The sequence below is a fragment of the Magnolia sinica genome, chromosome 2 (genome assembly GCF_029962835.1).
Source record: "Magnolia sinica isolate HGM2019 chromosome 2, MsV1, whole genome shotgun sequence".
Lineage (NCBI taxonomy): Eukaryota > Viridiplantae > Streptophyta > Magnoliopsida > Magnoliales > Magnoliaceae > Magnolia > Magnolia sinica.
The window spans coordinates 48,738,496-48,882,674 of NC_080574.1; the positions used below are offsets into that span (position 1 = coordinate 48,738,496).

Below are 144,179 nucleotides of genomic sequence, written 5' to 3' on the forward strand. Positions count from 1 at the left end.
CACTTTCATTAACCGATCCCAGACAAGTGATGTGAGTTCCCATGAACTGTGCTATCTGAAATAAGGCAACTGACACTGTCGTCAAATAATTTAAGGACTTCTGCTCGAACGACTTCTTCTATGTTAGGATCACACTTCCTTTGCATGTTATGCGATATTACCACAGCATGGTCCATCCATACAGTGGGGCATACTCCCTGGATTTTTTCTATCTTCCGTTCAATTGCTGCCTTATATGCTCTAAGAACATTAAGCAGCCTGCTCGCCTTTGTCTTCTTAGAGTTACAAACTGTGCTGTCAGGAAGAGTCTTAGAGGGATGAAGAGGTTCCACTTTCGCTCTCCATTTTTTAATCTCCAATATAGGAGTAGAGTCGAGCAATGCATTGACTTCATGGATGGGACTATCAATGTCAAAATCCATGCCCGATTGTGCTAAGCAGGTCTCAAGAGGATCTTCAAAAGATGTACGGAAGGAGTCCTGCACAAGGCTCTCGATCATGTCCACTTCAAATATGTCATCCAAATCTGAAGATTGTTGTCCTGCATTAAAAACATTGAGTTTAATATTCATGTTACCAAAGGACAATTTCATAACTTCATTCCTGCAATTGATAATAGCATTAGATGTGGCCAAAAATGGACGACCCAAAATGACTGGGATCTGACTATGAAGATTCTGGACAGGCTGAGTATCTATAACTATGAAATCCACTGGAAAATAAAATTTATCAACCTGGATTAACACATCTTCAATAATACCCCAGGGCACCTTGACAGATCTATCGGCTAGTTGTAATGTTACCTTAGTCGGTTTCAACTCACCAAGTCCTAGCTGCTCATAAACCGAATATGGTAACAAATTGACACTCGCCCCTAAATCAAGTAATGCCTTCCCGATCTTATGATCTCCTATGCCGCAAGAAATGGTGGGAGCTCCTGGATCCCTAAATTTAGGAGGGGTGTTATGTTGAATCATGGAGCTGAGCTGCTCTGCAAGGAAGACTTTCTTATGAACATTCTGCTTACGCTTTTGAGTGCATAAATCTTTAAGAAACTTAGCGTAAGCAGGGACTTGCTTGATAGCGTCAAGTAACGGGATATTGACTTGCACTTTTTGAAACACATCCAAGATTTCATCAAAGTTATTTCTTTTCTTTATTGGTGCCAAACGTTGAGGAAAGGGTGCTTTGGGCACATAAGGTGGCACATTAGTGGCTCTTGGAGAGTCAGAGAGCTTTTGGACTTTGGATGCATTGGTATGGCTCTCTGCTTCATCTTGATCTTCTGTTTTAGAATTTGATTCATCCCCAGGCATCTCTATTCTGTTATCAATCTGCTTGCCTGACCTAAGGGTAGTGATCGATTTGGCTTGTTCATGATATTGCCCTTGGTTGGAATTAGAGCCAATCTCATACTGTCCCTTTGGATTAGCCTCAGGTTGGCTAGGGAACTTGCCCTTCTCTCTCTCACTCAATGTGGCAGCTAGTTGACCCATTTGTACTTCCAGCTTGGCAATGGATTGTGCATTTGCATGTAAGCTTTGCTGGTTGGCCAGTAAGGTTTGTTGGGTGTCTTTTTGGAATTGGAGAGAACTCTGCATGAAAAGATGGAGTGTATCCTCAAGAGATGGTTTCCTTGATTGTGTAGGCAATTGTTGATATTGTGGAAACTGTTGAGGTTGTTGACTGCCAACTTGGAGGTGCGGTTGCATAGGAGGATTTCCAGATGGTCCTCCTTGTTGTGGTCCTTTTGCCCAAGAGAAATTTGGATGTCTAGCCCACCCTGGGTTGCATGTGTTCGAGTAAGGATCATTCCCAGATTTTTGAAAAGTGTTCATAGCATGAACTTGTTCAGAGAGAAGTTCTGGGAATGCTGCACCAGATGGACAAGACTGCATAAGATGGGCAGGACTAGAACATGTGGCATATGCCTCGACTTGAGCTGTTTGTGGTGGTCCATTATTTAATACCAGAGCATCAACTTTCTTTGTCAGGTTATCAAGCTTGGCGCTCAGCTCTGGCATGACTCCTATCTCATATATACCACCTTTCTTTTGTGGTTGGGGACTTCTGTCACCTCTATTTGAATAATCCCATTGCTGGGAATTTTCGCACAAGGTTTCAAAGAAGTTCCACGCTTCGACATCACTTTTGGTCATGAATGACCCTCCACTGGTGGCATCAACCATGCGACGGTTCTATGGTGTCAGACCGTCATAGAAGTATTGAACTTGTTGCCACTTCTCAAAACCATGGTGAGGACATTTAAGAAGCAAGTCCTTCCATCTTTCCCAACATTCATGAAAGTGCTCGCCCTCTTTTTGTGTGAAGTTAGTAATTTCTCTACGGAGGGCATTGGTTTTGTGAACGGGGAAGAACTTGTTTAAGAACTTCTTAGACAGTTGGTCCCATGTAGTGATAGATCCAACTTCTAGAGAATTCAACCATGCTTTCGCCTTATCCTTCAAAGAAAAAGGAAACAGGCGTAGGCGGATCGAATCGTCTGAGAAGTTTTGGAACTTAAAGGTGGAGCAAATGTTTAAGAATTCTTTCACATGATGATATGGGTCCTCCTTGTCCAATCCATAAAAGGATGGCAACAATTGTATGACTCCAGGTTTAAGTTCAAAGTGTGCTGCCGTAGTGGTTGGCAACACTATGCATGAAGGCGCATTAAATTGGACAGGAGCTGAATAATCTTTGAGAGCTTTAACTTCAGTCTCATTCGCCATTCCAATAGGATTATTTCTCAATCTTTCACGAATTGTTCTTTCAATCTCAGGATCAAACGGTGCTAGTTCTATGTTCAGAGATCTACGTCCCAGCATAAACTATGTTATCAATATAAGAAAGAAAACTAAACTAAGATGCAACCTAAGATGAATAAAACTAAAGGAAAAAGTTATGAATTCCTAAAAACAAGAGAAAGCTATGTAAACGAGAATTGGAAAGAAGAACCCGAGAAAAGGAGATGATGAATGTCTGAAGATTTGAGAGCTCCTCCTTTTGAAGACAATGCTATTTAGCAGCTTCCTTCCTTAATTCAAAAAGAAAACAAAAATAAATTAAATTTACTAAAATAATGCTAAAAAAAAAAAATCCTAAGCAACGGTTAATTTCTAAAAAAGAAAGTTTGTAATCTTAGAAATAAAAACTAAGTTAGTTTCTAAAAAGGGAAAAAATTTCTAAAACTAGAAAATAGAAAGTTACTTGAAAGAAGAATCAGAATCTAGAATTAGAAAATAGGAAATTTCTAAAAATAAAATAAATTAGCCTAGAAATAGAAACTTTCTAAAAAAAACCTTAGTTCTAAAAATAGAAATTAGAAAAAAAATAGAAAATTTGGAAAGAGATTACCAAATTAGTAGTTTATGTCAGGTCCCTACAAAACAGGAAATAGGTTAGTTTCTAAAAAAATTTAACCTAAAGGTAGTAAAAAACCTAAGACTATGAATTATGATAAGAGAGAATCTTAAATCCAATTGGACCGAAACAGTCCCCGGCAACGGCGCCAAAAACTTGATGTTTTATTTAAACCAACATGATTTAAATGATTTTTAAACTCGCAAGTATACGAATCAGATGTAGATACGGTACGTATTACGAGATCGTTCCCACGAGGACTAGTCGTCACAATTCAAATCTATGATTCTCCTTAACTAATCCAACAAATAATGGAATGAATTTCTAAGCACAATTTTATGAAAAACAATTAATTAAGAACAGGGAAGAAAATTCAATCAGAGAGAGAGCACTAGGACTTTCGAATCCACCCCTAATTATCCTAACCTTGTTTTATCTGTTGATTCACCTTGATCTAGATTGATACCACTTATACAGAGAAAGCACAATCTGTGTCCTTAATCGGGCATACAAACTGTCTAATTCCTTTAAGCAATGCCATGAATGACATATCCCATATCCTTGGTCGGGTACATGGAATGTACATTCATTAAAGCACCCTGTTTCTTCCTCTATAGGAAACTTGTTCTTGATTAGACACAAGCACCTATAATAAGCATCCAAACAACATCCATATATATACTTTAATCAAGTTCATAGATGGAGAAGTATAGAATTTAAACCCATAAAGCCCACTTAAAGAAAGAAACAAATTAATTAAAATTCAAAGTAAATCAACCAATACAAGAGCTAATCAAATTAGGGGCTTCATCTCAGCCCTAGATTAGTGACCCATAAAATCCATAAAAAAATATTAAATAAAATTCATAAAAGAAACGTCAAACCAAACAATCTCTTTCTCTCTTCTTTCTTCTCTTTCTTCTCTTTCTTCTCTCCCTTGCTCCAGATCTGGAATCCCCTGGTTCTGAATGCATTTCCCACGTCCAAAACTCCCCTTTTATAGCTGTTGGATGGCTGGGGTCGGTGGCAGAGTCGTAGAAGGACTCGGAGTACAAATTTTCGCAGCCGTGATCGGTGGGCCCCACAGAGGTATTTTCTGGAAAATCCACCCCTTCCATTGGATTCAGAACGAAATTTCAGTCAAGAATGGGTGGTTTGGAAGGCCCACAGAAGAAATCTCAAAAAACTCAGTTTTGAATGTCCCGGGGCAGTCTACTTTTGGCCTCTGTACCGCACACGTGTGTACGCATGGGCGAGGAATATCAACATGGTTTTGAAGCTCTCGAAGCCCTCTACACGATGGACGGATCAGATCTTCCCGAAGGTTGACGAGTGGGGCCCACTAATTTCCGTAAAAACTGGCAGCGTCCGTGCGTTTCGCGGACGCCAAACCGACGCTGCGATGACGGTTGGGTCCATTATTGGACTTTTCACAGGAATCCACGCCGTCCATTAGTTTCAGCTCGAAAAATCAGTAGGAATTGAGTGGTTTTGGGGTGGATTCGGTGCAGCCCACGGGGCTTTCTGTCTTGCCGTCCAACCTGCGTTTGAACGGCTGGGCTCTGATCTATGTGTTCATTTGAATTTTTGCCACCTAGGCAATGGTAATGGCTGCCCCAGGAAGTGGATGGACGGTTTGGATTGTCCATTTGGACACTAGGTGGGCCCCACAACCGACGACCGCGGTTCGGTTCCGCGGACGCTGCAGCGGCGAGAGAGAGAGACAGGTCAGCGCTCTCGCTGACCGTCCCAGCGGTGCGGTGCGCAGCCGGTGCAAGTGTGCACGATGCACACTCTGCATACACAGGGCCCACTGTAATGTTTTTGAGAAATCTGCACCGTCCATCCTTTTTCTCATATTATTTCCACCGTCAGGACCAAAATTGATGTATATCCAGATATCCAGCGGGCCCCACTTAATGAATTAAGGGGCTGATCTGGCCGTTAGACCACTTCCCGAGATCGTCAATGGCTGAAATTTAATATGTACGGTTAATTTATGGTCCCTATCACGTGTACGAAGTTTCGAGTTGATCGGATGGCGGGAAACATGTGATCTTGCATTCTGAATCCTTTTCGAGCCTCTTTATCGTGCTTTCCTCATATCCCAGGCGTATAAAATCTTCACTATTAGTTTTCTGGAGTCCATCCCATGCTCTGGAGACTTTGGATCATAAAATCCATGTCTTTAACATCAATTTTCAATACACACTCCTGATTTCATCCTGTAATAAAAACACAAGTAAAACACTCCATTAAGCCTCATCATGTACGTCAATTTAGGCAATTACTGGGGTCTGATATGCAATATTTGACCCTAATCAGGTTCCATTCTCTACCCCCATGCCTCTCCTCTCTGGAAACACATTTGTCAACTCTTCCCCGCTGTCGACTCGGGAGCTCATTGGATTATTGGCCGAGAACTATAAAGGACAAGAAGAACCAGGTCGGCCTCTGCTCCAGTCCAACTAATCTCTCTCCTCCAGCATGCTCCACGGCTCCAGCCTCCCCTGTACTCTCTCAATCTCCTAGCCGAGCTCACCTCCTTCCTCTTTCACTCTCCCTGACGTGCATCAGCAACCCACCTTTCTTCTTCTTTCTTTTTTTTTTTTCTTTCTTCCTCTCCTCCCCACGCTGATCCCGTTCCAGCCTTCACGAATCCTCCTCCTCTCCTTCTTTCCTTGCTATATAATTTGCTAGCAGTTGGAGAGACCTGGCTGGAATCGGTGTGCAAGCTCGCTTCTTTTACGCAGCAACCGTAAGAGTGTTGCCAATTGCTTGCGCTGATGCTTTGTGTGGCCTAGGATCGATCATCAGGCAATGAATCCATTCCGACCATTGGATTGGTCTCGCAAAAACGGTCGGATTTGATGCTATTTGGGTCGTTGCTGATGCACGTCAGGGAGAGTGAAAGAGGAAGGAGGTGAGCTCGGTTAGGAGATTGAGAGAGTACAGGGGAGGCTGGAGCCGTGGAGCATGCTGGAGGAGAGAGATTAGTTGGACTGGAGCAGAGGCCGACCTGGTTCTTCTTGTCCTTTATAGTTCTATTATTTTTTTTTTAGAATTTAGCCCAATCATGTGTGGCTAAACCTCTTAGCTAGGGCTAAGAGGTGAAGCCTGTAGCGAGATGGGAGAGTCTATTCTATGCTTTTCATTTAAATTCATGAACTGAAGTTGATTTTTAAGTTGATTATTAAAGGAATATTTTCTCAGTCTTTAATGATCTGTTGTGACTGAAATTACAATGGGTTTGCAATGGCTTTGAATACTTCTTTGTCTCTTTTAATGTTTATGACGTCAGGAGGCCCTGTTGTTCATCATCGTCTCCTGGGCATGGTTGGATGACAGTACCCTTCCTAATCTTCATACATTGTTGATTGGTTGGTAATTAGTTTAATCTTGTTGTTTGCTTTGTCTCCTGGGCATGGTTAGATGATGGAATCCATTCTAATTCATATACCCCTCATCTCTTGAAAACCAGATCAAGTAAGTTCAGTTTGAATTCCATAATCCTTGAAGCAGGCATAAGATCTCCCTGATCTCTACAAGTGGATCCTCTGAATCCCTAGTTTCCCTTCCTCTGAATTCCTTAAAGTTTTAATTAATTATTCCACAATTATTTCTTAAATTTTATTTGGTTTAAATTGCATCTTAGTCTAGTTCTATTTCTACCTAGTTTCAGGACACGTACAAGTTTCAGTCCCTGTGGATTCGACCTCGATCTTACCGAGTTTATTACTACATCACAACCCTATACTTGGGGAGTGAACAAGTTTTTGGCGCCGTTGCCGGGGACTGACGGTTACGTTTTCTGGGATTAATTAGTGTTAGGATTAGTTTAAGATTAGGATTTTACTAACCTTAGTTTTATTTATTTATTTATTTATTTCTATTTGAGTTCAAAACTAACTTGTTTCCTATTTTATAGGATCTGGACATAAGTTTCTCAATTGGTAATTCCTTCCTAATCTCTCTACTTTTTCATATTTTTAGAATTAGGGTTTAAATTTTAGAAATTTTCTAATTCTAGCACTTTTAGAATCTAATTTATTTTCCTAATTTATTTTTAGAATATTTTTTAGGAACTAACCTTCTTATTTTGTAGGCCTTTAAGATAGAAATTTCTAATTTGGTAAGCTCTTTCCCTACTTCCTATCTTTCAGTTCTCTTTTAATAATCTACTCTCTAGTTTAGATCTTTCCTAATTTACTTTAGGAATTTTCACTTTCTTTTAAGAATTCCTTCTTTTAGAAATTAATTTACTGTTATTTTTTCTTCTCTTTTTAGGAATCTAACTTATTTTTGTTTTATTTTGCAGGTTTTTAACTTAGGACTCCAATTTGGTAATTTCTTTCCAACTCTCTCTTTCTTTCTAGATTTTCTTTTCCTTTCCTAGGATTAGGTTTTTAATCGAGGGCTGCGAGTGTTTTCATGCCCAAGTGGGCCCGTGACGACACTCGACGTCTCTTGACTGAAGGAGGACTGGTTGAGGGGTTGACTATCCATCGCAGGACTAGACACCACTCGGAATCCCCTGAGTTAACTGAGGTTATGGCTGAAGACCAACCTCCTCCACTTCCACCCAGGGTGGAGGATACCCAAGATGAGAATGAGGTGCAACAGGCACCCCCGCCTCGTACTTTACGAGATTATCTGCAACCGGCGGGAGTGAGTATGCCCTCATGCATGATTTTTCCTGAAAACACAGGACAAATGGACATCAAGCCAGGAGTTATCCAACTCCTCCCCAAATTCCATGGACTTGAATCAGAGAGTCCATATTTACATTTGAAAGAGTTCGATGAGATAATAGCTACATTATGTTTTCCTAATGTATCCGAGGATACAGAGTGAAACTCTTTCCTTTTTCCTTAAAAGAGAAAGCTAAGACGTGGTTACATTCATCTGCGTCCTAGATCCATTGGCACATGGAACGATATGCGAGGGAATTCATAAAAAAATTCTTCCCACATCATAAAACAATTACCCTCAGAAAAGCAATCATGAACTTTGCCCAAAAGGAAGATGAAACATTCTTTCAATGTTGGGAAAGGTTCAAAGATTTGGTCAGTTCATGCCCACAACACGGGTTTGAAACGTGGCGCATTACAAATTTTTTCTATGATGGACTGACATCTTCCATGCGCCAAATGGTCGAGACAATGTGTAATGGAGAGTTCATTAATAAAGATGTCGACGAGGTATGGGACTACCTCGATAGTTTGGCTGAAAAACACAATCTTGGGACTATTACCCAAAGTCGAACACCACGTCTAGGCCGACTCAATTAAAGGAAAAAGGTGGATTATATCTCTTGAAAGAAGAGGATGATCTCAAGTGTAAAGTGACTACGCTCATAAGGAAAGTTGAGGCCATGGAAGGAAAGAAAGATAAGGTCAATGAAATTGTTTGCGGCATCTGTGATTGCAACATTCACACAACTGAAAACTGTCCTACAATACCTGCCTTTCGAGGAGTGTTGAATGAACAAGCCAATGCCGTAAATAACTATCAAAGACCTTTTACTGGACCTAACTCCAACACATACAATCCTGGCTGGAAAAATCATCCAAACTTTAGTTGGAGGAATGGACAAACGGCGACTCCTCCAGGTTTCTTCAATCAAAATCCAATTCAAGTGAAACCTCAAGAGGAACCGGTTCAAAATCCCATACAAGAGCTGGCTCAGGCAATGCGGGGAATCACAGATTTTATGCAAAAGATAGATTCTCGTATGACGGTTATAGAAAAGGGGATGCTTCCTGCACAACCTCTCCCCAATCCTAAACCGCAGTACGAGAATAATGATCCCAGCTCTTCAAATCAGATGGGGCATGCTAAATCCATCACCACTCTTAGGAGTGGGAAGATCATTGATAAAACTCTTCCGGTTAGGCCCGAAAAGCCTCAAGAACCAGAAGAGGACAACAATGATGGATCCAGTGATGCCCCACAAAAAGTAGAACCGGAACTTCTAGAGAAGCCAGTTGCTCCATTCCCCCAAAGGTTGGTTTCACCAAAACCTCTCTCTAACTCTCAGGATATCCTAGAGGTGTTGAAACAGGTGAAAGTCAACATTCCTCTGCTTGATGTCGTCAAACAGATACCTTCATATGCCAAATTCCTAAAAGACTTATGCACGACCAAGCGACGGAAAATTATTCAAAAGAAAATCTTCTTGACTGAGAAAGTGAGTGCCATCCTGAAGCAAGACGTGCCGCAGAAATTCAAGGATCCCGGTAGCCCAACCATATCATGTGTAATCGGGAACCATCGAATTGATCACGCACTTCTTGACTTAGGAGCGAGCGTCAATCTGATTCCCTACTCGGTATACAAACAGTTATGTTTGGGTGAATTAAAACCCACCCTAACCACACTACAACTTGCTGATCGCTCTGTTCGTGTACCAAGAGGGATAATTGAAGATGTGTTGGTCCAAGTTGATAGATTCTACTACCCTGTAGACTTTATCATCCTGGACACCGAACCCATCAATAACATGAGCACTCAGATTCCCGTCATTCTTGGTCGCCCATTCCTTGCCACGTCAAATGCAATTATCAATTGCAGGAATGGTATCATGACTATGTCTTTTGGAAATTTGACATTGGAGTCAAACATTTTTTTCAATAACGGCAGCAACTCAGAGGATGATGACGATTTCCATGATATTAACATGATTGACTCTTTCGTGGAAGATACGACACCTCTGACCTTATCCTCCGACCATCTAGAGACGTGCCTGGCCCACTCCCATGATTTTGATGATGACATGATTAGGGAGACGTGCGCCTTGCTTGATACTGCACCGGTACTTGAAGTTAACCGATGGAGGCCACAATTTGAAGAACTACCACAAACTGATGTAGTGCCTCTACCGTCTAACCTCAAGCCGCCAAAGCTTGACCTAAAACCTTTGCCTTCTGATTTGAAATATGCATATTTGGGTCAAGATGAGACATACCCGGTGGTGATCTCTGCCCACCTGGAGAAAGAACAGGAGAGTATGCTTATATCTACTCTCATTGAGCATAAAGGAGCCCTGGGATGGACGATAGCGGACCTCAAAGGAATCGATCCCTCGATTTGTACTCATCACATATACCTTAAGGATAATGCAAAAACCGCTCGGCAACCACAACGTAGACTAAATCCAAACATGAAGGAAGTGGTTAAGGCCGAGGTTCTTAAGCTATTAGACGTGGGTATTCTATACCCTATATCTGATAGTCAATGGGTGAGTCCAACTCAAGTGGTCCCTAAGAAGTCCGGAATCACCATCGTAGCCAATGCTAATAATGAACTCGTGCCAACTAGAGTCACTACTGGTTGGAGAATGTGCATTGACTACAGGAAGTTGAATACCGTCACGAGGAAAGACCACTTTCCTTTACCATTCATTGATCAGATCCTGGAAAGGTTAGCTGGTCATTCCTATTATAGTTTCCTTGACGGGTATTCGGGCTATAACCAGATAGAGATAGCCCCTGAAGACCAGGAAAAGACCACATTTACATGTCCCTACGGCACCTTTGCTTACCGAAGGATGCCATTCGGACTATGTAATGCCCCTGCCACCTTTCAGCGATGTATGCTTAGTATCTTTTCTGATATGGTAGGGCAATATCTAGAGGTCTTCATGGATGATTTCTCTGTTTACGGTCCATCTTTCAGCAAGTGCTTGGAAAGTCTTAAATGTGTGCTGAAAAGATGTGAAGAAAAGAACCTGGTACTTAATTGGGAGAAGTGCCATTTCATGGTTCAGAAGGGAATTGTCCTTGGGCATATCATCTCGTCCAAAGGAATCGAGGTAGATAAGGCAAAAATCGATCTTATCTCTAACCTACCTCCACCCAAGAACATCAGAGACGTGCGATCCTTCTTAGGACACGCAGGATTTTACAGGCGATTCATAAAGGACTTTAGTCTCCTCTCTCGTCCATTATGTAATCTTCTTCAAAAGGATGTTCCGTACGAGTGGCAATGCCAGGAAGCTTTCACCAAGCTTAAAGGCACATTAACCACTGCACCTATCATGCAGCCACCCGACTGGAACCTTCCTTTTGAGCTTATGTGCGACGCTTCTGATTATGCTCTTGGGGCGGTCCTAGGCCAGAGAAAAGACAAGAAGCCCTACGTCATTCACTACGCAAGTAGGACTCTAAATCCTGCCCAAGTAAACTACTCGACTACGGAAAAGGAACTCTTAGCCGTGGTGTTCGCCTTGGACAAATTTAGGTCCTACTTGATCGGATCCAAGATTATTATCTACACAGATCATGCGGCACTTAAGTATCTTCTTTCTAAGAATGATTCTAAGCCCCGCTTGATACGATGGATCCTTCTACTCCAAGAATTCGATTTGGAAATTAAAGATAAAAAGGGAGTAGAGAACGTAGTGGCCGATCACCTTTCTCGCCTTAATACCTCTGATTCCCTTGAGGCGACCCATATCAATGACATGTTCCCTGATGAACAATTGTTTAGAGTCTCCCATTCACCTTGGTTCGCTAATATTGCTAATTTTCTTATCACAGGTTCTATACTAACACATTGGACTGCGCAAGATAAGAAGAAATTCTTTACCAAGGTGTGCAACTTTTTTTGGGACGATCCATATTTATTTAAATATTGCCCAGATTAAATCTTAAGGAGATGTATGCCAGACGATGAGCATTAGAGCGTCATCTCCTTCTGTCACTCGAGGCCTGTGGTGGTCACTTTTCGCTAAAAAGACCACGGCCAAGATTCTGCAGTGTGGCTTTTATCGCCCACTATGTTTAGGGACACTCATGAGTTTTGCAAAGCTTGTGAGCGTTGTCGAAATTGGGAGCATTGTCCGTCGAAATATGATGTCTTTGAATCCCATTCTTATCATTGAAGCATTTGATTGGGGCATCGATTTCATGGGACCATTCCCCAATCGTTTGGGAATCTGTATATTTTGCTCGCCGTGGATTATGTCACTAAATGGGTCGAAGCGATTCCGTGCCGAAAGAATGACCATCGCACGGTCATTAAATTCCTAAAAGAAAACATCCTTTCTCGATTCGGAACGCCTCGAGCCATCATTAGTGATGGGGGCTCACACTTTTGTAATAAACCATTTGAGAGCTTAATGAAGAAATACGGTATCTCTCATAAGGTGAGCACCCCATACCATCCTCAGACAAGTGGACAAGCTGAGATTTCCAATAGGGAGATCAAACACATTCTGGAGAAAACGGTTAACCCAGATCGTAAGGATTGGTCAATCCGATTGACCGATGCCTTATGGGCATACCGTACTGCATTTAAAACTCCTATTGGAATGTCTCCCTTTAGACTTGTCTATGGGAAGGCTTGTCACTTACCTGTGGAGCTGGAACATAAAGCGTACTGGGCGATCAAAAATCTTAATTTCAATCTGGACAACGCTGGCTCGCTATGTAAACTTCAATTGAATGAACTTGAAGAAATCCGGAATGATGCGTACGATAATTCGAGAATTTACAAGGACAAGATGAAAGCATTTCATGACCAACACATTTTGCGAAAATCATTCACGCCTGGTCAGAAGGTCCTTTTGTACAATTCTCGATTACATCTCTTTCCGGGTAAGCTTCGATCTCGTTGGACCGGCCCTTACATTGTTGTTACTGTTTTTCCGCATGGGGCCGTTGAGATAAGAGATCCCGACAATGGCAAGGAGTTTAAAGTCAATGGACATCGATTGAAACCATTTGTCGAGAAATTTGATTCAGAGGACATGTCCATGCCTCTGACTGATCCTGTTTACCAGGATTAATCTCCTAGTCTGATGGAGGTATAGGTAAGTTTCCTGTTTTCTTAGGACTAGGGTAGTTGCTTTATTTGTCTGGCTGAAGACGGTAAACTTAGCGCTCCTGGGAGGCAACCCAGCTCTTCATTTCATTTCATTTTTATCATTAGTTAGTTCAATGTTTGTGGGTAACATTGCTGCAAACCCTCACGAGACTACAACTCGTCCACTAGGGGTAACCTAGGGGTTTAAAGGCTTGTTGCATACGCTAAATGCAATCGAGAGCACCTGCGAAAGTGGTATAGGTAGGATTGTATTTTTGTTATTTTATTTGTTGGTTTCTCTCTTGTGCTGACCGCTCTTACGTAGAAATCTTTGAAAAGCCTCTTGATTCTTTCATTCAGGTACTATCTTTCCATCACTCTTATTTTTCCGTTGTCTCATGTGCATTGCATGTCTATTTCTTTTTACATTGAGGACAATGTAGATTTTAGGTTGGGGGTGGGAGATTAGGTCACCTAATCAGCATTTTCTTGGTCTTGAACAAAAGTTGTGAAAATTTTAAAAATTTTTCTGACATTTTGTTGAAGTCGAAGTGATTTTGACGGCCATCTAGGGCACTTAGAATTTCAAGATGCATGATGTTGGTACTTTATGACTCTTGGATTCAGTTATCTATTAAATTTCACAGCTAAGTTTGAATTATTAATCCATTATTAGAATTTGTAAACATTGGTTGAGTCATGAATTCGCAGGACACATCTCGCTTGTATATTAAGGTTTCAGTTCGATATTAAAGGACCAACTTGAGAAATCGAAAGGATTGGGCAAATGGTCTTTACCTTAGGTTTGCTCCCTATAGGTGTAGATTTAATTCCCCATGAATGATATGTGAAAAAGTTGGGTGTACAGACTTTACCTTAGGTTTGCTCCCTATAGGTGAGGATCTGATCCCTCTTCTTGGCGTTACTTCTAATGAAAAAAAATCAAAAAAATCAAAAAAAAATTAAAAGAATAAAAAGATAATGTGTAAGCCAAGAAGAGTTATCGTGAATTCTCTCAGTTGTTACCAATGATATCCTTAAATATCAAGGTAAATCTTAATGTTGACAAGTCGAGATTAGATTATACATTCATGGATCTCAATGGTTAGAATTTTTCTAATTAATGGGATAATACTTTGAACTTGATTATGAAGTTTACCATGTACTGGAGTCTAGGAGAAAGTAATATCCAACAGTCATGAATCTAAAAGTTCTCGTATCTGGATTACTCTGCAAAAATCACTCGAGTTTATAAATTGTTCTGTAATTCTCAACTCATTTTTCGCATACTTTGCTCGGGACTAGCAAAATGCTGGTTGGGGGTTGTGTTGAGGGTCAAATATTGCATATCAGACCCATTTATTGCATAGATTTACACGCATGATACTGCTTAATGGCCTGATTAATCGTGTTTATAATGCAGAGTGTATGTACGAGCCTGGACCGAAATGGGTGCTTAAAGCATGGACTTAACGCTCTAATGACACCAAAGCATGGGACGAACCCTAGGAGACCAAGAGCGACGGAATCATACACCAGGGGTCCGTGAAAATCGAGAAACTGAAGCTCAAGGGGCCTGAAAAGTGTCCAGAATGCAAGATCACGGGGTTCCTGTCATCTGATTGATTCAAAACTTCATACATGTGATAAGGGCCATAAATTATCTGTACATATTAAATTTCATCTATTGGATACCTCTGAAAGCAGCCCAACGGACTGATCAGCCCATCAATTCCTTAAGTGGGGCCCACATGGTCTTTGGATATGCCTCAAAGTTGGTGTCAACCCATTACATGAGGAGATACAACAGATGATTGGATCAGATTTTTCAGGAACATTGCAGTGGACCCCACCTAGTGTGGAGTGTGTATGGTGCAAATGAGCACCCGCCGCGCGCCAACCAAACCAAAACGGTCAGGGAGTGCTGACCCGACTCCCTGCCTCACACGGAGTCCTTCTTCCTTCTAGCGCAACAGGGAGTTGCGGGCGATCCCAGTGGGCCTCATTAGACGCCTGGAGTGATGATCAGAGCCGTCCATTCGTTCCACGGGTTAGCCAAAACCCCCGCCTAAGTTTCCTTTCTCCTTCATGCAAGCATACGGGTGAAGATCTTAACCGCACGCAAGATGAACGGTAGCACAGAAGATCGTTTGGGCCACACCGATTCCAGTTCAAAAATAGCCCTCTTCGAATGGTTTTTCGAAGGCATTCCAATGAATGGATTGGATTGTCCTGAATACCTTGATCATGGGCCTACCGATCGTCAAAACAGAGTTCCCGAAGCTCTGTTTCGCAACGGAGTTTGCAAAAAATCATGTTGGGCAACCCTCTGAATTGATCAAGATGATCCAAGCCATCCATTCGTTCCAGAAGGTCGAACCGACCGTTGAAAAAGAGTTCCTCCAAGCCCATGCACGCACACTCAGAAAAGTCATGGTCAAACGCAATTCGGACGGTAGAACAATATTCTTGATGGGCCACACTAAATACGACCCAAACAGCATCAAATCCGACCGTTTTTGCGTTTGACCATGACTTTTCTGAGTGTGCGTGCATGGGCTTGGAGGAACTCTTTTTTAACGGTCGGTTCGACCTTCTGGAACGAATGGACGGCTTGGATCATCTTGATCAATTCAGAGGGTTGCCCAACATGATTTTTTGCAAACTCCGCTGCGAAACAGAGCTTCGGGAACTCTGTTTTGACGATCGGTGGGCCCATAATCAAGGCATTCAGGACAATCCAATCCATTCATTGGAATGCCTTCGAAAAACCATTCGAAGAGGGCTATTTTTGAACTGGAATCTGTATGGCCCAAACGATCTTCTGTGCTACCGTTCATCTTGCGTGCGGTTAAGATCTTCACCCGTATGCTTGCATGAAGGAGAAAGGAAACCTAGGCGGGGGTTTCGGCTAACCCGTGGAACAAATGGACGGGTCCGATCATCACTCCAGGCGTCTGATGAGGCCCACTGGGATCGCCCGCAACTCTCTGTTGCGCTTAGAAGGAAGACGGAATCCGTGTGAGGCAGGGAGTCGGGTCAGCACTCCCTGACCGTTTTGGTTTGGTTGGCGCGCGGCGGGTGCTTATTTGCACCATACACACTCCACACGAGGTGGGGTCCACTGCAATGTTTCTGCAAAATCTGATCCGATCATCTGTTGTATCTCCTCATGTAATGGGTTGACACCAACTTTGAGGCATATCCAAAGACCATGTGGGCCCCACTTAAGGAATTAATGTGCTGATCAGTCCGTTGGGCTGCTTCCAAAGGTATCCAATAGATGAAATTTAATATGTACGGATAATTTATGGCCCTTATCACATGCATGAAGTTTTGAATCAATCAGATGACAGGAACCCCGTGATCTTGCATTCTGGACACTTTTCAGGCCCCTTGAACTTCAGTTTCTCGATTTTCACGGACCCCTGGTGTATGATTCCGTCGCTCTTGGTCTCCTAGGGTTCGTCCCATGCTTTGGTGTCATTAGAGCGTTAAGTCCATGCTTTAAGCACCCATTTCGGTCCAGGCTCGTACATACACTCTGCATTATAAACACGATTAATCAGGCCATTAAGCAGTATCATGCGTGTAAATCTATGCAATAAATGGGTTTGATATGCAATATTTGACCCTCAACACCGAGGAGAACTAAACTTTTAGCATCAGGACTGGTTTGGGATTGATGCTCTTGTTGACTGAAGCCTCCTGGCGATTCCCACTTCAACTCAGCAGGTTAGAGATTTCATTGGTCCCATAGGCTAGTTAGATCTGGACACTATTCGCTCTCTCCTTCCCGAAATTGTTATCGACCACATTGAAGATGATGGTACCTGCACCTCGTCTAAGCATGATAAATGCGTCTAGGGCCTCATGGCATCTGGAAAATTCTTGGTCCGTTCAGCATGGCAAATGCTCAAACCGGTTGAAGTCAGGAAAACCTAGGCTCAATGGGTGTGGCACTGTAAACTTCCTCCCAAACTTTCATTCCTTATGTGGAAGATCATCCATAAGGCGATTCTGGTTGACGATAGAATTCAATCCAGAGGTGTTTCTTTATCATCTTCTTGCGTTTGTTGCTCATCTTGGACGCAGCCCCATATTGAAACCATTGACCATGTTTTCTTCTCGGGTGGTTTAATTTCAAGAGTTTGGGATCATTTCCAATCCCTTTTCCTTATTTAACCAGGTATGGATAGCTCCACCATGAGGAGAGCTACCAGATGGTGGAATCTGACTGCATCCTCCTCTCACCTCAAAGCCCTTAGTAGTATAACTCTTATCTTCATATTCCATTGTGGGGAGAGCTACCAACGTCGCCAAGGTCATTTCTTCTATCCTCTTCTAGATAACTCGCATCAGCTCTTCCCTTCCACCCCCTAAGGTGCTCAATCGTTCCTTAGCCGCTATTTTGTCAGAATTAGGCGTGGACAGGGCCTCTTGGAAGCCTAAGAAGTTTCATATTGTCAGGTGGTTGAGGCCAAAGGATGGCTGGATTAAATTGAATGTGGACGAGTCATCGCTTGAGAACCCGGGCCCCTCGAGTGGGGCCAGTGTGGGTAGAGATAGCAATGGTAAATTCCTATTTGGCTTCTACTCTAGCTACGGCTTCGGGTCCAACTCTAGTGCAGAGATAAGGGCCATCTAAAAGTTGTGCCAAGTTGGGTTTCCCTAGAGCGGAAGTAGCCAGCCACTCCAAATCTGTTATTGCGCTTCTTATAGAGGATGCGGTCTCCTCGTGGTCTATGAGCTATTGGTTGTCCCGGATCCAAGTGCTCAAGGGAACTTTAGAAGTCTCTTTCATTGAGGCTAATGGGGTTACTGATAGCCTAGCTAAACTTGGTAGTGGCTCCCAATCATCTTCGCTTTTCTCCTCTCTGGCGGAAGTCCCCCTCATTCCCAAAGGTCTTCTTTTCCTGGACAGGGTGGGGCTGGGTAATCTAAGAGAGAGTTGACCTTTTTTGTTTCATTCCTTCTTATGATAGGCGGGCCCTTATTCCTTTTTGTCATTGGGCCCGCCCAAAATCTCTATTGTAATTATCTGAGTTTTAATATATAATATCTTTTTTTGAAAAGAAAAAAATGATGGAAAAAAAAAAACCCTAAAAATGTGACTTACTATTTATAAATGGTCACTATTCCTACTAAACTTAATGGTTTTCGGCCAAAAATAGTGAGTGTCCAATTTAGCCTAACCATGTTGTTCTCCTAACTTTTCTAAGCCTTTTTCGTGTTGGGCACGATTCATACAACTCAAAGGATTAAAAGTTATATGCCAACTAAAACTTAAATTTATAGTAAAAATGAAAATAAAATGGACTTTTGACAATCGATCTGATGGAATCTCACAAATCCGGTGTGGGAAACATGGCATAGTGGGTTAATTAACTAAAGTAGCTTCTCCTACCCCAAAATCATATATGATATGTCGAAAAACTCATTCCGATTTGTGAGATACGACTGTTTTAAGGTTCTGACGGTCCTAATCACTTCCACCTCCAATCAGACCTTCTCTGGTCCATCTTTGCCATGAAAGTATTTGCGACTTGCTCTACATCATAATCAAATATGCCGAATTATAGATTCATGTTATACCTAAATCGAGACTCATAATTTAAACAGTTAAAGCATTTTCTAATCAACTTTTGACTGCCTACATATCCTCCACCCACTCTGACAGAGTTTCATAGATTTCCTCGTAAAAATTCTCCTTTATCTCAGAATATTGTAAACTACAATATGGTCCTATCTGAATAGGGGTAGCAAGGGGCCAAGTTTGTGTCGGGCCAGGCTAGTCCAAGCTTGGTTGACATGATTGAATTTGACCTAACCACAAAATTGAAAAAATCCCTATTTTCCCCTTCTATTTAGAACATGCAATCAAACTGTTTTTTTTTAAAAAATAATAAATAATAAATAATAAAAAGCACTAGAAAAAATATCATTAATTTTTAATCTGATATGTAATTTTTACTGATTATTTTCTCCTGTAGAGTAGAAAATGGTGAAAATGAGGAAAAAAAAAAAAAAAAAAGGTATTCAAAATGAGTTTTAAGCTAATGAATTTTTTCTAATAAAATGTATTTTGGCCAATAATATTGTAGTAATAAAATAAAATTCCTTTTTTTTTACAAAATTTATTAAATTCTACAATCCTATGAGAGAAATGGACAATCTACAATAGTTTATGGCCTTAAATTTTATACGAAAATTTCATTGGCCATTATTCATTTCTCACTGTTTACAAATTTACACGCATACCTTTAGTATTGTTCGACTGTTGTTTTCTCACACAATGTATGCGGGCATGCCAGAATTGGATTTGCAACTGTAATTCGAACCGAATAACAATGACCTTGAGCAAACACATAGTATGATCAAGATCTGAAGAGATCGGTCACCTATTCAACCATTTGCTCAATGTGTAAATTGAATCAGGTGATATTCAGAGGGTTGGGTTTGTCCTCTAAAGATGGGTTACTACTTTGTCTTTCATACGAAAAGACTTTTCGATATAGATCGAATGAAAGGGGAAAGAGTTCCTTGGGCTACTGCGAATAGCTGAATGACTCCTCTCCGATGATTAGACGAAGTTTAGCGTGAGAGCGTAAACTCCAATTACAACTAATGATTATCATCTACTTGCTTACACTATGAAATGGAAATAGGGAGCTTCGAAAAGTAAATGATTACACTAAGGAATGTAATTCAATTGACAGAGTAAATAAAGGATTACACTACGGTATGTAAATTGACAGAGTAATCGAAAGATAATTGAAAGATAATGTTGGATTTGTTTGGTTTGGTATGAGATGAATTATTTTGCTGCAATCTTCTTCTATTTATAGCTCTAATCCGCCCATTTCGGATCTTGCCCACGTTCCGATAGTTATGGTAACCGTTCTCCACTACTTGGCTTTTGGATGCTTCCCATGTCCTGCTTCCTTTGGGTTATCCTTATGTCATCTACCAAGCGACCATGCGAACTCGACCGCTTATCATCTAGCATATGATCATTTAAACTCGGCCACTTCCCTTCTTAACCACTTTAACGACACGCGATAGCAATTGATACATTATGGCTCCACTTCCCGAGGCATAACTATACATAACTACAAGAAATCCTCTGAGCACCTCATGTGTATCCATACAGATCACACGTAATTAGCTCTAATTGGTCGAAACAGGACTACGATTGAAACAGGTACAAACAAGTATTATATGAGTATTGTCTGGAAGATTGACCACTTCCCGAGGCATAACTATACATATCTACAAGAAATCCTCTGAGCACCTCATGTGTATCCATACAGATCACACGTAATTAGCTCTAATTGGTCAAAACAGGACTACGATTGAAACAGGTACAAACAAGTATTATATGAGTATTGTCTGGAAGATTGACTATGATGTCCATGACAATAGGAAGAACTGCAAAATAATAATAATAATAATAATAATAATAATAATAATAATATAAAAAAATTTAAAATTTAAAATTTTAAAAAAAAAAAAAAAAAAAAAAAAAGAAGAAGAAGAAGAAGAAGAAGATAGAGAAATTACTCTCAACCATAGAAATATTGCATTTTAAAGATGATATTACCCTTCTCTTCTTTATTCTTCTTCTCTGCACCTTTCGCCTTCGCACGGCTATTTTTTAGGCGTCATTTCACCTTGCAAATCGATTGCTTAGATGAAATTCAAATCTACTAGGTTGTTTATCTATTTCTCTTTCATCTACACATCCAAAAAAGTCATTTAAATAATATAATAGACAACTTCAAGAACATGGTTTTGATTAAAACAAGCTAGAAATTACTAAAATAGAGCATTTCTCTTTTGATTTTTCACGCTTGGGGACGCTAAAATAAGGAATTTGAAGGAACCAAAAGACATTACATCAAAAGGCATAAACATCACACCCAAAATACCCAATCAGTAATTTAAAAAATAAAAATAAAAATAAAGCAATAAAAAATGGTTTTATACTTTCTCCTGAACATAGTTTGTATTTATATAGTTTCCAAATCAGAGGGATATCAACAGTCAAACATATGAAGAACAAACCAAAATATAGGAGTTGACACTCTTAAAACTTTACCCTCGATCAGTTTCATCCATGCAAATAGACATCTAAATAATTTGCAAATCGTATCATCTTGTTTCTTATACAGTGCATGGATAGAATTGCTCTAATCTTAATAAAGTACATAAGCTTTACACAATATTGTAATATCTATGTCCACATGCCAATATGTTTAGATCCAATTACTAATTAGGCCAGGTTGGATTTACCTCATGGGTCAATCTTGAAGGGTTACGCCAAGCTGGGCCTGGGCCATACTATCATAATATCATTAGGGTACCCATGATGAAGTGAAGGTTGAACAGAAAAAGTGTAAATAAGCAAGAACAAAAAGCAAACAACATCTGCATTACCAAAGCTACTATAACTAATCATTTCCAGAAACAATGATCTTCTTCAACTCCACTAAATAATAGGAATATATGAAAAGCAAATAGCAAAAGACTTTATTTTTATCATTACTGCCACGAATTTTCTGAAAGAAGGAAAATTACATACACTTTTTTTGCCAATGGCGTGGAGATCGATCCTTGGAATTAGCTTTATAGTTGACCTTTTCCTTGAATCATCAATAGCTACAACCCATAGAAGGATGTATAGAGAAAAGAGAACTTTCAAAACCAGCAAAAAGACCATGAAAAGTCACAATTAGAGAGACCAGCCATGATTTCCACACAAAACAAAGTAAATTAGGTGAATGAAAGTAATATAATGATTTGCATTTAAAAATGAATTCGAAAGGATCATGATGTTTGGAATCCCCGAGTGATCTTTATAAAAAGATGCCACTAGTCAAGAAAAAATATTGTTTCTCTTCATGGTTATACATACTGAAAATCTTTTCAATTTTTCGTTCGATCTTGCTAAATGTTAAGTAAACAACAACCAGTTGTAGGTCATCAGTTGTCTTTTCAACATCCAACCAAATAAAAGCAATTACTCATCGTGGGCAAGAAAGAAAGAAAACCTAAATGGAATGATTGCATTGGATTATACAATGGAAATAAAAGTCCAAAAATCCAAAACAAACCCAAATCAAACAAAAAACCAATTTCAAATTCAAACCGAACGAGGACTTGTCTCGAAGCAACGGCAACATCACATCTTTGTTGACCGCATGAATACCCATACTGGCAATATAAGGCATCTCTTTTGCTTTACAATCATCAAGGCCTAAAATGGTAGTGTCAATCTGAAATGGAAGAAAGAAAAAAAAAATGAAGTGGGGAAAGAAAATAAGAATATTCATTTGTTAAGCATTTTAAGAGAGATCCATATCCTCAATAAGAATTCATGCAGTGTAATCATGAATACTATTTAGTCGTATCAAACAAAGGACCAAAGTCAAATCATCAAAATTCTCTATCTTCATTGCTTTGAGCTGCTTGCCTTTAGGTTTTTAGGAAAATTCAATAATTTGACCTTCTTCATCAGACTGAATGCAGTTGTACGTTTTTCATCCATTGACAATGCAGCCACAGTGATACCTGCATCAGTTTCTTTATGCGCTTGAGTAAACCTCTCATAATCCATACGATATATATAAATGATCTCTAGCAAGAACTAAGAACTCCGTGACATTGTGTTCCTCAAACAGCTAGCCATAAATACTACCTCAACATCAATAATTCCCTATAAAATACATCACATATATTCATTGAGAAAAGTCCATTAGCATAAGACAGATCACGCAGAAGGAAAAGAGCTCAATACCATCACACAATCACACACATGCAACAGGCTCATGAGCGTGCATATCTACATACGTGCTTAACCATCATCAGAGTGTGATGGTTAATTCATTTATGACCCTCCCCCAAAACCCATACTTAGATTTAGCCCCTCATCAACATGATCCATTTCTCAGGGTTAGTTCCGAAGTGCCAAATGATCTCTTATAAGAATAACCAACTATATAAACTTTCCGGCCAACAAGATATCAAATACTTCTTCGGCTCAGGAGATATCAAAGGTATACACCTTCTAAGCCTTTCGTGTGGTCGAGGCGGTCGACTACACTTTGACCAATACTGAACATAGCAGTCAACATTTGCAATTTCGTAATTAGGGTCATTGTAATATGTCCCCAACAACGAATTCATTCGTCTAGCCCCTTCTTATAGGAATTCCTCATAGCGAGAAACCTTTTAAGTTAGATTATATAGATCAACAAACTCTGTGCCTATGAACTTTTTGCGGAGCTTGTATTTCAGTCCGTCTTGTGTGAGTTGCAAAAACTAAGCCTCAATCATGACAACTTTATAGCGGCACTTCGCCCGCTTGAATCGCATAATATAACTCTCACATGATTCCCCAGGCAAATGTCGGAATCGTGCGAGATCGGCCATAGTTATTTCCTTGTTTCTAGAGAAAAATTGAGCATGGAACTTCTCTTCCAACTCCTTCCAAGTGTGTACTAAATTTAGTAGTAGGTTTGAATACCATGTGAAAGCTGCAGCGATCAACGAATGATCGAATAAATGTAACTTATGATAATCATTATTGACGAGTTCAGCACACTGTATCATGAAACAGCTGACATGTTCAATAGTATACTGACCAGGTTCTCCTGAAAACATTGCAAAATCCGGTTGATAATTTCTCAGCAGTGGATGTTGTCGATCTACCCATTCAGGGTAGGGTTTGTGATACATAAGGATGGTGTTACAGCCAAGCACTTGGCCAACAACTCTTGAACAAGTTTTATTATTTGGTCTCAGTCGATCCGCTAAGGTTCTACAGTTGGTGGATGAACCAAACCAAGATGGTTAAGATGATTAGGGAATCTAAGGCCCTGTTACGGATCGAATTTAGCTGGCAGTCCATGATTCCTATTATCGGGTGAAAATTTCTTAACCTCTCACTCAAGTTGCCTAATCTCCATAAGAGGTTGCACATTCCTGACCTTTGGAGGAGGAATTAGTGGCAAGTTGCATTGAAAAGGTGGCATAGATGGCAACAAAACTGTGTTGCCGACCGAGCTTCCATTAATAGTGTGTTATGGTGCCAACGGTGTTCGTTCCGTTATTATAGTTAACAATCGTTGCATCGCTTTAGTCTAACTGGCCATGTAGCGATTGGTGCTTTCAACTTAGATACGGAATTGCTCAGCTTAAGCTCTTCCATATTCATGCACCATGTGGATGCTCATTTGAACATCCCAAAGCACTACTGATACTTTATCCGAAAGTATGGCCTGAGACGTGGATGGTCCGGCCTGATCTCCAGTCGGGTTGGTATTTATATTTGACGCCTTAGGAGGTGTATGCACCAACACATCCTCTCCTAGAGGTGGTGCGGTCGATGTTGAGGGTTTGACCCCAGCAATTTTGGCAAAATTCAGGTCGGTAGTTAATAGACAGTGTCCCAACAGGCGTGCCAGAAAATTTTTCATCGTTGTTTTCTTCACTAGGTGTGTGAGCGTGCCAAAATTGAAATTGTAACTCCAATTTGAACTGAAAAACAATGACCTCGAGCGCCGACGTAGACAGACACGTAGTGTATGCCCGAGGTCTGAGAAGATTGGTCACCTATTCAACCACTCGCTCAGCGTGTAAAATCAGATCAAGGGATTTTCAAATAGTGGGGTTCGTCCTCTGATCATGGGTCACTCCTTTACCTTTTGTATGAAAGGACTTTTCGATACATAAAATGGAATGGGAAAGAGATTCTTACAGTCGGTCATGAAGAACAGCTGTAGAACACTCTTTTGATGGATAAACTAAGTCCAGTGTGCTAGCATAAACTCAAATTATAGCTAAAGCTTACTAGCTACTCGGTTACTACTATGGATTACACTACAGAATGTAAACATCAAGCTGAAAATTAAATGATTATACTAAGGAATGTAAATTGCTTGAAAGGAAGAGTAAAAGATTATACTATAGATTGTAAATTGATTGGTAATTAAAAGATAATGTTGGGTTTGTTTGGCTTGCTATGAGACAATTTTTTCTTCATGACTTGCTCTGTTATTTATAGCTTTGATCCAGACATTCTGGATCTTTCTCACGTTCTGACGATTATGGTAACTTCTTTCCATTACTTGAATCTAGATGCTTCCTTTACTTCTCTTTTCGCCACCAGTCTTCTGACCATGCGAGCTCAATTGCTTCTCTGATCATCTGAACTCGGTCGTTATTCCTCTCAATCATTCTAACAGTAACAATTGATACGATGTGGCTCCACTTTCCGAGGCAGCCTCGTACATATCTGCAGGAAAATCCCTGGGCGTAGCATGCGTGCCTGTATAGATCACACCAAAACCTATTCTAATTGGCCATGATGGTACTCAGCCGAAACAGGTACGAACAATTAGGAAACGTCCTTCCCCTCTCTCCTAGGTATGTACGTCCATGGGTATGTACGGCTACAGGTGAATCATATTTCTCCATGGCAATTACCCTCTCAATTGTGTGGTATATATAAGGAAGGTCACGAGAAGAGATGGGCATTATATTCCATTAATTCATTTTGTAAGGTATTCCTTTTTGTGAGATTCCTTATACATGTGAGAGAGAGGTAAGCCTTGTATTTTTGTTTCTCTTATTTCTAGTAAAGAAGAAAGTTATGTGTTGTTACCACGTGGAGTAAGTATATTGTCGAACCATATAAATCCTTGTGCATCTCATCTCTTGTTTTAGTTTTTTTTCCCTTTTGTCCTTTGCCTTTGTTTTTGTTTACTTCTTTTTTTTTCCTCTTATCTTTGGTATTTTGGCCTCACCTACATTGATCATTTGCAGGTGTCTTTCCACAATAAACTATAAGTAAACTATATGCAATATTGATTACTAGGCCACGCATGCATAAATTTAAGGCATGCTTGTATCCTAAGTTGCTTTATATAAGCTACTTATACCTCAAGTATAGCTTTTCTTGGTTGCTTTCATCAAATAAGTATATTTGGTGAAGAACACATTTATCAGGTAAAAAGTATGTTTAGTTTTCAATATCACATATGTACTTATCCCTCGATTTTGTTTAGTCTACCTGTAATATCCATTATCTATCATGTGAACCAACCTTTGATGTTGACCATTCATTTTATTGGGAACACCTTGGCCTTGTCTTCAATAAGAACCATCCATCATGTGGGGCCAACCTTTACTAAGGAACATCCACCTTACGAGGCCCACCTTTGTTGTGGGCTATCCATCATACAGGTCCACCTTGGATGTAGGTTATCCATCTATCAAACGTTGGATATGGGTCATTCATCATACGGACCCCCTATTTAATGTGGATAGTCCATCATGCGGGACCCAACTTCAAAGTGGGTTGTCTATTATGCAGGCCTGTCTTAGATGTGAGTCATTCTTTTAGTGCACTTATTTGTGCACCTATTTGTCAATCATGTGAGTTTGTGTGTTAGTGAGTTGGTTGAGCCCTTGGAAGCTGAAGACTAAATACACAGAGAGATATGAAGCATTAAGGAGTGAAGAACATGTAAATTGAGGTGACTTGGTGACCTTAACCTTATACTCAAAACAACCTTAACCTATAGAGGATCATTCCCAAATAGGTAAACCTTTATTTGATCATCCCGTGTCATTAGGATCCTTATTGGAAATATGATTAGATTGGCTATGGAGGTTTAGAGCTGTTGTAAATCAAACAACCCAAAATAAACAATTATCGAGTGGATCTTGATCCTATCGAAGAAATTGTCCAGTAACCAAATAGATTGTTTCTAAATTTTCTTGATAAGATCGAAGGACGGTTCGATCCTATTGAATGGCATTTCCTCCTATCGAAGGCCCTTTTAATCTTATCGATAAAGCCATTTTATAGCTGTTAAAACATGATTTATATAAAATGGGCATTTGGTTCTTGGGAAAACGTATAGATTTTTTGTGTCATTAGAGCTTAGGTGCATCTCCACTCATATCCCTCATCCTAAACCTCTAAACCAATGAGATTCAAGTTATCTTCTTGAGCTTTACCACTCTAAAAAGGATTACAACCTCTATTAGGAAGATAAACTTGATCTCCACCTTGTTCTAGAGATTAGACATTAAACCTATAGGCAAATCCTTGTCTAAACTCTTTAGAACACGCATATAGGTGAATCCCTACTAGGAATTAACTATGATTTTTAATTAGTTGTAGGAGATTCAACTCAACTCCCATCACCTCATTGTACCATCATATGGAAGGTGTTTGATAATGGACCTAAACCATCGGTATCGACAAACGTGGGAGTAATTGAGAAGCTAATTCAAGCACAGGAGAGCATTGAAAAAACATCTCAAGAAGGCGCTACAAATGGGGCTCAATCCGATAAGTTGTCAATTGTAGAGTCCATTCGCATTCTTTATTTATATAGAATTTTATTTTTTTTTGGACATTCAATCCTCAGGCTTTTTTTTTCAAAGAAGGAGAATTGTGTATTCATCTGTAAGAAAAATTACAATAATTCAAGAAACCACGAGGCAGAAAAAGGCCCTGAGGCCTCCTATCATACGGACTTATACATTTACGAGTTCTCTAATGGAACCAAGCCCTACATTATCTAAAAAGAGCAACCCTCTTATCAGCAGAGGGAGTTGCCGCACCTCACTATACCAATGGCTTTGTTGGAGATCACTACATTCACGCGCCAGCCCATCTGCTTGCCCATTCACTTCCATCTTGATGTGCTCAAAACGGAACAATCTAAGACGATTGAGTCTAGAGATCCGAGTGATCCAGTGCCTCCATTTCCACCCCACCTCGGACATGTGGTTCAACACGTTCACCACCAAACTAGAATCCAATTCAACCACCACCTTCCCAAGTCCCTGGTTAGCATAATAGAGAAGGCCTTTATATAGAATTGAGTGTGGATTTTATGCCCCAAACTCAAATATATTCGTGTGTAGGACTTAGGCTCTTGTGTAGGGTTGAATTCACCAAACACGGGTGCATACATGTTAGTCTCCACAAGGAGCCTCCAACGAGAGTGCACGTAGGGCATTGGATTAGGAATGCTAGCGGTTGTTGGTTAACTAATAGAAAACCAAGTATCTGCAGGAGCCACCGACACAGGTGGAAACGTGTTCCTCCGACACGAAAGTGTACGTGTAGGTTTGTGGTTAGCCTATGAGAAACCATTATAAAGGTTAGAAGTGAACCTGGTTTAAAACCTCCAATAGTGAAATACTGGTACATTTGAGGAGAGTGCATCCATCGGGAGTAGAGTAGGCAAGTAGCCAAACTACTAAATATGCTTGCGTTTGAGATCATCATTTGTGCACATTTCTATTCATACTTGTTGTCACGCCCCAAACTCGAAAAACGGGCTCGCAAAATTCTCGATCGCCGAATCCGGTGCTGACAGCCTCCGCAGTGCCCCATCTTGGATCCCGGCACTCACATGCCAGATTCCGATCCTGAGATCCTACAAGGAGGATTTTTAGTATGAATTTTTTTTTGTAATGAAGCATAACCACAAGCATAACTAAGTCACAAAACAACATCACCACATATCTACTATATCAAAAACTTTAAGTACAATGTAGAAAGGGAAATATAAGGTGATCAAAAAGCTCCAAATGATCTGATATGCGCTCCTACCGTAGCGCTGTTGCGATCCAACGACACCTGCACGCAACGATCGCGCATAAGCTTACAAAAGCTTAGAGGGTGGTGTAAGTGTGTGCGCAAGGCAAGTACCAAGTATACAATATCAGAGTAATGTGAAAATATGCGGTAAGTTCATGAATGCTATCAGCTGTACCAAAGTTATGTGATGCAAGACATGAATGCTATCGACCATACCAAGGCCATGCGATGCGAGGCCTATGTAGTCAAATGTCATAGCGAGATGCAAAGCAAGCATGCCAGTACTCATCAAGTACACATATCAGTACAGTTCCTCTCTGGGATATCACCGAGGTCTAATACAGTCCACACTGACTGTCGCCTCCCTCGTCGTACAGCCCAGCGAGCGGAATAGACCTCACTATCTGCCTAACCAATAGTCTGCCAATACCTACCCGGCTCATCGATAGCGGACTCATTTGTGAGCTGGTCAAACTCAACCTAGCTTATAGCCCCCTCACTCGGGCAGATAAGGCCACACCCCCTTCCAACCGACCACGACACAGTGGGAGAAGTGGCCTACTTGTATTCACACTCGAGCGCTCGTGTATCCACTCGGTATAGATGTTGGAGCATCTTTTGGTACCAAAAAGGTTCTGAGACTCTCACTCAAGGACATCCTAAGTACCCACAATACTAGAACCAAGTATTTTCGGTATCCGATACGACCATTCACGATGTGCCTGTGAAGCCACGGCCCTGATGTCGCTAGGGCGTACAATGATCATGACACACAAATGCGAGATGCATGAATCACACTGTCCAATCATGCAACAATCCTACGCATACCATGCGCTCTTGTGGGCAACTCCTATCAGTGAGTCCCATAAATAATCTGCCCAATGGCATATTCTACGATCAGTCACTACTCATATCAAACATATATATGATGCGTATGACATGAGTCATGGAATTATACTAAGCAGGTTATAAAGTAATGAACTATCCTTACAATGCAGATGGGCCTAAACGGCCTATACTCAACAAGTATGGGCCTATCAATGGGCCCTAAGGAGAGTTACAATGCGGACATTTAACCAACATTGTACTTACAATGTGGGTGTCAAACCATCATTGCTCCCAAGGCATAACCCGCTATAAAGGTCAACACATAAACCATGGTGGAATCACATTACAATGGGCCTTATGTACATCCCATTGGGCCTCGACCCATGGGCTTCAAATATATCTAATGGGTCGTATCACATGGGCCTCATATATGTCAAGGTGGCCTCAACGGATGATCACAAGTACATTAATATAGGCCTTATATATATCAAGGTGGGTCTCAATACATGTGGGCCCATTAAATCAAAATTCAACTGTGGAGATTCCGTCACCACTAAAATCGACGGTCTAAATGACCTCTATCCATGCAAAGAAACTAAACATCATGATGGGGTCCATGGAGAATGGACCCATCATGGAATGACCATGAGAATTAAGGTGGGTCATCGGCCACACCTAGGGTCCAAAATGAGGTCCATACCATCAATCGATAGGCCTCACTTGGCCCTTTGTAAAAACATGAAAATCTAGCCTATAAAGCACCCACCGTTCGATCTTCTTGGTCCGATGGAATGGCGGTCTCCTTGTGCTTCACTTTGATGGAAGGTGATAAGAGTTGAATGGCTAGGATGAAGGATTTTGGGGTGGGAAGTGGGCCACACAACTCACTCTTCTCTCTTGGGAAAGGCTTGGACGTGCACTCCTTTGGGTGCTTGGAAAATGTGTTGAGAAAGAGAGAGAGAATGGTGGTTGTAAGGGAGGTGATGGGTGATGGAATGATGGATGTGAGGTGATGGTATACTTGACATGTATGGGTGTGTAAGAGAGAGGGTGAGAGAGAGTTGACTTGGTGGTTGCTTGACTTGGGGAGAAAGAAAGTATGGGTGTGTACTTTGATTGATTAATTGATGGGACATGTTGTAGAGATTCTCTTGAGATTGCAAACACGCGGTGTTTTTCTCGAGCTGAATGTCGGCCCACATCTCTTGGCCAGGGTATTGGATCGGTGTGCGAGACACGGCGTCGGAACCGCGGCGATGGTGCGGTCGCAAGGGTACAAGTCTCGGATTAAGCCGACTCAAATCTACGGAATACGACTTAGGGTCACACGCAAACGTCGATTATAGGTCGTAGGTTGCCGGAATTCGACGGGAAGGATCGCGGGAGTCAACGGAATATTACGGACTAGGATACGGGCCTTACACTTATGAGTTTGATTGATTAAATTATATGAATACTTGAATGGATTGAATGTTAAGCATGTAATTGATCACATCTCACACACAAGATCAGTATCTCTTTTATAGATTAGTTTTGTATAATGATGCATTTATAGTCTATGGAATTAGAGCGACTTGGCTCACAAGCCTAAGTATTAATTGCCTTATTAGTTTGAATTAGTAAATCCTTTAGTTAGGCAAATAATTTTAAGTAGTCATATTCCTCCCTTACTTCTAGGAGTTAGTTATAATTCTAAGATACGCTAAGCTTCCTTATGTCGTGGTAAATAATCCACGCAATTTCACATTCATCATTAGGGGTTTCAATGTGAACTTTCATCTGGTGGGGCCCATCTTAATATGGATCATCCATCATGTGGGTCCCCTCATAAATGTTGGTGTTCATCATGTGGATCCCACCTTCAATATCCACTGCCATTACTTGGAGCCCATCTTCGATGTGGACCATCCATCGTGTGGTCCCCACTTTGATGTGGGCCATTCTTAGTTAGGGGCCAGCCTTTGATGTGGATTGTATATGGGCCCACCTTGATGTGGGTCATCCATCATGTTGGGCGTACCTTCAATATCCATCACCCATCGTGTGGAGCCCACCATCATTGTGGACCGTCCGTGTGGGTCCCACCTTCGTTGTAGCATGAAAATTGATGATAGAGCTTGACTTGGACCTGACGATGCCTACATCATCTTGTCTCCACATGTGCTGCCCATGTCATACCCGAGTGTCAATTTACTACAGACTAGATGAATTGAAGTACAGGATGTGGGCTATGATTAACATTGACAGATATTGCGAAGAAATAGGAAAAACCCACGTGAAAGGGCATCAATAATTGCATCCAACAATACATTATCTACTTAAAATAGAATATACACGTATGCCTATGCCATATGAAGGAGACAAGGTAGCAAGCCACTCGTGCATGTGTATATATAAACCATTTTACACTAGCTACAATGAGATGTGATGAGATGTCCATATATTACGTGTGGCCCACATGGGATATCACATGCCCGACCCAATCCCATCTAACCTTAACTTAAAAGAGGCCGAGATTCCCTATGTCTCCTCTCTGCACGGTGTATTGCTAGACACTGTTGATATAAAAAGCTCCCCATGGAGGAGGAGACCTGTACCATCCTTCTTCCCCATTCTAACATTGGTTTGCATATTGAGGCCAGTCGTGATCTAAAAGAAAGATGGTTGGCCCACTTGTAATGCCCAAAAATCCTTACCATGTCCGATCCGTTAGCATGCCCCCCATATCACATCCCCTCGCCCTTAGAGTCGATGATCAATTGCAGAAATTACAGGCTTGGGAAACCTCATCATCATCCGCCCACCTCACGGTTGAGATGTTGTGCGACGGTTTTCGTGGTCTCGGAGATTTGAACGATTCCGTCCAGGATTTGCTTCAATCTCCACTCACCCAACAAGCCCTAGTCCGCAATGGGAGCGACACATGGGTGAATGAGATGTTGGATGGTTCTCTTAGAATATTGGACTTGTGTGAAACTACAAAGGATGTCTTCAAGCTGATGAAGGAAGATGTGCAGGACCTCCTATCTGCTCTTCGCCGAAGAAGAGTAGGAGACTCTGGTCTCCATAACCAAGTTCGTGATTACATTTCTTCAAGAAAGAAGATAAAGAAGGAGATGGACAAGTGCCTCAAAGAATTGAAGAGAATGGAAAGCAAATTTGCATTCTCAACTCTCTACGACAAGGATCAACACCTTGTTGTGATGATAGGGGTGCTCAGACAAGTAAGGTCGATCACCATCTCCATCTTTGAATCCCTCTCGTCATTCATCTCATTATCAACGCTAATGACAAAGACAACCAGGCCGTCATTGATTTCCAAATGGATGGCGGGGAAAGGGCGCGTAGCATGTGAAGTGGAGATGGAAAAAATGAGCGAAGCCGAACAGTTAGATGCCTATCTCTGCAATCTCTGTGTCAACAAATCATGCAAAGATATCGACACAGAGTGCGTGAAAAATGTGCACAAGGGATTGAAGGCAATGGATGTAAGTCTCCAGAGTCTTGAGAATGAATTAAATTGCGTGTTTAGGGGTTTGATCAAGACCAGAGTCTCCGTTCTCAACATCCTCAATTACTAGCAGATCTATTGAGCAGTCCATCCGTCCACAATGCTAATCCTCTTCACCCAGTCTCCCTTCTGCAGTGGCATCTTTAATTCTTATGAAATGCCCACGGATTTTAAGTGTAGATTGTTGTAAATGAAAGAAGAATGCATGTAACATATTATAAAAATATCAAATCAATATACTTATTCGTCTCAGATGAATATTTCTCGAACTTTGATTTACTGATTGCCCACAAAAGTTCTACAATTTAGAAGCATTTCCTTTTATTCGATTCGTTGATAGGCTACAGGAGGAACCTTACAGTGATCCAAATTATCTCACTACAAGAATAATGATCTTTACTGGCATCCAAAAGCACCGGTTAAGGTAATTTTAAAATTTTTTTTTTTTTTTTTTAAAAAAAAAAAAAAAAAAAGTGTCGGTAAAAACTTTGTCAGCACTCAGACAAGTGCCGAAAAAGGGATACATCGGCAAAGGCTTTACCGGCGCTCATCTCCCTTTACTGGTCACCATGATCTATTAAGGGTTTGTGATGCCCATTCTCCTTTTTTCCGGCGCTTCTGCTGGCCACCGGTAATCACTGAAAAAGTACCTGGGAAAACTATAAAAGTGCTAGGAAAAGTCTGCCCACGGGTGAAGCACGGTTGTTGGCCATCATTAATCACGGAAAAGGACCTCTGAAGCTGAAAAGGCGAGACAAAAGTCTATTCAAGCACCGACAAAAGTCCGTGTACGGCTGATTTTTGGGATATCCCATAATTTAAAAGGGACCCATCAAATGCACGGTGTTGATGTTCAACATACATCATGGTGGGCCCACACAGCTCAACCTCATGGGAAGTTCCCATGAGCTCGACCGCATAGAACCTGCCCACAATAATTTTCTTAGGTCCAATATAGTTTGATAGGGTGTGAAGCTTATTTGGATCGGATGTCATATAGGCCAATTCGAGCTAATATGTTTGATTAAATCGATGTCAGTACCATATTGTCGTATGGTTGCAGGTCTGATAGACTGCATCTTCGCCCAGGCTGATCAAGCTTCTTAGACAGCCCACCCTGGGAGCCAATATCATCTCTGTTATGCTTTGTTAGGCGACTTGAGTGAAGCCACATCCCTTAGAAGAGAAACTCTTATTCCTTCCTTGATTTCTCAAATATACATATTCTTACTCCCTTAATTCCACTTTTTGTACAAGTTTTTGTCACCTCCTTGGCCTCTGAAACAATTACCAAAAATGGCAACACTGTAATCAAGACCCTGAGTATTGTGCAGGTTCTTCAGTCTCATGGCTAAGGGGAATAAAATCAAATCTTAGTGAGCATTGTTTTGACAAACTACTCATAACCTTGGCCAAGTCCATAAAGAAGGTCAAACACCATTTAATGATCATCTACTGGCTTGCCGATGGCTAAGAGATTAATGAAAATATTTTTTAGTGCCCGAATGTAATCATGGACAGTGGATTCTCCTTTGCCGCTTCTACATTGCTAAGGGAGAAAGAACTCTTTCTTGTGCTTCTTGAACAGAGTGATTGAGGATTATACAATCCTCGATTGCAATATCAACTCCGGCCACCAATCCAAGCACTTCTTCGAACAAGGTTCCTATGATCCATCCACGGAGAAGACAATCAGCAGAAGCTCTCCCAGCAAGGTAGTCCAAGTTGTCAATCTCAATCATGCCTTCAACAGTTAGAACAGAGATCATACAATCCAGAATGGCAATTTCACCTTTAAAAAATAGTTCTCATGACTTTACTTGTGCTCTACTCTAATACCATGATAACAAACTAGCTCCCAACGAATTCTCTTTTGTAACTTCTTCAACGGTTGAGTTGTAAATTTTCTTTTACCCTCTACCTAAAAGATATTTTACAGCTGCATGAGGTGTCTTTACAACTGTATGAGAAAGATTTGCAAGATTACATGAAAATACAAGATTTCAGCTAATCTTTGGTGGCCTTGATATTTGCCTTGCATGTAATGTCATCTTTCACTACAAGTGAGATGGGCGGGCACGTTGCCATGCGAAGAACCAGATGAACATATACGTGTATGACCATGGGGATGATATGCAGGTGTGCCTTTGCCTATTTGGCTGTAGCACAAAACAATGAGTATGTTCAGCAAGGAATGAGAGCAATCCAGGTACCAGATATGGGCAGCTAACACTGGCAGATCGAACCCATCATCAACAAAGTTAAGGAACTTTGGCATTACCTTCTATGAGAACAATTCATTCCAAATGTCGAGGCACACTCCGGGCAAAATGCACATGAACGTTTAGATTCGATGTATGAAAGCCTTCCTATTCTTGTAGGCAGATAGATTGGATAGATTGTTTTGGGCAATATAATCAAAACCAGAATCTGTTTCCACTATATAATCAAAACCAGTCGCCCTTGCCAACAACCTTCCACCACTAGCATACCTCCCATGACAATGTTACATGTCTTCTCTCATCTCCATCCAGAGTCCCCATTTTTTAAGTAAATGACCAGAGATTTTGCTAGTACTATCATCAAATAAGATTGCTGCCTGAACAGATCATCGCCACCTCTATCGACATCCTTCACAAGCTTGATCGTTACCACCTGTATCAATAGCAGGGGGCGATATGCGTTGTGGCCCACAACTTCCTTCCCTTATTGTATTTTCATATACATTGAGACACAAGATTCCTTAAATGAAAAAGGAAAACAAAATAAAAAGAAAGAGAAAAAAAAAAAGACACATGCATTAATTTAAACAACTGTTCTCTCTATATTACATTTGGTTGAGAAAAAAAACCAATTCCCAACATGGGATCATACTAAAATCTGGCGTGTGTTTCATTCGACAGCAAGGGTGATATGGATGAATCATTATTGCTAGTTACTCGATTCTTCAGGAACTTCTTCCGCCTCGTTGTCGTTTCTCTTCAAGCCCTGCCGCTTCATTCAACATGTCTGCGGCATCCTTGTGCATGTCTAGCTTGGCAAGGGCAACTGCTTGCATGTAGAAAGCTGTGGGCCATTCTGGGTAAACACACTGTGCTTGCATTGCATCACGGAGAGCAGCATCAGGTTGGTCACAAAGAAGATGGCATAGGCTTCGCCTTGCGTAAACTGTGGGGGAAACCATCGTTCCAACATCAATGAACTGCATGACGCACACGAGCAGATATAAGATATTGAGAGAACAGCAGTTGTAAATCAGGTTTTCTTTTAAATTCTCCAATTTTTCCATAATTACATAATCATTTCAGTTTTCAGGAAAAAAAAAAAAAAAAACTACGTAGTTTTCATTTTCTTTCTTCATGTCATAGAATATTATTCTGCTCATCTGAATATGTCCGAGATAAGCAAGCAAAGAGAGTACTGCCTTATGATCTCGTTCATTCATCTGGAGGAACTACATGATTCTCAAACCGAGGACACAATGGTAGAGGTTTTCAGACTGTCGAAGTAATGGGCCCTACAACTGAAGGACCACGAATCAAAAATCTCCCTGATGAAACACCCTCTGGTCGTTGTACAGTAAATAGACGTAATTTCCAAATATGATGCAAGGAAAGGCTGAAGATTGGATGGGTACAACATTTCAACTGGGACTTATCAAGACATGGTCCATCTACTAGGACCCGTCAGACCAATTTTCTGGGTCTCAGTGGACCCTACTTGTACAAACCCACAGATCGGACTGAGAAATCCAATATATACCTGAGTGTAACACTCGATCGCGGTTTTGAAATCCTTATCGCGGAATGCAAAGTCCCCACGCTTCCTTGCCTCCAGCATATCTCTCATTTGTTGTGTCCATTCTTGGAAAGACAACTGAATTCACATACAAAATAGTCAAAGTTGGAATAGAAATTCAAGACTGCGTCTCCCAATCCTCCCTCTTTACATACATAGAGGTGTGTGTATGTATGTATATGTGTAACACCCGGATCCATGGCTCAAGTGGTAGACTGAGTGAAAGATACCTCCATTCAACATTGAGGTCTTGGTATCGATTCCCTAGTGGGGGTGGCTAACAGTGAAGTGTGAACTGACAGTGGGTGTATAACAAGCTAACAAAAAAAAAATGTATGTATATGTGTATATATGTATGTATGTATAAAATATGAATGAATTATACCTCATTTGTTCCTTCATCATCTCTGTAGTGGGTCATCACCAAGATTTGATGGATGGCTGTGAGGTCCATACGTGCAGAAGCTTCACCCATCGGGGAGAGGGGGTGTTGTGGAGTGGGAGGGGCTTCCTCATGCTTCGGAATGCCCAGCATCACATAAGACGGCACCTGTGGGTCCCAGATCATCATCCGAAGCCAAAACAAAGAGCAATCCTAATACTTGTACGGGCATATGGATAGCAGAAAATGGTCATCTGAGTTTGTTATCAACATGAAAAGGAAGGTCACTGCTTTGCTTGGCAACAGATGTGAGTCTAGGTGTTGGACTTCTGGACACCCAAATCCCGGGATGGGTGGATGCAACCAAGTCATCATCATCATCATCACAACCTTTCCCAGCTATTTTGGGTCAGCTTCAAGATTCGAAACAAGAATTCTCATTATTATCTTATCAAAGGTTTGATTTGTAACCATCGATTATAAAATATTTGGGTATGGAGGCATATCCAACACAGATCCCATACCTATGTCATGTAATATCTGACATGGGTTTCTAAGGAATTTGAATATCGACGTATCTTGTGGTTAGTAAGGCTAACCCTTCTCTCAGTTCTGATTTGTTAGGGACATCTCTCAAAGTGAGGCAAGTCCTCCAAAATTAGAATGTGGCTTTAACCGGCAAGCAAAAGGTCTTTCTTAGGCAAATGGTGAAAGAATATTTCGCTTTGTGCTCACCATGGGCACAATACCTTTTTGAAATTGAGCTCACTATGCCGCTTTAAGTGGGCATTCCCAAGTTCATTTCTGAGTCGCTCACCCTTGCACATGGCTCATATAAATAACTAATTTTTTTTAGTTATGTTTTTTTTTTTATCCTTGGGATTTTTTTTATTTTTTTTATTTTTTTTTTTTTTTTTGTGATGATTGGTTTTAGGGTTATTATAATTATTATTTATGTCGTTGATGTTTTCTACAATAACCGACCCCAATTAGTTGGGATAAGGCTTAGATGATAATGATGATGATGATTTGTTGCACAAATAGCTAAATTTAATATCAAAACACAGTAATTTTATTTTTTAAAAACATGTGTACAGACATGTTAGCAGATCTTAAACCACAAACCACTACGTCCGACATGCTAATCATGACTGACGACAAGTCCCAAAACAAATGTCAGCATCCAAGTTACATAGTTCCACCTAATGTGCCACTCCTGCTCCCACTTCACAAGCAGCCCTGTTAGTCACCATGAGCAACGACCTTGTCGGGTTCAAATACATTAAGGACATATATGCCGATGACGACGACTTCAAGGACACGTGGATTAGATGTCAAAAGGGTTAGGACGGTTTCCTTTTAAATGGAAATTGGTTGTGCATTCCGCGGAGTTTGTTGCAAGACCATGCATGTCATCCAAGAGCTACATGGAGGTGGCCTTGGCGGTCACCTAGGGCGAGACAAGACAATAGCTCTCTTGGAGTAGCATTACTATTGCCCACAGCTAAAACGGGATGCTAGAAAAGCGATGCAGCAATGCCATACATATCAGGCATCCAAGGGACGGTCACATAACACATGACTATACACTCCATTTTCAATACCTAAAAGCCCTTAGGAAGATTTGTCCATGGACTTTGTGCTACGTCTTCCGTGGACCCATCGTGGAATGGACTCAGTGTTTGTTGTTGTGGTCAATAGATTCTCCGGGATGGCTCATTTCATACTGTGCAAGAAGACTTGACGCTACAGATGTCGCAAATATGTTCTTCCAAGAGGTTATACGACTACTTGGTGTCCCAAAATTTATCACCTCAAATCCTGACACTAAGTTCCTTAGTCATTTTTGGAGGACTTAGTGGGGGCAATTTGACATCAAGCTATAGTTCAACAGTGTATATCATCCACAAACAGATGGCCAAACCGAGGTGGTGAATCGTACACTCGAAAACCTTATACAATGCATCCCAGGTGATAAGCCTAAAGAGTAGAATTTTGCCTTGGCTCAAAGCAGAATTCAGGTTCAACAATATGCAAAACCGTTCTGTCGGCATATGTACCCGTTTAAAGTTGTGTACAGACATGTACCTAATCATACTCTTGATTTGGTTCCATTGCTCAAGCTTCCAAGCGTGAGCGTTGCTGCAGAACATATGGCGGACCAAATCATTAGTGTACACGTTGATGTTCAGGCCAAGTTGCAAGCATCCAACGATAAATACAAGGAAATGGCTAACACACATCGGTGTCTGAAGGTGTTCAACAACATGGGCGACAATGTTAGGCAAGGAGAGATTCCCGACCTAAGCATACAACAAACTGAAGAATAAGAAGATCGGGCCGGTACCAATATTCTGTAAGATCAATGACAATGCCTATGTTGTCGATCTTCCTAAAGACATGGAGATCTCACGCACATTCAATGTAGCGGACATGTACAAGTATCATGAACCAGAGGAAGGGATCTGATGTAGGATGTGGAGAAAGTGTGTTCCTATCACAAATGGACAAGAAGAAGTACAAAGGGAAATCAACAAAATTTCAACATAGTTCGATCAATCAAAGTCAATCGAGCAAACTAATCGAGTTGATCGATCAATGGAAATTAGGATTTAGGTGAAAAGCTTGTTGAACATGTTTTGCTCAGTTCGATCAATCGGAACAAATATGATTTTCTTGTTTTAGTCTTTGGACGTTTTTGCGCCATTCCGATCAATCAATCGATTAACGATTCGATCGATTGAAGATTCGATTGATCAACGATTCAGTCGACGGACGACAAAAATTTGCACGTTTTTCAGTTTTTGTTTACTTATTTGTTTAGGTCTTTTCTAATTGCATCTTAGGATTATTTTTTTTTAAGGGTATTTAAGCATGCAAAATCATTTATTTCGAAAGTTTTTTCAATAAAATTTTGTAAATCTCTTATCTCTATCGTGGATTCGAGAAAATATTGTGAATTCAAGGTGTTTATTGTTTGAGGAAGACGGTGATCGTCCTCATCATGCCCTTCCCTGCGTCAAATTCATCCCACTACTAGAACCCCCTCACCCTTCAACTTCTAGGCCTCCCAATTCATGGGATGAAATAAACACAACCTTATTTGCTTTTTAGTAAAATCCATATTGCAGGTCACTTTCTGCCTTTTTTTCTTGTGTGCCTGTATTTGTGGACACCTGTCTTTGAACAGACTGAACAGTTACAAAGAAGGCTTTTTAGACTCACAATGGTCCGAACACAGCCCACCTGTTTGTTTAAAGAGTCATGTGTGGTACATTGGGGCTTATTTCTATTTTCTTTTACAAGTTTTAGGCATGGGAGTTATAAGGGCAGAGATATATCAGCAAAAAGGTGAGATTAAATTAGTTTTAGAGCTCAAATTTAGGTTCTCATTGCATAGTATAAAGGAGCTGTTTGCAGCAATATGAGACAGCCTTTAAGAGGTATTTCTGTTCTAGGAGAAATGTGCGTGAAATGTTTTGGTGATTGGAGATTTTGGTCCCTCATTTCTATATTCAAGTTAGATCTTCTCTTCTTGTCATATTTACTTGATTTTATACTTCAATTGCTGAAATTCTGTTATTACTACTGGAAATGGATTTGGACTACTAGAAAACTACTACCAGTTATTGAAATTGTCTTTGCATTCATTGCTGGGAATTGATTATAGCTTTAGAATTTTCAATTTGTTTGCTGATGTTGTGTATAGTTCCTACAACTATTAATATTTTCTGCAGAAATTTATTGAGAGACCTACCACATAGAGCAACATTGCATTCAATCAGGACTGTTCAAATCCTAGATCAACAGCCTCAAGGGGCCACGCAGCAACATTACATATGCCCTTTTGCTTGTTTGTAGGGTGAGCCTGTAGTTGCACGAAGCATGAAGCGAAGCGACAGTAGATTCAGGTGCGGGAGCAGAGAAGTGTCTATTTCAAAATGTAAAAAAGTATAAATTAGTTAGGAAGCAGAAGCCACAGCGAGAGTCCAAATCGCGATTCAAAGTCATAGCAGCACCTACTTAGAAGGATCCTACAGCTAAGGGTGAGCCTCTATTTAGCCAAACACCAACACCACTGCCATCAGTACCACCACCATCATCACAGACTTGTCTCAGTTATTTTGTGTCAGACTTGTTGTTACTAATCGTTCTTCACCAACCAATCCTACCTAAGGCAATTTCCTTGGTAAGAAAACAAGTATTCATATTCCTCTCACTGACTTGATTCAAAGTCCTTCTAGGTCTCTCTCCCATCTTCTTTTCAGGCAATTCAACCCTAATCAACGTTCCACTTCTTACTCAACCACCTTCGGACTTCATTTCACATGAAAAAAACCATCTCAATCTTCTCTCCATCATTTGATCTATTAGTGGTGGCTTCTTCTACTTCATTTCACATAGGAAAAAAAAAAAAACAACCTCAATCTGCTCTCCATCATTTGATCTCTTATTGGTGGCTTCTTCTAGGATGCTAACATCATTCTTAATTCCATCCTAGCCTTCCGACAAATCCATTTCAACATCCTCATCTTTGCAATGCCCAGTCTCTGCTCATGCTGTCTTTTAATTGTCCAACATTGTGCCCCACATAGCTCAGTCACTTGAGTAGCTGTCATACCAAATTTTCCTGTCAGCAGTGGGTTTTTTTGTTCTTTTTATTCTTCTTTTCTTTTTCTTTTTTTTGGTTTTCTTTTGGCTCGCCTCGTTACCACATCATTCTTAGGAATAATATAACTCCTATGGGAACTACAAGCACATAAAAGGCAACCAAAAGGACTAGCCCTGGAGCATTCAAAAGACCGAAAGTAAATTTTGACCATCTTAAGCAATGTAGCAAAGATTAAGATAAGAAAGCCAAATGATAAAACTGTCCTCAATAAGATATCTGAAGATAGGAACTTACCTCCGGTTTGGTTTGCAAGGGTGAGAGTGTTGCAATAAGGTTCTTCGGATTAGGGCGTTCCCTAGGTTCGTATTGCAAACAGCGAGAAGCTAGACCAACAAGCACAGTTCCCTCTTCAGTTGAAAAGTTTCCCTCTAAATGTGAATCCATTAATAGTAATATATTTTTGCCCCTTATCATATCAAGTGCCTGCAGACGTTTAGAAGAAACTAATGAATGAATGGAACTTATTTCAAAATAGAAGGAAAGAAAATATTCTCTGAATATAAAACGTTTATATCCCAGCAAAAGAATAGTTAGTTTAAAAAGGTAATCCAAATGTGATCATAGAGATGAAGATGGGAAAAGATTGTGACAGATAGTAGTAATTAAGATGGCTTAAGGAATTATATCTATTCAAGTATTTACTAATGGGCCTAGATTTACTTTAAAAAGCCTTTATTTTTTTTCTTTTCTTTTCTTTTATTTCCTTTTTTTTTTTTGGAAAGATAAAAGAGTCATTTCTCTCATGTATCTTCCCCACCCCATGAATGAGCTACTTGTTATGCATATGGAAACAATTGCAGATATTTCACCATAATTACTTGGGTATTTACTTGATGATATTCAATTGTCAAACCTCTATTATACATTAAATGGTCTGAAAGTAAAAGATAAATCTAGAACACTGTTTAGAACCCCTCCCTTCATACAACCTAGTAAAACATTTTAACAGCAAACAAATCACTTATGTATTACAATCAAGGTATTCCAAAACGGTTACGTAATGGTAATAGTGGTGACCGTTACACGTTACAGGGTCGTCACGGCCGTCATGGAAAAATACAGAAAATTCTGTTCGTAATGGTCTTGTAATGGCCATAATGGCCACTTAACGATCTGTTACGGGGCCGACATGGGTTTTTTCAAAAACAAAAAATCCGTAACTATTACGGCCCGTATTGTAACGGTAATGGCAGTGGCCATTACATTCACCATTGCCATTATGGAATACCTTGATTAAATGATATCACAAAAAATGCTAATAATCCTACTCTCATGAAAGAGTGGCCCTACCAAGCCTCATTTGGGTCACATGAGCAGTGGAGCTCACACAAGCTAGTAAGGAACTCTTTCTACTCAGGGGAACCGCTTTGGTCACCCATCACCAAAATAAGAGCAAACCACCAAGGTAATGGCCATTATGTAATGGTAACAATGGTAACTATTACACGTTACAGCCATTATAGAAAAAATGCCTTGTAACGGTCTGTTACGAGGCCGAAATAGGTTTTCAAAATAATAATAATAATAAGGTCATAACGGCTATTACAGTTTGTATCATAATAGTAATGATGGTAGCCATTACAACCAGTGTTCGAAATATCGATACTATCGGCCGATATTATCGGTATCGGACCCTAGCGAGACGAAACTCCTCCGATAACCCCCGGAAGATACCGAAAATCCAAAACTTTAGATATCGGCCGATATTATCGTCGATATCGCACCTAGGACAGCATCATTATCCGAAAAAAATGAAAAAAAAAAAAGAAAAAGAAAAAGAAAAACTTTCAACGGTAGATTTCGGTACCTGTAAAGAAGATGGCCCTGATCGGAAGCTGTGTTTGATGGGCCATTCGAATAGAAGCTTCTGATTTAGAGAGATTTAGGCGCAAAATCCGTCGAAATCCCCGAAATCATCGGCCCTCGGGAGAGATTTTAGGGTTCCGGAACGCGTCGAAACCCTCTCTGCTTCGAAAAAAAGGGGCCCCGAGCCCTTATTCAATGGAGGCGGACGGACGGTGCCTCGCACAGCACTGATTGTGTTGACATCATCAAGTTATGTGGGTCCCATCATGAGGTATATATTATATCCAAACCGTTCTTCCATTTGGCGAGCTCGTCGTAAGGCTTTACGAGAAAAATAAGACAGATCCAAAGATCAAGTGGACCACACTGGAAAAAGCAGCTTGATATTGAACGTCCACCATTGAAACCCTTTTGGGGTTGCAAAAGTTTTGGATCATATGATATTTGTTTTTCCTATTCATCAAGGTCTTTGTGACCTCATGAACAGAGTGGATGGAAAGCTAACGTTGTGGTGGACTCACGAATGTTATAACGGTGAGAATCATTGTCCTCACTGCTATTTGTGGTGTGGTCCAATTAAGGTTTGGATGTCATTCATTTTTGGGTTCACGATCTAAAATGATCTCTCCAAATGGATGAACGGTGTGGATATGATAAATACATTATTGGTGGGGCCATGTAACTCTGATCTCCCTTCAACTGTTTGTACGCCGTGGACGACGGAAGCGGATTGCGTACTGAGTAACTCAATACCCTTAGCGTACTGAGTAAACTTGTGGGGTCCATTGTTATTTTTTTATTTTATCCACTCCGCTAATCGATGTTAGAAGATAATTTTATGGCTTGATTCCAAAAATGAGGCAAATTAAAATCTCAACTGGACCACACCACAGGAAACATTTTGATTAAACCTCTACCATTGAAAATTTTTTGGAGGCCAAAGAAGTTTTGGATCAAGCTGATGTTTGTGGTTTCTCTTCATCCATGTCTTTGTGATCTTATGAACAGGTTGGATGACAAATAAAAATTACTTTGGACCTTAGGAAGGTTTCAACGGTGGAAATCATTATTCCACACTGTTTCCTGTGTAATGGTCCACTTGAACTTTGGATTTACTTCAATTTTGGTATAAACCCCTAAAATTAGCAGTAAAAATGGATAGGCGGTGTGGATAAACCACATACACTCACAGTGGGTACAACTGAGTTTACTCGGTACGATAAAAGTGCACTGAGTAACTCAGTACGCAATCTGATTTCGTGGGACGCTCGTCCAGGCTTCGCATGAAGTTCATGCGCTGGAAACTTAGGTAGGGTCCACCGTGATGTTTGTGAGAAATCCACTCCATCCATCCATTTTTTGAACACATTTTAAGACATAGGGCCAAGAATGAGCCGGATCCAAGACTCTAGCAGGCCTAAAATGTGAGGATTGAAGGTCCACAGTTGAAATATTCGAGGAGCCACAGGTTTTAAATCAGTCTAATATTTGGGTTTTCAATTCATCCCAGTAGTGATGACGTAATAAACGGTATGGATGGAATGTAAACATCACTGTTGACCCAGGAAGGTTTCAACGGTAGGAATTTCCCTACCCACCTTTTTCTTTAGTGCGGCCCACTTGAGTCTTGGATCCTGCTCAATTTTTGCCTCAAGTCTTAAAATAATCCCACAAAACTGATGGATGGAGTAGATTTCTCACAAACATCACGGTGTGCCCCACTCCTGCAAAAGGATTTAGTAGGAAATCTGCATCCCATCTTCGCACGACACATGCTCATACCTCGTGTGGTACACCAGCCAATCCACACCCTCCATCCATTTTCATAAGTAATTTTAAGGCATGAAGCCAAAAAGGAGACAAATGAAAGATCAACTGTACCACACTACAAGAAATGTGGTGGCAATGATGTCCACCATTGAAGCTTTTTAGGGCCCACCGTAATGTTTATTTGCCATCCAATCTATCCATGAGGTTTGACAAACCTGGATGGGAAAACATAAATATTAGCTTTATCCAAAAAAATTATAGGCCCAGAATAGTTTAATGATGATCATTGAATGAACACTATTTTGTGTGGTGTGGTCCACCTCAGATTTGGATCTACCTTATTTTTCGGCCCATGCGCTAAAATGATATGTTAAAATGAATTCCAATTGATGTTTGGATGTTCATACATATCTTTATACATTTATAAATGGTATGCATCATATTTAAATATATTTACCTTAGTGTAATCAAATAACATGCATAGCTTAGTACCTTATACAAAGGAAATTTATTATGTGCACTTCTTTTTTGATATTTTATGATTTAAAAGTGTGCATTAAGGTTTTTTTAAATAATCCTCAAAGTTTCATAAAAAAATTCAACCATTTTGCTAATGTTTCCCCATGTTTTCCAAAAAGTGCGATAAACTATGCGATACAAACGATATATCCCGTGCGATAACCGATACGTATCCGTATCCCAAGGGTGCGATACATTGTGCGATACCGATATTTCGAACACTGATTACAACTACCGTTATCGTTATGGGATAGCTTGCAAACCACCCCTTTTCTGACACAAGGGAGATTCATAGGGTTCTCATATCACACAAAAGTCCAGAACCTCAAAACTAAGAAATACCACAACTGATCCATTTGTTAAACTAATTGCCCTGCCCTAGAGCCTCCTAATGTACAAAACTCGACTACTGCTAGCCAAGGTATTCCATAACGGTAACTGTGGCCGTAATGGCCACCATTGTTACCATTACAATGCGGGTCATAACGGTTGTTAGGACTTAAGAAAAAAAAAAAAAAAACCTATTTTGGCCCCGTAAGGGACCGTAACAGGTCAATTTTTCCGTAATGAAGCTCAGTCCAACTTCCTACTTTGGAGGACTCAAATAATGAAGCTCATAGAAACTCAAGACATATTAGGCTTCATTACTAGGGAATATCCCATGCTCGAACATACAATCTCAGTCTCATCTACTTAAGGTGTCGATGAGCCAAGACTGACTGGCAATAGAGAGTACTTCGCATGGAGACAATTAGATCGTTTACTTCACAGGTGGATCACAGGAAATCTACCAAAAGAAGTCCTTGGACTCGTGGTAGGATTGGAAACTGTGGCAGAAGTATGGAATAATCTTATTAATTCCATTGCTCAAGAATCACAAGAAAGATAATTTTATCTGCTAAGTCAATTTTTTTAACAATAATAAATTTAATTTTATTAACAAGTTTGATGAGGACATCACGTGCGCACACGCGCGCACGCCGCCCCCTATGCACGTACACAAGGAGAGGGAGGGCCCCACCGTCGATCTGGCTCGATGATGACGTCCAGGGAAGGCCTCCTAGTTAGAAGACGGAGTTTTGGTTCATTGGAGTGGGCCCAATAATCAAGTAAAGCTCATCATAGGATCTCATGATCAGGGCCCACTAGTCGGATTAAGTTCATATTTTAGGTTTTGATTATTTATGTTATTTAGAATATCATGAACGCTTTAGATTTCTTTGATTAGTTTTTGTTTTGGTTTACTTCATCGCCAAGTAATAGGTTGCGCACATGGCGCAAGTTTTGGGGTATAGGGTTTTCCCTATAAATAGGCACCCCTTGCAGTTCTTTTGATTCATTGAAGTTTAATAAAAATTCCTGCAAGTTTTTTTCTATTCTCTGAGTTTCTGAGCTGTGGAAAAATTCATGTGGGTGCGAAGCCCTCCCTTTTCGAAGGGCTAACTACCGTGGTGTGAAGCCACATCTATCCCCATCCGTCTCTACCCTCTTCCATCCATATATCTCACCTTCTACAGCCGTCATCGCCACGAATCCATCAGTTTTGCAACGGATCTTCTCTTTACAGCCAGTTTCCAGAATCTGGCCCTACAGGAGGGCTGAAACTTCGACGGAGCACCGTGCACAACCCGTAGCTCGGATCGCCTTGAAACTTTGGGGGTTTGGAGCCCACCCCTGGCCGACCAGGGCCAAGAAATCAGTTTCCGGGTATGGGACCCGCTCGCACGTGCGCCAGGCCCTGGCCAGCTGTCCGCTCGAGGGAATTGTCTCCCGGTTCAGGTTTTCTCTTATTTTCCCATTTTCATGCCTATTTTCATAAACCCTAACCCTAGATTGCATTACCCTTAATTTATTTGTCCTTTTTTTTCACCATAGGGTTCCTTGAGTTGAAATTAGTGAATCCCTTGGATTAGGGACTGATTACTGTGCATGTGTGGATGATTATTTCTTATCTTTGAGTATCGTTTGGTTCATAATTTTTATTGATCCAGCCCTAACATGTGTAGGCCTGGACCCGCATAGACTCTCCTTAATTGAATGTTTGGACTTCCATGTGGGATATGGAATATGTATAATTGTTTTTGAACTAACGTGATTTTAAGCCTGAAATCTCGCACATCATATTTGAATTTCATGTCCTGCATCAAACTTGCATAACAATAGTCAAGACAGCAAAAAATACAACCCCAACAGACTTACTAAATACATCGAAGATAGAAAAGAAAGCAACCCCCCATCAGTACCCTGATTAAAACCCAAGTTACAATCCCCACATAGATGTCAATTCCACAACATTTACATTTTTAATCCATGATGCCCATTCTATGACATCCCTTTTAGAATGCCACTTTGTTTCTTCCCATGGCCCTTGCTTGTTGAGGAAACATCCACGATTTCGCTCCTGCCGTATGTTCCAAAACTTGCTTTTCCTTAGGAAAGTGGATGCCATGCCAAGCCCAAAACATATCAACAACCGACTGGAGCATCACCCATATATCGTTGAAGGATGCTAAGAAGATCCAGACTTGTCGCACGAAGGGACAATGATGAATGGATGGTCAAGAGATTTTGCTTCGTTCATGCACATGAGACATATTTGGGAGAATCATAGACCTTTTTTGGAGATTGTATATAGTTAAGATGAGATTGCGCCCAATCAGCCAAACAAAGGATGCAACCTTAAGAGGTGCCCCATAGAACCAAAACGCATGGAAAAATTCCAATCCCCTTATCCCTTTGGAACCACTAATCATCTTGTAGAAAGACTTGACTGAGAATTATCTACTAAGTCAATTAGAGTATCTTTAGAAAGGCTCTTCTCCTATTTCTGATTATATCTGAATTTTTAAGGGATTATGTGATGATTTGGCTGCCATAAGTAAGCCAGTTGATCACCGAAACAAGGTGCTTGCTCTTTTAAAAGGATTAAGGCGTGGTTCTGAGTCATTCATGACTACTATGCTCAAACCACCTATTCCATCCTTTCAGGAAATCATTCTGTTACTCCAAGTGCATGAAACCTTCAAAAATATGTAATCTAATGACAGCTTTGGTGGTAACCAAAGCATGGCTTTTAGGGGCCAACATTCTCAAGGACATGAAGGGGGAAATTTTTTTCAACAAAAACGGCAAGGAAAACAAAAGTGTGTTCATGTCCGAAGGGCATGGTTCTATTCAGGCCAGACACCAACCAAATAGAGGTGGACTTTTAGAGAAAAGCCCCAATATCCACACAATGAAAAGGTGGACCAGCAGCCTAAACAACAAAAGGGCTATCTGTAAGATTTGTGGCAAATCCAACCACAGTGCCATTCATTGTTGGCATCATTTCAACCAAACCTATGAACCAGAAGCTGTCTCCCATGCTGTGGCAGCAATAAAACTCTCAGAAAGTCAAGATAATGCATGTTTTGTTCAATATCACGGTCATGACAAAATATTTGTGGGAAATGGAGTTGCTCGTGACATCACACATATTCGTTCTGCTTCTGTTCTTTGTGGAAATAATAAGCTACAATAAAATAATGTTCTGGTTGTTCCTAAAATTAAAAAGAGCTTATTATCTGCAGTCAAATGATGACTGATCACCCATATGTCTTTGAATTCTGTTCGGATGGCTTTAAAATTTTAAAAAATAAAAATAAAAAATAAAAAGAGGAAAACCAGACTAGTAGCACCGGGCAGTAGATGCATTGTATTGTATACCTGGCAGCCAAAGGACAATGGAGAGGCCTTCTTTTCAGGAATATTTCGTGTGACCAGTAATGATATATGGCATCAACAACTAGGTCATCCTCAGATGCATGCAGTTGATTTATTAAAGAGAGAACTTATTTCCAGTAAGACTTTTAAATAAAGCAGGAACTTTGCGTATCAGTTGTCAAGCAGCATGCAGATTAGATTACCATTTTTAATTTCTGATGATAAGTATGACGAACCACTTTCTAGAATTATTGTGACCTGTGGGTGCCGGCACCAGTTTTATCTCACCAGCATTTTCAATATTACGCTCCTTTTATTGATGATTGCACTTGATATACTTGGTATTTTTCCTCTGAAGCATAAATCTGACTACTTAAAATGCTTTGTATATTTTCACAAATATGTTGAGAATCAGTTTGATCGAAAAATTAAAATTTTTCAATCCAATGGAGGTAGAGAGTTCATTGGGAAAGAATTCCAAAATTATTTGTTGGGTCATTCAATTAAGCATCAAAAGTCATGTCCACATACACCAGAACAGAATGGCTTGGCTGAACGGAAGCATCAAAATATAACTGAGTTGGGACTCACTATTTCATTTCATCGAAATATCCCTAGAAGGTTTTGGGTGGAAGCCTTTGGCACAACTGTTTGGTTAATAAATCGCCTAGTCAAGTTTTGGAATGGGATAGATCCTACTAAAAATCCTTTAGAAAACAACCTGAATATGGTTCTCTTCAAGTCTTTCATTGCAGGTGTTTTCCTGAAGGGATTATGCGAAGAACAAGTTTGATCCACGGTTCCTTCCTTGTGTTTTCCTTGGCTATGGGGGGGGTATAGAAAAGAATACAGATGCTTCTACTACTGCAGAGCTAACATGGCTGTCCTTTATTTTACGGGATATTAGGCTCTACGTTCAACACCCACCAACTCTTTTTGTGATATCATGTCCGCTCTTCACATGACTATCAGTCCAGTGTTCCATGTTAGGATGAAACATATTGAGATTGATTAGCACTTTGTTCCGGAAAAAGTGGATCTCGATGCTCTTGTTACTCACTTTATCTCTTCTGAAGCACAAGTTGCAGACATTCACTAAAACTCTCACTCGATGATCTTTTGAATCCTTGTGAATCAAACTGGGCCTCTGGCCCTCTCCTCAGCGGAAATTGAGGGGGATTATAGAAGATTCTAAATCTACAGAGGATTCCAAAATCAGTCTTGAAGATCTTGACAGTGTTGCTGTGGATATGGATGAGATGTAAATAGAGATCATGTGCTGACATTGGTGTGTACTAACAAGCTAACCCAAAAAAAAAAAAAAGCCGTAAAATAGAGATCTTGTAAAGGTTATAAATTAGGGAAATAATACACAAAACAAATCACCAACTGAACAGGTGATTATTCTCCCAATGTTAGTGGTCTTCTAAAGTTCTTCAAACTCCAGTTTTCGTCGAAAGCACCATCATCATAGCATTGTCCTATCTATTTGGTGGTCAGCATTATAAATCATGTTTTGTCAATCATTTGAATTCTCACAACTGTTTGCCATAAGTTCGATGACCAGCTGCCTGCCTGACATTAACCCTATCTACCATAGTATCAAAACAATAAATGGTTATGTAATGGTAACAATGTTTTAAATAGCTAGGCTATGTTGTCATAACCCTTGATTTTCATACATACACGTGTCACATGAATACACACCTATTAACAGGATTTAAGAATTAACCACCACCTTAAGTAACGGAAATGAATGGATAGACCAAGGGGTCTGAGAAAGAGGGGTTGAAGGTTCGATTCTGAGATTCTCCCCTCCTTATCTCATCGAAAGTGGAACGGTTCTCTCCCTTCTTAAGGGAGGGACGTTCTCTCCAGGGACTTTTGAAAGCAGGAGAGAGAGAGAGAGAGAGAGAGAGAGAGAGAGAGAGAGAGGAACGCATGTGTGTGTGTGTGTGTGTGTGTAAAGAAACAAAACAAAACATGTAACATTATACAGAGATGTTTCCTTTTTTGCTTTTTGACTTGAAACATCTGTCAAGCCAGTTGTGACATGTGGAGTCTAATCCACATGGTCCACTCGATTCTTGGGGACGAAATAAGGTGGAACGCCAAAAATCAGGCCGATCTGATCACCAGGTGGGCCATACCAATCAAACAGTGGATATTGAGCGTCTACCATTTAAAAAAAAAAAAGCTTCTTGGGGCCCACGGGGGTTTCAGATCACGCTGACATTTGTACTTTCCCTTAACTATGTTAATGTAACCCACTGATCAATTTGGATCAAACATAAATGCCATAATGGGCCCTAGCCAGGCCCCAGGAAGGTTTAACGGTGGAAGAACAGTCTGCACTGTTCGTGATGGTACGATCGATCAAATCACCAACATGCTTCATTTTTGGACTCATGCCCAAACTTTGTAGCCCCAAGGCAGAAGACAGTTCGGATTCTTAGTTGGACCTGCAAGAAGAGAAAAAAAATTATGCAAGTGCCCACATCTGGAAGCGTAACAGCTCCGGACGTTGGAGTCATCCCAAGTTAAGTAGGGGCCACGGTCGTGGACCCCACCATGATGCCTATGTTATATCCCTGTTGTCCATTTCACCTTTCACCCAATAAGAGACTTGTGGTTGAAAAATCAACTCGAACAGAAACTTAAGTGGACCAAAACTAAGTAAACGGTAAGTATTGAAAGCACATTAGTGAGCCTTCGTGTGGGCCACATAAGTCTTGTATAAGGATGGAATTTTGGCCTACTAATCATATGAGTGGAACCAATCATATGACCAGCTCAGATTCCCATAGCGGGACCCATTTAAAATATATATACATAAGGTTCCAGCGCTGGAACCAAAACAGTTCATATGCTAGAACAGTATATGTTTTTTTGGTAGAGGGTCATGGGCCCCAGTATGATTTATATGTTATATCTACTTCGTCCAATCTGTTTAGAAGTCCATATAAGGCCAGGGGTGAAATTTCGGGTCAGATCCACCGTGAAAAATTAGTGGTGGTTGAACAATAATTTAATGGGAATATACATAATATAATATATAAAAAAATCAAAATATGATTTTTGTGCTGGTGGCCATCTAAATGTTGATACTATCCAATTCCTCTTCTTTTGGTCCTAGTGTGTCGGCCAATTAGGACCAAAAGAAGTTGGCCCACTAAGGGCCCAAGTCCAAAAGGCAATGGGGATTTACAGTTTAAGTGGCTCACTCTTGACCAGATCTCAGCCCACCTGAATGTTCGAGGTTGTAGGACCGTTTAATGTTTGGATTGAGGCCCACTAGCATCCCAAATAGTGGCCCATCTGCAACTCAAATCAAGCCCGTATACGGAAAAAGTTTGGGCCCAGTTGCTATCTACGTTGCAACCCAAGCCCATATCCAAATATGTTAGGCAACCTAAGTTCATATCTACTAAATGACCATGATCTAACCAGTTATTTCAGGATTGGCCAAATGGTTGTTCGTTGAATAGTCATAGATGATCTAGATTGTATGTGTTAGAACTAAGTCCAAACTAAAGTTCAAAATCAAATAAATCTTAACTGCACCGAACCATTGATTGACGATCAAATTGTCTTAAACAAACCTTATATACCCAAAATGACTTTCACTTTCGCACCGTTTGTGGATTATAGGTATTCTCTGATTTTCTCCGTTAAATTACTCCATAACTATCATCGCTAAATCGTCAGGTGAGGGATCCCAACTTGAATCCCTGGTAGGAACTTCTCAGTGGGCCTAGCCAACTCACCCTTGTACTTACAGAAAACCAAACGGATGTAACTAAAGATGAACCGATGGCGCAAAGGTCAAGAGGATGCGGCCAAGCCGGTGGAGATGACCCTCGAGACAGATGGCCCTACTTGTCAGAGGAAGAACTAGTTGCATTCTAATAGTCAAATTTCCTTTTCATTTTGTTACTTAGGATGCAAATTTGTAATAAGACCCCAAATGGGTGGGTCAATAATCGAAGTCATTTAACTTTATATGTATTATCTTCGAAGTTAGATAAGTCATTTCTTAATAGACTTTTGCCTGCTGTTATTACAATATTGTTGTTTAAGTACACATTGTGTACAAGTTACACTGCAAAACTCGAGACTGGAGCGTGTAGTTGGTTCTCAAATTTCGGGTCGTGACATATGTAGCATGTAGCCTATGCTACCTACCATAGCTTAGCCTTAATGCTACGTAGCTTCTGAAAATAGCTTAAGTCGCGTGTAGCCTACATTACATAAAAATTTGCATACACTACATGCTACGTAGACTACACTACACGCTACGTAGCTCACATTGCAAGTTATTTTTCACTGCAACATTAAAATCAATTAATATTTTCAATGATTTGTTACATTCTTCTATTTTCAATAAAAATTAGTTAGTCTTTTCAATGCTTTCAATAAAATAACATAAGTAGCAGTGTTAAATCAGTTTCATTGCATTTATACTTATTTTTACCTTATACTTAATCATTGTCCTTTCCTATTACTTAGGTTGTTTTTGGTTGCACCAAATATCATGAAATTTTGTTAAATTTCATTATTAATAAGTTTAATTTTGTGCAAAATATCGTGCATTAGTGCAACCAAGTGCAACCTTGATTAAAAATCTAACATGTAGCATGTAGCTTACGCCTCACACTTCAAAGGAGAGAACACTATGCTACATGCTCTTCACTATTTAAGTACCATTACGCATTATGGGGCCATAACCGCCGTTATGGGAAAAATAGCCCATAACATTACAGTTTTTAAATGTTATTTATTTTATTTTTTTATTTAAAAAAAAAAAAAAAAATGGTCGTAACAGCCATTACGGCCTGTGTGATAATGGTAATGATGGTGGCTGTTATGGACACCATTACCAGTATTGAATACCTTGCACTCTACTTGGGCAGGCCTGAGCCGCTACCAGGAAGAGCTGGAAGGGTGACTTTATTATTACAGGTTACATAACACACAAAGCACTAGTTTTCAATGCATGCTTGCATGAAATAGAGCAAATGGAGGCGTGCAAACTTGTACATAATAAACACATCATTGGACTTTTATGCTACATAGCTTTATGGATGGAGTATGCATGCTTTCAATATAGAACAGATATGAAACTTACATGAGACGGAGGGATGTGTTTCCCACTGAGAAGATCCAGGAGAACAGTACCAAAGCTGAAAATTACACTTTCAGGTGTGACCCTTCCTGCAAGATAGATATCATGACCCAGACCAGATTACTATACTGAGAAACAATGAATAATGTCTCATTTTACAACAGTTGTTATATCAGCTAGTCAGAAGCGTTAAATGTGCAAAAAATAAATTAATTAATTATTTAAATAAAATTTTTAAAAAAAAAAAAAAAAACAGGATGTGAAAAACAAAGGCATTTCAAACAGGAAATGGTTATCCCAATAACCATGTTTCAAACAGGATAATAGTCAACAATACCATAAAACTAAAAGAAATCAAATTGAGCAACAAGAACAAAAGAATTGAAGACCTATTTGCAAACCTTCAAGAACAATATACTGGGATATAAAACACTCACTGAATCACAGAGGTCACCTTCTGTATGGATAACACGGAGATTGCAAGGGAGAAAACACTTTATTCCAAAACGTCAACTACTTTTTTTTTTTGGGGGGGGGGGGGGGGACGGGGGATGCAGACATCTTGATACTGACCGAGTTGACTCAGTTCCGGCTCTAGTCCGTGCCAAATCCTGAGCTAACCCAATGACAGTTCCTTTCTTCTTCTTTTTGGTGTGTGTGGGTGTATCGGGGAGCAGACAAAACGAAAGGTCCACATCCTGGCCAAAAATAAGGCCACTACCACCGGCACATACACATTGCATGATCTCAGACCAAGACAAGTATCTGATAGGTCCAAAGCTGGGGATAACAATAACCCCCGTGTTTGACCCAGCCATTGAACTTGAGCATTGTTGACCGCTCAGTTAGAGTTGCATTGCAATTTTGACATGACCAAATTACCTTGATTAAAAGGAAGAGACACCAAGGAGTCTCTCCCCCGAATAGACAGCAACCATTCAAGGCATTCAATCAAGCACCTCTTTGCACCCATTCAAGTTCTATATAAGTAAGATTTTGCCAGCACGAACAACCTAATTTCTTACAAATACATTTGCTAAACCATCTCTTCTTTATATAGGCTATTAGTTTAAGGTGTTTGGTGTCATATACCAATGTTGCAAAGTATTGTGCGACAACAAGTCTTTTGACTTTCACATCTCTAATCCGGGAATAGTGAAACTCTTTCAAGGAAGACGGCTACATGGGCTCCGGGTACAATAGATGCTTTGGATTCCCTGCGATCAATTACCTATATCTTCAAGAGAGATCAATCTATTTCGTTTCATATATCTTAATTGGAAGTTGTTTATTGAATTCACAGAATTATCTTCCAATTAGAACGAATCATTATTCGATTCTAGTTGAAGTTATCAAGTTGAATTAGACAAATTATGTTAAGGATTTGTTAATTGGGGATTCCTGGACCCTTAGTTGCATTTTTATTATAGTTTTCACCCTAATTACTTCACTGGATTCCTAATTCTTAAAAACCAGATTAGTTCTAGTTGTGTTCTTAACAAACCTTTCCCTATGGATCGACCTCAGATTCATTGAGTTTATACTACATCACAACCCTGCACTTGAGGTTGAGAACAAACAATTGTCATGGCCATTACAGAAAAAATGTCTCATAACAGTCTGTAACGAGGCCGAAACAAATTTTTAAAAATAAAAAAATAAAAATGATCGTAATAGCCATTATGACCTGTATCATAATGGTAACGGTGGTGGCCTTAACCGTTATGGAACATCTTGATGGAAGGTCTCCACCGTTGGGCACAATGACGAGATAGTGCATGTCCTACCCCACATAGGAATGCAAGCATTAACGGATGTGGGTTCTTGCGTATGGCATCCAGCTGAGCACTTTTGGAGGATTGCATTGAGTTTCTAGTTCAAGAGGCCCATCATGCCTCGAATTGACTCGATTGTGTACTGGCTCTGACTAATCATTAGACCTGAGGTCATATTGGGTGCATGTATTAGGATATGGTATAAAAATCCCACATGCTCCAGCATGGGATCTACTGATTACCTCAAGGAACTAATTTGTAACTTAGTTCTTAGTGATCGGACCGTCCATCAAGTGGTTTTCTAGCCAGGGACCAAGCTTAAAAGGTTTTTAATGTTTAAACCATGGTCTTTAATGTTGATATTTTTTTTTTAAACCATTAAAATTGTTTTCTCATGCTTGATAGACATCTATGGTTGAGATCTTGTAGTCCACCTCTCAACCCAGTATGGAATTTTGGTCAAGACGGATGCCATGAGACAATGGAGGGATTTGGTCATTGTGGTACATGGATAAGGCAGGTATACATACTTTTGATGGTTTAGGGCATACCAAAGATTGTAGAGGTAAATGCATTATAATTGGTGTTCCCTTTGAAACCCCAGTTACTCCTCACAAATGGAGACAGCCTTTAACATACGGGTGTGGTTGGGTATATGTATTAGGATACAGTAAAAGAAGCTCACATATTCCAGCATGGGATCAATTGGTTACCTCGAGGAACTAATTTGTAACTTAGTTCTTAATGATCGGACCGCCCATCAAGTGGCTTTTGTAACTTAGTTCCAGCATGGGATCTATTGGTTACCTCGAGGAACTAATTTGTAACTTAGTTCTTAATGAACTAATTTGTAACTTAGTTCTTAATGACGAGTTAGTGCATATGTCCTACCCCACATAGGAATGCAAGCATTAACGGATGTGGGTTCTTACGTATGGCATCCAACTGAGCACTTTTGGAGGATTGCATTGAGTTTCTAGTTCAAGAGGCCCATCATGCCTCGATCGAATTGACTCGATTGTGTACTGGCTCTGACTAATCATTAGACCTGAGGTCATATTGGGTGCATGTATTAGGATATATAAAAAGCCCACATGCTCCAACATGGGATCTACTGATTACCTCAAGGAACTAATTTGTAACTTAGTTCTTAGTGATCAGAACGTCCATCAAGTGGTTTTCTAGCCAGGGACCAAGCTTAAAAGGTTTTTAATGTTTAATCCATGGTCTTTAATGTTGATCTTTTGTTTTAACTATTAAAATTGTTTTCTCATTCTTGATAGACATCTAATGGTTGAGATCTTGTATTCCACCTCTCAACCCAATATGGAATTTTGGTCAAGATGGATACCATGAGACAATGGAGGGATTTGGTCATTATGGTACATGGATAAGGCAGGTATACATACTTTTGATGGTTTAGGGCATACCAAAGATTGTAGAGGTAAATGCATTATAATTGGTGTTCCCTTTAAAACCCCAGTTACTCCTCACAAATGGAGACAACCTTTAACATACGAGTGTGGTTGGGTATATGTATTAGGATACAGTAAAAGAAGCCCACATATTCCAACATGGGATCTATTGGTTACCTCGAGGAACTAATTTGTAACTTAGTTCTTAATGATCGAACCGCCCATCAAGTGGCTTTCTAGCCAAGCCCCATGCTTAATAGGTTTCTATAATATTTAATCTACAGTTTTTAATCATTGATATTTTTTGAACCATTAAAATTGTTTTCTCGTGCTTGATGGACATCTAATGGTTGAGATCTTGTGGTCCACCTCTCAAGCCAGCATGGGATTTCGGTCAGGAATGGATGCCACCAGACAATGGAGGGATTTGGTCAATTTGGAGTACACAGATAATGTAGGTATACAAAATTTTGATAGTTTAGGGCATACCAGAGTTTGTAAAGGTAAATGCATTATAACCGGTGTTCCCTCTAAAACCCCAGTTCCTCCTTTCACCTCTTTTCTAGGATAGATTAGGACAAACTTCCTACTTTAGAAGAGAAGCAATGGACTAAACATGTAAATCAAATGTATGCGTGTAATTTTGATTTTATTTTTTTTTTCTTTTAAAACTTGATAGTAACAAGACAAGAATCCCAATTAGGCTTTGTTTTAAAAGTTTTAAAATTTTTATGCTTTTGTCGCATTTTGAAATTTCACTGATAACATTAACATGAGGGATATACTATGGAAATGTCATGTATTTTTCATTGAGATGTGGAATTTTATTTATTAGTGCTTTAAATAGCTTGCAGCATATAGCAAAGCGTTCGGCCCTCTATAGCATGTAGCATAAGCTATCATGTATGTAGCATAAGCTACAGGATACTTCTATTTTTAAATTAAAATAATAGAATTTTTTTTTATAAATAATAAAAATAAACATCAAAAATTAAAGAAAAAGGCTTAGAAAAAATATTTCATTTTTCAAGTAAAAGCAAGTTCAAAACAAGTTGCATGCAAGTCAAATGAATCACATCGACAAGTTTCTAAGAAAATTACCTTAGTTAATATATAATGAAAGTATCCAATACCAATAAAACACTAAAAACAATCTCAAGTTCTACATACGGGATGACCAACTTGTATGGGCGAAGGCGCAGTTAACCCGATGGTGCAGACTTTCTATTCCAACTTGTCACTGGTTTCCACATACAGGATGACCAATTAAACCTTTCATGGATTGCCCACTCCAACTAATATGGTCAATGAATTTAGAATACTGAGATCTATGAAACACTACTCTCCCTTGGCCAATGGATGTTGTGTCCAAACTCATCTTCTCTTGGTACATCAGAGGAAACCCTCTCCTTGAACCCACAAAGTATCCACATGTTTTATTAGTTCAACACACAATTAACTGCAGCCAAAGAGAAACATTCCATTAATGAATAATTGAGGTCATGCATAAAACATTGGCTTTCCAAGGTACACAATGCTAACAAGGGCTTGCCGGATTAGGCTGTTGTGAATGGTTTTCTTTTCTGAACTTGGTGGTGCATGGTGTGGTTCCACAAGACTGCAAGAAATGGCTAACAAACAAGAAATCCAATTCAACCGAAATATGATTCTTGCATGACAAGTTTGAAAGAGAATCTGATTCGATCAGATGACATGCTGAGATGCATTCTAAAAAACAGTGTAGATTTAGCAAGTGCAATGGACTGATTGATTCAATTTTGAGAAGACATTGGATTGGAGATAATCCTTTGTGATACCATGTCGGATTAGAGGCTACATTCCAAACAATGATGTTGTGTATTCATATTTATAGTTGAAGACACTCTTAACTTATCTAAGAGATATTAATATCAGATTATGCTAATCTACTCTAACAAGTTCTTTATCATTATGATTGCATACTAGATATGGAGGGAAAGGTAAAGACGATATGGGGTACCGAAGACATTGCTCACACTAAAAAAGAAGTGGCTCATTATATTCTAGAAACATCCATGCAGGTAAGGATTCCATCTGTAGATGTGGTTGTTACATAGGATACCATGATTTAATCAAATATTGGAGTCAGATTTGTGCACCCAAAATAAAATGAGACTTTTATGAAGAATGAAATCAAAGTGATGAGACATTGAAGCACTTTACAAAGTATACGGGATGAGGAGATGAGCTCTAGTTTCAATTGGCTTGGTTACCACTACATGGACCCAAGTGGGCCACATTAAAGACCCCACATGCATGATCGTTCATCTTTGAAGACCCAACACTAGGAAGATGCACGTGGGTTGCTTATTGAGGAGGTCGGACCATTGGATTGCGAGGGACACATCAATCGGACAATTGGATCTTGAGGACGCTTTGATTGGACAGTTGAATCATTATGATCTTAGATCACATTGATCGTAGACTTTAAGATGTTTTAGATTTATTTCTTTTATTTAGTTGATTATTCATGTTGGATTTATTTTGATATTTTGTTGAGCTTAGGGGGTTAAAAACAAATGTTATTTCGTTGAGCATCCTTATATGAGGATTTTCATCTAAGAGCGCCTTTTTGTAAAAAGTCCCTCTTGAGACTATAAATAGTTTGGACGCCCATCCCTAGCTCATTATTAAACATTTTGAATTATTATAATAATAATAATAATATAACTCTCTTGCTTTGAGATAGAAAATCTCTTGTGAATAGATATTAATGGTGTAATGCCAAGGTGTGAAGCCTAAACTATCCACTTTGTTTCTCTTTGAAAATGTATTTTTCTCGTCTTTCTCAAATCCTTCTTTTCTTCTACTATTTTTCTCCAAACCCTAAATCCATTTACTCTTTCCTTTTAAACCTAATCCCATTGCCCCAAACCCATCGTTTCTTATTCCTCGCTCCACCAAACCCAACCCAACCCATCACCGTCAATCCTTACACGTATAAACTACATGTCCGTACTAGTCGATCCATACGGCTGTACAGACAAGGCCATACAACCGTACGATTAGCCCCTTCTCTCTATTTTTCTTCCCTTTCTTCAATCCATCTTCATATCCCTTAAACCCTAACCTAAAACCCTAATTCCTATTCACCTATAATCCCTAGTTCTTTTAATTTCCTCAAGCCCTAGTCCCCAATTCCCTATGAAACCCTAATCCCCAATTCGATATAAAATCCTAAATTCCCAAATCCTTCCAAAGCCCTAATTCCTTTCAAATCCATAACCTTATATTCTCAAACCCTAACCCTAGATTATCATATCCATAACCTTATATACTCAAATCAGCCCCTTTGAATTAGGCCTAAGCCTATGCTAAAGCGGAAGTTCTAACTTCCATTGATCCTTTGAAATTCATGTTTTATATGGTTTAGTTTATTGAGAGATTGTGATTTAGCTTGAAATCTGAATTTTATCGTTAATTTGCTTTCTTAGATTTGTGGTAGGTTAGTACATTTTATACTTTGAATTTCTCTTTAATCCGTTCATAATTTTTTTTGCATCATATTTAGTGTAGATCACACATCCTGCATCAAATTTTGGTATCAGAGACAGGTTTAGCATAAGACTTTCATGTTTCATCTAGGTTAGGTTTCATATTATCGTCTAGGGTTAACAGTCTTCCCATTCTCATCAAATTGCATCTAGAGTCTTTAGTTCTTAGGCCTCCATTAGATTCCCGATTTAAGCCTACTCGCACTGGGCGTGGTATTGGTCTACACCCCACAATGAATTCGGAATAGCTTGCCAAGGCTATCAATGCCATCAATAACTATCTCGCGGCCATTGAGGCCCAAAGTAGAATCACCAACTGGCAACCCTCAGGAATGAGACCCATACTCGCATGACTCAAATGGAAGCTTCCCTCCAAGCAAAACCCCAACATTGGCGAAGATTGCCAATCTCAAGCAAAAAGTGAAGTTGGAGGACGTGGAAGAGGTCGTGGAAGAGGTCGTGGCTAAGGTGTTGGCCATGGTGGGGTGCGTACCCAGCCACCTCATGGAAAGCATTTAGATCACCATGATCTTGATAATTGGATAATGAAGAGTGTGAAGATTGAGGCCCCGAACTATGATGGTCACTCGGACCCCAAGGCCTTCCTCGATTGGCTTGTGAATATAGACTATTATTTTGTGTGGTACGATGTGTCCGATCGCCGTTGGGTGAGATTCACCAAGATGAAATTGGTGGGCCAAGCCAAGTTGTTTTGGACAAATCTCGAGCGAGAGATGGAGAGGTCTAGAGATAACCAAGCCTCACTGTGGGCCGAGATAAAAGAGAATTTAAAGGAAAAGTACATTCATCTCTCCTACCGCCAAAAGCTTTTGGATCAATAGCAATCCTTTCATCAAAGATCAATGCCCGTGGCTGATTACATTGCCAAATTTGATGGGTACATGATGTGTTGTAACATCGAGGACCCATTAATGACTCTTTCCCATTTTAGGATGAGCCTTCGACCCGAACTTCAACATGAGCTCATTCTTCATGACATCAGCACCCTAGAGCATGCCCATCAAGTGATGCAAGAACTTGAACGGAATCTGAAACCACAATTCATGAGGCTATTCGACTCTTGTGAATCCAACGTCAATGCCACTCCCTAGTCAACTAAGCCTAGTTTTGGGAGTCAATCCAAAGCCCCAACTGGTACTCAACCCAACAGTAGGGATGTGAGGGATAAAGGTCAAGCTAGTACCAGTTTGAGGGGAGGTGAGCATACGCGGTGTTACCAATGTTGTCAAATTGCATATGCGACCGTGTGAGATTGCATATGCCTGTGTGCATATGTGATCACACAATCACATATGCGGTCACATATATTTTTTTATTTTTTTATTTTTTTTGAAAAAATTTTTTTAAAAAAATCAGAAAAATAGGGGGAAAATAAGAAAAAAAATGAATAAAATATAAGAAGGTAGGGGGAACTTTCCTGAGTTAATAGATAAATAATTTTATACGCCCTTGCAATACATTTGAGTAAAATAAAACCAATTAAACAATGAATTAAATATTAAGTCATCAACATTTGACAACATAATTAACCAATATCAATCAACATTCAATAGTACATTCAACAATCAACATAACACACTTAGTAAGTAAACAAAATGAAGAAGCTATTTATTTAATATTGATCTAATATATACATTGATCTATTTGTCATTGTGGCATTTCATCACCACCACCATCATCATCATCACCATCATCACCCTCATCACCCGAGTCATCTCCTTATTTCACATACACTTCTTCTTCTTCTTTTGTTTCTTCATCATCTATATGTATTAATACTTCATCAACATCCAATGGCGGATCTTCAGCTTGATCATTATCATCTCCTCCTTCTATCTCTTCAATCTCTTCAACGGGTTGCCTGCTACTACTCGTCCCTCGGCTCCCCCCTATCATTCGCCTTCAAGTGGTACCTTCTCCAGGGCTCGGATGCTTTTAGAGCCTTTACCACTTGTTTTGAAAAACTTTGCGAAATGATTGTTTGTTGAACATATTTCCCTTCAGCCTTCTTTGACCAAGACTCACTTGTAAAATCGGCAAACACTACAAAGCTTCTAAGTTCTGATTATTATTATTTTTTTGCATGTAATCTTTATATTTTTAAAAAGGCTGAAGCGAAACGGGTGACTGTTGGACGTAACAAGTTACCCCCAATGCGTTTTCTCATTCGACTGAGAAGAAAGGCATGTTGTACATAAAGACCGTGATTCTTCTAGGGCGTGTTGTACATCATAGTCGTGATTCTTCTAACCCTTGCAATCACATTTATAAATAACCTACCTATATCTTCTAACATCATATCAACACAATGGGCCGTAAAGGGGGGTCCATAATAAACGACACATCTTCTCCATAAAAAGACGATCAGCCAATACATATGAGGTTGTGTTGTCTGTAATTACCTGTATAACGTATTCCTCACCAATTTCCTCAACTACATTATCTAGTAAGCTAAACAAGTATTCTCTAGTATGTGAATGACCCGATGCATTCACGGACTTCAAGAACATTGTCCTAGCTGGACAATTTACCAGAAAGGTAATGAGAGACCAACCAGATCTATCGGTCCATTCATTGGCCATGAGTGAACACCCATACATTTTTCATGATTCCTCATATTCAGTTATAAAGGATCGTGTATAATTAACTTCGGTTTTCAGGCATGTCTCCCTCATTTCATGATATGAAGGAGGTTTAAGCCCAGGTCCAAATTGACCTATAACCTCAACTATAACTTTGAAGCTTCTCGATTTAACTGCGTTGAAGGCAATGCCGGTTTGGTAAAACCACTTAGCAATATATTGAATAGTAGTTTTCTTATCTTTTTGTTTATACTGGTTTTCTAAAGTTGTTTGAGCCAGCCCTTTGCCCCGACCCATTTAATCAACCACATCCTCAGGGTGTAGTCTATACTATTTATCCATGTGCCCATGCCCTCGGGCTCTTTTCGAGGCCGTTGGTTGTAGTTGTGGTCTAGACCAGCCTGTCAAAGTAGGAGGAGTGGGACTAGCTTCATCTACATCAACTACATTTATATCTTCATATGCATCTTGTTCTATATATTCTTTGTGACGTAGGGCACTATCGCATCTCTTTCTTAATTGTTTATCCATATACTTAATGATCTCCCTTCGAATTTCCGGAGTAATTTTGTCGCATGCTTTTGCATTTGACCCCAGTAAATATGCAATGTGTTGCTTGTGCCGCGCAATACCATCGGAAGCCACATAACTCACATGCTCTATAAGTCTTATCCGAAGCACTACGATAGTGCCCATACTTCCAACCCGGGTCATTCGACATGGGTTTCAAAGATGAAGATTGGGAAGAAGACATAATGTTGGTGTGTATTGATTGTAAGTTGTAAACGAGTAAAAACTAAAGTAAATACTAAAGACTAAAGAGATGGGAAAGGGAAAGAGAGAGAGAGAGAGAGAGTTACACTTACACACTTGTGCTAGTAGTAGTAGAAACTAGAAAGGGAGAGGGAAAAGAAAAGAAGAGAGAGAGAGAGAGAGAGAGAGAGAGAGAGTTACACTTACACTTACACTTACACGAGTGGTAGAAAGGGAGGGAAAAGAAAAGGAGAAAGAGAGAGAGAGAGAGAGAGAGAGAGAGAGAGAGAGAGATAAAGAGAAAGAGAAAGTTACAATTACTTAAACTAGTAGTAGAAAGGGAGATAAGAAAAGGAGAAAGAGAGAGGGAGAGTTACACACTTACATTTGTAGTAAAAGAGGGGGGAGAGAGAGAGAGAGAGAAAGAGAGAGAGAGAGAGTTACACAACACAATTACAAAAACACAAATTACACAATCTAAAATTAGGAAATAAATTATTCACTTCTTGTCTTCACTTTTGACTTGAGTCTTGAGAATGTTGTAGACTTGTACTCTTGTAACTTGTAACTTGTAAGTAACAAACTAAAAAAAAAAATGTTAGAACTTGGAAGAAACTAGTAACAAACTAACTTGAAACTTGTAAGTTGAGTCTCTTGACTCTTGAATGTAAAGAAAGAGAGATAGAAAGATAGAGTGGTGGGTGTGTGAATATGATTATGATATTTAGAACTTGGAAGAAACTAGAAAGATATAGAAGTAGAATTAGAAAATATAATGTGAGACTTGAGTTGGTGTGAATTCAATTTCGATGTATTCTTGAATCTTGCTTCCTTTACTTTCTTGATTCTTGAATCTTGAATCCTTGTCCCTTGATTGAAACTTTGAACTTGAAAGAAATATGGAGCTTGGGTCTTGGAATTATGTAAGATAGAATGAGAGAGTGTAAGAGAGTAGAGAGAGAGTTTGAGTGCATGTAGGAGTGTTTTGATTGCCTTTTTAAAGACTAAAAAGGCAGATTAAAAATTTTTATAAAAAAAATCCCAATGGTCAAATTTCTGACCATTGGCGAATACGCAATTGCATATTCTCGCACATGTGGCATATGCGATCGCATATGTGCAGAAATCGCATATGCGATTCCCACTTTAGTGTGCGCATATGCGAATGTGCGATCGCACATGACAACACTGGGTATTATAATTGCTAAGGATAAGGTCATTTTGCTTACCAATTCTCTACAAAAGAGCGAGGTTAGGCACTCGTAATTGGTGAGTTTGATAAGGAAGCGAATGACCAAGGCGATTGTGAAGAAGAAGAATATCATCCCGAAATTGGTGCTAGTGATGAAGAAGTTGAAGGATTTGAAACCGTTCCACTTGCAGTTGTCAAATGCGCATTAGCCCAGGCTAAAGAGAGTGATGATTGGTGCAGGAATTCAATTTTTTACACTTACGTCAATTATGGTGACAAAAACTGCAATGTGATAATTGATAGTGGCAGTTGCACCAATGTGGTCTCCGCTAGCACTATATCTCGTTTGGGTTTGAAACCCGTTCCTCACCCTCAGCCCTATCGAGTTTCATGGGTTGATGCGTCATCGATGCCAATTTCTTAGCAATGTCTCATTCTCATTCAGTTTGATTCCTACAAAGACATTGTGGTGTAATGTCATGCCTATGGATGTAGGCCACATCATTTTGGGCATAGGATAAAGGTAAATCCTCTTCTGCCCAAAAGCACCTCTGAGAAGAAAGAGGACGTCAAGAAGAGTGATCCTAAAGATATAAAGAAATCCCAACCTAAGTCTCTCCACGTGATAAACACCAAGGAGTTTAAAAGGGAGACTAAAGCTGATTCGGTGGTGTATGCTCTTATGGCAAGAGAGGTCGCACCCGAAGTTAATGTAGAGTTACCACCTGAAGTGAATCCAATGTTGGAGTTTAGCAATATTTTCCCTGAGAACCTACCGAATGAACTTCCACCCATACAGGACTTTCAGCATTCCATCGATCTTGTCCCTGGGTCGACTTTACCAAACATTCCCATTTCGGTTGCCCATAGAGTATCAAAGTCCATAGATGCATTTGCACAACATATCCATGATTTGCATAATAAAATTAGAAAACGAATTAATGTGAGCAACAAAACGTATAAGATATTTGTTGATTCTCACCTAAGTTCAAAGAATTTCAAGTAGGCAATGAAGTGATGATAATCATAAGGCCAAAATGGTTTACGCAAGGAGCCATAAAGAAATTACAATTCCGTAGTGCTAGACCATATAAGATCTTGAAACGATTAGGTCTCAATGGGTATATTGTAGATCTTCCACCTAGTATGGGCATTAGTTCTACATTTAATGTGGAAGATCCTGTGTCTTTCCATGGCCCTTCCCCTAATCCTCACATGGACCTAGATGAGGACACCCAACCTGTCCCATGACCCTTGGCTATTACCAAATCCCTCTTTTCAGCATTTGCCACATTTACCACATTTACCATCTATACCTATGGGAGGAGGAGATAGAGGATATTTTGAACAAGCAAGTGGTTTCCACCAGACATGGAGGATTTCATAAATATCTTGTCAAGTGGAAGAACAGGCCAGTGTCAGATTGTGTGTGAATCACAGAGAAGGAGCTTCAGCAACTCAATCCGGACCTTTTGAACCGTTATAGCAACTTTATTTTGCTAGAGGCAATTCTTCTCAGCCTGAGGGAGTTGATGAGGACATCCGAGCACCTTATAGGGTGTACCAAAGGAGGAGGAGATTAGCTCCATTTTCACTTTGGTCTGGTGACCACTATATTGACCCAGCAAGGCCACATTAAAGACCTCAAATGCATGATCATGCATCTTCAAAGACCCTACACTAGGAAGATGCATGTGGGTTGCTAACTGAGGAGTTTGGACCGTTGGATTGCGAGGGACACGTGGATCGGACGGTTGGATCTTGAGAACACTTTGATCAAACGATTGGATCTTGAGATCTTAAATCACATTAATCATATACTTTAGGATGTTTTAGGTTTATTTCTTTTATTTAGTTGATTATTCATGTTGGATTTATTTTGATATTTTGTTAAGATTAGGGGGTTAAGAATAAATGCTATTTCAATGAGCATCTTTGTGTGAGGATTTTTATCTGAGAGCGCATTTTTTTGTAAAAAAGTCCATCTTGAAACTATAAAAGGTTTGGACATCCATCCCTAGCTCATTATTGAACATTTTGAATATAAATAAATAAACTCTCTTGCTTTGAGATAGAAAATCTCTTGGGAATGGAGATTGATGGTGTGAAGCCTAATCTATCCTCTTTGTTTCTCTTTGAAAATGTATTTTTCTCGTCTTTCTCATTTTCTTCTCAAATCCTTATTTTCTTCTATAAACCCTAAACCCCTCTACACTTTCCTTCTAAACCTAAACCCACTGCTCCAAACCCATCTTTTTTTTATTACTCCACCAAACCCAACCCAACCTATCAGCGTCAGCCCCTACACGTACGAACTACCTGCCTGTACTGTTCAATCCAAACGGTTTTATCGACAGGGTCGTACAACTATACGGTCAACCCCTTCTCTCAGTTTTTCTTCCCTTTCTTCAATCCATTTTCCTATCCCTTAAACCCTAGCCTAAAACCCTAATTCCTATTCACCTATAATCCATAGTTCTTTTAATTTCTCCAAGCCTTATTCCCCAATTCCTTATGAAACCCTAATTCCCAATTCCATATAAAATCCTAAATTACCAAATTCTACCAAAGCCCTAATTCCTTTCAAAACCTTAGATACTCAAACCCTAACCCTAGATTATCATATCCTTAACCCTAGAGAGAACAAATCAGCCCATTTGAATTAGAACTAAGCCTATGCTAAAGTGGAAGTTCTACCTTCCATTGATCCTTCAAAATTCATGTTTTATATGGTTTAGTTTATTGTGGGATTTTTATTTAGCTTGAAATCGGAATTTTATTGTTTATTTGATTTATTAGATTTGTGGTAGGTTACTATATTTTATGCTTTGAATTGCTCTTTCATCCGTTTATAAATATTTTTTTTATCATATTTAGTCTAGATTACGTGTCCTGCATCACTGGGATGACTAGTCTTCTAATTATAAGTCTTCCTCATTTCACTATATAGTGCAAGTACTATATTGATTTCAAAAAAAATCATAATGTTGCACAACCAGCTTGATGGGAAAGTTGATATTCATCAGATGTTGTTCACTAATTTGTAATTATAGGAAACAAAATGTGGATGTGGGATCATCTCTTAATGCAGGAAAATCTGTTAATAATCAATACATAGGAAAAATAAGCAATGAAACTCAAACAAGCAACAAAATCATATTTGGCTAACAAGAAAAGTAGTTACCATTTCTTAGATACTCTGGCGGCGTATAAGCAAGATTTGTGCTATAACTTCTCCCATCCCTGCTATTTTTCATAAGTCCAAAACAAGAAAGCCGCGGATCACCATCCTGCAAAGATATAAATATCAATAAGCTGATTTACACATGAAACACCCCTCAACGGTCAACTAGGGGTGCATCCCGGGCAGGTCGGGTCGGGTCGGGTTGGGTTGAAGGTCAACCCAAGCCTAACCCAACCTCAAGAATCAGCCCGAGGCCCTACCCAACCCGAGGTATTGAATACTCAACCTTAACGCAACTCGAGTTCGGTCGGGTTGCGTCGAGTTGGATCAGGCTAGCGGTAGAATCTCGACTGCACATTGTTAAGCACGCGGTCAGCATCGCCTTTAAATTACTAAAATGTCCCTTCCCGATTACTTTAATAATGCAAACTTTAAACCACTCAAAAATAATAATAATAATAAAATAAAATCATATGGAGAATTGTGCCCTACCTACTCACATCATATAAAGTTACATGTAGTATATAATACATCTAGGGTTGGATCCTGGTTGGGTCAAGTTGCCAGGGGTCGGATTGAGGATTTTGCAGCTCAAGCCTAACCCAACCTCAACCTAAAGTTCAGTTTGGGCCAGTCAGCTTCGGGTTGAGCCCAACCGAAGTTGCATCCCTACAGTCAATTGCACACTAGAAACCCTGCAAGCAGTGTCTTGAATGTAAACACAGCCCTAAAATTTGTCAAATTTTCTGACTTCCAATAAGAAAAGTCAAGAACGAAGTATGCAACCATGGCGTCGCATGCAACTGAGCCCATAGTCCAACTGGAAGGTGCTAAAGCGATGCAATCATGACATTGCATGTTCAATTCCAACATAATGACCAGAGAAGAAAACTAACCAAGAAACATCTTTGTACCCTAGTGAGTTATGAAACATTATTAAAGTTAATGCAGTCTGTCCCATAAGATCAGTATGAAACATCTTTCATTACCCCTTGTGAGTTATGACATATTGTTAAAGTTGATGTAGTCTGTCCCATCAGAATAGTATACGTGCATGAGTGGCTCCTGATTTTGTATCCATTCTAGTATACACAACAAGGTATTAAAAATACGGTTATGTAACAGATGCAAGAATCATAACAGACGTTATGTAATGGTAACATTGAGAACCGTTGTACATTACGGTTTCTTTCAAGAGGGGAGGGGGGGAGGCCTTAACAGCCATTACAGTCCGTATCATAACGGTAACAGCAGCTTTTACAATTATTGAATACCTTGATATGTAGTGCAACCATGTAGTCCACACTGTGTACATGGGCATGTCATATTCTTGGGGGCAGTCTGGTCATTATGTAATTTTTTTATTAATAAAATAAGGGAGTGGGGATATGACTGGATTTAAACACACTTTCCCCTCTTTTCTACACTTTTTTTCCTTTTTGCTCCCTCTTTCTCCAACCTATGATCTCTAGACATCAACACAGATATCAAGCAAGGTACCTTGATATTTACTCTCTTCAATTGAGACATGAAAGACACTCTCTCAGCTTAAATTGCAAGGAAAACAGTGACCCAACATTTGGACAATCACTATGTTCACTGTGAAGTGTGCCTCTACGTATTGTACTTTCTAATGGATGCTAACTCATGTATTTGCTTCCATGATAGCATATTTCATTATTTACTTCCCTACATGTTTTTCACACAACCATCAGCACCAACAATTTTCTCTGCAGAGTGCAGAGTAACTTCTCCTTGGGTATTTATGGTAGCCGAATGGATAATGAAATTCATAACATTTTAAATATGCTGTACATTCTGAATTTAGCCCATGAAAATCGTGCTAATGAGGATAAAGAAGGGGCCTCACTCATCTAATGAACTGACTGAAGGGATCGATAACCTAAAACAGAAAATCATGGAATTTTTCTTAGCTTACACCCAATATTAAAGACACCCATTTGAAAATAATGGTAAAAGGTGTTGGGCTAGGAAATCATTTAAAATTGAAGGAACAGGTATTGTTCCAAGGGATGATGTGGCAAAAGATTACCAATCTTGATCAGCTAGCAAAGATGCAATCAACTTCAACATGGTAGAGCCCCACTTTTTGTGTTAGGCTATAATGAGCTTCCCCATAGGGAAATCATTTGCAAATGGGATTCAAGTTCAGACCCACAGTGAAAATCATCTATGAGCAGGGAAATCAAAAGGAGAGTCATTTCCACCTGTACCAAAATAGGAAATCAGCAATTCACCAGAGCATGTCCATTGCCAGTTAGGACTCTGCATTCACACATTATGACGCTCCAATTTTTACTTGAATCATTCACAAAGTGATTCGGATCAAACAAAACTTTACATATATCAGCAACACTAGAAAATAATCATCATAAACAGAGCTTTGTCCTATCAATTTGGAGTGGGATTTCATGATTGCTTCACAAAAGTTCAGCAATGAGCTGCCCACCTGTCAAGCTTATTAACTAACAAAAAGAGGTTCCTTCTTTTTTCATTGGTCGAGTGCAGTCCGACTGTTGATGCAGCATTGATATCACTAGAGCTCATTGTTTTATCAAAGGTATTGTTGACAGCTTACAGCCACAGCCACATGAATTTGAGCGCTGGGTTTGAACATTTAAAATTTTCTGCTGAAGTTATCCAAATGTTGTTATTTTTTATAAAAACAATACCTGCATGATAGATAAAGAGTGAGAGAAATCCATCAAGGAGGGCAGGTAGATCTTCATCTAATTGATATTTAAGTGGCAAACATCTTAACCTTCTACTCCATCCAAACGATGCAACACTTGATCCACCTCCAAGTAATGGCACTAAACACCAGCAAACGGACCCAATAACATATGCAAATCTTTCCTCTAGGAAAGATGCAGTGCTTTAGTAGAAAAAAAAAAAACTAAGACTGTAGTCCAATTAGCTTTAGTGTTTAATTTCTGGACAAGTTCTGGAGCCAGTCCCTCAATTCTATCAGGATGCATCATGTACTGACTAAGCACAACCTATGTGATTGTGATTGTCGTAGCAAATGTTTCTAGCAACTCTCTTTCTGGAATCATTCCAAATTACCAATTGATGGCCTGTACACCAGTTTCCCTATGTGGAGGTAAATTACCCATCTTGTCTCCCTTCTGATCTTCGATGCCTATTGATATGAGATTGCACTGTATTTCTAAAAAAGTATAGTCCTCTCAATATTAGGGCTTGGTAGGGCAATGAGTGCTCTTTGAGTTTCTTCATTTGAAGAAACAAATTGGAATGGAAGTAGCTCTTGGTAGAAGGCCACGGAACTTTATGATTATGAGAATGACAACTTGAAATGTATTTCAATCAGCATGTGTGGATTGTGATTAGTTTCCTCATTCTACTTCTTAATCTTAATTCATATAGTCAACTTCTTACAATTACTAGTAACTGAAATTACCACACTTACATCTTACATCAAACATACCATGGTATGCCAAATCGGTTACGTATCAGCCGTATCGGCCGATACGTAACGGTAACGGTGCAAACCGTTACCCGTTTTGGGGCCGAAACGGCCGATTCGATTTTTTGTACCCGTATCGGCCGATACGGGACCGATACGGGGGTAACGGCCCGAAACGGTAACTTTTTTTTTTTTTTTTAGCTCTGTTTTTGCTGTTTTTTTGAAACCTCTTGCTTCCAAACTATTTCTAACTCCTTCTACTACTAATTTCGACCAACCTTAGCTAGGTATTTGATAGAAAAACACATTATATTATAGATTTTTTTGAATCAAAGCTCGGTGGGCCATTTTTCAGAAATTCGTCAAAAATAGGTATTTATACTTTTTTTAATATATTTTGCTGTTTTAATCATGTCATATGATGTGTTAATCATAGTAGAACATGTTAATGTACATTTTACAGAACATTTTACAGATTTGGGGTGCCATTTAATAATTTTTTAATATTTTTTTCTATTTACGCATGAATTTTGGCCACTTTTTTTTAAAATTCGAAAAATCAGTTTTTAATGGTTGTTTTGCTGTTTTAATCATGCCATTTGATGTATTAATCATAGTAGAACATGTTAATGTGCATTTTACAGATTTGGGGTGCCATTTTATATTTTTTTAATATTTTTTTCTATTTACGCATTTATTTTGGCCCTTTTTTTAAAAATTCGAAGAACCATTTTTAAATGATTCTTTTGCTGTTTTAATGATGTCATATGATGTGTTAATCATAGTAGAACATGTTAATGTGCATTTTACAGATTTGGGGTTCCATTTTATATATTTTTTATATTTTTTTCTATTTACGCATTTATTTTGGCCCTTTTTTTGAAAATTCGAAAAATCATTTTTTAATGATTCTTTTGCTGTTTTAATGATGCCATATGATGTGTTAATCATAGTAGAACATGTTAATATGCATTTTACAGATTTGGGGTGCCATTTTATATTTTTTTTTTTATTTTTTTCTATTTACGCATTTATTTCGGCCCTTTTTCTGAAAATTCGAAAAATCATTTTTTAATGATTCTTTTGCTGTTTTAATGATGCCATATGATGTGTTAATCATAGTAGAACATGTTAATGTGCATTTTACATATTTGGGGTGACATTTTATATTTTTATTTTTATTTTTTTCTATTTACGCATTTATTTCGGCCCTTTTTTTGAAAATTCGAAAAATCATTTTTTAATGATTCTTTTGCTGTTTTAATGATGCCATATGATGTGTTAATCATAGTAGAACATGTTAATGTGCATTTTACATATTTGGGGTGCCATTTTATATTTTTTTTCTATTTATGCATGAATTTTGGCCCTCAAAAATAATTGCAAACACCTAAATGTAAGATATTTTCATATTACATTCATTCTAATATATCTATCATTGATAGTAGATAGTTAGAAAATTAAATATATGAATTTTGTAGTCAAATTCAGGTTATCTGGTTCATAAATTCATCAGACAGTCCGATACAACTTCTCACTAAAGAGTGGACCGTTACACCACCATAAACATGTTCCAATTTATAAATGAATGCATATTTGGAATGCTTAGAATATTCCGGATTTAATCCATATTTTTTTGGCAAAAAAAAAAAAATTTGCGCCGTTACGGGCCGTTACGCCCCCGTATCACCGTTACGCCCCCGTATCCGTATCGGTTTTGGAGGTCACCGTTACGCCAACCGATACCGATACGGGACACCTTGAAACATACAGAGGGTTGCTGACTTAAAACTTCAAAGTACAATATAAACCATGAAAGCCAAGACGGTGAAAGTAAAACAAAAACAGTGTACTGCACACAAAATTTCATATGTATGCAGTAAACATAGTGTTGAGCATTCGTTTTCCGATCACCACATCCTTCACTTGTTTTTTCCTGATTTTCCTGAATCCTTTTTTGGAAAAATAAATAAATAAATAAAACCACATCTCATTTGATACGTATTTGCTTTTCGAACGGGCAAATCAGCACCCAATACCAATGTATTTGTAAGAAAACAAACTGATGCAACAAAGCAAACAAAATACACAGAACACAATGGATTTTACGTGGTTTGGCATTGTGCCTACTCCACAGATGAGCCCCTGTCGAAATCACTATTTTCTCAAAAGGATTACAGCCCTAAGAAATTTCTAGCACCAAAAATCAGAAAGAGTTTATTATGTAACCCTAATTTGACTCCCATAAAGAATATTTATACCCCCAACATGGAAATACTCAAAACACCCTGTTCGGCCAGGTCGGGTCTCAGATCGGGACCCCCCCTAAAAAAACAACTGGTGCTATATCTATAACTTTCCATGCACTATTCTGCACAATAGAAGACATCTATCATAACAGTACTAACCCTTGGTTATTATTGCAGGTTGAGATGGCTAGAAAACTGTATGTATCATCATCTAAGCTGTATCCAACTAATTGGGTGGACTAGAAGACAATGTGTATCATATTTGTTCTATGTAATGGCATTGTCACCATATCATATTATTAACTTACACTTAATGCATTGAAGGAGTTGTTAATTTCCTTTTAAGAAGGCATTTATCCATCATGTAATATGGTAATTTTCAATTCTGTTGACCAAATTATCAATTTAAATTTACCATGTAATAGTCATCTTCGCCCTATATCCTTTTCTTCTTCTTCTTCTTCTTTTACCATAAAGTAACTGCACATCCAAACCAAGTGTATGTCTTGTTTTTTTTTTATATAAAGTAAACTGCCCTTCATGCTATGTTACCCAATTATACACTTAAAAGTTGAAGTCCAGGACGGGGGTCCAAAACCCATCTCGAATCTAGGCAAAATATCTTTCACAATGCCACTTGAATAAGAACACCATGTTTAATATGTTCAGATAATCATAGTTAGAGATCTTGTTTGAGGTTGCCTGCTCTAAAAACCTTAACTTTTTTGCACATTCCCCTTCTATGTAACATATGATAGTGACTAAAGTGTAGTTTTGAGCATGATATTGCTGGCACATGAACATTTCGAAAACATATATCAGCATGCTTCCTGCTATTGTTTGCAGCCAACTACTCAAAGCATGTCCTTTCCACTTTTGGCTTGATGGTCTCCATTTGTGTGCCACAATGCCAACATGGACGCATGCATATATTACCCAATACAAGAAACTTTGTGTGTATACCTCGTACACAGTGGTGTGCCTCTGTCAACTGCGCCATAGAAACTCCTTTGCTTGCTTGCCCTATGGGGTGACAATGCATGTATTAGTTGGGTTAGAGTTTAGTGTTGGGGAACCATGGAAGCAAACCCCAAATTCGAATCAAACAAGCAAAGATAAACGCAGCAAAGCATGCATAGGAACACGCAATTTTACATGGAAAACCCTCGCGGGAAAAAACCACGATACAAAGCGACGGCAAAGTTCACTACGAAAAACGAATTACATGTGATAGATAAACTCACAAACGCGTAACCCATCAGAAAATCCTAAACTCCCTTCAAAACCCTCTTAGAAACGTTTAAGCTCTCCTCTTGTTGCTATAATCCTGTATTACACCGATATTTATAGTAAAACAGCCGGAATAGGAAACTAATCGCACAATTACGCGCAAGTGTGCACGCCGTCAATCTAAGCATCAATCGATCGACATCGATCAAGTAGTTCTCAATCAATTGAGCACCACATGTTTGAGCGATCAAACATGCTCAAAAGTGGCCAGAGAATTTATAAGTATTTTCCGAATATTGTCAATCGATCAACCTGCAAGTTCAATCAATCGAGACAGTCCAAAATTGTCCAAAGACTAATCTATTAAATCTGGGGTTCACTTGATTGGTCAACCAAGCTGGTCGATCGATTGAGACCCTGTTTTCTACACAGATTGAAGACATCAGACAACAATCTCCACCGAGCCTTCAATCATAATGAACCAAAGCTCCAAGCTCCATCTCTAATCGCCTCCATAGCTTCACCATCGCTACCGCTTTTCGTGCACACCATGGAAAACCCTCACAGGAAAAAACCACGATACAAAGCGATGGCAAAATTCACTATGAAAAACGAATTACAGGGGATAGATAAACTTACAAATGCGTAAACCTTCAGAAAATCCTAAACTCCCTTCAAAACCCTCTTAGAAACGTTTAAGCTCTCCTCTTGTTGCCATAATCCTGTATTACACCGATATTTATAGTAAAACAGCCGGAATAGGAAACTAATCGCGCAATTACACAAAAGTGTGCACGCCGTCAATCCAAGCATCAATCGATCGACATCGATCAAGTAGTTCTCAATCAATCGAGCACCACATGTTCAAGCGATCAAATATGCTCAAAAGTGGCTAGAGAGTTTATAAGTATTTTCCGAATATTGTCGATCGATCAACCTGCAAGTTCAATCAATCTAGATAGTCCAAAATTGTCCAAAGACCAATCTATTAAATCTGGGGTTCACTTGATTGATCAACCAAGCTGGTCGATCGATCGAGACCCTGTTTTCTACACAGATTGAAGACATCAGACAACAATCTCCACTGAGCCTTCAATCATAATGAACCACAGCTCCAAGCTCCATCTCTAATCGCCTCCATAGCTTCGCCATCGCTACCGCTTTTTGTGCACACCATGTCTTCATCACTTCAATGCCAAGCCCATAGAAATCGAACAGAATATGAACTTCTCTGATGGAACCACCTTCATAAGCATATTCATCGGATTCACGTTCGTGTGGATCTTCTCAAGAGTAACACTGTCTTCCTCAAGCACCTGTCAGATAAAATGATGACGAACATCAATACGTTTAATTATAGAATGGTAAACCAAATTCTTTGCCATGTTGATTGCGCTTTCACTACCACAATTAACCGGCACGGCCTCCTGCTGAAGTCCCGACTCATTCGTTATTCCTCTCAACCAAACACCTTCCTTAAAAGCCTTTGTCACTAACATATACTTAGCTTCAGTTGTGGAAAGAGCAACCACAGACTAAAGCTTCGATATCTAACTGAACACTCCACCCGCTAGTACAAACAAGTAACTAGCAGGCGACCTTTTGTTGTCCATGTTCCCTGCATAATTAGAGTCCACATAGCCTACCAATTTTCCCTCTAATTTTTCAAATGTCAAGACTTAGTCCGTTATACATCGTAGTTAACGAAGTAACCAATTCACTACCTCCCAATGCTACTTGTCGAGGTTTGACATGTATCTGCTCACAACACCGACTGCATGTGAAATATCCGGTCTCATAGAGACCATGGAACACATCAAACAACCAACCGCGCTCGAATATGGCACACGAGACATAAACTGTTTTTCTTCATTGTATAAGGAAATTGCTTTGAAGAGAGGCAAAAGTGAGCAACATGGGGTGTGCTAACTGGTTTAGCCTTGTCAATCCCAAACTTCACCAATACCTTCTCAAGATATTTTTCCTGAGATAACTGTAACATGTTCCTCCCTATCTCTATGTATATCAATGCCGAGAATCCTCTTTGCAGCCCCCAAATCATTCATTTCGAATGTCCCTGATAATTGAGTCCTCAATATATTGATCTCAAACATGTTATGGCTGACGATAAGCACTTATAATACTAGTATAACAAATTTTCCATCACTCGGTTCCTTAAAGTGGACACAATGATCATATTCACTTATGGTAACCAGCTGACTCACCATAAAATTATTAAATTTCTTATACCATTACCTAGGCAATTGTTTCAAGCAATACAAAAACCTCCTCAACCTGTAAATCTTATTCCCTAACCCCTGTATTTCGAACCCCTTTGGTTGCTTCATGTATATCTGCTCTTCTAATTCCCCATGTAGGAAAGCAGCTTTCACATCCATTTGTTCCAGTTCCAGATCATATTGGGCAACCAGCGCCAACACAAATCTAATAGATACATGCTTGACAACAGGTGGGAAGATCTCACTAAAGTCGGTGCCTTCTTTCTCATACCCCTTCGCAACCAATCTCGCCTCGTATCTGTCATATTTCTTCTTATAAATCCACTTACAACCAATCACTTTCCGCCAAACGAGAAGCTTCACCTGCGCCCACGTCTCATTCTTATACAAGGAGTCCATATCATCTTGCATCACCGCCATCCATTCTCAACATCTGGGTCATCCAGAGCTTCATAAAAGGTAAAAGGATCTCCCTCATCCATAATGAAAGCAAATACAGTATTCGAGTCATCTCTGTATCTCGCCGATAACTTGTGATCTGTTGGTGGATTTCTCCACACAGGTGGCTGCTCCACCCGCTCCTATACATCTTCTTGCTGCTCAGCTTTTGCTTGTGTCTCACCTTTTTAAATTTCAACGTTAATTGTCATTGACTTTCCCATTTCCCTGTGTTCATCCTTACAGAAAAAGGAATCCTCATCAAACCTGACGTCATAGCTAATCGTGATCTTTTGAGTAAGCTGGTCATACAGCCTGTATCCCTTCACACCATTACTATAGCCAACAAAGGTACACTTCTTCGCCCTTTGATCTAGCTTATCTCTCTTAATTGACGGTACATGAGAATAAGCGTCACAACCAAATACTCGCAACCCTAAGTAATCTACATCATGATCACTCCACACTTCTAGAATTTTACAATTTATCGGCATAGACGGAGACCGATTCACTAAGTAGCAAGCCGTGTTAATAGCCTCAGTCTACAGCTCCTTGCCTAACTCAGTATTGCTCAACATACTTAGGGCTCTCTCCAAGAGAGTAATTCATTCATTCTGTCACACAATTCTACTCTGATATATGTCTAACTGTGTTATGTCGTATGATCCCTTCATCTTTATAAGACTGATTAAATTCATTTGAAATGAATTCTCCACTATTGTCTGTCATCAACACTTTCAATTTTCACCGACTACTTTTCTACAATCACCTTCCACACCTTGGTGTAGCGAAAACATCAAATTTATACTTCATAAAATAAACCAACACCTTTCAAGAAAAATCATCGATGAATGTGACAAAAGACGACGAACACCCCCGAAAAAAACCACGAGCGACGACCCCCATACATCAGAATGCACATAATCCAAAACACCATTACTTAGATGTTTTTCAGATTTAAAAGATAACCATGATTGTTTACCATATATACAATGCCCGCATATATTTAAAATCAACACTTTTAAAAGCATGAATCAAGCAATGATCAAAAAGTATCTTCATACTGCGCTCGCTCATTTGGCCTAGACACGCATGCCACAAACGTATCGATGTGGACTCCACTACAGACATTATAGCTCTACCCGATACAGTATGCCCGATCAACTTATAATGGTTACAGCTCCGTTATGCCTTCATCAAATGAGTGCCCCCTTTGAAACCTTTAGGACACAATTAAACCCGATGAACTTGCACCCAAGTGCATTGAGAGCCCCTAGAGAAATCAGATTCTTCCTCAGTTCAAGAACATCTCTCACATCCGTCACGATATGGTCCATTTCATCAAACATCTTGATGCGCACCGATCCAATACCAACCGCCTTACAGGCAATATCATTGCTCATAAACACCTATCCACCATCACACTCGATGTAACTGGTGAACCAACTCCATTGAAAAGTCATGTGGTATGAAGCCCCCGAATCTAAAATCTACTCATTGTTGAGATACCCGGATTTGGATGCAATTAGAACGTCGCAACCATCCACCTTCTCATTAGATTTCGTTGCGTTGGGCTCCTTCGGCATTTCATCTGATTTTTTCCCTTTCTGAGCTTTAGGATTCCGATAATCCTTCTTCATATGCCTCTATCTTTCACAGTTTCAGCACTTAAATCTTCCATTTGCCCTTAGACTTGGATTGAAATCTCAAGTTTCCTTTCTCTCGCTCAAAATTTCTTCCCCTAACTACCAACGCATCCGTATAGGAACCACCGCCATTGTCATTCTTTCTCAACTGCTTCGAATGAAGGGTTAAGATGACAGTTTTGACATCACTGGTCTCCCTACCATGGCACATAGTGTCTACGTAACTCTTGTGAGACTGTGGAAGGGAATTCAATAGAATTAGGGCTTGATCCTCCTCGTCGATCGTCACTTCCACACTCGTCAATTTGCAAATTAACTGATTAAATACGCTGATGTGTTCATTAATATCAGACCCCTCCGCCTTCTAACTTCTTCCAAAGCCCTACGGTGGTCTTTTGATTAAGGATATTATAAAAAAACCTCGTCAAATAGGCATAATTAAATCAAGATTTTCACTCTCATCTAGTTCTTCTCAATCTTCACCACTCATAGTCGCAAGACGCTTCATTATATCAAGGAATGCATGTTGCAATCTTTGTTGAACTAAAAGGCCTCTCATCTTCACATTCCATAGTTCAAAATTATTTTTACCAATGAACTTTTCAGTTTCATACTTAACGTTCAATCCCTTCAACAATGTCTCAGATTCAAACTCAAATCCCACTGTATAGCTCTGATACCACTTGTCGGGGGACCGCAGAAGAAAACCTAAAATTCGAATCAAACAAACAAAAGATAAATGCAACAAAGCATGCACAGTAACACACAATTTTACGTGGAAAACCTTCGCGAAAAAAAAAAAAAAAAACCACGACACAAAGCAATAGCAAAATCCACTATGAAAAACGAATTACAAAGGATAGATGAACTTACAAATGCAAAACCCTTCAAAAAACACTAGCCTCCCTTTGAAACCCTCTTAGAAACATTTAAGATCTCCTCTTGCACCCTAATCCCGTATTACACCCATACTTATTATAAAACAACCGGAATAGGAAACTAATTGCGCAATTAAGCAAAACTGTGCACGTCGTCAATCTCAGCATCAATCGAGCACCACATGTTCGAGTGATCAAACATGCTCAAAAGTGGCCTAAGAGTTTATGGTATTTTCCAAATATTGTCGATCGATCGAGACTATCCAAAACTATCCAGAGCAAGGTGTCCCGTATCGGTATCGGTTGGCGTAACGGTGACCTCCAAAACCGATACGGATACGGGGTCGTAACGGCGATACGGGGGCGTAACGGCCCGTAACGGCGTAAAAAAATTTTTTTGCCAAAAAAATATAAAAAAAATATGTATTAAATCCGGAATATTCTAAGCATTCCAAATATGCATTCATTTATAAATTGGAACATGTTTATGGTGGTGTAACGGTCCACTCTTTGGTGAGAAGCTGTATCGGACTGTCTGATTAATTTTTAAACCAAGTAACCTGAATTTTGACTACAAAATGTATATATTTAATTTTCTAAATATCTAATTTATATACTTAACAATTTAATATCTTTCTCCTAGTAGTTCTTTAAAAAAATGAAATTAAATTTAGGTAGATGGCGTTGCCAATTTCGGTCTGACTTGGAGGACCAATCAATGCCCCAAATTAGCCTCAAATTCATGCAATTTATTGTCATTATCCCACTTATGTATTAGTGGACATTTATTGGATAGTGAATCATGAAAAAAACCAAAAGGCCCTATTTTAAAAAATAAGAGTACACCGAATAACAAATAAAAACTATTCAAATAATTTGATTTTGGCATTGTGAGTTAGCAATTGCAGTTTATAATTTAATTAGTAAATTTTAAATTAATGTCTTTGGTACAATTTTTTATGGCCTCAAATTAGGTGAGACTTGGATTGTGAAGTGTAGCACACATGTCAAATTTTTTTGGGCCCCACGCATGATGAATGTGTTATATCTAAACCGTCCATTCATTTGACGAGATTGTCTTAAGACTTGACACGAAAAATAATACAAATCTAATTATCAAGTGGACCACACTGCAAAAAGCAATGGGGGATTGAACGTCTACCATTGAAAACTTTTTTGGGCTCACATGACTTTTAGATCAATATAAAATTTGTTTTTCCTTTTCATTCGGGTCTTTTTGACCGTATGAACAGATTGGATGGAAAATAAATGTTACGGTGGGCCTACGAATTGTTTAACGGTGAAAATCATCACCTCCGCTGCTATTTTTGGTGTGGTCCGGACGATCTTTGGATACGATTCATTTTTTAGGTAATGCTATAAAATAATATTTAAAAATAGATGAACGGTGTGGATATAATAAATACATCACTGTGGAGCCTATAAAACTTTGATCTCCTTTGAACCGTTCGTACAACTCGGAGCTCGAGGAGTGTCAGCGCTCGTCTCAGCGTGACATGTACCGATAGCAGCTTACGCTGCCCAAAAAAAAAAAAAAAAAAAAGGGAAGGAGAGAGGGAAACCGAAAAGAAAAAAGAGGGAAAGAAGAGAAGAAAAAAGAGGGAAAGGAAAGAACAGAGAGGGAGAGAGAGAAGAGGAAGAGGAAGAAGAAGAACAGGACCGCAGCCGCAGCCGCAGCCGCAGCCGCAGCGTCGTAGTAGGCCGAGAAGAGGAAGAAGAAGAAGAAGAAGAAGAAGAAGAAGAGGAGGAAAAGAAAGGAAAAGGTTAGGGTTTTTTTATTTATTTTCTTTTTCTTTTTTTTTTTCCAAGGCCCGTAACAGCCGTTACGGGTCAGTAACGGCCGTTACGTGTACAAAAAAACGACTCGGCCGATACAGCCCCATATCGCGTAACGGGTACCACCGTTACCGTTACGTATCGGCCATTACGGCCGATACATAACCGTTTTGGGACACCCTGATCCAGAGACCAATCTGTTAAATCCGAGGTTCACTCGATTAATCGACTAGGCTAGTCGATCAATTGAGCCCCTATTTTCTGCACAAATTGAAGACTTCAGACAACATTTAGTACTAGTAAGAACCGTGTTGACATGCAAGTGTTATCAACAAGAGAATCGGTCATCATCAGTTCCAGAGCTTGGGTAAAATAGGAAGGTTGATGTCCAGTGGGTAACCAATTGGATAACTTTAGCAATCTACCATTTAAAAGCCCAACCCCCATGATGATGGGAGAAGGATCTTTCAAAAAACAAATGATGGGAGAAAGTCTAAGATGATCGTGATGATGATGTTTAACACGCTTAGGCTTGATTGGGAGCTTGTAAATGGAGATAAATAGGAAATGGAATTGGAAGTAAATGAATTGAAAGTAAATTGGCTTACTCAGTTTTGTTTGGATGCCAGTAAATAAAATGTATTTCAAATCCAAATATTTTGTTTGAATGGAAGTAAATGGGAGGAATTTGAATACATTAAAAATTTTCAATATATTCACAGGAACATAAATGATATCACAAATCAACTTTCATATGTCAAATTAGTGTACATATGTGATAGTTAACAGAATGATTGAAATAAGCCCATTAAAATATATAATTTAACCAAAAATGAAAAAAAAAAAAAAAATTGAGCCTCGGGTGGGCCACAAACATGAGGATCACAAACAAGCAACTTGCCAACGCTTGTTAACCGTCCATTTAGATGGCCACCCTCTGGTCGGTTTCGATCATTCTATTAGTGTGATTTTAGTGATGTAGCCGGTAATTGAATTGTTTCGAAGTATCATTAGCATGCCATGTGTATGGCAGAAATAAGCGTAACGCCACCTTTGTTTACTCGTGAGACGCTCCAAGTAAGCTCAAAAAGGCATTTCACCCCCATTTACTTCCAAATCCTCTCTGTAGAGAGGATTTCATTTCCATGCCCATTTACTCACATTCCATTTCATTTACATGCATTTACTTCCATCCAAACACATCTCAAATACTATTTACCTCCATTTACTCCCAATTCCCCCCATTTACATCCATTTACTCCCATCAAAATGGCCCCTTAGATCTAGGCAAAGTGTGTCTAAAAACATTATCCCAATAAATGAAGCTCTTTTCATATAACTCCACCTAGACGCGACATGCCAAGCCGTCCAACAGTCCCAAGACTAGGTAAATGAGCAATGATGTCAGATGTGCAGCTGGTCGTCAAACTTTTGCAAAGAAATCGTGAGAATCAGCTGACCCCAAATAACAGGGATGAGGCTATGATAATGGTGATGATGGTGTATTTTCTGTACAAAATGATGGATTTGTATGGTTTGAATCATTTTATAGAAACAACAAACAAGTAGAGAATGAATGAACAAACGTGTAGAGAATGGACGAGGGTGAATTTAACATGGCAAATTTATTAATGCACTCCAACGAATTAAGGAAATAAGGATGGGATGCAAGAGGAAATTGAAAATCTAAATGGAGAGACGAATCGCATCACTTTCCACTCAAGTCTTTAAGGCCAGCAGTGTGTGATTAAACCCAGAAGCCCTATCCCAATCCAAAGGTTTTTACCTAGTCTTTCATATCTATACATATCTCTATGGGCGAACTCATGGTCTGGACTCCAGTCCTGCTCACGCTTCCTAGCTGTTTATGCTTGCTGACTATTTCAAACAGACACTTCCCCACCCTTGCACCAAAGTCCAATGGCCCTTCTTGCTTCGTGCAACCATACTCACAATTAAATAACTTATGAGGATAGACCCAAGCAAAAGATCGTCTTAGGTTTTTCTCTTTCAGAAGTATGAGCTAGATTTCAAACTGGGACAATGAGTTAATGACTGGGATTTAGGTATTCAAGTCTGGGAATTGCAAACTTTAATGGTTTTATCCTCCATAGCTTGCCAGCAGAGTTAAATATCTAGACCACAGAGGAAGAGCCAGGGGATTAGGGCTATGAATTTTACATGAGTCACCAGACTGAAATGAGGCCAAAATAGGACCAAAACATAATGAGTCTAGGTAAGTCGTACCAAAACATAAGGCTATCTAGAACCATGGAAAGAAGACAGAGAAGTCAGAACTTACACATTTTATTATAATATTTATCACATGAGCAATTAAATAGTAATCATAAATGAATAACAACCAAGTTAATTTTTATAAATGCCATCATAAATTATCTTCCCAACATTCCCTAGCACTCATGCACCTACAACAATTTGTCAAATGTCAAGTCAATGTCCACCAATTTACATACACAGAAGAAATGCAGAACATCTGTGAGAACTTTGTTTAAGTGGTACCATATATGATTCCTAGATACAACATCTAACAAATAATGTAATGACTAATCAGGAGTAGATAATCAATGTGAACTGACAGAGAGGTGGATAAAAATATCCTAGAAATAGTAAGGATTTTGAAAAGGATGAATTGTTACCTCATCGAAGAGAACCCTATACGCGTTTAGGTCATGATACAATGGCCGCCCTTCAGTACAACAGTAGTCTAAGGCTTCAGCAATATAGAGAGCAACTCTTAACCGCATGGCCCACTCAATGGTTTGGTTTTCCCCTGTTGAAAAGATGAATTTAACATTACATGCATGACTACAGAATTGTTATGGAGATTGCTAGGGCCACTTTTCTTAGTTTTTGAGGCATATATACACACAGCAAGAAGAGAGACTTGAAGTTGCCATTTTTTTATTGAGCATGGCAAGTCATCATCATCAGCAGCAGCAGCAGCACCATATCATCATCTCCTTGTCCAAGCTATTTGGGGTTGGCTTTCCGAAAATTCTCATAGTAGCTTGGCATAAGTTTTTACAATGGATGGCCACTTGACATCACCTCCTTTACCCGCACTTGGGACCAGCTAGTGCAACTGGTACCAAACGGAGTTCTCAAAAAATTTCCTTCAAGTATGAAACAAAAATATCTCATTGTACCTCCCCATATTGAAATTATAGAAGCTAGCACGAAACGAACAATTCGGATTAAAGTTTTGTGTTATGCCTAGACAGCACCCTGACGCATGGAACTTGAGGCATAATTGTATGTGATGCTTACGCCTCATATAGTGAGGTATATGGAAGGTGTATGCCTCTTCTACACTTTACACCTTCTGTTAAGATTAGGCCTCTCAATTTCTTTTCAAGGGCAGAACTCGTAGAAGAAAATGTTTTCTTTTCTATATTTACTTCAACCTTCTTCCTTTTCTTTTATTTTTCTTTTTCTTTTTTGTCTAGAAGGGCCAATAGTTCATTCACCATTAAGTTCTTCTGATGGCCCACTTTCAAAATCTAATTAAAAACACCATCTGTGAGAATAGTTGTCCCTCTACCACTTGAAAGCAATAGTTGTGAGGAGTTGAATAAAACATACTTGCAAGGTAGCTTTAACCTTATTAGAGAGTCCTCCCAATTTCATCTACCTCTTTCTTCCATGCAATGGCTGAATAAGCCCCATAGACTTTTATATTCTTGTCTTTGTACTACCTGTTTTATGTTTAGTTTAACAATTCAATAACTTTTTTCTATGGAATTATACATGTTCTGGTTATGCATTTCTATTACATGGGCATGTAACATTTAAATGCAACACTAATTGAACAAATATACACAACAAATAATTCATATGAAATATTAAAGTATATTGTGCACAATTTCTATATAATTTTACACTTTATTCTTAATTTTCTTTGTTCTACCTGATTCCATATTTTTAAAATTGAAGAGAAGGAAATTAGCAATGTTATGGCCTATGGGTAAAACCAGTGTTTTAAATAGCGGTAGTGTGATGCGTAGCGCTCAGCCCTCTATAGCGTGTAGCGTAAATACGTAGCATGTAGCATAAGCTACCCGATACTTCTATTTTTTAATTTAAAAATACGACAAATATAATAAATAGTGAAAAAAAAAGGAAAAAATATAAAAATGCCTAAAAGATGATTCATATTATCAATTACAAGCATGTTCAAAAAAGTTATTAGTTATCATTTATCAAAAGCCAATCAACATATATAAGCCAAATCAAATAATTATCACATCAACAACTTTCTAAGCAAACCACTTTAATTAATAATGTCTAATTGGCGCTATGTAGTTGTAGCGTACGCTATAGGGAATTTACGCTATTTGGGACGCTACGTAGCGCTATGGCCATGCTATGCTACGTAGCGTACGCTACGGGCGCTATTTGAAACACTGGGTAAAACTGAATTGACCTAATGTATGAGGCACGTGGCAAAGTGACCTTCAGAACAGACCCCCTGAAAAAATCTAGAAAAGATGAGCTGAGCAAAGAGACTCAACGACAGAGTTGTAACAGTTAAACCGGTTTGAAAATAAGGCTCATCAACAGACCTACGGAGCTCGACCTTGGCTTCGACCTCAGCCTTAGGGATTGACCTCGACCTCTGGTGCCGAGCCTGACTTCGGGGATTGACCTCGACCTCTGGTGCCGAGCCTGACTTCGAGGATTGACCTCGACCTCGGATGTCGAGCCCGACTTCGAGGATCGACCTTGACCTTGGGTGTCGAGCTCGACCTCAATATCGACCTTGACCTTGGGTACCGAGCTCGACCTTGGTATCGACATCTACCTCGGGTGTCAAGCCCGACCTTGGTATCAACCTCGACCTCGAGTACCAAGCCCGACCTCGTAATAGAAACATTTAGAAAGAATCCTGCACCGTATACGGGCAGGACTGCCCATCAAACCTCAACCGAAGATCATACAGATTGAGGTGTAATCGGAGAAATATCCGCGAGCGGATTTTAACTCTAATACAGGTCACTCTAGCACATCTTATGGGATCTCTCAAATACGCGAACGTCCTGGCCAACCTATTAGTACACCACCTTTTTCAAGGGAGAGGTCTGCACAACTATCCCAATTCGACTACGCCCATTGTGAATCCATACGCCCGACTTAGGTATCGGAGTGTCCCTGACCACAACCGGCGCCCCCAGTGTCTCTTTGTTCATCATTCCTTTGCAGGTATCCAAAAGGCTCACAAGAAGCAAAGGAGGATCAACCAGATTCGAGCATCAACAAGCAAGTTATTTTGTCGGGCTTCTGCCTCACCCCTTGGGAGACCCTGATGCTTCGCTTCATGCCTTCACCTTTTAAAAACAATGGTTTGACAATGACATTGGCAGTTCACCCGCTAACATCAAAGTCATCGGAGGGACCATTTGTGATTGTAATCTCCACGCAAGGCATAATCCTTATTCCACCAAACTTCTTAATACACCACATGATTAGTGTATAAGGTGTACAGGTCCCAATATGTGTTAATGATCACATCAAGGTGGGTCCCACTACATGCACATTGCTTTGATCCAACAATAGAGATCAATCCAGCTTTAGAAACCAATGTAACATGTGCAGCGCATCTTATGGGTTAACCCTTGCAGCATTGTCGTAAAATAAAAATAAATAACCAAGTAAACTGTCCATCAGGCCAGGGGAAAACAGAACAGATCAAAGCACAGACTACGCATTAGCAATTCCTAGGAACCATGTCCAATGAGATTCACATATGATCGACCATGCAAGCAGCAGAGAAGTATATGAAAGTACTGTCACTTTACATTGGAGAATCAACCTCTTAATGTGGATATTCAGGACCCAAACACCAACAAAATCTTTAAAGAATCTCCAAGCTCATGCAAGCAAGGGGATTTTTTCCAAAGCATAGCGTGTATGATTGTGCGATAGTCAGAGTGATATTGACTATTGAGAGTAATATAGCATTCTTCATTGGATAACAAGAAAAAAGAACCATGAAAAAGTGGAGATTGAGCTTTACAGAAACCAAAACACCAATCTAATCGACTACCCTCTCATATTTATGCAAACACTCATCAAGATTTGAACCAATCCCATCTGCTGCATTTACGCAAACAAGATAACAGTAAACATAAAACGAAATTCTTTTCAATAGGATGGTATTGGGGAAGAGTTAATGACTTGGGTTCTAACATTTTCTTGCCAAGAAACCTTCTCCAGTGGCATTTCAACTATAAGGAGATTCAACAAACAACACCAGAATCAATCATACTCTTATCACAAGAAGGTTGGGTTTTTCTCAGATGGGTACATTGTAAATTCCACAAATTTTCATTTCATCCTACCCAAAAAACAAAACCAAACCCGGGTATACAAAAGCAAGAACAAACAGTGAAAATCCACAAAATGTCCAGTTTTAACTCAAACAGGTATCATTGTCTCTATGAAAAAACCACTCAATTTTGTTGTGCATACAGAAAAAACTCAAACAAGAGAAGAAAAACAAATGCAGTGAAACAGCAAGGAACAGACAATGAAAATCCATAAAATGCCTGGTTTTCACTCAGACAGGTACCATCATCTCCAAATAAAATCTACTCATGTTTATCAAATGCAAAGAAGAAACTCAAACAAGAGTTGAAAAATAAATGCAACGAAGAAGGCAAAGAAGAAAGAATCACACATACAATGAAACAGATGCTTTGCAAGAGTATCATTCGGCATGTACTCAGCTACAAGCAACCTCTCATCTCCATCACAGCAATAGCCAATCAAATTCGCGAGCCTCCGATGCCGCATCTTCCCAACACCCCAAGCCTCCTCCTGCAAAACCCACAACCAAAAACCCATCAAAAAAAAAAAAAAAAAATCTCTCTTTTGTTTTTACAAGTTCGAGAAGGATGGTACCGCAAACTGTTTGGGATCAGGCCACGCCATCTTGGTGAACTTCTTGACAGCGATCCAACGGCGGTTCTGGAGTCTGCCCTTGTAAACGAGGTTAGGGGCCTTTTCCCCGCTCTCGGAGACGATGAAGTCGGAGCTGAAGTTGTTGGTGGCAGACTTTAAGTCGGCCAGCGAGAACTCGGAGAAAGGTGGGACCCCATCAGCTGTGGGTCCCACACCACCACCAGCAGAAGGATGAGAAAAGGGTGTATTCTGCTGTTGGTTTTGCTGCTGGTTCTGGTTTTCTTGCTCTGGATGGGTTTCTGTTAAGAAGGTCGATTCACAGCACCCCATTCTCCTTCTTCTTCCTCTGCTTCTGCTGCAGAGAAGAGATTTATGCTTCTCTTTCTTCTTCCACTGCTACTGCTAGCTCTCTCTCTCTCTTCTCTTTTCTTCTTTTGCAGCTGTACAGAGAGAGATCTAACCAAGCTGAGGGAGAAATGGGATTTCTCTCCTTCTTTTTCCACTCTTGATTTTACACTATCCAATTACGTCCTTTGGGGCTGTTATAAAGGGTACTTGTGTCCTTTAACATTTTCTTTTTCTCAGACAGTTTTGGTAGTCCGCGAGACTACGTTAATATGAAGCTCATCCTCAGGGCATTTTGGTTGGTGTAGCTAACCAATGTCGGGGCCCACAAGAAACATCTAGGATCATCATCAACATTTGTCATTTGGAAGCTTGCATGCAATGGATGGTCTTCTCTCGTTTTGTTCTTTGATGAATGTCGACCGTTGGAGTATATGTTTTAACGGTCTGTTTGCAAGCTTCACCCAGATAGATTGTTGAAATGGCGGGGTTTTGGAGCAGGGACGATAAATAATAGGGCCACGCTATATGGACGGTTAGATGTTACCCGTTTTTAACAAGATAGTGTAGAGAGTAATGGATTCCACACATGGGACCAACGATATGGTGATCCAAGATTTTTTTATTTTTTTTTTTTATTTTTTAATATGTTAGCACACCCCACTATCAGTTCATGCTAGCCACCCTACTAGGATCGATACCAAGGCCTCTTTGTTGAAACGAGATATCTTTCACTTTTCCAGTGATCCAGGACGGAAACGGATAGGCTCTTCCCCCTGCCGCCACCCAATAGCTGTTGGTCGGTGCTCTAAAAGGCCCACCGAGATATATGTGTTTTATCGACGCCGTTTATTTATATTTTTAAATCATTTTATGATATAGGACAAAAAATGTGGTATGTTATAATGTCAAGTTGACAACATTACAGAAAAACTGTTGATTGAACATCAACCATTAAAAACTTTAAGGGCTATATAAGTTTTGGATCAATATCAATTTTATTTTTTTCCTTTCATTTATGTCTATACAACTTTACCAACAGATTAGATGTCAAATAAATAGTAAGTGGGCCTGAGGAGGATTTTAATGGCCGATGTCCAATCACTATTGTTTTCCTATGGTCTGGTCGATCTGAGATGTACATCCCTCTCATATTTGGTATTAAATGATAAAATGATCTTTAAAAATTAATGAACGGCGTGATGAAACACATACATCATGGTAGAGCCCACGTAGCATCGACCAACAGCCACGGGCTAATGGCAGGGGAGTAGCCAATCCGTTTCCGATCCGAGAGATTAAGCTGATTTGCTCCTCCGTCGGTGGCAGGTAGCTGGATATTATTCTCTACTGGAGGATCTTCACCCTTGATTTAGTGTTCTTTCAGATAGCGGGTTGAGTAGAAAATACGCTGACGGTTGACATCGAACTAAAAATATTTCAACGATCGAAGGTAGAGCCCTCCATCCGCAGAACTCCATTCAGATCAATGGTGTAGATCACTAAAGAAATGTTCCACGTGTGGAAAATAAAGTGCATGAGTAAACGATTACTCTGCGGACGAGCGAGATTCGTAGTTCCACGCTGGCGAGATCGAGACGAGGTCACGAGTGGGTGTTTGGGAGATGATACGTTAGAGCTGGAAGATCCCTGGTGAGCCATATGTCCACATTACACGTGCCATTATTAGATATTAATCGAGACCGTCCATATAGTGGTCCCTGTAATAGGTTCTTCATCTCTCGAAAATTGCTTTAGAAATTATACTTTTTCAATTTCCCAGTGTATGTCTGGCTGTTAACTGCCTCTTCGAAAAGGAAAGGACCAAGATCATCCAAGTGCAAGTTTAAACCAAACCATTTATCCTCCATGCATGAAAAATAGATGGACGATTGAGATTGATAGTTACTCTTCCACGTGTAATGTAGAGAGATGGATGTACTACATCCGGTTCTTCTTGTTGTACCGAAGGTGCAGTGCTTGATGCCGACGTAAAGCGATGGTGGGGAACGCGGAGGATGGCCATTCTGTCATGCTTGAGTTTAGCGGTTTCTACCAAAAATACCCTTGCATTTATGCTTAATAGCTCCATTTTGTTCCTAAAATGCCCTCCCTACCAAGATACGGATGTCATTTTCTAATTCGTAATACCATTTTTGCATAAAGCTCTGGTAGACCAGCATAAACATCTACAACCCTACACGTGCCAAACTTACACATGTGAAGGACATCCAGATTGACCCACCGTCTGGATTACCCAAAATGGGTCTGATCAGCTCATACAGAGATCCCACACTTGCAATTAAAAAATGGTCGATTGAGTTAAAAATCGACAGCTGTCCGCAGTCCATGTAGACAGACGTGTGAACGGCTGATGAGTGGCCTGGCAGATCTTGGGATTGGTGATCTAGTCAGTGAGCCCCACCCAGTTCACGGCTCTGGTGTCGCACAAATTTGCCAGGCTGGCACATGTAGTGGCGTTTAGATGCTTGTTGAAACTTGAGAGGAATGTGGGTCCCAACGTATGGATTATCTTTTGCCACGTTTCAATGATCCAGGCCGTTTATATAATTGGCATCACTTTGGGTGGTTAATAATTAAGTAATATCTTATATTGAAATACTTCAACCCTTCTTTCTCTTAACTTTCATTTTAAAATATAACGTTCCTTTAACCATTGGTTTGTAGGCTATACGTAGGATCCTTCATTATTTAATTTTTAATTAAGTCACATCCACGGTGAGGCCCAGCATGTGAATGGTTTGGATCATTGGAGCGCGATCCAAGATTCAGAAGCTAAAGTAGGGATATTTGAGAACTCTCGAGCGATGATCATGTGGGCCCCACTGTGTAGATTCGTATAGGGAGGCCAAATGAGGGTGTTGAATGTGGACAGCTCGAGATGTTTGTTTTCGAACTGTCCAATATTTGAGAAGCGCCTGATGAGTTGACTAGGCCAATTTTCGGGCTATTCCACTGAGGGGTCCACCTGATGCGTGGCTTGGATGACCGCCTACAATCCCAGGCTGGCACCGTTAGCTACAATCCGTCCAGAGCTGGCAGGTGCGTATGGTAGCTACAATGCCGACGTAAAGCGATGATGAGGTAATAAATATGTTTTTTGAATCCCATCCCACCCAAGGGATGGATTCATCGTAATGGAAAAGCTTGGAATTAGATTTGATGGAATTGCATTAGGTCCTGTGCCAATTTTGCTTAATTTTTAGCCAGTGGTGTAGGTCTCACCATGCTGTGTGGGCTATATCCACACCGTTCACCCATTTTTCGAGATTATTTTAGAGCATGGGCTAAAAAGTCAGTTAAATCTAAAGCTCAAGTGGACCCATCACAGAAAGCAACGGGGATTGAATATTTACTTTTGAAAACTTTTCTAGAGCCACATAAGTTTTGGATCTACTTCATTCTTAGGCTCATGCCATGAAATGAGGTTATAAAACAAATGAACGGCCTATATATAACACATGTGTGTTATTTTCAATAATTTCAAATGATTGTGGGTATATCCATTCAATTACCACTGTATTTAAATGATTGTGGGTATATCCCTTCAATTACCACTGTATTACCAACAAAGCATGAAATTAATCTTATCTAATGGCAACAGGGGACAATTCCTAGCATGTGTAATAATTATGTTTTTTGAATCCCATCCCACCCAATCCCTTCTAATCCAATTACATTATAAAGGTATCACGTGATCTTTGAAGAACCATGCCTATGGTGTCCTTCAACCTTCACTCCCACAAATCAGGCCCATGGTTTGTTAATCGAGGCCCTTCATTCGATGGGCACCAGTGTGGATAGGCCATATGTCTATGTTTTCCTAGATTGGAAGATCTCAGTCATCCATTCTTCGCCTTTCTTCCATTGAACGTATATTGGTATTTTTAGGCCACTGCCAAAGGTTAGGATTGTCCTAGTTGAGAGATAATTGGTAAATGGTCCATCTGCAATGGAGCCCATATAATCTGGATGACTGGCCCAACTTGTACCGGATAAAGGTAGACGACATTATTATAATACACCCTTCAGAAGAGAATCATATATAATTCCTGTCCATTATTTCTCAATCAGAACCATTCATCCAATGGGACCCACTTTCTAATGGCTTCAGGGATGATCCTGCGTGTGCCATCATGACCTGTAAATAGACAGTTGAAACTGAAAAGGGTCAGACCTTGCATTTAATAAGCGAAAGTTTATTGATTGAACTTTGTACAAACAAGAAGAAGATTTTCTGATGGGCCAGCTATAATGGCCCCGCCAGTGAATGGTCGGTTCCTCTGGGCAGGAGATAATGGATTGTCACCGTGTTGTATTTACCACGGACGACTGCCACAACTGAGTTGTAGCAACTACCATGGGCTACGCGTGGTAGGCATGCATACCGTTAGACCGTCCAAATCATGGACCCATCATTCTGCGCAGCATAGCTCAAAAATCACATATTCTCCTATCGAATCCAATAATAATAATAGCAGTAGTAAAAATAATAATAATAACATCCATTACACTAACTCCGGCCTACTTTATGAAAATTGTATATGCTGCACTCGTATTTTCAGTTTCTACTTATGCCCCTACCTTTGGTTTGCATATTCCCCCACATGGCCTATTAATTAACATCCTTATCTTTGGACAAATTTTTTACTATATCCTATCTTATAAACAATTAGTTGTAAAAGTTGGGAGTGGATTAGGTGTTACCCGAGTATCACTTTAGTGGATTTTACCCTTGTTGTGTGGGGCCCACCTCGAAGAATGTATTACATATTCATCCATTTTTATCGGCTCATTTCAGGATGCGGTCTCAAAAATTGTGCAGATCCAAACCTCAAGTGGACCACATCATTGAAAACAACGGTGAATAACCATTAAAAACTTCTTGTGGGCTATAAAAGTTTTGGATTAAGCCATTCTTCGTATTTTCCCTCTATCCATGTCTGGTTGCCCTTATTAACCGTTTGGATGGCAAATAAACATTATGAGCCTTAAGAAGTTTTAAATTGTGAGCATTCAATCACCATTATTTCTTGTGGTGTGATTCACCTGAGAATTTGATCCGACTATTAGTGCATTGATTTATTGTTCACACCCCAAGTGCAGGGTTATGATATAGTAATAAACTCGGTAAGACCGAGGTCGAATCCACAGGGACTGAAACTTGTACGTTTCCTGAAACTAGGTAGAAATAGAACTAGCCTAAGATGCAATCTAAATCAAATATAAATTGATGAATAATGGTGAGAGATTAATGTAAAACTTGAGGAATTCAGAGGAAGGAAACTAGGGATTCAGAGGATCCACTTATAGAGATCAGGGAGATCTTATGCCTGCATCAGGAATCATGGAAATCAAACTGAACTTACTTGATTTAGTCTTCACGAGATGAATGGTATATGAATTAGAATGGATTCCATCACCAAACCATACCCAGGAGACAAAGTTAACAATAGAATTAAACTAATCACCAACCAATCAACATGCTATGAAGGTTAGGAAGGGTACTATCATCCAACCATGCCCAGGAGACGATGGTGAACAACAGAGCCTCCTGACGTCATAAACATTCAAAGAGAAAAAGAAATATTCAAAGCCATTGCAAACCCAATGTAATTTCAGTCACAACAGACCATTAAAGACTGAGAAAATATTCCTTTAATAATCAACTTAAAATCAAATTCAGTTCAGAAAATTAACGCATAGAATAGACTCTCCCATCTCGCTACAGGCTTCACCTCTTAGCCCTAGCTAAGAGGTTTAGCCACCCATGAATGGGCTAAGCTCCAATTAAAAAGAAGAAGAAGAAGAAGAACCAGGTCAGCTCCCACGTCCAGCAGCTCTCTCTCCAGCCACGTCCACTACAGCAGAAAAACCACGTCTTCACGTTCTTCCTTTCTTCCTTCAATCCTCCAAAACGAGCACCCTCATTACCAGCCAAGCTCTTCCCCTTATATCCTGGTCCGTTCCGAACCGAAGACTTCATGCCGAAGTCTAAGTTGTTGCGGAGGGAGAGAAGGACAGCCGTTTACGCAGCCGCGTTCGCATGCGCAGTGAAAACGCACAACATCTTGCGTTTGGATCGTATTTACGGCGCGATGTCAAACTATCCGTCGTTTCTGAGATCTTGGCTAGAGTATTTGCTTCCCTGTGGACACATTGGACGGTCTGGATCACACAAAATGTCAATGATCGTTGCCCACTACCCCCCGCAAATCCCGGCCTCTACCGGACGCGGAAACAAGGCCTGCGCACGGGGGGCTCGTTGTCGAAGTTGGTGGGGTCCATGATCGATTTCGGTTTCGAAATCCAGTCCGTCCGTTCGATTCCCCTCGAAAAAACATTCAGAAATGGATGCTTTTGGATTGTATTTGAAGTGGCCCACCAGAGTTCTTATTCCACCGTCCGAGCTGCGTTTGAACGATGGAAAACCGATCTACGCAACAACTGGAAATCTATCCACCTAGGCCAGGGTAATACCCCCTCCCTGAACACCTTGGACGGTCTAGATTCATGATATGCATGATGTGTGGGGCCCACAATCAAAATCGATCGACGGACAGCGTTAACGCTGTTGCGTTGATGATGAATTTGAGTTATAATCGGCCAACGCTTTGTTGACCGTCTTCAATTTCTTGGTGCACAGCGAGTGCACTTATGCACTGTGCACACGAACCCCCATGTGGGGTCCATCATGATGCTTATTTAAAATCCATGCCGTTCATTCACTGTGCCACCCCATTTAAGGGGTTGGACCCAACATTGAAGCATATTCAGATATCATGCGGGCCCCACTTCAACGATTTGTGGGCTGATCTGGCTATTGGGCCTCTTCCACATGGTTCTGAGGGCTGAAATTCAACTTGTATAGTTAATTTGTGGTTCTTAGGACCTCTATGAAGTTTCGAGCCCAACGGATGGTGGGAACCCTGTGATCTAGCATTCTTGAACAATTTCGGGCCACTTGAGCTTCAGTTTCTCGATTTTCTCAGGTCTCTGGCGTGTAAATTCGTCGATCTTGGTCTCCTGGGGTCCTTTCCATGCTTTGGTGAATTCTGAGGGTTCAATCTCAGCTTTTAGCACCTTGTTTCAGTCCAAGCTCGTAAATACACCCTGTATCATAAACACGATTAAGATGAGCAATTAAACGGTACCATGTTCATAAATCCAGGCAATAATTGGGTCTGATATGCAATATTTGACCCTTAACATTTATGCATCATATTTATCAATCATGTGACTCTTTGTGTCATGTAATCGGTCGAGCATTTGGAAGCTGAAAACCGAAGACACAAGTGAAGGTGGAGCATTAAAGAGCAAAGAACAAGTATATACGATGCCTTGGTGATCCTAACCCTTGACCCAAAACAACATAAACCGTTGGATGATCTTAAACCCAGTAGGTAAACCCTTTATTGATCATCTCTTAAGTCATAGGACACTAAATTGACTACCCTTAGATTTTCTTTAGAGGTCCCGGGTTGTTGAGAGAACTGCACAATTTCATCACATTCGATCCCACCAAAAACGACAAAAACAGGACAGCGAGCTAAGGCAGATTTTCGGGTATTTTAGTTGTAATCGAGTGTTATCTTCGGTCCCACCGAAGACCTCTTTCGATACGACCAAAGACCACCCTCACTGCGACCGAAAGTGCCCAAAATTTTCCAACAACTTTACTGACCAAATTGGTTCGATTAATCTCTAAATTCAATGCGACCGAAGACTAGCCGTTATAGATGCGTTGAAGCATTATATATATATATATAGCGATTTTGGCATTTTAGAGAGTCTAGTGCATCCCAAGCTTTACCAAACCTCCTAGGCTCTATGCCATTGAGATTTATACGCTCTTCTTAGTGATTTCTTCACTTTAATAGGCATTCTAAACTTATCTACAAGAATATCATGATCTCGAGCCATCTCTATAGTTTAGACACCATTTCTCTTGGCAACCCCAAGTGTCTATCACCATCTAGAGTATTCATCAGGTAAAAGCTCAAAAGCTTTATAACTTCCCATTAGTTGTAGGAGATTCTATCCAAACTCTCATTACCTTGGTCACCACATCGGAGCATCACATGCAAGGTATTTAATCTTTGAGCCAAAGTCTTAACAAAGCATCGGCATCATAATCGGGTGAGTAAAGGGGAGCTGATTGAAGTATGGGAGAGCATCAATCAAGCAACCCAAGAAGGCTACAAAAACAACTCGATCTGACAAGTAAATTATCATGTGTAAGAATCTATTTACACTCATTCCTTATGTAAGATTGAATGTAGAGTTTGAATTACCAAACTCGACTATGTTATAGTGTAAAACCTTGGTTCTTGTGTAGGGCCTAAACCTAGGTTTTTATATAGGGTATAAATTAATTCCTTGTGTAGGACACCAGACATGGATGCATTTGTGTTGGTCTTCATGGCAGCATCCGGCGGAAGTAAATGTAGGTAATTGGATCAGGACCAATGTTATTGGTTAGCCTATAAAAAACTAACTAAAGTCTCTTACGGGAGCTTCCGACATGAGTGTACGTCAGTAAGTTCTTATGTATGACCAAGGTTCATGGCAAGCCTATAGAAAACTATGTAAAGTTATTGAGGGTCAAATATTGCATATTAGACCCCAGTTATCACATGGTTTTATGAAAATGATAATGTTTAATGTCTTATTTTAATCATATTTTTTGTTGCAATATGAATTTAGGATTTTGGACTTAAAAAGGTATTAAAGCATGAATTTAACGCTCAGAGATCACCAAGGCAAGAGATGGAGCTTAAAGGACAGAGATCGAAGAATTTACATGCTAGAGATACGAGAAAATCAAGCAATTCATGTTAAAGAGGCCTGAAAATTGTCCAAAATGTAATATCACAAGTTTCCCACCATCCGTTCGGCTCAAAACTTTATATCTGACCTGAGGACCCTAAATTAACTGTACACATCGATTTCAGCTATTGGATCCTTGTGGAAGTGGCCCAACGGACAGATCAGCCACTAAATCACTGATCTGCGGCCCACTTGATCTCTGGATATGCCTCAATTTTGGACTCAACCCCTATAATTAGATGAGAAAATGATTAGACGATGTGGGTGTCTTCAAAACACTGCTATGGACGCTGCAATATACATGCCCTACCCCTAATCACTCCAGAAAACCACCTTGTATTCGTCCGTTTATAAAACTGACAGTACAATCACCCAGATACATGGCTAGAATACCAACCATCAAGTCTTCCTATTTTTAGCATGTCATCTGACCCTCCATCGTATGTGAATCTCTCAAACAGGCCATCAGAATATTAGGATAATCTAGTCATTTTAAAGATCTTAGATTATATGTCTAAACCACCAGGTAATGTTTCAACTAGACATGTGTAACCTCAGTTATGAAGCACGAAGTTTGTTAACCATTTAAAAGAACATCTTAGACATCCTTGGGAGATTGGGACCCAAACTGGACTGATGGAAAGAGCACGAAAAACGATGGATATTCGTCAAATTTTAGGGCGTTTAGACTATGTACTCTAACATAACTGATGTCGGAAGGTGATTGAGGAATTGATGACAATTCTGTAAATAAAGCTAGAACCATGCATGCCACTGTTCAACAATAGATTTAACGATGAGTGCCGATTTTTACTTATTTAGAAGGTGCAACCCACATGATGTACAAAACTTCCTCATCTTTTTACCTGTGTCCTAACATTGTGGGATAAATACGGTGAACGGAGTGGATTGCACATCAAACATCACAGCGGACCCCACCTGATGCCATGACCAATATGTATCAATGTTAAGTTGCCTCAACAGGCACGGTAGAGCGTTAGTACGGTCCGATTGTCAAATGTGTTGTAATGACCCGGGAAATTTTGTGCCAAGACCCGAGTACTACCTCTATTCTTTCCTTAGTAGCTTTTTGGGGTAATTAGCGCTTAACTAGATTGCTTGTGAAATTTGCATCAATCACTTTAAATTAAATCTGCATGACTCAAAATCTGTAGAATAGTTAGTGCTAGGTTACTCTGAAATCTGGGATTCATCGCTAAGTCCAGTTGCTCTTGGAAATTTTTGGAAGTTCTGGATCGGACCTGGACCGCGCGTCGAAAGTCCGATAGCGATGATCTTAAGCTGTTGCGGTCACCATGTTGGACTTGGCCATCACCTCGAAAATCAAGTCCAGATGATGTTTTGGGTCGATTTGATTGAGTCCGAAGTGAAGAGTGTGAGAACGGTTGAAAATTAAATAAGATTTTATGAAATCTAAGTCGTGTCGCTTGCGCGACGATTTTAAGCAATCTGACCGTTGGATTCTGACCCAATTTCACCCTCTGATCAAGGAAGGTGGCCCAGGCATGTTCTTGTGCTTGTGGACCTGATCGAGTTTTGGTGACCGTTGAATTGAGTGTGGTCCGCCACGGCTGATTTGAAGATTCGGTCGGTACGAAAACTCAGCTTGACCTAGATCCATGGTCAGTGAGCTTAAGTCCGACCTTTCGTGGTAATAGGCCCACCGGAAGTGCTCCGTTGGATCGAGAGAAGCCTGTTTTGGTTATAACCTAAGTATACCTTGGCCCTGGGGTTATTTTCATCAATGTTAGGCCTATTTATAGACCTTAAAACCCTAGCTCTCTTTTCCATACGAATTTCATAACCCTAGCTAAGAAAGAGAGAGGAAAAGAGAGAGAAAGAGAGAGAGAAGTTGGTGAATCATCTTAGATTCTTTCCTGTTCTTCTTCATCCTTAAACCTTCACTTTTAAATCGTTATTCCGGCGATTCTGAGTTCATCTTTGGGTAAGTTAACCTAACCCTAATCTATTTTAGAGCTTAGAATAGTTTTTGTGTTGTTGTAGCTCATTTCTATTCTTATCTTAGGTTATCCTGTCGCCGTTGACAAAGACATATCGTCTGAATCAGTTCGGTACTCTATTTCTGGGTTAAGGTGCGGACTTTAATCGCATCGGTTATGGTTTTCAAGGCTTTCAATGCTAGTGAATGGTTTATTCTTGTTATGGATGAGATTTCACATGACAAGTGTTATGTTTATTTTGCGTTCCTGCTATGCATGTGTTATATTGAGATTTGTGTATTCTATGTGTATGTATAAAGTACTGTATGCGTATAAAATATGAACATATGTTTGCCATGATTATTTATCGTGTACTTATACTAATTGTATGTGCGACAACTCCTTGGTAAAAGGAATTGTCCAAATGTGTGTATTTCAACATACGTCATGTATGTTGAACTATGTATTGTAAGTGTTTGTAGAAATGCCTGAATGAACTAAAGTGTAATATATTATACTATTTGCGAGCATTGAGAAGCGATTCTCAACACTCCTATTGATGTGTAGGATTTACCACATGCAAGTCATATTCCTTGATGTTTAAGTTCAAGCATTACTTATGCTTACATCTATGTTAAGTTGATATTATTCAAATACTCTTATGCTACACGGTTGAAGTTGTTGTTCCATTACTGTTCTACACTCAATACGAATATCTGTTGTAGTGTAATGTGTTTGGGACTATGAATAGTCCAGAAAATCGGTAATCGGCCTTAAGTTCGTGGCTGAGGTTGCTTTCGCCACGTAAGACGTGATTAGATGAACACGAGTCGTATTAGAGTTGTCGGCAGTGGTTTGGCCATGCGGAGTGTTTGCGCACTCTATGTCGTTCAACCCAACGTGCGCTCGTGCTAGTCGAGTTCGTCAAGTAACCCGATTGTCCGATGTATGTTCACCATGTATGGACGCTATTGTTTGAATCTAGGGTACCGAACTTACCATTGAAATCCTATTAACCATGGTACCTTGATCCGCTAAGACTCATGAGCCGAACATGGTGGTATGGGACACCGTGGTCGAGCTGTCGGCCTACGCTGGGGTGATGAGCCTCCCCATAGTGACCAGTGAGCAACCAAACTCGTGAGCCGATTATGGTGGTATGGGACACTATATTCGTGCTGTCGGCCTACATTGATTGGTAACGAGCCCTTTGTAGTGACCTCGAGCATGCCCGGATCCGCATTGAGGTGACGAGTCTTATTGTGGTAACGAAGGTATGATAGGCGTGCATTGATTGGTGACGAGCCCTTTGCAATGACCTCAAACCATATGATCGTATGAGATGCCTAGGACTGACGACCCTAGTATGGATCACTGTTTGGATGGTGATATGAGGAAGGTACCTTAGCTTCCCAATCCTGCTGTATGAAAAGGACTAATAACAACTTGGTAATCATGCTCATGCACCGCATTTGCATGTGCTTTGAAGATGTGGCGCACTTTGAGGCGATGTCATGCGTAACGTAAGATGAAGACGCTGAGGGTGTACGCGCGAGGGCACGCATCATTCTTCATACATCCTTGCATTAACAAGAGTACTTAGGACATGGTTGATTGTTCTGCTTTATCATTACTGCATGATTGAACTGATAACATGTTAACCTTTACTATATTGTTCCATTGAGTTGATCACTCACTCCCACGTTCTGGGCGGTGTTAAACACCCACCAGACTGTCTTAGTTGTAGATATTGATGAGACCTCTGAGGCAAAGCAAGAGATCGAGGATGATAAGGCTGCATTTTCTTTCAGGCGGGTTCTAGTGAGCCTTGTTCTGATGCGTGGGATTCTGAGATTTCTTTTGGGATTAAATGATGTAATTTGATACTTATAATTTTGATAGCAACACTTGTATTACGACCTGGTATGTGTATGTATTTCAGGGATTCGCACATGTACACATATATATTCCTTTAAGTCTTCCGCTTGCGTTCTTCACTTATCCCTGAATTATATCTGCATTTTGGCTTAATCTATTCCATGTTTTATGCACTAATACAGACAACATATATCCATCATTAAATATGTTGCATAAGTGATGTTTTGGAACTTGGGAGCTGAGTTATGCTCGACCCCCGAATTTCAGGGCGTTACATGTGTTGTGGCCCACCTAAGACTCAGATTTGACCCAGATTTGATGCCACAGCTAGGTATGACCTTGCAAAGATGATGGATGGAGTGGATTTTTAAGAAGGTCATCAATCATGGCCCCACCAAGCATCAGCACAAGGGGTTTTCTAAACTTGTTGCTGCGTAAAGTCTACGCACACCACCGACTCTTTCCAACCGACTTTGCTAAGCTTATAAAAAGAGAGAGAACGCACGAGAGGAGGGCATCCATCTTTGGACCAGGCAGCCGTGGAGGCATCCTTCAACATGGGACGTGATCACAAGAGAGGGGAGGACGCCCTGAGTTTTTATTTTCTTCCCTTTTTCTTTCTTTCCTTTAATATTTTTTATGGGACTTTAGTTAATCAGGTTTATGATTGGCTAAGCTAGCTAAGAGGTGAGGCTTGTAGCGTGATTAGGATAGTTGCTTTGCTTTAATTTATGTTTTATGGATTCTCGTGGATTTTAGTTTGATTATGAAAGTATACTTTTAGTTTTTAACGGTTTGTTGTGACTTAAATTACAATGGATCTGCGATAGCTTTAAGTATGTTTTCCATTATTAAGATTGTGAAATTAGTAAGACCCGTTGTTTACCATCGTCCCATGGGCATGGTAGGGTGACGGAATCCTTCCTAACTTTCACAATTCTCTTATGATTGGCTGTGAGATTGGTAAATTGATGTTGTTTGCCATCGTCTCCTGGGCATGGTTAGGTGACAGAATCACTTCCAAATCTTCACCATTCTTATTTATTGATGATTAGATCCATGAGACGTTCAGAGATCTGACAAATCTCTTCTTACCAACTGGATAAGATAGGACTTTGATTCCAGTTGTGTCCTTGAATTATGCAAGGTAGCTTCCTAATTGCTACAAGTGGATCCTTGGCACCCTAGTTCCTACTTTTAATTTCTTTAGTTTTAATCACTTTAATCGCAATTATTCCTTGATTTAGGTTACATCTTCTTCAATTCTAGTTCTGGTTACTTTCAGATTACCTACAAGGTACAGCCCCTATGGATTCGACCTTGGTCTTACCGAGATTATTACTACATCAGAACCCTAGACTTGGGGTATGAACAAAAGTCTCTTATGGGATCCGATCCTTGTGTGCGATTGTAAAGGTTAGAGGTAAAGCTATTTTAAAACCTCCAATAGTGAAATTCAATACACTCATGGATTGAATGCGTCCACCAAGAGTGGAGTAGAGAAACTGAAACGTTATAAATACTCGTGTTTGGGAGTGTATTTGAGCATCTGTTTAATTATGCTTATGCGGTGAATGTTTAATTATATGTATGCATGATTAGAATAATGCTAGGAGTACACATGTACACTATCATGTTTATATACCAGTTCCTTAATTAGCATATCATTTTTAGTATATGTGATTGAATGTTCTATTAGCTTAGAAGCCTTAGAGTTAATTACATTACTTAGCTTAATTTGCATATTAGCTAAAATAGCCAATTGAATTTAAAAGATTAAAAAAAATAATTGGTCCTAATCATCCCCTCTTTAAGATAACCTTCTTTCCGTAGCCTTGATAACTTCCGCAATGTAACTATGGTAATCTCATTACACCATGTGTGAATTTTTACTGACCACATCTTAAAATAGGCTACAATTGGATAAAAAGCATGGATATACGACAAATCATCAGGGTGGGTTAGTGTTAACCGAGTAACACCTAATCCACTCTCACAGAAGTTGGCCCAACTTAATACATGTATGTCATTCAACCTTTTTGGTATAACCACTCCATAAAAATGAGACGTACGAAAGTTGATCTAACTTAAGTAGTCTACCATGTGAATTTAGAGGTTTTAAGTAATCGTTTATTCTTTTTGCATGGTGAGGCCTAATTAGTCTACCACATCTCCCCTTTTGGGGTAGTCTTCCACCATCTTAGTAGGCTTTCATACATTGTGGGCATTCAAGGGTGGTCTTCCAGGTCACCCGGTATTATAAGTACCTACAACTCTTTTAGGGGTGGCCCTAGAAAATCAGTGTAGGAATGCAATGCACGACATGGATGCATGCCGATGATCGAGGCATCATATTAGCAATTGTCATATTAAAGGTAATCATGTATATCATTATGGTTCAACAATATCATTTCAATTTAGATAATTTCGGTAAAAAAAAACCTACATAAAAGCATATTGTACCCAGAACAATCACACAACTATTTTAAATTACAATAAATAGGAAACATGTTAGGATCACTCACTTGAAATCTGATAATATGGATTCTAAAGTGTTTCCTATTGAGACTAAAATATTGCATATTTAACCCTTCAATCACATTACTTTTCCTGACATTAAAGTATTAATTTAATTTAATTATATATGTTTTTGTTGTGTCAGGTGTTTTTGGACCTAAAGATGAATATGCGCTTAAAAGGATGGATTTAAAACTCAAAAGAAGATAATGAAGAATTGGAGAATTGAAGGTATTTAATAAAGAATCCACATGCCAAAGATTCAAGGAAACTAAGTGAGGAATGAAGATAATCGAATATTTGAAATAAAGAAAATGAATCCTGAAAATTGGTCCAAAAAAATCATATTATGGAATTTCGAGTTTAAAATGAGAGTCTTGAAATAATTCCAAAAACAGACTTCGGTGCCACCTAAGTTTAACTTCGGTCCGACCGAAATTATGCAAAATAGTTCAGCGAGAAAGTGGAATTTTCAGCCTTAATTCGGTCTAACTGAAGCCAACTTCGGTCCCACCGAAATCAACTTCGGTCCGACCTAAATTTGACAGATTCTGGACAGATTTTTCATATGCGACTTTGGTCCAACCAAAGGCAACTTTGGTCTAACTGAAGTGTAACAGAAGTGCATAAATTCAAGGCCGGTTTGCAAAAATCTTCAAGTCGGTGTGAAAGTTAGAGTTCCACAAATATAAATGGGAATCCCTAGGACATTCAAAAGAATCTTTTAGGGTTTGTAAAGAGAGAGAAGGCCAAGGTGGAGGACCAACAACGTTCTTCCACTTCGATTTCTTCAGGGGTTCTAATTGATCTTTTTAGTTTCTTTTAGTATGTTAGTCTTATTAGGCTAATTTCTTAGCTAAGGCTAATTGATGAAGCTTATAGTTTATTTTGATATTTATCTTACTTTAATTCAAGTTTATGATTGAACTTCCATTAATTCTTAGTTTGAATAAAGAAATATTTTCAGTTTTCTGTGGTCTATTGTGACTCCAATTACAGTAAATGTTTGGAAAGCTTTTAATATCTTCTTATATATTTTACAATTGTGTGATATGTAAAATTCATGATTTACCATTGTCTCTTGGGCTTGGTAGATGGTTGAATTCCTTGCGATCATCACATTGGGTGCTTCATGAGGAAACTAATTCAATGAAAGTTCAAATTTTGTTTTAATAGCTCCACCATTCAATTGGATATGATATGACTTCGATTCCAATCGAGTTATTGTTTAATCAAGTAGATTAATATTGAGATTTCTATAAGTGGATTCCTGGATCTTAAGTATTTTATCTTTATTATTTAAATTTTTTTTTTTCTAAATCATTGGATTAAAAACCCAGACCAACCAAGTTAGACTCATATTAGTTCTAGACCGTGTTCCCCATTCCCTATGGATTCGACCTTGTTCTCACCAAGTTATTACTACATTGCGACCCTACACTTGGGGTTGTGAACATTTTTTTAAGATCAATTAGTTTGTAATCACCTAAATAATCGTAATTCAAATTATGTTTCTATCAATCAACCCACGCATGGTTAATAAATTTTCACCAAATCTAAAGTTCTATAAAAATCACATCATTAATCTTAGTTTTATCCTCCACTAAATTTGAAACGATCTCTTTTCAATGTGGGGTCAATTCAATTAACTATGGTGTTCTGACCATCCCAGTACTCTAAGAAGATCAAAGATTATTACTAATTTACAACACACAATAAACATTAAAGTTCCATTTGAACATAACATTTTAACGGATTATTGATTGATTGAGGTAGATTGTGTAATGCCCCATTTTTCTTAACGCGAGTTTGGTACTCTAGCTTTAAAAACTCAAGTGTTAATTAGGGAAAGGTCATACATAAGTGTGTATTCTAAAACATCTAAGTAGGTATATTATCATATATTTTAGTGGGCACTAATTGACAATAAAGAGAAACCATAGATGAGATATCATTTCCAAACCATCAAAACAAATCCAAAGTTCGCTCAGCAGGGGACAGATACAAACCCAAATAACCAAATGTTTTTAAGTATCAAACTACCAAAGGAAAGAAACTAAAAAACTCAAGATTGAGCTCTTAGAGCTCAGTCACACAATCATAAGGCTGTCCATCTCCTGGCTCCTCCTCAGCCTCCACGTGAAAGCACTCAAGTGAGGTATCATAACAAGCTACACTTGCATCAACTATGATAGCGTCAGTGGTTATTGAAGTGAGAAGTTCCCTCCAAGATTTCACACATAACATATTAGTCAAGAATAGTTCACATGACAGTAAACAAGCATCAATATAACTTATCATAAGTAATCCAAATGAAATATATGAATGTATGAAATGTTCAATGTGATGACTCGGCATCCCCAAGAACATACATTGACATCAGTTAACAAACTCACAAAATGACCCAGATCACAAGGAATATACATCGACATCATGACCTGGCATCACTAAGGACATACATCCATGTCATGACTTGACATTCCAGGTGACATATATCGGCATTATCTAGTAAAAATCTTATAATGACCCGGGATCACAAGGAGCATACATAAGCACCATGACTCGACATCACTATGGACATACGTCGACATCATGACCTATTATTCCAGATGACATACATCTGCATCCAAAGAGTGCCAAAAAATGTGTACATAGTCCAATGTGGACACAAATCAAAGATAACCCAAAATACATAGTCCAATGTGGACATCAATCAAAGAGTGCCCAACATCACAAGGAACATACATCATCATCAATGCCCGACATTACTAAGGACATTCATCGACATCATGATCGGGCATCTCAAGTGACATATATTGATGTTACTTGACAAATTCACATGCCAAGAGGGCATCAACAAGTCACACAGTGACGTTAAATTGTATACCATCAAAGTAATAATCCATCGCAAATGGGCCACTAAGTTTCAATGAAGTCAAAAGGTATGCTTATTTCCAATCACAAATATATGTGTCTCCAACCGATTATCCAAAGTGGCAACCCAAGGCATACAAATCAATTTATAACTTCTCACAAATACCCGCATTACACAAATATTTCTCAAATGTTACATTCAAACTAGAGTATCTCTAATTCTGGAATTTCATGAATCTAAATGAAATAACATTCAAATAATTCTAATTTAAGGCATGCTAGCAATCATATTCATATAAATCATATAATTATAATTACATTCGTGTGATCATGTGCACTCAAGAGATCATATATAATAATAATTATTTCAAGCAAAAGTATGCAATTAATATTTCTACACATATAAACATAGAATTTAAGAGTTACAAGATGAATTTAGAATATGTTAACATGACAAATCAAATATTATAACTAATACTAGAATAAAATGTAGATGGAAAGCTTGAAGGGAAAAACTCACCCTCAAGAAGAGCTTCTTTGACTTAAAATCACCCTAGTGTGGATTTTGAGAATAACTCAAGGACCCTACGTTCAATTCAAATCAACCACACTAAACTTAGATAAATTTCTATCTTAAAGCCTAATTGGAACTAAAATTGGAGCTTTAGGGAGTCACTCACCTCAAGATTCAAGTTCGCTCAACTTATGCTCCCAACTAGGCTCAAATCAAATTTAACAAGATGATCTTCATGGAAGATTCCCATTCTTATGTCTAAGAAAAAAAATTAAGAGTTAATTACACTGCCTTGATTGAACCTTCTATTACATCTTAGACAACTCATCATGTGCGACCCACTAGGCCCAACTTAGTGAAAGATCCGAGTCCTTCTAGTAAGTGGATGGCCCAATACCAATCTTACAATCCTTCAAAAATTGATACAAGTCTGATCTCAACCAAATGCAAACCGATTACAGTTGAATTACTAATGAAACAAACTTGAACTAGTCCAAATATCAAATACTGGACTCGTGCGTCTATTGAATCTGAAACTCACTAACTTCGTATAGAAAGGAAAATGATTCGGCAGTCAACACAGATTCACACCAATTCGATTGTTAGACAATAGTGACTTATTGGTTAAAATTCAAGTCATTTAGCTAATCTTGGTAGTAAAGGATGGCCCAACCAAGACTCGATAACAAAAGGTGGCCTGATAGAGTTAACTCAGCAAGAAGTCGACTCAAGTAGACCATAACTCAGAAATTAGCTAAGTTAACTCAATGAAAAGTTGATTCAAATGGATAAAATTTTGAGTTATAATGAGTTACCTAGACAAGTTGAGATTTTGCAACTTACCAAAAAGTAATAAGACTTAAACTGAAGTTGGCTAATATTGAGCTAAATCGAATTAGATTTTGGCCTAAAACACGATGATTTCACTGAGTCAGAACTCGGTAATGCATCAAAGAATTGAATCAATAAGTAGACTTCGGAAAAACAACTCACCGAGTACACGGAACTCGCCCACTTCTTGTAACATCATAGAAAACTCTGTACTGAGACTCGAGTTCAACCACGGACGAGACCGCCCGAGGGCCATACCCGACTAGCTAGCAACGACTAGGTGTGCATTAGTGCTTAACATTAGGAAAATTAAGTTCGGGCCACAATCCCTATCAATAAAGATAGTCTATGATTGCAAGTGCACTAGCGTACTGCCATCCGATAACCTGAGTGAAATTCCAAGAGGCAGCCCCTCTCGGGAGTGCCCTGAAACTTCGTGAGGGACCTAGACCGCACATCGGGGGTTCATTAGCCTTGAAATTATAGGAAAATGTCCGTCTTACTGGGCTCGACGTCCATCGCGAGAGTCGAACCTAGATGGTGTGCAGAACTGCTCAACTTGAGATGAAGGACGAGTGCATGAGAAGTGCAAATACCTTAAGAGGAGAAACTAAAACTTAAGTGAATTGAGTCATCCACTTTTGCATAAAGTTGAGAGCAAAGTGAATCGATCCTCCGACCTTACCCACAACCGAGAGTCGCAACAGTATGAGTTGATCCCTCAATCTCTCTACCAACCAAGTGATTTATTTTTGCTCTTATTTTAAAAATTAAATTTATAAATATTACTTATGATTATAAGGCATACCGAATTTCAGGGTCATTACAATTATGTATTACTTATGATTCCCAAATAGCAATTTGGTTTTATGGTTATAACCATGTAATTTTAACTCTACTCTTTGATTTCAGTATCTTTTTTAGCTTTGAAAAATTTATGCTTTTAGTTGGATAAAGTAACGGCACACTTAGGCCCTTTTTAGGGCTGACAGGGGAGTAGGTTGACTTTGATGTGTGTACGGCTTCGATTAATAGTGGTGTGCCGATTTCGACTTAGTTAATGCATCTCAGCTAGCCTAAAACAATCGTGACGACCTTTTAATCTCTTAGGGCCCTTAGCTCTTTGTTGTCCTTCATCCCTGTTGCCCATCCATAGCAAGCCCTTAAATAGGCTTGGAAAAACCTAATTACGGCCCTTCATGTGCCATTTTTTGGTACTTCACATTTTTCCTGCACACTGCGTTGGTGCAGGCTTTTATGCAAGGATCCGCAGCTTGTGAATTTTCCTGACGAGCCATTTTTGGGAAAAGCCCTTTCGGGGTTTAAGGAATTCAACACTCGTTGCGATAACTCATTGGTATTTTGAAGTTACAATACTCACTCTTCTATTCTACTATATATCTTCTCCGATAACGGCCAATCAGATCCGGTGGTTGTTTCCAAAATATCTTGAGGATCCTCTAGTTGGATTTTAGTAGGATATTAGTCCTGTTAAAGTTAGAAAAATGTAGTTCAATTGGTTGTGGCTCATTAGTACCTTGGGCAAATGACTGAGATCAGGCCATGTGGGTTATGGTTTTATCATTCCATACCGATAATCGTTTCCAGGTTGGTTTGACGACCTTTATGGGCTTTCCTATTACCCCTCTTGGGGTCCTATGGTAAGCCCAGGAGCAGTTTTATCAGAATGTTGTGCGTTTGACTGATCCAAAGACCTATATGAACGTGTAAGGAAATGGGTCGATGGACCACCTGCTTAGTTGATCTGATCCATTAGCTACTTCCAAAACCTATCATAAGTCATATTCTGTCCACTTGTATAGTCGCATCTAGCTGCTCTATACTTTTTGATCAAAGCTAATACTGAAGTTGGAAGTAGTTCTGATCTCGTTTAGGGTGGGATGTCTACAATAAAAAATGGACTATCGTGAGAAATTAACCCCATCCAAAGGGTTAGGATCATGCGATCGGCATGGTTGTTGCACCATGGCATGCTCCCCGATGGTACTATTGAATGAATGATGGTGGTTGATAATTAGGCGTCCTAAAGGCGTTTCAAAAGGCTTAAGACGTTGCTTATAGCTTCAAAAGATGGAGACACTAGCAAAACCCATTAAATTAAACTAACTAACATAATTCTAGAATGCAGTCTCTAATTCAAGGCCCTAAAAATTTTCTTGAGTTATCTAATCCTCTGATTGATGGAAACCAATATGTTGAAATAGTATTGTTGAATATTCTTTATTTTCAAACATCCAAAATCATACCAATTTGGTATCCAGATAATCAAATAAGTGTAAATTTTGGATTATAAAACATCTAATTCAAAACCCCACAATTTGACCAAATTAATTTCAATTACTTGCATTCTAGGTTTCCAAGTTCCAACTAATTTCTAAATTTAGGTGTATCTTTCATCTCACTTCCAACGGGTGTTGTAAGGAGCCCTACTAGATTTTTTACTTTTATTTTTTATTTTTAAAAACAAACTTACTCCCACACTTTACATAGGCACTCGAACCAATGACCTCAGTATTGAAACACACTCTGATTACTACTAAGCCACGGGTGAAGACCCTACTAATAACCTCTTTCGAATGTGTGTGACATCCAATCTACCCATCAACTGCTACAGCTAATATGAAAAATATGAGCCCAAAAACTGCATAAAAGAATGAGTATCATTCATGACTTGCATGTTGAACTAGGACTAATAGATTTTCTTTTGTTTAACTATCCAATGAATGTCTAACAATACTGTAGACGGTGTGTTTCAACATTGAGGTCTTATGTTTAAGTAAGCTAACCAAACCTAAATAAATAAACAAATAAATTACTGTAGATTTTACTTCACGAATCTGAATAATTTGAACAGTTTACTTTGACTTATTTATTTGCCACCTATGCAGTCTAAGTGCCTATATATCATACATTTCTGCCGACTAGGCTAACATGATTGTTCTCTCCCTTGTTTCTCTCTTCACACGGCCAAGAAAAAGAGGCAAGGCGATGTGACTTTCATACGCCAGATGTTTCGCCATACCATGGGGAGGATCAGCAATCGTCTTCTAATAAGCTTTCACACTCTTGAATGTCAGCATTTACAGTATGTTGTTTTCGGGCATAGGTCTAAAGGCCACTGATTAGATGGCAAGAACCATCGATCCATGACAGCGTCAAACAGATGGGCTGCCCCAGTTGGTAAATTAATGGGACGTGGATCGCATCCCACCCCGCCCATCTCTAGCCATGAACAGGCAGTTTTATGAGCGGGCCCATTGTGATGTATATGTTTATCCACACCGTTCATCCCTTTTCTCGGATCATTGTAAGGCATGTGTACAAAAATAAGGCAGATCCAACGCTAGAATGGACCACATTAATGTTACTTCATAGAAGATGGCCATACCATGTTCCTTTAGGTGGGGTTCGGCGGTCTCATCTCCCTTCATCCTTGATCAGCTGAGGATATGAACGATGAAATCCGGCATTCAGTTTGTACAAGTGTGCACAAGTTACCATGGTTTAGCGGTCCCTTTTTTTTTTTTAAAAAAAAATATAAGTTTAGTGGTCCACTTGATTGGTGTTTTGGATCCACATCGGCCGGACCACCGTAGCCTTTCAATTCAAATGACAAAGACCTAACAAGAGAACAAACGTCTGGGCAAAATGAGTCATGGGCCCCACTTGTACAAACTGAAACTCGGGCATAATGTGACATCCTCGGGTCTAGAGACGTACGATAATGCTTCCTTCCCATTTGAGGTAATTTGTACATCTCTCTACCCGTGAACATGTACATTTTTTCTCGGGTTTCAGATTTCAGACTGTACAAGTGGGCCCATGTTTCAGTGAGGCAAGCTGTAAATGTGGTGCAATGCGCTATGCACAGAAAATATCACTAGATTCGAAGATCCTAGCCGTTGGATCTTTGGGCTTTTTTCAGTTGAACATGGAAGATTGTTGTATTTTCTTTCTTGACCCTTTATTTCTGATCACCCGTTGAAACGTTAGGACTCCTCAATTTGGGAGATAGTTTAAATATGATCCATCTGTGCATGGCCATCCTGCCAACTGTTTGGATAACAGATGTTGACGACTTAGTTTATTTTCTGTCAAGTGTAATATATGCGGGTGTGCCAGAAACGATAAAGCAGCTCATTCCAAATCAATCAACTTTCACCCCAAGTGTCAGAATAAGAAAATACGTGTAATATGAACGTTTATGACTAGATTATGAGAAGATTAGTCACTTAACCAGTCATTTGCATAATTTTATAATGATAAGACAATAATAAGAGGGTGGGGTTCTTTCTCCAATTGATTGGTTTATGCCTTCCACAAGAAAGTACTTTCAGAATATCAGTACAACCAAACAAAAAGAAAAATACACAATTAGTTAGTAGGAGGAACAACAAGAATGCTTATCTTGAAAGAACCACATGATTTTGGATAGAGAATAAATTTAATGTATGAGCGTAGATTTGGATTACAACTAAAGATTATAGCTGAAAATTATCGCTACTTATTATGAGAAAAAGATAAGGTCGGGTCGAGACTTTGTACACTTCACCAGGTCAGACAATGACATATATGACTAAAAGGTTCGTCCTCTGGTCTCAGACCGAGTTGAAGATGAGGTCGAGCTTGGTCAACTCGTCAGTAGGTCGGAAAGCCCACTGATCAGCCCTGTGCCAAAAGAAACTCGACTATTGCTCACCAAAGAAGTTAGGTTGGCATAACCCTTCTTCTGTTAGTTCCGACCTGATCCCAATGGTGTCTATCCAGGATCCCAACTGAGGATCTAGGGAATTTACCACAATACGGGTTTGCCCGAGATCCTAGTCAAGAATCTCAGAAGATTCTCGCGACGTTTACGGGATCTGAATCCTACTACAACACACCTCTACTAAACAGGGAGATCTCCTCTACGCCACCACCTCCCTTCACCTATAAATAAGAGTCCCTCCAATGGTGAAAGGTACGCATACTTTCTAGCCTAAAACCCTGTTTAAGATCAGACCTAGATTCCCTGTCTGACTTAGGCATCGAAGGGTCCCCTACATTAGCTAGGGTCTACTTTATCCATCCCTCGTGCAGGTACATGAAGGTCCAGGGAAGGCTCATTAGATTTCTGCCTTAATAGTTTGCTGCCGTTTGTGGGAACGACGTCGAAAGCCGTTTTCATAATCTACAAAGGTTCAACAATGGCAAAAGGGAGAAAGAAAGCCCAGGCCTCCGCTGCTACGCCCGACCTTGCGCCGCCAGAGCAGTCTGCTGATCGCCAGGATTCATCTTCCAAACTTTAGGCTAACTCTGTACTGGCGGGACCGACGTAGCGATCCCAGAATTGGGGAGGACGACTCATCTCTCTCGAACAACAAGTCGAAGCATTGACCAACAAGATTAACTCGATGAGACGACTTCTAGAACATCAGAACCCTCCCCCCCGTCCAAGGGGCGGGGAAGCAATGACTCGAGCAGTTACAAAAATCCCAGCACCATCTGAAGTGCCTGATGACTCCCGAAGAAGTAGACAGATCGGAATTTCAAGACCGGTGCCCTCTCACATCTCGGGAGTTGCCACGTTGGCTTCCTCCGACCTATGTCATGAGTTGGAGAAGAGGAAGTGCGACAAAGCTCCCGAAACTGTGGCCGAGGCAATGACCAAAAGCGAAGATCCTTGGAAAGCTAAGCTCAATGAACTGCGGGGTCAAATCGGCGACATACAACATGCTTACCTCACACATGCTCCGACCTCAGTGGAAGCAATACTGGAAGAAATCAAGCTGCCATTCACCATTGACATCATGCATGCCCAACTTCCACTGAGGTTCTAGATGCCCCAGATCGCCCCGTACTTCAGAACCACTGACCCTGCTGAGCACCTGGAATATTTTAGGACTTGGATGGAATTCAATGGAGCTTCGACTGTTGTCATGTGCCGAGCATTTCCTTAACCTTAAAAAGAGTGGCTCGAAAGTGGTTCCGGTAATTGAAGCCACAGTCGATCAGATTGTTCACTTAGCTTGGCAAAGCGTTCATTAACAACTTTGTCAGAGGAAAGGAGAGCCTCAAGTCGGTTACTCACCTCCTTACTATTATCCAGAAAGAAGATGAGCTATTGAAAGACTACATCAAACGCTTCAACCTGTAGATGATGTAAGTGGAAGGATACTTAGAAGAAATCGACCTAGCTGCCATGATAAGAGGTCTAAGAGAAGGGAGGTTCCTCTTCTCACTTGGCAAAAATCCTTTAACAACATTGGTCGACCTCATCAATCGAGCCTAGAAATGCTCTAATGCCGAAGTGCTTTTCAGCTCACGAAAGGTTGCTTGGAACAAGGGGGGCTCAGCAAGGGAAAAGTGACCTAAGGAGGAACAAACCTCGACCAATAGTAGTAAAAGATGAAAGGATGATGAGGCAGCTAGAGGCCAGCACCCGAACAAGCGACCTGAGAGAAGGTTCAACTCATACCCCTCAATATGATGCCCGAATAGGTCCTTATGGAAGTTCGAGATAAACAAATCATCAAGTGACCGAACAAGATGAAATCCGATGCCGACAAGTGGGACAAGCGGAAGTACTGCCACTTCCGTCACGACCACGACCATTCAACCTGCGACTATTTCGATTTAAAAGAGGAGATCGAGGCCCTCATCCGCAACAGGCACTTGCGGGAATATCTCAATAGGAGGGAAGAATGAGCATATCCAAAAAATGAGTGACCCATCAACAATGAACCTACTGGGGAAATTCACACTATCTTTGGCGGGCCTGCCAAGGGAGGAGACTTGAACCTAGCTCGGAGAGTTCACACCCAAAGTATCAGTCACTGCAGTTCAAAACACCAAATCCATGTCACTAGTAGGCCTCTAAAGAAACAAAAAGTAATGTCCTGTGATCTGACCTTCATCGAGGAGGACACTCGAGGTGTCCGTGGTGACTATGACCATCGACAACCGCAAGGTGTTCTAGATATTAGTGGACACTGGTAGCTCAGTTGACATCCTCTTCACGAAAGCTTTCGACAAAATGGGAGTTGGAAGCTCTTGACTTCGATCTGTCAAGACCCCCTTGCTCAAATTCTTAGGGGATAAAGTCACCTCTGAAGGATCTATTCAGCTCCCAATTACAGCAAGAGAAGGACAGAACCAAACAACGACTATGATTGACTTCCTTGTGGTTAATTGTCCCTTTGTATATAACGTCATCCTCAGACGACCTTCTCTCAACACTTGGCAATGCTACACCATGGCACTAAGAAACAACATCAAGCGATGACAATCATCTCCCTCGATCCTTAGGAAAACTCGATCGAAAGAGGATGCCTGATGGAAGACCTCATTGTCACTCCCCAAACTCTGAAACCGGGCTCACAAAATTTTTGATCACCGAATCCGGCGCTGACAGCCTCCATAGTGCCCCATTCTCGGATTCTGGCACTTATATACCAGATTCCGATCTTGGGTTCCTATAAGGAGGATTTTCAATGTACATTTGTCTCATAAGAAGCATAACTACAAGTATACCCAATTCATAAAGGCAACATCATCACCACATATCCACTAATATAATCATTTGAATACAATGCTAAAAGGGGAATACATATATTGAAATCAAAGATCCAGAGGATAGCTGCATGCTCCAAGCTCAATGCTGTTGTAACCTAACGCCACCTGCATGCATCTATCGTGCATAAGCTTATAAAAGCTTAGAAGGTGGTGAAAGTGTGTATACAAGATAAGTGCCAAGTGTACAATAAAGCTCATAAATCATACATCATCGAAATAAGTGGAAATATTGACAAGATCATGAATCATACAATATCAGAGTAAGCAGAAATATGCGGTAAGTCCATGAGTGCTATCAGCCGTACCAAGGCCATGCGATGCAAAATATAATAAGACAATAATAGATGCTGAGGATGCAATGCAATATGTAAATCCTGACGAGTCACGAATACCATCAACCTCTTTTAGGCCATATAAGTGCAAAAACATAGTAACCCAAAATGCTAAGTACTGCGGATGCAATGTGATATGCAGTGCAAATGAAATGACCATGCTGGAATGTGAAGTCAGGATGATAGTACGAAGTATCACAGGCTATGGGGTCTATCACAAGGGACTTTTATTCAAACCAGTCCCATACATAAATTTGGATAGTTAGACATAATGTGGTAAACTCCTGATCTCAGGTTAGTCGCGCGCCCAACCGAAATCCTGGCCATGCGAAGGTACACGTGACAAATAGTTAGGCACCACCAGCCCGAGTGGAATAGTGACTGAATGAATGAACAGATATGCAATTCCTGCTCAATAAGTCCACATATCAGTACGGTTGCTCTCTGGAAAAATCACTGGGGTCTAATACATTCCACTTCGACTACCTCCTCCCTAGTTGCACAGCCCAGTGAGTGGAAGGGACCTCACTATCCGCCTGCTAATATCGAGCTTGACTCGTCGATAGCGGACCCATTTATGAGCTGGTCATACTCAGCCTAGCTTATAGCCTCCTCACTCGGGCGGATAAGGCCACACCCCCTTTCAACTGACTATGACACAGTGGGAGACATGACCTCATGGTATAGGCATCGATGCTCATATTCCACTCGGTTTAGACGTTGGAGCATCTCATGGTACCAAGAAGGTTCTGAGATTTTCACTCAAGGACATCCTAAGTGCCCCAGTGCTAGAACCAAGTATTTTCGGTGTCCCATTTAGCCATCCATGATGTGCCTGTGGAGGCCACAGCCCTGATGTCGCTAGGGCGTACAATGATCAAGTCACATATATGTAAGATGCATGAGTCACACTATCCAGTCATGCATCAATCCTGCGCATACAGAGCGATAATGTGGGCACTCCGTCTCATAAGGAGTCCCGTAAATAGTTTGCCCAATGGCGTATGCTATGATAAAAAATTCCTCATATCAGGCATACATATGATGCATATGGGCATGAATTATGGAGTTATACTAAGCATTTTATATGGTAATGAACTATCCTCACAACGAAGATGGGCCTTGATGGCCTACGCACAACAAGTATGAGCCTATTAATGGGCCCTAGGGAGAATTATAATGTGGATATTTAACCAACATTATTCTTACGATGTGGACATCAAACCAACATCACTCCCAAGGCATGGCCCGCCATAAATGTCATTACATAACCCATGGTGGAGTCATACAATGCAATAGACCTTGTATACATCTCATTGGGCCTCGACCCATAGGCCTCCAATACATCAAATGGGCCTCATAACATGGGTCTCATATATATATCAAGGTGGGCCTCAATAGCGGGCCTTGAATGCATCACAATGGGCCTCAACCCATAGGTCATAATACATCACAATGGGCCTTAACCCATGGGCCCTAACACATCTCAATGGGCCTTAACCCATGGGCCCCTAATACATCATAATGTGCCACAAATATGACAAGATGGGCCTAATCACTTGGGCCTTATATATATACCAAGGTGGGCCTTAATGGACGACCACAAATAAATCAAGTTGGGCCTCATCTGCATACTAAGGTGGGCCTCAATGGACGGCCACAAATAAACCAAAATGGGCCTCATACATATACCAAGGTGGGCCTCAATGGAGGGCCACAAATAAACCAAGTTGGGCCTCATACATATACCAAGGTGGTCCTCAATGGAGGGCCACAAATAAATCAAGACGGGCCCTATACATATACCAAGGTGGGGTCCACTTGAACTATAGGTCTGTCTTATTTTTACCTTATGCCATAAAATGAACTCTCAAATGGATGGACGGTTTTGGATGCAACACTTGCATCATGGTGGGTTCCACCAGATAGGTGGATCTAACTCATTTTTAACTCATGCCATGAGATGAACTCTCAAATGGATGGACGGTTTTGGATGCAATACTTGCATCATGGTAGGTCACATACCTCATGGTAGGGTCCACATGTGTGGCCCACCAGATGGAAGGACGGTTGGATATAACACAGACATGGTGGGGCCTACTGGCCGTCCAGCAAATGCCTAGACGGCATTGATAAAACACATGCATCATGGTGGGATCCACTGTCCACAACAGTGGACGGTGTGATTAGAACACATACATCATTGTGGGTCCTACGTGGGGCCCACCATCATGTCTATATGCCATCCAATCCGTTGATAAGGTCACACATACCTGGCTAAAAGGGAAAAACAAATTTCATCTTGATCCAAAACTCCTGTGGCCCAGAAAAGGGTTTCAAAGGTAGCCATTTAATCTCACTGTTTCCTATGATGTGGGCCACCTGAGCCTCAGATAGGGCTGATTTTTGGGGATGACCCACAGCCCTAAGGGTCCCACAAAATGGACGAAGTGGATATACAACAAACATCATGGTGGGGCCCACGGCTGGGACCGTGGGTCCCTGTCGTCCGCCCGCCCGCCAGCGCTGGCGCTGCCTGCACCTTTGCTGCTATAAGTTTTTTTTTTTGAAATCTCGTTTTTTCGAAGTTTTTCATATATGGGGCCCGCTCCAAGTGAATCCACTCCAGCCATTGGATTTTATAGCTCATAACAGATTCAAAGAGCCCAATATTGAGTATTTTTCAATGTATAAAAATATCAGGGAATATTACAATGGTGAAAACCACCATTTGCTATGCTATGGCCTACTAGAACCTCGAATTGACTCCATTTTTCGGTTCAATGCCTAAAATGAGGTAGGAAAGGGGATGGACGGCTTGGATGAGATTAATACATCAAGGTGGGGCCTATACAAGTGGTTCACCCCAAAGGCTTATAGAACCAAGCTAATATTTGTATTTTCTTTCCACGTCCAGCGTCCCTGGACGGTCTTGGCGTAACACATGCATAAGGTGGGCCTTGCTCCAGTGGGCCACCAAATGGATGAATGGTATGGGTAAAACATACGTTAAGGTGGGATCCATCCAAGTGGGCCACACCACTACATCATCACATATAAGAATAAAAGAAAGAGAGGGAAAGAGAGAGAGAAGGAGAGAGGGACACATGTGATGGAGGGACCCCGGCACTATGGGCCCTCCCTTGCATAATTTAAAACATACATCAAGTGGGTCCCATTTCATATGGGCCACCGATCAAAATCAACGGTGGAGATCCTTTCTCCACCGAAATAGAAGGTCTAGATGACCCCATTTCAAGCTAGAAAATAAATATCATGATGGGGTCCATGGAGAATGGCCCCATCATGGAATGATCATGAAGATCAAGGTGGGCCATCAGCCACATCATAGGGTCCAAAGTGAGATCCATACCATCGAACGGTAGGCCTCACATGGGCCATCACAAAAATATGAAAACTAGCCTATAGAAGCACCCACTGTTCGATCTTCTCAATCGTTGGAATGCTGGTCTCATTGTGCTTCACTTTGAAGAAGAGGATGAGAAATGGATGGCTAGGATGAAGGATTTTTGGGATGGGAAAGTGGGCCACACAAAATCACTTTTCTCTCACACTTGGGATGCTTGGACGTCCATATTTTTCTCTCCTTTGTTGCTTGGAAATGTGTGAAGAGAAAGAGAGAGAGAGAGGATTCTAAGGAGAGAGAGTGATGGATGATGGATGTGAGGTGATGGTGTACTTGACTAGCATGGGTGTGTAAGAGAGAGGGTGAGAAAGAGTTGACTTTGGGATTGCTTGACTTGAGGAGAAAGAAAGCATTGATTGATTGATTGATTTGAGTGATTGATTGATGGGACATTTCGTAGAGATTCTCTTGGGATTGCAAATGCGTGGTGTTTCTTCGAAATAAATGCCAGCGCACATCTTTCTACTAGGGTATCGGATCGGCGTGTGAGTCACGACATTGGAACCACGATGACGGTGCAGTCGCAATGATATAAGTCTCGAATTAAGCTAACTCAATTCTACAGGATACGACTTAGGGTCACCCGCAAACATTGATTATACGTCGCAGGTTGCCAGAATTCGTCGGGAAGGATCACGAGAGTCGACAGAACAGTATAAACTAGGATACGGGTCTTACACTCATGACCATCCCACTTGACGAGTCCGACCTAACCCACACAGTACAGGTCGGCACATCACTGACTCCAGCACTACGGGATGAGATGAATCTCATCCGATGACATGTCGATGTGTTTGCCCGGTCTCATCGGGACATGCCTGACATTAACTTGAAAATAATGGTTCAGAAATTAAACGTCGACCCTGACTACCGACCAGTCAGGCAGAAACGGAGAGCATTCGAGCCCGAGCGATATGCCATCATCGGAGAAGAGGTCGGAAAACTCCTTGACGTAGGTTTCATTAAAGAAATCTACTATCTAGACTAGATAACCAATGTCATTCTGGTGAGAAAATCTAATGGAAAGTGGCGGGTCTGTGTTGATTACACTGACTTGAATAAAGCCTGCCCCAAGTATAGTTTCCCCCTCTCACAGATCGACCAGCTCGTTCAAAGCACGACCAGGTATGAACTCCTAAGTTCTATGGATGCTTATTCGGGTTACAACTAAATTGCTATGCACTTCTACGATAAGTAGAAGATGACCTTTGTCACCAACTGTTGAGGGTCGAATATTGCATATTAGACCCCAATTACTACATGAACTTACGTACATGACATTGCTTAATGGTTTAATTTAATCGTGTTTGTGATGCAAGGTGAATTTAGGAGCGTGGACTGGAAAGTATGCTAAAAGCATGGATTTAAAGATCCAAAGTCACCAAAGCAAGAGACGAACTCCATGAGACCAAGATTGAGGATTTACATGCCAGGGATCTGAGGAAATCAAGCCGTTCACATTAAAGAGGCCCGAAAATGGTCCAGAATGCAAGATCACAGGGTTCTCGCAATCCGATTGGCTCGAAACTTCATAAATTTGCTGGGGGCCATAAATAAACTGTACATATTAAATTTCAGCCACTGGATATCTCGAGAAGTGGCCTAATGGACTGATCAACCCCTTAATTCCCTAAGTGGGGCCCACCTGCTATCTGGATATGCCTCAACTTCGGATTCAACGCATTATATGAGGAGACAAGATAGATGGATGGAGTTGATTTCCCAGAACCATCATAGTGGAACCCACCTGAGTTGGGTGTGCATAGTGCACAAATGCACTAGCCGTGTACGACAATGAGCCTCCTTCCTAAAAACGGAAACTCCGTTTTCGTTCCAGCGAGCGTAACAGGGACTTACGCTGTGATCTTTGTGGGCCAACATCGTGCATCAAAGGTCCGATCTGGACCGTCCATGAGACTCACAAGGTCCCTGTCAGCCACACCTAGGTGACAGAATTGAATAAGATAATGAAGATTGGTTTTTCAACCGTTCAAAAGTGGAATGGATGGTAGAGTAGAAAATCAAGTGGACCGCATCAAAAGCAATCCAAAAGCAGTCACTTCCTACTGAAATTTCAAGTATATTTTAATGGACGGCATGGATTTTTCATTAGAATTCGATCATGGGGCCCTCTGACACCACCGACTCAAAACGGAAATTTCCGTTTCTTCTGGCATGAAACAGAGCACCGTTTGATCTGTAGTGGGCCTCCATTATGGTCCAAATGCTCAATCCGAGCAGCCCATCATGTAGAGTGGCTCGATTTAATGAAACCCATGTTGACCTTGTGCACTCATGCACGCACACGTGTTGGTTTCAACAGTTATAAACGGACAGCCCTGTACAGATTGCAGCATGATTACTACCTTCGGCCGCGTTAATAACATTCCAAAACCACCCATATCTTGCTGAAATTTCGTGTATAATCCAATGAATGGATTGGATCTTGTGAGCAATTCCAAGAAATGGGTCCCACCAACGTCCAGCGTTAGTCAGCAGGCCCTGCTGCGCACGTTGCTGCGTAAGCTTACGCACGTCACCGCCTGACCTCCACCGACACAGCCTTGGCTATAAAAGGAGAAGAAAGGGAGAGAGAAGGGGGCCTAATCCAAATTCCTTGGACGTGCACAAGAGGGAGAGTAGAGTTTGTAGGGTTTTTATTTTTATTTTTCTATTTTATTTTTCCTTTCTTTTAAGGTGTAGCCTAATCATGTTGTTAGGCTAAACCTCTTAGCTGGGGCTAAGAGGTGAAGCTTGTAGTGTGATTGGGTTATTAACTTTGTTTTGATTCATGATTATTGAACTCTTGTGGATTTTAATTTGATTATTAAGGAATACTTTTAGTTTTTAATGGTTTATTGTGACTCAAATTACAGTAGATCTGCAATAGCTTTAAGTATGTTCTTTTCATTATGAGATTGTGAATTTAAGAGGCCCTGTTGTTCACCATTGTCTCCTTGGCATGGTTGGGTGACGGAACCCCTTCCTAACTTTCACAATTCTCTTGTGATTGGTTGTGGGTTTGGTAAATTGCTGTTGTTTGCCATAGTCTCCTGGGCATGGTTAGGTGATAGGATCACTTCCAAATCTACACCAATCATATCTATTGATGATTAGATCTATGAGACATTCAGAGATCTGACAGATCTCTTCTTACCAACTGGATAGGATGGGACTCTGATTCCAGTTGTCTCCTTGAATCAATACAAGGTAACTTCCCAATTGCTACAAGTGGATCCTTGGCACCCTAGTTCCCATCTTTATTTTTATTAGTTTTTAATTAATCTATTCACAATTATTCCCTCATATTCGTTTGATTTAGATTACATCTTAGTTTAGTTCTAGTTCTATTTAGTTTCAGATTACGTACAGGTTTCAGTCCCTTAGGATTCGACCTCGGTCTCACCGAGTTTATTACTACATCACAACCCTATACTTGGGGAGTGAACAAGTTTTTGGCGCCGTTGTCGGGGATTGACGGTTACATTTTTTGAAATTAACTAGTTTTAGGATTAGTTTAAGATTAGGATTTTTCTAACTTTAGGTTTAGGTTTTTTTGATTTCTAGAAACTAACTTGTTTTCTTGTTTTGTAGGATCCTGATATAAACTTCTAAATTGGTAATCCCTTTCTAATTCCTCTAACTTTTTCTATTTTTAGAATTAGGGTTTGAGTTTTAAAAATTTTCTAATTCTAGTATTTTTTTTTAATTTTAGAAATTTTCTATTTTCTAATTTTAGAAATTTTTCCCTTTTTAGAAACTAATATTACTTTCCATTTTAGGATTATGTTTTTTATTTTTTGTTTTTTTTTTATTTTTTAGAATTTTCTAACTTTAGGTTTAGAACTTTCCTACTTATTTTTAGAAACTCTCTAATTTTAGGTTTTATTTTCTCATTTTAGAAATTTTCTAATTCTAGTATTTTTCTATTTTTAGGAACTAGTTTATTTTTAGAAACTTTCCTCTTTTGTTTTTAGAAATTAGGTTAGTTATTTCCCTTTGTAGAAATTCTTTCTAATTTTAGAAACTAACTTATCTTTCCTTTATTTTATTTTTAGAAACTTTCCTTTTTAAGAATTAGTTTATTTTTAGAAACTTTTTAATTTTAGGTTTAGATTTTCTATTTTAGAAACTTTCTAATTCTAGGTCTTCTTTTTAGAAACTAACTTAACTTCTAGGTTTAAGGAACTTTCTAACTTTAGACTTTCTATTTTAGAAACTAATCTCTTTTGTTTTCTTTTGCAGGATCTTAACATAGGAACTTCTCATTTGGTACATTCTTTCTAACTTCTCCTCCTCTTAATTTCCATATTGCTGTAGGATCTTTTCTTTTGTTTTTCTTAGGATTAGATTCAGAGTTTGGGTTTCACCATGTATATGCATGAGTGGGAACGTCAGTATGCTGAGAAGAATAACATATATTGGGATGATGATTATGATAGAAAACAACTTATGTCTCAAAACTTTTCTGAAACTATCATTGAAAACCGATCGGAATATAAAGATCCACTGGTTAAGAAGTCCTTACGTGATCATATGCAGGAGAACAATTACAACCTACGGATTAATAAAATAGTACGTGAATGTTGGGGTTATCATAACTATGGGAGTGAGAATTATCATCACTCATCCAATAAAAAGAAAACAATGCGTGATTATATTATAAGTGATAATATGTATTACCAATCATCAGATTCTCCCACCTATGATCCGTATGACTATAATCAGTGGAAACATCAAAATTGGGGAAATGAACCAATAACATGTTATAATGATTATTCTCTTGGATTCCCTACCTTTGAGATCCAACTAGAAACGATCTAAGAGGATTCATTTCAGCGTAACATGGCCTGTCTTGTGGAAATTAAAAAAGCAATGGAAGCACTCAATTCGCGCCTCGATAGGATGGAGGAAGCTCGCTCATCCCAACCACAACCCAATCCAGAAATACAATGCGAGGAAAGTGATCCTCACTCGCTTTTGAAGAAATCTAGATTTTAGAATGAGGAGTTGGATTCTATTAATGAGCATACGGTTCAATTTCCCGATAAGTTGATCTCGATGACTATTTAAAAGAACGGTGAAGATACATGGGTGTCTTTCAAATATAATGATGATGACACACTTCCCTCACATGAAACAAAGGATTTCAATGATGAGGTAAATGTTAATTTATTTGAACCTTAACCCAATTCAGGAATGGAATGTGAAGAAAGCGATCCCATCACAAGTATGCACTACTAGATGGAATTAGACAATGATGCGTATTGGGATGACTATTATGAACATGCAGCCCAAATTCCCCTAGAATCAATCTCAAGTTTGATCCAGGTCAATTATCAAGAAGTACATGAAGTGATCGATCATAATGAGCTACTCCACTCACCTGACATGTCTGATTTAAATGTGGAGAATAAGTCCCTTATAACCTGCCCTTCTAACTCTTGTGAAACATGTTTAGACCACTCCCTCGAATTGAATGATAATATCATTAGGGAGAGGGACGAGTTACTCGATATTACTCTCAAATTTGAAACCACCCAGTTGAGGCCACCATCTGAGCTGTACACTTTTGACGATTCAATGCCTCTACTGAGTAGCTTCAATGAACAGAGTGTTCACATCAATGCGTCCCCTATTGATTTCCAATCTGTCTATGCAGGGCAAGAACAAGAGAGCGTACCTCCGTCCACTTTCAAGGATGATGGATTCCTTGGGCAGATCATCACGAGCTCTAATGTGGAAAATAAGTCACACTCAGCTGAACTTCCCAACTCTTTGGATGATTGCTTGGCACACTTTGCAGATTCAAACGATCCCATGTCAAAAGACAAAGTGGATGCCTTGCAAGACAACATCTCAGTAGTCATCACCGACCGAGAGAACCCTTATTCTGAAGTCTCTTCTTCCCCTGATCCTAAATGTCTACCATTAAAGGAGGAAGAGCTGACAATGGAACCGAAGTCTGATACTTCGGAATGTGTTGAGACTACATCACTTCTTGCGACTGAACTTTATTTACTTATAGTCTCTGATTCACTATGGGATATTAACGTTGGCACTTCTTCTGTTACAGGTGAATCATATATACTTTGGATACCTCAGGAAATTAAAAGGAAACCTTATACCGAGGTCCATAAATTTCTCTGAAAATTCATGCTCCAGGGCATCCAAGTTTATTGCAAAAAGGGCTTTTGGATGATTTTGTTGAGAAACCTACTGAGAAATTTATTAAGATACTGGCCAGAAGAAGAACCTTGTGGTATGACTAAGTAGTTTTTCCCTTGCTTTCATAGGACTACGTTAGTTTGCTTGATGTCGTTCTAAGTTAGTTGGTTTTATGCCATTAGGTTAGTTTACTTTCCCTTTGTTTTAGGATAGTTTGCTTTACTCTTGTGCTGACCCGCTCTCACGCTGTGATCTCTTTGGTAAAAGTTTCTTGATTCCTTCGTCCAAGTGCTATCTTCCCATCACTTCTCATTTACTTTCATTGTCTCATATGCATTGCATGCTCATATCTTTTACATTGAGGACAATGTAGATTTTCGGTTGGGGGTAGGAGATTAGGTTACCTAATCAGTGTTTGCTTGGTCTTAAGTGAAATTTGTGAAAAATTTTCAATTTTTTTTGGACGTTCTGGTGCATTCGAAGTGTTTTGAAAGATAAACATGATTTGAGAAGTATAAGATACGTAATGTTGGATTTATGACTCTTGGATTCAGTTATCTATTAGATTTCATAGTTCAGTTTGAATTGTTAATCCAGGATTAGAAGTTGTAAACATTGATTGAGTCATGATTTCACATGTCACACCCAGCTTACACATTAAGGTTTTAGTCGATATTAAAGGGTTAACTTGGTAATCACTAAGTATGAAAGGAACCAACTCGCCTTTTAAAAAAAGTTGGGTGAATGGACTTCACCATAGGTTTGCTCCTTATAGGTGAAGGTTCGATTACTCATGATTGACATTCGGAAAGGGTTGAGTAACTAGTCTTCACCATAGGTTTGCTCCCTATAGGTGAAGATCTGATTCCCCTCAGCATTACTTAAAAGTCAAAAGCTGGAAGAATGAAAGAATGATTTATGAGGCACATTTAGTTTTTGGGTGTCCCAAATGCTCTTGTTGCTTACCAATGGTATTATGAAATAGCGAAATGAATTTTAATGATGATAAGCTGAGATTACACTATGCACACATGGAACTCGATGTTTAGAATTTTTCTAATTGATGGATTAATACTTTGAACTTGATTATGAAGTTCACCGTGCACTTGATTCTAGGAGAAAGAAATACCCAACATTCATGAATTTTAGAATTTCGTATTTGGATTGTTTTTCAAAAATCACTCGAGTTTATGGAAATTGTCTTGTAATTCTTAACTTATTTTTTGCATACTTTGCTCGGGACTAGAGAAATGCTGGTTAGGGGTTGTGCTGAGGGTCGAATATTGCATATTAGACCCCAATTACTACATGAACTTACGTACATGACACTGCTTAAAGGTTTAATTTAATCGTGTTTGTGATGCAAGGTGAATCTAGGAGCGTGGACTGGAAAGTATGCTAAAAGCATGGATTTAAAGATCCGAAGTCACCAAAGCAAGGGACGAACTCCATAGGACTAAGATCGAGGATTTACATGCCAGGGATCCGATGAAATCAAGCCGTTCACATTAAAGAGGCCCGAAAATGGTCCGGAATGCAAGATCACAGGGTTCTCGCAATCCGATTGGCTCGAAACTTCATAAATTTGTTGGGGGCCATAAATAAACCGTACATATTAAATTTCAGCCACTGGATATCTCAGGAAGTGGCCTAACGGATTGATCAGCCCCTTAATTCCCTAAGTGGGGCCCACCTGCTATCTGGAATGGCTCAACTTCGGATTCAACACATTATATGAGGAGATAAGACGGATGGATGGAGTTGATTTCCCAGAACCATCATAGTGGAACCCACCTTAGTTGGGTGTGCATAGTGCACAAATGCACTAGCCGTGTACGACAATGAGCCTCCTTCCTAAAAACGGAAACTCCGTTTTCGTTCCAGCGAGCATAACTGGGACTTATGCTGTGATCTTTGTGGGCCAACATCGTGCATCAAAGGTCCGATTTGGACCGTCTATGAGACTCACAAAGTCCCTCTCAGCCACGCCTAGGTGACAGAATTGAATAAGACAATGAAGATGGGTTTTTCAACCATTCAAAAGTGGAATGGACGGTAGAGCAGAAAATTAGGTGGACCGCATCAAAAGTAATCCAAAAGCAGTCACTTCCTACTGAAATTTTGAGTATATTCTAATGGACGGCATGAATTTTCCATTAGAATTCGATCATGGGGCCCTCTAACACCACCGACTCAAAACGGAAATTTTCGTTTCTTCTAGTGTGAAACAAAGCACCGTTTGATCTGTTGTGGGCCTCCATTATGGTCCAAATGCTCAATCCGAGCCGTCCATCATGTAGAGTGGCTTGATTTAATCAAACCCATGTTGACCTTGTGCACTCATACATGCACACGTGCTGGTTTCAACAGTTACAAACGGACAGCCCTGCATAGATTGCAGCATGATTACTACCTTCGGCCGCATCAATAACATTCCAAAACCACCCATATCTTGCTGAAATTTTGTGTACAATCCAATGAATGGATTGGATCTTGTGAGCAATTCCAAGAAATGGGTCCCACCAATGTCCAGCGTTAGTCAGCAGGCCCTGCTGCGCACGTTGCTGCGTAAGGTTACGCACGTCACCACCTGACCTCCACCGACACAGCCTTGGCTATAAAAGGAGAAGAAAGGGAGAGAGAAGGGGGCCTAATCCGAATTCCTTGGACGTGCACAAGAGGGAGAGTAGAGTTTGTAGGGTTTTTATTTTTATTTTTCTGTTTTATTTTTCCTTTCTTTTAAGGTGTAGCCTAATCATGTTGCTAGGCTAAACCTCTTAGCTGGGGCTAAGAGGTGAAGCTTGTAGTGTGATTGGGTTGTTAGCTTTGCTTTGATTCATGGTTATTGAACTCTTGTGGATTTTAATTTGATTATTAAGGAATACTTTTAGTTTTTAATGGTTTATTGTGACTCAAATTACAGTAGATCTGCAATAGCTTTGAGTATGTTCTTTTCATTATGAGATTGTGAACTTAAGAGGCACTGTTGTTCACCATTGTCTCCTTGGCATGGTTGGGTGACGGAACCCCTTCCTAACTTTCACAATTCTCTTGTGATTGGCTGTGGGTTTGGTAAATTGCTGTTGTTTGCCATAGTCTCCTGGGCATGGTTAGGTGATAGGATCACTTCCAAATCTACACCAATCATATTTGTTGATGATTAGATCTATGAGACATTCAGAGATCTGACAAATCTCTTCTTACCAACTGGATAGGATGGGACTCTGATTCCAGTTGTCTCCTTGAATCAATACAAGGTAACTTCCTAATTGCTACAAGTAGATCCTTGGCACCCTAGTTCCCATCTTTATTTTTATTAGTTTTTAATTAATCTATTCACAATTATTCCCTCATATTTGCTTGATTTAGATTACATCTTAGTCTAGTTCTAGTTCTATTTAGTTTCAGATTACGTACAGGTTTCAGTCCCTTGAGATTCGACCTCGGTCTCACCGAGTTTATTACTACATCACAACCCTATACTTGGGGAGTGAACACCAACAAGGGGCTCTATTGCTACAAGGCCATGCCCTTTGGGCTGAAGAACACTGGGGCAACATATCAACAACTTGTTAACAGGATGTTCACTCAATAGATCAGACATTCCATAAAGGTCTACGTTGACGACATGCTCGTCAAAAGCATCAGAGCTGCAGACCATATCGCCAACATCGAAGAGATGTTCACAATTCTGTGAAAATACCGGATGAAGTTAAATCTAAGCAAATGCACCTTCAGTGTCATTTTGGAAAAATTCCTCAGATTCTTTATTAGCTAAAAAGGGATAGAAGTGAACTCCGATAAAATCCAGGCTCTCCTGGACATGAGCTCACCCAAAATAATGAAAGAAATTCATTACCTCACAGTGAGGATAGCTTCCCTCAACCATTTGGTCTCTCGAGCCACTGATAAATGTCTCCCTGTTTTCAAGTAGTTAAAAGGGAAGCAAAAGACAGACTGTACGGAGGAGTGCAAACTCACCTTCCAGCAGCTCAAGCGGTACTTGGGATCACCTTAATTATTCTCAAAGGCAGAGTGTAAGGCCCATATCGTAGTCCGTATTGTTCCTTAGACTTTCGTGATCCTCCCTGTTGAATTTCGACAACTCGCGACCTGTAATCGGCGTTTACGCACGACCCTAAGTCACTTCTCGTAGATTTGAGTCGATTCAACCTGAGACTTGTACCATTGCGACCGCGCCGTCGCCGCTCTTCTATCTCTCACCCTTTCTATCTTATAACCCTCAATTTTCCAAGCAACCATGAGAGAAAAATCATAAGGAGAGAAAAGAAGCCAAGTGTTAGGCCCACTTTACTACCCTCAAATCTCACCATCCAACCCTTCAATCTTCATCATCCTCCATCAAAGAGAGAACTTAGGAGCTTAGGATTTCAAGGAGCTAAAGATGAAGACAATGGGTGGGTGATTTGTAGGATTAGATTGTATTTTGATGATGGGCCAAGTGGGGCCTACCGATTAATGGTATGGATCTCGCTTTGGACCCTATGTGTGGCCGATGGCGCACCATGATTCATATGATCATCCTATGATGGGGCCATCCTCCATGGACCCCATCATGATGTTTACTTTTCCATTATGAATAGGTCATCTAGACCTTGCATTTTTGGTGGGAAAGGGATCTTCATCGTTGATTTTTTTTTAGATTAGGGCCCATATGATTTGGGACCCATTTTGTTGTATGTATTGTATTTATGTGGCCCACCTAGGGAGGGATCATAGTGGTGGAATCCCTCCCCTCCATCGCCATATCTCTCTCTCTCTCGCTCTCTCTCTCTCTCTCTCTCTCTCTCTCTCTCTCTCTCGTTCCACCTTGTTTGATGGCCCACCGTACATATGTATTGTATCCATGACGTCCGTTAAGCAGGGCCAACTTGCTAGTCGTCTAGTGGCAGCATGTTGGCTGTCCATTCTAAACAGACCTGGTTGAAAGGAAAATACAAAGACCAGCTTGGTCCATAGCTGATGGGCTACCCACATGAGGCATGTGTTGTATCCATCGTCTTGGGGCGTGAGACCCACCCAATGCACATGTGGCATCCACACCATCCAGCAAGGGACGGTGGGATCCACCATAGTGTAAGTATTTTGATCCACACCAGCATCGGAACGTAGACCTTGAAATTGCGGTAATGACCGCTCTAGTAGAAGTAGGAATATGTTAAAGTGTCCTAGAGGGGGGTGAATAGGACTTTACAGAATTTTATGCCAATTTAAAATCCCATTAACCTAATCTTAATATAATATGGAACTTATCAAGATATCTTCAACTAAACTCTAATGACTTCCAAGCCAAATAGAGGATCCAATCACAAGACTATTCAATATTTAACAAATATATATACTTAGTCTATGATGGATGAACAATGTGACTGTGTGTGGGATGTGATTCTTACCAGTTCTAAATAATCATATTAATATGCTTCATAAGAACATTCAAAGTAAACACAATAGAGCAATTTACAAACAACAATCCCAAACACAGTCATTTATAGTGGTTTGGCTACATGCCTACTCCACTCCCGGCGGACGCACTCAACCCTTGAGTGTACCGAATTTCACTAAAGGAGGTTTCAAATCAGGTTCACCTCAAACCATTGCAACCTAGACAAGGTTGACTCTAAGACCTACAGAAGGTACCTAAGACGTGCCTACACAAGACACAAGTTTATGTCCTACAAAAGAGTAAAGGTCAATACGAAGCACCTAAGTTTTATGCCCTATACAAGAGCAAAGGATCCACACAAGGAACCTCCATTTTAGGCTACATAGGCTAAGGATCCACACAAGGAACCTAGAGTTTATGCCCTACACAAGAGTAAGGGTCAACACATAACACCCACACGTATTCTCCCATCGGAGGCCTCCTATGAGGACTTGAAAGGGGTGAGAAGCACCTGTGACCCAAACCTACACAAGGAATGATCAACAAGGTCTCTGGACTCTAATGACTTACAGATAAGTAGATGAGCCCCGTTAAGCACGTTGATGAAGATCTCCTTCTTGATGATGAAGATTCTTCAGCTCCCTTGATCCGCAACACTTGATGATGACCCAATAAAGGCGACGAGTCGGGTTAAGGTTATGTTGGAATCTTACTCTAATAAATGTTTTCCTATTCTAGAGAAGGAGTGATTCCAAGCATTCAAGCATTCAAGGCATCTCAGCTTAATGATTTGCCATTAAGATAGTAGCTGGATGATCCTTGAATGGGGAAGTTCATTCCTCAATCCACTCTATTGAATATCAATGATGAGGGTGGATTGAAGGATGAACTTTCATGAGAAAATGAGCTTAGGGTAGTAATATGCAGTTGCTCTTTCAAAGCTCTCTTTCTTTTTCTCAATACAGCAACCAAGAGTAAGCTTCCTATTTATAGACAAAAAGTCCCAATGGTAATAAATCTGTCAAGTCTAACTGAGTTCGATCTCATCGGGCCTGACTCGAAGTCATCGAACGTATACTTTTGATTCCATCGAGTTAGGGTTCGATGATGCGAACTCAACTAAAGCACATACCCGAAACTTTTTAACTGAAGATCGATGATATTGAACATGCGTCGATGATATCGAAATTTGAATTCCGATCTCATCAATAGTGGTTCAATATAATGATCATTTCAAGGAATACTTGAGAAAGCTTACTGGAAACTTTTTGACCTAATTCGATTATATCGATCCCATATCGATTTCATCGATTTTTGAATTACGATCATATCGAGACAACATCGATTCCTCGACCATTTACATAAGATTTTCCTTTTCAAGTTTGCTGGAATAGTTTTATCTCGATTCAATCACGTTGAGTCTATATCGATATCATCATGATTTGAATTTTGATGATATTGATGTGGGTTTTGATTCCTCGAACTTTTAGATGTTTTTCTTTCAAAAACTTGTTGGACACAACTTATCCCATTTTGATGTCATCAATACTGTGTCGATATTATCGAGATTTGAATTTCGATGATATCGATTGTCTTTCGATTCCTCAAACAATATCACGAATATTTTCCAAGCCTTTGCTGGATAGAGCTCTGAGATTTTCAATATCATCGACTGTCCTTCGATATCATCGATATTTGAAATTCAATGTTATCGAAGGTACTTTCGATTTATCGAATATTTTATCCAAAATACTTTGTGGTTGCTAAACATAAAGAGGATTCATTTTGATGTTATCGAGACCAGTTCAATATCATCGATACTAAGTGTTCGATTGTATCGACCAAGAATCGATGATATCGAACTTAGTTGAAAACTTAGAATTTTCTATTTTAAACCAGGTTTTCAGACTTTTAACACCTTTGTTGTTCTAAGTTTTTCTTAAGGCCTTTGTTTACCTGGGTGTTTTGAGATTTGGGATGTGAGACTAAGTTTACCTGTGATGTGCTCTGAACACATATCTGGTTGACGCAATGTTTTGAACAATCTTCATATGGGGCCCACTTGACTCATCGACTCAACACTCACGCTAATTGACAAACCAGGGCACTTTCAATCTTTCCCTTTGTCAATTACGTGACAAAACACTTAAAACATACCTAGAACAACATCCTAAATTGTATGTACTTGAACTTTACGCAATTTTACAAAGATACTATGGAGTTTACACATAATCACACACAATCTTGATTCAGGCAGCTGCTCCCCCTATCTTCTTACAGATGCTCCCCATATCACCTGCATCACCATACTCAAAACCATATACCAAGCAGTGTTCTCATGGTGGGATTTGTTCCCCCCTTTTTTATCAGTCCTTGACAGAGGTTAATATACCAATAACAGATTGAATGACTGAAGTTAACATGAAAGGAATGAGGAAAAATAAGGCAATAAGAGTGCCATGTGGGGAACAACTTATGACAGAGAATTCCCAGTCCATAGAATAAATGATCGGCAGTATCTAGCATGTAAACCTATCCTCAAAAAGGAGTTAATATTCCATAGATGACAGTTGATACACAGATATGCATAAGAATATAGGGTATTAGAAACATTTTTTCCCAGCATAATTAAACCCTTTCAAGGACAGTTAAACAGTAATCATCATTCCATAACTAGTATGCATTCCCATAGAAATGTAAATTTAGAGATATAATCATGTATGGAAATATATATTAAGCGCAATCAAAAGGAACTGCCCAAGCTTGGCAGAAGATAAACATTGAAAATATTGCATCTAGCCCATCCATGGGCACACATAATATCATCCAAAATTACCTAGCCCATTCTTGGGAACATTTCCCCCAAAAAGAAATCCAACCAATTTGCCTAGTTATGGACTATATCAGACATTATCGAACCCCAAAAAAAATATCCCAATACTTTCAACATTTTTGCTCCTTCCAAGGACTAGACAGACACACCAAACTATTAGACTATACAAGTCAGTGGACCATCACGTACACTCATAAGTGCTTAGGACAACCAAAAAGATATCCATGCCCTAAGCATGATTGAGGAACATCTGTATGTGATGGGGTAATTAGTAAGACTATGGCGCTGACCTGGATGGAGCAGTGTCATCACGACGGCATGTCAATAGATCGACGATCTGCTGGGCCATTTGCTGTAATCCGGCCATCAACCTCTCCAAGCCTGAGAGCCATTCATCTTGCTTATTAAGCCTGTCCTCAATCTGCGCCACTCCTCGCAAGGTTACCCTGACCCGATCCTGATGAAATTTATATCCCTATGTCTGTGCAGTATCAAGCGTAGTCGGAACAGGACGAGGCTCCTTTGGTTCCTCTTCAATTGGTGCTGCTCCTGCCCTCATTTCTGCTTCTCCTTATATCTCGTCCTCAGGCTGTTCTTCTGTAAACTCATGAAACTTAAAGTCCATCTTTCGGATGTTGACCTTATTGAAGTGTTGCAGTGGACGCTCAGGATCGTCCGTCATAGGAAGTCCCATTTCATTGCTCAACATGTGGAGGATGTGAGGGAATGGAAGGTGAGTTGCTCGAGAGGTGTGAATAACAGAAGTCAACTGATGTACTATGAGGGTAGGCAGACACAATTTGATACCAGAAGCGATGCTTTACATAACATAAACCACGAAGCCGGTAAGATCAGCTTGATTGGTTCCCCTTGGATACACATTTTTTGAGAAGATCCAATGCATACCCAATATTTTGGTTCCATATATTTGGCTTTGAGTGCATTTCCTTGGTACCAGGGAAGATCTCTCCCATGGCACAAAAATTTGGTTACTTTGGATCACACAGTAGGATCTTCCATATCAAGATCTGACATGCCAATGTGAGAAAGAGTGAGACCAAGTAATTGTGCGACGGACTCAGGAGTGATTTTGACATTCAGCTCCCCAACCGTGACTGTGACCGATGGAGGTTCAAGGACAGGCGAATGACAATACGCGAGGAAACGATATGTCCTTTCATCGTGACATAGTCCTTCGAAATCCAAAATGGGTGACCAATCAACTGCAGACAGGAGGGATTCCAGATGCAAACAACGAATACATTCCCTGTCTACTTGGCGTTCATGCACAACCCTCCTCCCCAAGTATTTTTTCGAAATATTGGCTTGTGGCGGAGGAATGACAGCGGCTAGAGGAGGAGCACGTGTAGCAGCTGTGGCCTCACTGTGGGCCGACTGTCTAGCCGAGGTTCCACAGCGACGAGCTGGCGACTTGGTAGCTCTGGTTCTTTCCTGCTGGACCAGAGACTTCTGCTAAGTAGGTCGTGAGGGTTCTCCACTGATTGGAGCTTTTCCCTTGTCTTTAGACATGGATTGGGATTGGAATCACAGATTGTCAATGAAAAACAATACCAACCACCCAACTGGAATACAGAGTGAGAAGAAGGGAAACCTAAAATAGACAACCCTAGAAAGATTCAATCAAATGAGGAATACCTTAAGTGAAGAGAGTGAAAAACACCTAGGGGACTTTGGTTTTGGATGAAGACCCCTCCTTCTTCGTTAATGGCGGTGGAGAGCCCTTGGGAAGAAGAAATCCCAAAAACCGAAGTGAAAATAGAAAATTCCCGCTCGCCCGACTTTTATCGGGGGGGATTTGTCGATATCATCGATTTAGTTTCGATGATATTGAAACCCCTTTGTCGATGTCATCGAGGAGGTGTTCGATGACAGATCTTTGCACACGATGCTTCTAATTCTGAAGGATCGTCGATGATATCGACATATTATCGATATCATCAATGATTCATTCGATTCATCGACTGTATTATCGATGGATATGATATTTATCTGAGTACTTCGATAATCTTTCATATATGCATATTATAAAATATGATCATATCAGCTTGTATACATAGCAAAATTTATACAAAATGTTGTGATCTCCAAAATTATAAACATTTCTAGTGTTTATATTCAAAAAGGAATTTTTAAGGATTATTATCCACAAATATATCATGATAATCACAAAAATACATCAATTCACACACATATGTCCAAGGCTTAGATGTTGAAGCCTGGACACATTATTTTTGTGCTCCCATACTGTTAGGCAGAAGAATCATCCTTCTTGTGGCCTCTAATGACATAGCATTGATCATTAGTGTGGAGACTTTTCATAATTAATTTTCCTGATAGGTCCAAGATCTTGCACTCTTGAGTGGAGAATGTTACCACATGCTTGTTGTCACATATTTGAGAGATGCTTAGAAGGTTGTGTGTCAGACCTTCTATACAAAAAGCATTCTCATTTTTGAGCATCTCTAATCCAACAATAGTTCCATGCCCTAGTACCTTAGTGGTGCTTCCATTACCGAAGGTGACATTCCCTTCATCAAGATTTGAATAGTTGGAGAGAAGAGTTTTGTCACCTGTGACATGTCTTGAGCACCTGCTATCTAAGTACCACTTAGTATTATTGCTTGTCTTAGGATTTGAGTGAGTTACTAGGCAATTTTTCTTTTCTTTCACTACCCATTTTGTGCCAGGTTTACCTGAAGGTGTTGTTTTTTTTACTTTGCTTTGAACTTGTTTAGGTATGTTGGGTAGCTGAATCACTTTTCCTTGTTTCATTAATTCATTTGTTTTATGATTCAGTTGAGCTACCTGACTTAGTAGCTTCTCCATATTCTTAGTCATTTCAGGTGGGGACGAAAGTGGCTAACCTCTTGCCATGTACTTTGGTGAACTCTTGATAGTTTGTATCATTTTTCCGGTCGATCTGTATTTTCCTGTAAGGTTCAAACTGGAATTGGATTGAGTTCTCCCAATAGCGAGGCATTCAAATTTATAATGACCAGAGTTGCCACGTGAATGATAAATAGGAGTAGTCCTGTTGTTACTTCCTGATGTAGCACTCTTTCCTACTATTGGTGCCTGCAAGAGTGAGGCTTGGTTTGAATTTTTCATATCCTAGTCCTCTCTTATCTTTTCGTGGTCTCCCCATCCCTAAGAGCCTTTTTAATTTTTCACTGCTTTGGGAGAATTTGTAACTCAGTTCAACATATTTCTTGGATTTTTCTGCATCAAACATAAGTGTGTGATTTTCATTTTTAAGACGCATGTTTTCATCTGTCAATGACTCAATCCGTTTGTTTAGTTTCACCGACTCAGATTTCAGAAATGAGTTGATTCTTTCAAGCCTATCATTATCTGGTGGGTATTGCTGAAGATCATTAGTTATGTGTGTATTGGTCTTTAAAGTTTTATCTAGATCCATTTGCAGCAATTTATTCTTATATTCACTAATGCCAAGTCTTTTAAGGATATTGATGCTATGTATGTAAAGTTGATTATAGGCATCCTATAAATTATCCTTTTCTTCTTCTTCTTCTTCTTTCTCCTCTTCTGATGGAAATGTCCCTTCGACTCGCGATTCATCAATTTCCTCGGTTACCAATGGAATGTTTGTGGGTGTGGAGGCCATGAGTATTTTCAGGGATTTCTGGTTTCCATCACTCTCTGAATCACTGAAGTCTGAATTTGATTCTTTAGTATCATCCCAAGTGGCTGCCATAGCCTTTCCTTTGGTTTTTCTGTTGGGGCATTCAGTGGACAGGTGCCCAAATTTTCAGCATGTGTAACACTGTGGCTCTTTGGACCTTTTGATAGTTTTACCTATATAATGCTTGTTGTCTGACTATTTCCCTTTAAATAGTCGGCCATGGTTTTTATGGAAGAATTATTTAAACTGTTGAGCCAAAAGAGCCACTTCCTCATCTTCATTTTCCCTTTCACTTTCCTCCTCTTTATTACTGTTGATATGTTTTGCAGCTTTGAGGGCATTACTTTTGGATTTGATGGTTGGTTTGAAGTATAGTTCAAATGTTTGTAGGAAACCTACTAGTTCTTCTACTTTCATTTCATCCAAGTTTTTATATTCTTTAATGGTTGTTACTTTGGAGTTGAACACTTCGGTAGGGATCTTAGTATTTTCCTATAAAATTTTGACACCGGAACCTTCTCTCCCAATCCACCCATGGAATTACGGATGATATTTTGTAAAAACTTTCATGAAAGTCTCATGTTCCTCCATTCTGATATGTTCAATTTGTGAAGTTAGGAGTTGCAACTTGGATCCTTTCATTGTGCATGTCCCCTCATGGTTTGTTTCCAACAGATCCCACGCTTCTTTAGATGTGCTACACATACTAATTTGGTTGAAGGCTTCTTGAGACACAGCACAGTAAATAGCATTCATTGCTTTTGCTTCTGGTGTTTGTTTTTCTTTGTCATATGATGTCCACATTTCTTTGGATTTAGGTTTGGTAATAGTTGTACCATTTTCAAGTACTACATTGTCAGTTGGTGGTACATATCCATTTTCAACTATTTCCCAAACCTCATGATCTAGAGATCGTAAAAAGTAGCGCATCCTAGCTTTCCAGTAAGCATAATTTGAACCATAAAAAATAGGAGGTCTAGTTACAGATGAGCCCTCTCCTTTGACCATGATTCCAACTTTAGTCAAGATCACTCTCTAGGTGGTTAAGCCCTTAAGAGAGACCTTCTCTGATACCAATTGAAATTGTGGTAATGACCACTCTAGTAGAAGTAAGAATATGTCAAAGTGTCCTAGAGAGGGATGAATAGGACTTTATAGAATTTTTATGCCAATTTAAAATCCCATTAACCTAATCTTGATATAATATGGAACTTATTAAGATATCTTCAACTTAGCTCTAATGACTTCGAAGCCAAATAGAGGATCCAATCACAAGACTATTCAATATTTAACAAATATATATACTTAGTCTATGATGGATGAACAGTGTGACTGTGTGTGGGATGCGATTCTAATTAGTTCTAAATAATCATGTTAATATGCTTCATGAGAACATTCAAAGTAAACACAATAGAACAATTTACAAACAACAATCCCATACACAGTCATTTATAGTGGTTCGGCTGCGTGCCTACTCCACTCCCAGCGGACGCACTCAACCCTTGAGTGTACCAGATTTCAATAAAGGAGTTTTCAAATCAAGTTCACCAAAAAACCATTACAACCTACACAAGGTTGACTCTAAGACCTACACAAGGTACCTAAGATGTGCCTACACAAGACACAAGTTTATGCCCTACATAAGAGCAAAGGTCAACACGAAGCACCTAAGTTTTATGCCCTACACAAGAGCAAAGGATCCACACAAGGAACCTCCGTTTTAGGTCACACAGGCCAAGGATCCACACAAGGAACCTAGAGTTTATGCCCTACACAAGAGCAAGGGTCAATAAACAACACCCACACGTATTCTCCCGTTGGAGGCCTCCTATGAGGACTTGAAAGTGGTGAGAAACACCTGTGACCCAAACCTACTCAAGGAATGATCAACAGGGTCTCTGGACTCTAATGACTTATAGATAAGTAGATGAACCCCGTTAAGCACATTGATGAAGATCTCCTCCTTGATGATGAAGATTCTTCAGTTCCCTTGATCCGTAACACTTGATGATGTTCCAATAAAGGCGACGTGTTGGGTCAAGGTTCTGTTAGAATTCTATTCTAATAAATATTTTCCTATTCTAGAGAAGGAGTAATTCTAAGCATTTAAGCATTCAAGGTGTCCCAACTCAATGATTTGCCATTAAGATAGTATCTGGATGATCATTAAATGGGGATGTTCATTCCTTAATCCATTCTATTGAATATCAACGATGAGGGTGGATTGAAAGATGAACTTCCATGAGAAAATGAACTTAGGGTAGGTAATATGTAGTTGCTCTCTCAAAGCTCTCTCTTTTTCTCACTACAACTACTAAGAGCAAGCTTCCTATTTATAGACAAAAAGTCTCAATGGTAATAAATATGTCAAGTCTGGCTGAGTTCGATCTCATCGGGCTTGACTCGATGTCATCGAACGTATACTTTCGATTCCATCGAGTCAGGGTTTGATGATGCGAACTCAATTGAAGCACATACCCGGAACTTTTTGATTGAAGATCAATGATATCGAACATGCGTCGATGATATTGAAATTTGAATTCTGATCTCATCGACAGTGGTTCGATACAATGATCTTTTCAAGGAATACTTGAGAAAGCTTGCTTAACATTTTTAACCTAATTTAATGATATCGATCCCATATCGATTTCATCAATTTTGAATTATGATCATATCGAGACAATATCGATTCCTCAATTATTTACATAAGATTTTCCTTTTCAAGTTTGCTGGAATAGTTTTGTCCCGATTTGATCGCATCGAGTCTATATCGATATCATCGTCGATGACATCGATGTTGGTTTTGATTCCTTGAACTTTTAGATGTTTTTCTTTCAAAAACTTGCTGGACACAACTTGTCCCATTTCGATGTCATCAATATTGTGTCGATATTATCAAGATTTGAATTTCGATGATTTTAATTGTCTTTCGATTCCTCGAGCAATATCAAGAATAGTTTTTAAGCCTTTGCTGGATAGAGCTCTGAGATTTTCAATATCATTGACTGTCCTTCGATATCATCGATATTTGAAATTCGATGTTATCGAAGGTACTTTTGATTTATCGAATATTTTGTCCAAAATACTTTGAGGTTGCTGGACATAAAGAGGACTCATTTTGATGTTGATGAGACCAGTTCGATATCATTGATGCTCAGTGTTCGATTGTCTATCGACCAAGAATTGATGATATCGAACTTAGCTAAAAACTTAGGAAATTTTCTATTTTGAAACCGGGTTTTCAGACTTTTAGCACCTATGTTGTTCTAAGTTTTTCTTAAGGATTTTGCTTACCTAGGTATTTTGGGATTTGGGATGTGAGGCTAAGTTTACCTGTGATGAGCTCTGAACACACATCTGGTAGAGGCAATGTCTTGAACAATCTTCATATTGGGCCCACTTGACTCATCGACTCAACACTCACGCTAATTGACAAACTAGGGCACTTTTAGACCCTTTATAGTATAGATGTTGTACTCCACTATCCAGCAAGGGACGGTGGGTCTCACATAGTATATGTGTTTTATCTATATCATCCATCCATCTGGACAAAGGGAAAACATATATATCATCTTGATTGGTGGGCCACGATGTGGCACCACCTTGATGTTGTGTTGCATCCACCGTCTAGCCCATGGACAGTGGTTCCCAACCTTGATGTATGTACTGTATATCCACACCGTCTAGCTGTGTGGATGGTGGGGATCCCACCTGGTGTATTGTATATCTAGGTCGTCCGTCCATCGTGTGGGACGTGGACCCCACCTGGTGTATTGTATATACAGGCCGTCCCTCCATCACGTGGGATGTGGACCCCACCCTGTTATATGTGTTTCAGCTTCACTGTCTAGATGGGATGGTAGGCCCACCATGATATGTGTTTTGTCCACACAGTCCAACAATGGAACAGTGGGACCCTGATGTATGTTATGTATGCGTGCCATTCAGTGGGCAGGGCCCATCTGCTGCGCGTATGAGTCCACTTGTTGCACGTGTGCAGCCCATCTGCTACACGTGTGAGGTCCCTACTACATGTGTGTGGCCCACCTATTGATGTATATGAGGCCCATGTGATGCGGCCCACTTGATATATGTGAGGCTCATGTGATGCGGCCCACTTAATGTGTATGAGGCCCATGAGATGCGGCCCATTTGATGTGTATGTGGCCCATGTGATGTATTTGAGGCTCATATGATGAGGCCTGATGTGATGTATATGAGGCCCATGGATGTGGCCCATTATGATGTATATGTGGCCCATGTAATGAGGCCCATTGTAATGTACATGCGGCCTGTATATGAGGTCCATTATAATGTATATGCAGCCCGTGTTTGAGGCCTAATGTGATTTATATGCAGCCCGTGTTTGAGGCCCAATGTGATGTATATGCAGCTCGTGTATGAGGCCCAAGTGATGTATATGTGACCCTTATGTGAGGCCCGATGTGATATATACGATGCCCTGATATGAGGCCCAATTGTGATGAGTGATTCCAGCATGATGTATGTGTTATATTCACACCGTTCATCCATTTCTCTAAGGCCGTGGGTCGCATTGCCTTGAGAGGCCCACCCTGATTTATAGGCTGTATACCCACCATGGGGCTGCCTTATGAGACCCATCATGATGTATGTGTTACATACACAATGTCCATCCATTTCCCCGATTTGTATAAGGGTCATGGGGCCCCATAGAGAGTTAGAGTTAGATCCTAAGTGGACCTCACCCTAGGAGACAATAGTGTTTAAATGTCCACCATTGAAATCCTCCCTAGGGCCCATTGTTAAGCCCA

General features: G+C 39.9%; 2 protein-coding genes and 2 non-coding genes across 6 annotated transcripts; 2 read left to right on the forward strand and 2 right to left on the reverse strand.

The window, feature by feature from the left end:
- The first annotated feature begins 2,247 nt into the window (after positions 1-2,247).
- Positions 2,248-2,354, forward strand: LOC131238108 (small nucleolar RNA R71). Its single transcript, XR_009167523.1, has one exon. It is a non-coding gene; the product is annotated as a small nucleolar RNA R71 (small nucleolar RNA).
- Positions 2,355-8,348: 5,994 nt separating this feature from the next.
- On the reverse strand, positions 8,349-8,455 carry LOC131238262 (small nucleolar RNA R71). The gene has a single exon (XR_009167668.1). It is a non-coding gene; the product is annotated as a small nucleolar RNA R71 (small nucleolar RNA).
- Positions 8,456-31,720: 23,265 nt separating this feature from the next.
- Positions 31,721-33,393, forward strand: LOC131228721 (uncharacterized). Its single transcript, XM_058224576.1, has one exon. It carries the CDS (start codon positions 32,341-32,343, stop codon positions 33,205-33,207), a length of 867 nt encoding a protein of 288 aa, XP_058080559.1. The 5' UTR covers positions 31,721-32,340; the 3' UTR covers positions 33,208-33,393.
- Positions 33,394-35,917: 2,524 nt separating this feature from the next.
- On the reverse strand, positions 35,918-90,736 carry LOC131237084 (serine/threonine-protein kinase BSK1-like). 3 transcript variants are annotated; one of them, XM_058234734.1, is made up of 9 exons: positions 90,214-90,736; positions 89,994-90,129; positions 85,950-86,083; positions 69,367-69,472; positions 54,915-55,000; positions 42,224-42,412; positions 37,321-37,485; positions 36,900-37,013; positions 35,918-36,305 (listed from the first exon to the last, which is right to left on the reverse strand). In XM_058234734.1, the coding sequence occupies exons 1-9, from the start codon at positions 90,541-90,543 to the stop codon at positions 36,168-36,170; spliced, it is 1,398 nt and encodes a 465-aa protein (XP_058090717.1). In that variant the 5' UTR covers positions 90,544-90,736; the 3' UTR covers positions 35,918-36,167. The 3 variants fall into 3 exon arrangements, with proteins under 3 accessions (XP_058090717.1, XP_058090716.1, XP_058090718.1); XM_058234733.1 differs by having other exon boundaries at positions 35,918-36,339; positions 90,214-90,735; XM_058234735.1 differs by lacking the exons at positions 36,900-37,013; positions 37,321-37,485 and having other exon boundaries at positions 35,918-36,339.
- Positions 90,737-144,179: the final 53,443 nt, after the last annotated feature.

What these genes read in the sequence shown, in the direction of transcription:
- LOC131228721 (XM_058224576.1), top strand. Translation starts at nt 32,341, where the DNA reads ATGCCCCCCATATCACATCCCCTCGCCCTTAGAGTCGATGATCAATTG.
- LOC131237084 (XM_058234733.1), bottom strand. Translation starts at nt 90,543, where the DNA reads ATGGGGTGCTGTGAATCGACCTTCTTAACAGAAACCCATCCAGAGCAA. An exon ending in CTGATCCCAAACAGTTTGCG is followed by an intron (nt 90,130 to 90,213) that starts GTACCATCCTTC and finishes TGGGTTTTGCAG; the next exon opens with GAGGAGGCTTGGGGTGTTGG. An exon ending in TGCAAAGCATCTGTTTCATT is followed by an intron (nt 86,084 to 89,993) that starts GTATGTGTGATT and finishes TCTTTTCAACAG; the next exon opens with GGGAAAACCAAACCATTGAG.